Here is a 144179-nt window from a genome sequence, read left to right on the forward strand (position 1 = left end):
AAGGGATCTATCTTTCTATGTATTCGTAGCGCATTACACTTGTCTACATTGAGATTCAATTGCCATTCCCTGCACCATGCGTCAAATCGCTGCAGATCCTCCTCCATTTCAGTACAGTTTTCCATTGTTACAGCCTCTCGATACACCACAGCATCATCTGCAAAAAGCCTCAGTGAACTTCCGATGTTATCCACAAGGTCATTTATTTATATTGTGAATAGCAACGGTCCTATGACACTCCCCTGCGGCACATCTGAAATCACTCTCACTTCGGAAGACTTCTCTCCATTGAGAATGACATGCTGCGTTCTGTTATCTAGGAACTCTTCAATCCAATCACACAATTGGTCTGATAGTCCATATGCTCTTACTTTCTTCATTAAACGACTGTAGGGAACTGTATCGAACGCCTTGCGGAAGTCAAGAAACACGACATCTGCCTGTGAACCCGTGTCTATGGCCCTCTGAGTCTCGTGGACGAATAGCACTTGCTGGGTTTCACCCGACCGTCTTTTTCGAAACCCATGCTGATTCCTACACAGTAGATTTCTAGTCTCCAGAAAAGTCATTATACTCGAACATAGTACGTGTTCCAAAATTATACAGCTGATCGACGTTAGAGATATAGGTCTACAGTTCTGCACATCTGTTCGACGTCCCTTCTTGAAAACGGGGATGACCTGTGCCCTTTTCCAATCCTTTGGAACGCTACGCCTTTCTAGAGACCTACAGTACATCGCTGTAAGAAGGGGGGCAAGTTCCTTCTCGTACTCTGTGTAAAATCGAACTGGTATCCCATCAGGTCCAGCGGCCTTTGCTCTTTTGAGTGATTTTAATTGTTTCTCTATCCCTCTGTCGTCTATTCGATATCTACCATTTTGTCATCTGTGCGACAATCTAGAGAAGGAGCTACAGTGCAGTCTTCCTCTGTGAAACAGCTTTGGAAAAAGACATTTAGTATTTTGGCCTTTAGTCTGTCATCCTCTGTTTCATTACCATTTTGGTCACAGAGTGTCTGGATATTTTGTTTTGATCCACCTACCGCTTTGATATAAGACCAAAATTTCTTAGGATTTTCTGCCAAGTCAGTACATAGAACTTTACTTTCGAATTCACTGAACGCCTCTCGCATAGCCCTCCTCACACTGTATTTCGCTTCGCGTAATTTTTGTTTGTCTGCAAGGCTTTGGCTGTGTTTATGTTTGCTGTGAAGTTGCCTTTGCTTCCGCAGCAGTTTTCTAACTCGGTTGTTATACCACGGTGGCTTTTTTCCATCTCTTACGATCTTGATTGGCACATACCCATCTAACGCATATTGAAGGATGGTTTTGAACTTTGTCCACTGATCCTCAACACTATCTGTACTTGAGACAAAACTTTTGTGTTGAGCTGTCAGGTACTCTGAAATCTGCTTCCTGTCACTTTTGCTAAACAGAAAAATCTTCCTACCTTTTTTAATATTTCTATTTACGGCTGACCTGAACGATGCAGTAACCGCTTTATGATCGCTGATTCCCTGTTCTGCGTTAACTGTTTCAAATAGTTCGGGTCCGTTTGTCACCAGTAGGTCTAATATGTTATCGCCACCAGTCGGTTCTCTGTTTAACTGCTCAAGGTAGTTTTCAGATAAAGCATTTAAAAAAATTTCACTGGATTCTTTGTCCCCATCACCCGTTATAAACGTTTGAGTCTTCCAGTCTATATCGGGCAAATTAAAATCTCCACCTAGAACTATAACATGGTGGTGAAATCTACTCGAAATATTATCCAAATTATCCTTCAGGTGCTCAGCCACAACAGCTGCTGAGTCAGGGGGCCTATAGAGACATCCAATTACCATGTCTGAGCCTGCTTTAACCGTGACCTTCACCCAAATTATTTCACATTTCGGATCTCCGTCAATTTCCTTCGATATTATTGCACTTCTTATCGCTATAAACACGCCTCCCCCTTCACTGTCCAGCCTGTCTCTCCGGTATACATTCCAATCTGAGTTTAGGATTTCATTACTGTTTACGTCTGGTTTCAGCCAACTTTCTGCCATAGTGTTATATGGGCGTTGTGACCGTTTATTAATGAGAGCGGTTCTGGGACCTTTCTATAGACGTTCCTGCAGTTTACTATTAGCACATTAATGTTGTTATTCCCTGTTGCATTTTGCCTACTCCTACCTTGCCGCGTCTCAGGAGGCGTCTTGTCGGGCCTAGGGAGGGAATTTTCTAACCTAAAAAACCCACATGTGCACTCCACACGTACTCCGCTACCCTTGTAGCCGCTTCCGGTGTGTAGTGCACGCCTGACCTATTTAGGGGGGCCCTACATTTCTCCACCCGATAGCGGAGGTCGAGAAATTTGCACCCCAGATCTCCGCAGAATCGTCTGAGCCTTCCACTCGGCTCCAAACCAGAGGACCGCGATCGGTTCTGGGAACGATACTACAAATAGTTAGCTCTGATTGCACCCTGCGAGCGAGGCTTTCCGCCTTCACCAATTCCGCCAACCGCCTGTACGAACTGAGGATGACCTCTGAACCCAGACGGCAGGAGTCATTGGTGACAACATGAGCAACAATTTGCAATCGGGTGCACCCAGTGCTCTCTATCGCCGCCGGCAGGGCCTCCTCCACATCTCGGATGAGACCCCCCGGCAAGCAGACAGAGTGAACACTGACCTTCTTCCCCGACCTTTCCGCTATTTCCCTAAAGGGCTCCATCACCCGCCTAACGTTGGAGCTCCCAATAACCAATAAACCCCTCCCCCTGTGTGCCTGCTCGGACCTTGCTGAAGGAGTGGCCACATGTCCACTCACAGGCAGTGCGGGGGATGCCACACGGCCAGCCTCCACATTGACCCTCCGCCTCGTGCGCCGCGAACGCCACTGAACCCGCCACTCCCCTTGGGGACAGCAGGGACAGTGGGTGAAGTATATAACACCTGGGGTGTACCATGCGACCCACCAGACTCCCCACTGCCGCTACACTCCGAGGCAGCAGCCTGAAGACGGCTGACCGCTGCCGTTTTTAAAAACGCATGTAAAAGATATGGAAATTTGACATTCCTGTTTATTCATCATAACATTAGCTTGACTGCATAATGTTCTACATATCGCTGTATTAATACATCGTTCACAGCAATAATCAGTGTCTGGTAGTCCATTCATACCTCTCCTTGGCAGTCATTCTTTACAGGCCACTTCAAAATTGTTTTACACAAGGTAGGAAGATAATGTTAGAGTTTTTCCAAGGCCTAATTGGAACCTTTACTGGTAGATAATCTTGTATTTTTGGTGCAATCAGTCGGTAACATTAGAGATCTAATCTCGTATTTCTGGTGCAATCAGTGGACAGCATTAGAGGTACAGAAGAAAAATGTGACTAATCCGTCAATTTATTGTAGCAGAAGCTGTAATACAACGTTTTCATATGATATCAGAAACCAAAAGTGAAAAAATGATCAGAGAAGGTCACCTCCTCTGGTCTACCAATACTCTGAAGTTCTGCAGATATGCTGGTCTTCCAGTAGTAAGCTTGTCACAACGATTTCAAGTCAGTAGCAAACACTCTCGAACAAGAAATTTATCTGCTTTTTAACTTTTAAAACCAACCTCTGTGACGTCATGCACGGTAAACAACCTGTCCTTTTAATAATGAGAAAATCCCTATCGCATGATAAAAAAACTGTCTTCTCACTCGAAAATAATGAGGAGCTTTGATAAATCTCCGAGAATAGGTCAAGTACAGCAGAACTCTTCTGACAGTGCGATTATTATTCTGATCAATTGTCTGACAGTAGGTAAAGTTGGGTCTATTCCTATGGTACGTCTTTAATGCAGACATTTATATTTGAGTACAGTTCATCTGGTCTCTTGTTGCTTTCACTCTCATTGTTAGTCGTATGCCGTGATAGTGTCGGGCTTTATACTATGTATACAAAACACACTGACAGTAAGTTACCTTCGATACAATGCATCTTGCATTATAATTTTTGGTAGGGAGAGCCGGCCGTTGTGGCCTAACGGTTCTAGGAGCTTCAGTCTGGAACCGTGCTACCGCTACGGTCGCAGGTTCGAATCCTGCCTCGGGCATGGATGTGTGAGATGTCCTTGGGTTAGTTAGGTTAAAGTAGTTCTAACAAGGGAACCTCCCCATCGCACCCCCCTCAGATTTAGTTATAAGTTGGCACAGTGGATAGGCCTTGAAAAACTGAACACAGATCAATTGAGAAAACAGGAAAAAGTTGTGTAGAACTGTGAAAAAATAATCAAAATACACAAACTGAGTAGTTCAAGGGAAGATAAGCAACAATAAGGACGCTAGGAACGCAGGAGCGCCGTGGTCTCGTGGTAACGTGAGCTGTTGCGGAACGAAAGGTCTTAGGTTCAAATCTTCCATCAAGTGTAAATTTTAATTTTTTATTTTCAGTTTATGTGACAAACTCTTATGTTTTCATCACTTTTTGGGAGTGATTATCACATCCACAAGAAAACCTAAATCGGGCAAGGTAGAAGAATCTTTTTACCCATTCGCCAAGTGTACAAGTTAGGTGGGTCGACAACATATTCCTGTCATGTGACGCACGTGCCGTCACCAGTGTTGTATAGAATATATCAGACGCGTTTTCCTGTGGAGGAATCGGTTGACCTATGACCTTACGATCAAATGTTTTCTGTTCCCATTGGAGAGGCACGTCCTTTCGTCTACTAATCGCACGGTTTTGCAGTGCGGTCGCAAAACACAGACGCTAAACTTATTACAGTGAACAGAGATGTCAATGAACGAACGGACAGATAATAACTATGCAAAAATAAAGTAAAATTTTCAGGTGAGGGAAGACTTGAACCAGCAGTCCGTTTCGTTCAACAGTTGCTCACGCTACCACGGGACCACGGCGCTTCTAAACACACTTCGTCCATGATGTTGCTTATGTGGCCCATGGACTACTCAGTTTGTATATTTTGCTTATTTTTTCACAGTTTCACACAACTTCTTCCTGTTTTCTCAATTGATCTGTGTTCAGTTTATCAAGGCCTATCCACTGTGCCAACTTATAACTAAATCTGAGGGGGGTGCGATGGGGAGGTTCCTTTGTAAGTTCTAGGGTACTGACGACCTCAGAAGTTAAGTCCGGTAGTGCTCAGAGCCATTTTGTAGGGAGACATTCTACGTAAAGTCGAAAGACAAAGAAAAAACACGGTATAAGGTCCTGCTTCTGGCTCTGCGTGTTGAAGAGATGTATAAAATCTTCTCTTCTCCCTCTTATGATGGAGTAGCTCAGACCAAACCCTACGCTTCACTGCATCATTTAATCGAAAACTCTTTAGATAGACATGTAGCACCCCATACTTACAGCAGGTGTCCGCTAGCAGCATTCCACATTTGTGATTAAAATTACCCCTCAAGAAGGTGTAGTGAAAAGTAATAAATCACTTTATCTTGAGGATGTTTCTCTATGAATACCGCCGGCCGAAGTGGCCGCGCGGTTCTGGCGCTGCAGTCTGCAACCGCGAGACCGCTACGGTCGCAGGTTCGAATCCTGCCTCGGGCATGGATGTGTGTGATGTCCGTAGGTTAGTTAAGTTTAACTAGTTCTAAGTTCTAGGGGACTAATGACCTCAGCAGTTGAGTCCCATAGTGCTCAGAGCCATTTGAACCACTTTTTTCTATGAATACCTTCCAGAACCTTTTTATGCTGCTGTTGATAAACAGTGAAACTATGAGCTATATGTCTTTCTCTTCTATTTCCGGGAGTGCTGGCAGTTTTTTCACTCTCTTCACGCTGATGCTGAAAACGGCAGCAAACGCATCAAAACAATGCAGGCTTCTTTGCTGGAATACTTTTTCCTCCATGATTCACATAGCCTTTCACTTCGTGTCCTTTCAACTTTGATTTTATTGCCTTTACAACGTTACGGCTGTTTATTCCTCATTCGTTTCTTCGAATTACAACATTGCCGTTAAACTTTAATAACACTTTTGTAAGCACTAGTTGAATTACAAATAATCGATAAACACTAATTCCAAAGTATGATGTAGCGCACGTTTAACTGCATGGGATACAAAGACAAAAATGTTCAACAGTTAAAACAACGCAGCATATCGTTTGCTTCTGAACCCTACTATTAATGACACCTGGGAGTGCGAGTATGAAGTAAACGATATTTAGCATCGTCAGAGCAGCTATGTAACATTTATTTTCAGGGGGCAAGTGTCACGACTAATTCCTCTTAACAGTGCATGTGTCTTTGACTGATTCCGCTATACAAATAACATTGTTTTTCAGAATTCGATAGAATGTAAAGCAACTGACGGGCTGACGGTGTTTTAACATTAGTTTCCGCTGATACATACGTAGAACGTGAAGCAACAGCCAACTCGTAATCACTAAATTACTGACTGATGTCATTTTAAAAAAATATAATTAAATTACTCTGTAATGAGTCACCCAAGATTACTGGTCCTTTAACCAAAATTACCAGCAAATATCCTCGAGTAATCTCAAAAGTCTTGTCAGTCGAGTTCCAGTTCACTGTTAATAAATCGGGATATCACTGGCTCCGAAAAAGATCTTTGTATGCTAACCCGAGACAAACGTAGTTACCAGAAAGGACTTCAAGATTTAATGTCCCGCTTGAAAGTCGAGCAGATTAATATCCAGTGGTGGACTGTACGCAGCACTGGAGTACCTCATCAATATCTGTGGAGGAACAGGCAGGAGAGAGGCTGTCTCCGCTAAGGGTATTGGAGGTCGTAGCGTGTCGACGAGTCTTCGTGATGAGGACACCACCCCTCTTCGGCCTGCAATATGCGAGATTGTTTCCCGCCGTCCGTTTCCATCTCTCGGCGTTCTTACTACTGCTTGGTTTCTCCTGAATAGACAGGACAAGGTCACCTCTAGAGGGGGGGGGGGGGGGGGGGGGGGCAAACCATGCCACCGCCCAGTGCGGCTTATTTTCTGGCCATCAAACTTTTAAATTTTTTGGGGTTCTAAAAGGATGAATTAAACAAGACAGTGAAGCTTTTCACAGACATAAATAAGTGTGAGAATAAGTTCGAGAAACAAATCATTCATTGAACGTAGTGCCTTAGTGGAAATTATCTACGGCATTGCGAAGCAGATGACAAATGAAGCACTGGGTTTTATCACCTTTGGTGGATGTTTCAAAGTAGCAAAACTTACTAGTGGCAGTATTGTCAATTGAATTTCTACCATCAGCCCACGCAACACTTGAAATGTACCTGTGTCAGTTTGAAATCCTGGACGGAAGCGAATATCTTTATACGAGAGCGTGCTTAAAAGTAATGCTTCCGAGTTTTTTTTAATCTTTTCTCAACATCGGCTGAGATATTATACGTCATACGTATTATTTGGTCATCTTTCTCGCTTCGCTGACGCAAGTTGCAACTTTCTGCAGCTAGAGGGTTCGGAATTGTACTATGTAACGTGGCGGTGTGCAGCGTAACTACACTGACCTGACGGAAGTCACGGGATAGCCATACGCACAGATACAGAAGGCAGTAGTATCGCGTGCACGAGGTATAAAAGGGCAAAGCGTTGGCGTAGCTGTCATTTGTACTCAGGTGATTCATTTGAAAAGGTTTCCGACGTCATTAAGGACGCACGACAGGAATTAAGGGCGTCCGTCTAAAAGGGGGCACGTAAAACACAGTAGGGTAGTTGTAGCAACAATCGGTATTGTAGCTGTAAATTGCCGTAGCTGCGTAGGGAAAGAACCAGAGCTCCAATCCCTAACAGAAAACACTGAAGCACACATGGTTACAGGTACGGAAAGCTGTCTAAATCCGGAAATAAGTTCAACCGAAATTTTTTCAAACGACCTAACAGTGTTCAGAAAGGGTAGATTAAATGCGGTTGGTGGCGGAGTATTTATTGCTGTCAGGAGTAGCGTACCTTGTAGTGAAATTGAAGCTGGTAGTTCCTGCGAAATAGTATGGGTAGAGGTTATACTTCACAATCGGTCTAAACTAATATCGACCCCCGACTCCGAAGATATAGTTGCTGAACAGTTCAAAGAGAACTTGAGTCTCATTTCAAATAGGTACCCAACTCATACAATTATAGTCGGTGGATACTTCAATCTACCCTCGATATGCTGGAAAAAGTATACGTTTAATGCCGGCGGCAGGCATAGAACGTCATCCGAAATTGTACTGAATGCTTTCTAAGAGAATTATTTTGAAAAATTAGTACATGAGCCCACTCGTAGCGTAAATGGTTCCGAAAGCGTACTTGACCTCTTTCTTTTCCTTTTTTTTTCATCGGTCTCCTGACGGGTTTGATGCGGCCGCCACGAAATACTATCTTGTGCTAACCTCTTCATCTCAGAGTAGCACTTGAAACCTACGTACTCAATTATTTGCTGGATCTATTCCAATGTCTGTCTGCCTCTACAGTCTTTTTCCCTCTACAGCTCCCTCAAGTACCATGGATGTTATTCCCTCATGTCTTAACACATGTGCTATCATCCTGTACCTTCTCCTTATCAGTGCTTTCCACATGTTCCTTTCCTCTCCGATTCTGTGCAGAACCTCCTCATTCCTTACCTTGTCAGTCCACCTAATGTTCGAGATTCGTCTGAAGCACCACATCTAAATGCTTCGAATCTCTTCTGTTCCGGTTTTCCCACAGTCCACGTTTCACTACCATACAATTCTGTACTCCAGACGTACATTCTCAGAAATTTCTTCCTCTCCTATATTTGATATTAGTAGACTACTCTCGGCGACGAATGCCCTTTTTGACATTGCTAGTCTGCTTTTGATGTCCTCCTTGCTCCGTGCGTCATTCGTTATTTTACTACCTAGGTAGCTCAGTTCCTTAACTTCGTCTACTTCATGACCATCAACACTGATGTTAAGTTTCTCGCTGCTCTCATTTCTACTACTTCTCATTACCTTCATCTTTCTTCGGTTTACTCTCAGTCCATACTCTGCACTCATTAGACTGTTCATACCGTTCAGCAGATCATTTAATTCTTCTTCACTTTCACTCAGGATATCAATGTCATCAGCTAATCGTATCATTGCTAGCCTTTCACCTTGAATTTTAATTCCACTCCTGAACCTTTCTTTTACTTCCATCGTTGCTTCCTCGATGTGCAGATTGAACAGTAGGGGCGAAAGGCTACATTCTTGTCTTAGAGCACTTCGTTCTTGGTCGTCTACTCTCATTATTCCCTCTTGGATGTTGTAAATATTGTATATGACCAGTCTCTCCCTATAGCTTACCCTACTTTTTTCAGAATTTAGAACATCTTGCACCATTTTACAATGCCGAACGTTTTTTCCAGATCGACAAATCCTATGAACGTGTCTTGATTTTGCTTTAGTCTTGCTTCCATTATTAACGGCAATGTCGGAATTGCGTCTCTGGTGCCTTTACCTTTCCTAAAGCAAAACGGGTCGTCATCTAACACATCCTTAGTTTTTTTCTCCATTCTTCTGTCTATTATTCTTGTAAGCAACTTGAATGTATGAGCTGCTGAGCTGATTGCGAGGTAATTCCCTTACTTGTAAGCTCTCGCCGTCTTCGGGATTGTGTGGTTGATGTTTTTCCGAAAGTCGGATGGTATGTCGCCAGACTCATACATTCTACACATCAACGTCAATAGGTGTTTTGTTGTCACTTTGTAGCGTCGCGGGTATTCCGCGACCGCAGTTTTTGCAGTGAGTTTTGTTACCTTATGACAACCTATATTGGCAGCCTTCAGTACAGTAGCATCCAGCGACGGCTGACTTCTCGCCTGCCGATTGCGACATCAGTCACCTGCCCTACTGGCCGAGCTTGGGAATGCTTTTGTATGCCACGTATAGAGTCCACTCATTCACGTCACCTAAGAAACTGAATAACTATGTTAAACATTATGTTTTATTCCAAAGGTGGTAAAGAACCTTCTGTTATTCAGAAAAACAGTGCGTCGAAATTTGATATTGCTACCTACAATAGTTACGGAGATATGAAAAACCCGTTAAAAAAGTACTTGGCCGAAACTTAAGAAAGTAAATTCAGATAGGAGCCATAACAGTGTATATTTATTTTGTTATTTGAAAACAGTAATAGCACTCTCAGTGTGCCGATTTATTTTACAAAGATTTTCAATTCTAAACTTCCGATAATTTTTCTTTCGTAATGAAAATAACAGTTTAAAAGTTAATATTTATATTTTGTGTTAGGGTGAGAGTAAATGATAGTGAATGTGAGTGCGTGTGGAAGACATACGTCAAATTTCAAATGTATAGGGTAATACACCTTACATAAGAAGCAAGTGTTACGCCACCAGGCTGACATGAAAATTGTAAATCCACCTATCTGGCTGATGACGTTTGTCTATGAGTGTTTGCTTAGCAAGAAAGCAGCTAGAAAGCAGTTAACGATATAATGAGTTTTCTAAAGTTACCTCAAGATTACTTTTGGTTTAGTTTCGATTAATAAACATTATAGCAATAATTTCCCCCCCCCCATGAACCATGGACCCTGCCGTTGGTGGGAGGGCTTGCGTGCCTCAGCGATACAGATAGCCGTACCGTAGGTGCAACCACAACGGAGGGGTATCTGTTGAGAGGCCAGAGAAACGTGTGGTTCCTGAAGAGGGGCAGCAGCCATTTCAGTAGTTGCAGGGGCAACAGTATGGATGATTGACTGATCTGGACTTGTAACATTAACCAAAACTGCCTTGCTGTGCTGGTGATGCGAACGGCTGGAAGCTAGGGGAAACTACAGCCATAATTTTTCACGAGGGCTTGCAGCTTTACTGTAAGGTTAAATGATGATGGCGTCCTCTTGGGTAAAATATTCCGGAGCTAAAATAGTCCCCCATTCGGATCTCCGGGCGGGGACTACTCAAGAGGACGCCGATATCAGGAGAAAGAAAACTGGCGTTCTACGGATCGGAGAGTGGAATGTCAGTCCCTTAATCGGGCAGGTAGGCTAGAAAATTTAAAAAGGGAAATGGATAGGTTAAAGTTAGATATAGTGGGAATTAGTGAAGTTCGGTGGCAGGAGGAACAAGAATTTTGGTCAAGTGAATACAGGGTTATAAATACAAAATCAAATAGGGGTAATGCAGAAGTGGGTTTAATAATGAATAAAAAAAGGAGTGCGGGTAAGCTACTACACACAGCATAGTGAACGCATTATTGTGGCCAAGATAGACACGAAGTCCACGCCTACTACAGTAGTACAAGGTTATATGCCAACTAGATCTGCATATGACGAAGAAATTGATGAAATATATGATGAGATAAAAGAAATTATTCAGATAGTCAAGGGAGACGAAAATTTAATAGTCACGGGTGACTGGAATTCGATAGAAGGGGAAAGAAGAGAAGGAAACGTAGTAGAAGAACATGGATTGGGGGTAAGAAATGAAACAGGAAGCCGCCTGGTAGAATTTTGCACAGAGCATAACTTAACCATAACTAACACTTGGTTCAAGAATCATAAAAGAACATTGTATACATGGGAGAAGCCTGGAAATACTAGAAGGTATCAGATATATTATATAATGGTAAGACAGAGATTTAGGAACCAGGTTTTAAATTGTAAGACATTTCCAGGGGCAGATGTGGACTCTGACCACAATCTATTGTTTATGAACTGTAGATTAAAACTGTGAAAAGGTGGGAATTTAAGGAGATGGAACCTGGATAAACTGACAGAACCAGAGGTTGTAGAGAGTTTCAGGGAGAGCATAAGGGAACAATTGACAAGAATGGGGGAAAGAAATACAGTAGAAGAAGAATGGGTAGCTTTGAGGGGTGACGTAGTGAAAGCAGCAGAGGATCAAGCAGGTAAGAAGACGAGGGCTAGCAGAAATCCTTGGGTAACAGAAGAAATATTGAATTTAATTGATGAAAGGAGAAAATATAAAAACGCAGTAAATGAAGCAGGCAGAAAGGAATACAAACGTCTCAAAAATGAGATCGACAGGAAGTGCAAAATGGCTAAGCAGGGACGACTAGAGGAGAAATGTAAGGATGCATAGGCTTATGTCACAAGGAGTAAGACAGATACTGCTTACAGGAAAATTAAAGAGACCATTCGAGAAAAGAGAACCACTTCCATGGATATCAAGAGCTCAGATGGAAACCCAGTTCTAAGCAAAGAAGGGAAAACAAAAAGTTATATGGAGTATATAGAGAGTCTATTCAAGGGCGATATTCTTGACGACAATATTATAGAAATGGAAGAGAATGTAGAAGAAGATGAAATAGGAGATATGATACTGCGTGATGAGGTTGACAGGTCACTGAAAGACCTAAGTCGAAACAAGGCCCCGGGAGCAGACAACATTCCATTAGAACCACTGACAGCCTTGGGAGAGCCAGTCCTGACAAACTCTACCATCTGGTGAGCAAGATGCATGAGACAGGCGAAGTACCCTCAGACTTCAAGAAGAATATAACAATTCCAATCCCAAAGAAAGCAGGTGTTGACAGATGTGAAAATTGCCGAATTATCAGTTTAATAAGTCACGGGCGGAAAATACTAACACGAATTCTTTACAGACGAATGGAAAAACCGGTAGAAGCCGTCCTCGGGGACGATCAGTTTGGATTCCGTAGAAATATTGAAACACGTGCGGCAATACTGACCCTATGACTTAACTAAAGGCACACCTACGTTTCTAGCGTTTGTAGACTTAGAGAAAGCTTTTGACAATGTTAACTGGAATACTCTCTTTCAAATTCTGAAGGTGGCAGGGGTAAAATATTGGAAGCGAAAGGCTATTTACATTTTGTACAGAAACCATGAAAGGGAAGCAGTGGTTGGGAAGGGAGTGAGACAGGGTTGTAGCCTATCCCCGATGTTATTCAGTCTCTATACTGAGCAAACAGTAAACGAAACAAAAGAAAAATTCGGAGTAGGTATTAAAATCTATGGAGAAGAAATAAAAGCTTTGAAGTTTGCCGATGACATTGTAATTATGTCAGAGACAGCAAAGGACTTGGAAGAGCAGCTGAACGGAATGGACAGTGTTTTGAAAGGAGGATAGAAGATGAACATCAACAAAAGCTAAACAAGGATAATGGAATGTAGTCGTATTAAGTCGGGTGATGCTGAGGGAATTAGGTTAGGAAATGAGACGCTTAAAGTTGTAAATGAGTTTGCTATTTGGGGAGCAAAATAACTGATGATGGTCGAAGTAGAGAGGATATAAAATGTAGACTTTCAATGGCAAGGAAAGCGATTCTGAAGAAGAGAAATTTGTTAACATCGAGTATAGATTTAAGTGCCAGGAAGTCGTTTCGGAAAGTATTTGTATGGAGTGTAGACATGTATGGAAGTGAAACATGGACGATAAATAGTTTGGAGAAGCAGAGAATAGAAGATTTGGAAATGTGGTGCTACAGAATAATGCTGAAGATTAGATGGGTAGATCACATAACTAACGAGGAGGTATTGAATAGGATTGGGGAGAAGAGAAGTTTGTGGCACAACTTGACTAGAAGAAGGAATCGGTTGGTAGGACATGTTCTCAGGCATCAAGGGATCACCAGTTTAGTATTGGAGGGCAACGTGGAGGGTAAAAATCGTAGAGGGAGACCAAGAGATGAATACAGTAAGCAGATTGAGTAGGATATAGGTTGCAGTACATACTGTGGGATGAAGAAGGTTGCACAGGGTAGCTACTGGATCTGCATCAAACCAGTCTCAGGACTGATGACCACAACAACAACAACAACAGTAATAATTTACTTAAGTGACGCCAATGAATCTGATGTAGTGGTTGGTTCAGAACAGTTTTGGTGCGAGTAAGATCTAGAAGGTGTGATCGGATTGGCTGGCCTTTTCTAACAGCCAGTCGGAAGGCAGTATGGTTCCCGCACACTGCGAGACCTTAGGTTGCATCAGTAGCTGGAGGGGTGGAGTCGTGGACTAGCTTTTCAGACGCGAAGGTCATGTTAAATGTGCCCGTTCGTAAAACGCGTGAGATGAAGAAATGTTCGGTCCTTCGCGTTCAGGTAGATTTTGTTTATACGAACATTTTGTAAAAGTTTTCAGAGTCGTGGGAAATTTTGTTCGGGAGATATTAGCGTGTGACTTGTTGGCGATGTTCTGTGTTCTACTACAGAATATATTCGGCGAGCAATCTTTGTGAAAGAAATTCACTGAATGACTTATGTAAGAAATCAACGTTATGTGTAGAAAGAGACTGTCGTATATTCGTGTGATTATTTTCGGAATGGACTTAGGAGTATTCTGGCTGCTTGACGTGTGACGTAAACTGGGTGCTTATAATAACAGTTTTGCATATTAAATGTGGGCTGATGACACATGTTTAAGCAAATAAAACAAAACCTACTTTTACCAGATTTCCGAACTTTCAATGAAGATCAGGGCTCCGTTTTTTCACCCGAAAATTTATTATGAATATTTACAGGAACAATCATAACGAGATTTACGCGGCCTCAGTAATTGTAGATATTGGGTGCTGTTTTCATCAACGCTGCTTTTTCATCACCTTGTAAGTATCTACGTTGCAGAGTGAAGGGACACTGAGCAGACCTCGATCTGAGGTAGGTGAATAACAGTTTGCAGCTTGCTTCAGCGACAGTGGACTAAGAGCCAGTTCCGCCGCAACTTCCCCCAATGATTTTAGAAATGAGTTTTAGAAGGTCGTTATTCCACATTACTTTGCAACGCGGGTGTCACGGAGACAGCTAAGAAAACGCTGTACGCTCATGACTTTCTCCCAAGGCTCGCTGCACTTCAGGAAGACCGCACACCGTTGCTGCCGCAGTCAGACTGCCGACCGAGCTATCCTACCACCCGTCCTCACCACTTTACTTTCACCAGCACCTCATCTCCTATCTTTCAGACATCACAGAACCCATGCTCAGTTACCCAGGAACTTATCCAATAGTGTACAGGTCGTAACCACACACTCACTATTATTTCGCAGACGTTAGTGTGTCCAATCTCAATGGAAGGTTTTTGATTCTGTTATACTATATTTTCTCCCCCGAAATTTTTCACTTATAATTATAATACGACCTGTATAAATGTACAAAAATGGTAAACTTACTTCAGTTTATTCAGGTAAAGAAAAAATCTCAGAGCCAGATTTCCTGAAGAGATACTGATATGAAAAAGTGTAGAGTCAGGGCAATTTGCTAAAAAGAAATGGATGTATGTGTATTTTAGCAACATCCATTTCGTAGGTACTGAATTATATCACGCAATATTCAACATAAACAGTAAAGAGAAAGCCAGTAACGATGAAACTATTCGATCAGAAACTCTTCCACCCGAAGCAGCATTTACTGAAACTGACGTATTTAGTAATCCTACACTCTGTATTCTATCAACCACAACCTCAAAAAAAAGTAGTAGTCTGGATATGAACAGCATTTGCTGGATATTTCCATAGAGAAGAAATTATGTAAGAAGTCTACGAAGACGGAACATTTCTCCTGAAATTAATATCGATGACAAGAAACTAAAATAATGATGAGATACATTTCGGTTAAGTGTGCCAAGCAGCAGTAACAGGGAAGTAACCGATTTTGTGACGTTTACGAACTCCTAACCAGGAACTAGTTATACAGTTTCATCTGTGTACTTTGATATTTCAGTTTTTGAATTGCTGCGTGTTTATTTAATATTCAATACAAACAGTTCTCGCTTTTCATTTGTGTCGGAAAGTAAATCGATTTTGTGACATATTACAAGTTCCTAATCAGTTCGTCAGTGTCTACAGTAGAGTTCCACAGTGTGTGTACGTAGTAAATCAGCTTTGTTGTGTTTGAAACACCCAGTGAAACAAAACTTGAAGAATACTGGGTAAGAGTCAAAGGGTCCCAATCAGGTACCACCCACTCCTTCTGCAACAATAATTGCATTTATCATCAATTACTAGAATGTTAACAATCTAATACGATAGCTAATTTACCATATCTGGAAGATTGCTTTAAGGCAAAAACGCAACCTTTAAATAATCTGTGAATAAAATGAATAGAACTTGTTACAAGGCAATAGAGTTACGCAAGCAGAACACCGAGGACAACAGGAGGACAGGTATAGCAAATATGTTTAAGGAAAGTTCTAGTTTAGCAATAGTTTTACGAAGCGGCGAGTACAATATCCTTAAAAAATATTGTTAACAATAAATGGGCAAGTCCCCAAAACAGATACAGAATAATTATTCAAACCCAATTTGTTGAACATGAAAAGAACAATTATTGACAATTACAAGAACACGAGAGAATAATTCAGTTTTTCCTGACAAAGAAGTAATTGACAGGGAAGTACAGTCAATTGCAAAGAGTTACCAGCTTAACCTGGGTGAAAATAGAAAAAACAATTACCATGTAAATAAAATGAGAACCTTTTAAAAACATAAACATAAAACATTCGACAGTACAACAAAAGCTTGTTATGATGACAGTTACATTATTGTTCAGGGAAGAAAAGACAACCCCGCCCCCGAATTAACTGAATTAAGGATTCCACCCCAAAACAATATGACGATCACAGATTCAGGCTGGAATAAGGCGAGAGATTAAAATTAGAATCCTCAGCAGAGAACTGACAAAGACGCAGGAAGGGATGCTGGAATCAAACCGCCACACTGGAGGCTATAACACGCACCGGAATCATACCGAAATGGATGAACACAAGCTGATCTGCGAGACCCCTCGGATATCGACAGGTCGTGGTCTAGTGGCTAGCGTTGCTGCCTCTGGATCACTAGGTCCCAGGTTCGAATCCCGACCGGATCGGTGATTTTTCCCGCCCGGGGATTGGATGTTTGTATTGTCGCCATCATCTCATCGTCACTCGAGACGTGGCGAGACTGGCAAGGGAGAGTTTGGGAACTTGTGCGGGCGCTGATGAATACGAAGTTGAGCTCCCCTCAAACCAACATCCCTCAACTACCGCTCGCTCCTGTTGCCCATCACGCCACAAGAGACAGGAAGTCACAATCAGTTACGCCTGTATAATAAAGATAAATGTCGACGGTACGTAAGTGAAATAATTTGACCCAAAAGTACAGACATTCAATAACAGGAAGCTGCGATCCAAATAATCTTATGAAAGGTCCCTGATAATATCTCTCCAACCCTTATTAGCGTCAAGTTACCAGAGCTTCTACAGGGAAATAACAATATAATAAAGAGCCAAAATGACCTCTCTAAAGGTACATAAAGATGTGCCTGAAGATACTGAACTCGAATAAGAATACTTAAACAGAAAACTGGAAGGACAGCGGCGTGGGCAGAAAGTCCACACTGTCGATCTTACCATAAATAACACAAATACAGTAATCTTACTAACACATGAACAAATGTGCGTAATAGGTGTGCATCGGGACATGTATAACATAGTTCAATAACATACAAAACAGGTAATGACTGTACTAAGTACAGAATTTAAAAAAGGTTACCTCTTAAAAGTATGTAGAAGAACAATTTAAATTAATGTGGGATTTACACCAGTACATAAGATGAGCAGTCCCTTCCACAACACTTGCTGAAAGCTAGGCTGCGCTCAAAATCTTTATACAAATGAGACATGAGCAAAATTACACAGCAAGCTACTAAAAGGTCAGTAAGCCAGCTCAGAGCAATGGAAGCCGGACCTACACTCGACTATTTACGGCAGGCAGGCCCACAGAACCAACAGCCACAACACAAGATATGCATTCTCAACTTCTCGCGGCGTAATGAATATTCCATTAAATTTCGGCCATTCGCGCAAATAAAATTTCCTCCATTCATACTTCGGCAGCGTGTCATACTGCCATCCTCAGAGCGAGCCATGAACAGCTCGTGTTCATGTCGTTTATTCCTCGACATCTTCTCTTTGTTGATTTACTGATATCACTAAGTTGCTAGCTTGCCTGCCCGTGAGTGGCAGCAGCAGCACTTATCCATAAGAGCGCTGTCGTACTATCTTTAAAACCATCGCTAGTATTTCCGGGTCGTCGTATGTCGTGAGTTCAGTTGGGATGGAGCAGCCGTGAGGTCCGGACAGCCAGGACTCGCCCGACGGCTGGCGACACACACGCACTGTCCGACAGAACGAGACTTGAGCGGGGACGTCCGTTGGTTGGTCACTCGGTCGGTCGTATCATCGAGCGACGTGTATTTGGTCCTCCGACTGCTTCTGGGCCCCTTCAATTGCTCATTTTTTGGGACCTGGGTCGGTTCCTTCCTTGTGCAGAGATGTCGGGTGGCCAATGGGCCTGTGTTCTCTCTGCACGGTTCGGTCCGAGCCAGTGACTCTGGGTCGTTGTGTGTCCGAGTTGCGAATGGACATTAAGGGAGTCGGGACGGAGCAGCAGTGACGGTTGGACAGCCATGACTCGCCCAACCGTTGCCGACACACATGATTTCAGTGGGGACGGCCTTGGTAGGTCGTTCGTTCGGTCGTCTCATCAGACGACGTGTATTTGGTCGCCGACCGCTTCTGGGTTCTCCGTGTGTGTCGACTTGTGATTCGTCCTTGTTGTTCCACAGTCACTGGTTTTAGTATTGTTCGAGTTGTTCGTGGACGTGTTTTCGTGGAACTATGTGTAGGTTGTGTGGTTTGTTTGTGCAGCTATTTTAATGCTGTCTGCATGCTGCAGGCAGTGAGTCGGTTGGGATGGAGCAGCAAGCAAGTCTCCGCAGCGCGAGGCCAGGCCTGGGCTGCTGGTGGCATGCACCAGCCATGCAACAGCCATCTTCCCATGTTGTAACTTATTATTAAATTGACTGTTCATTATCAGTAAAGTGCACCAGCGGTATTTTGTGCCCTGTGTCCATTAAAGCTCCAGTTACCTGTCCTGGACGTTTGTGTAGTTTGTAGGCAGTGTGCATTTTCCTCGTCGTGTTGTTGCTGTCCAGCACGGCATAAAGTTCGACAGCCTTTTAAGTTGTTTGGTTCATATTTTGCTTAGAGTGATTATTGTTCCCCTGGCTGTTTTTAGACGCCAATATCTCGAGGCGTAGTGCTGTTCCTATTCTCGTCCTCAGCCGATATTCTTCACCGTTGTGCCATCGGTCAGTCAGACAGGCGGGAACTGGTTAAATTTTTGGTTGGTCATTGGGCCGTCCCTAGTTCGGGTTGCCATCGGATTACCTAACTTCAGCTCTTGACTGCCTGTCTCACCTCACCTTACGTTTGAGCTACTTTCTCGGGCCGACCCTTGGAACACTTCTGAGTACCACTTGTTCTGTTTGTTTTATATTGCGATTTTCGTTTTAGTTGAAGTATTGTGCAAGGCCTTTGCCCGTGTATTAATTCAGTTTTTTTTTAAGTTTTACAAAAAGGCGTTCAGCTGTGTTAAATTAAAATTTTGAGCAATGATTGTTTAAAATTTTTTTTTTCTTAGAAATTGTACTATATGAAATTGTTTGTAATCCAGGCCTTAAGCCGTTAGCTCTTCCATGTGTTATGTGTGGCTTTCAGATGAGGATTTGCGTGAACTCCTTAATAAGGGCTTCAGCCATGTGTATGGTCCAAAGGAAAGTTTTTATAAGGAGAAAGGGGTTTATTCTGATTTATTTATCTGACTTGTTGTTCACGCCTCCAGCCCATTGTTACAAATTTGTTTGTGGCCTTCAGCCGTGCAATAAGTTCTTCGGCCGTCTGTTGTAAGTCTAAAACGAAATTTACTTGCTTAGAAAAAATTGTTTATTAATGTGCCTTAATTATAGTTGTTCTCAGACGTGTAGTGCAGGCCTTCAGCCGTTAATTGTTTTCATTGCATGTTTTTTTAAATTTTTTACCTTGTATTTTTAATTGCTTCTGATTTCTAAGCCAGACCTTAAGCCATTCTTATGCTAGCTGTGTTGTTTTGGGCCTTCAGCCCAGAAATCATCTCAAGTTTTCTTTAACCAGGCCTTCGGCCATATTGTTTAATTGTGATCTTTTAAGCCAATGTGTAAGTAAGTGGTTCTTAGAAAAATAAAGTTAACTGTTTGATTGTGCAACTAACAGTAACTGTTTATGTCCCCAACCAGAAGTCTTGTGACTCACTCTGAGGATGGCGGGACGATATTCGGCCGAAATATCAGTGGAGGAAATTTTATTTGCGTGGCTACATGCGTGAAATTTATTGGACTAACAGCCACAAGATTTATCGACCAAAGTCATGCATCAGGGATACTAGCAATCCAGCAAGAACATGTCATATAATGAATGTGGAAGCGAATTGCCCTCGAAAGGCAATCAGCTGATTAACCCACCAACTGCCCGCAAACAGGAAATGGCAAGCACACCAAGACACAAAGCAACACATGCTGACCGTCGGCCGCACACCACCGCGCTCCGCCTCCGGCCAGGGGTGGCCACCCAGCTTCAACTCTCCTCTCTCTCTCTCTCTCTCTCTCTCTGCCGCTACAGCTCCTCGCCAAGAGGCGAAGCAGCAACTCACAGAACATAAGCGCGGAAGGTTGCGCCAGCAGATCTAAAGAGGAATCGAGGCGAGCTAGCATGGCTCCGTGTGGTTGACTGCAATGTGTGGATATGAGCCAAGTTGGTGACGTTTCCCTCTCAGCTCCAGGCTGTGTTGGCTTCGGTTACACAGCTTGAGGCTGCTGTGGATGGACATTATTGTTGTGGTCCGGCCGAAGGGATCCCTCGGATGTCCAGCACGATGCACATGTCTGCCAATTGATCTGCACTGGTGGCCAGGCCAGTTATTGCCCGTACTGAGGTTAACCCTTCTGCTGTGGTCGAATGAAAGGTCGGCTTGGGGCTTGGCAGGCTGCGAAGGCCTTCCCAGGGAGACAAATTTAGGGCCTCCCCAGTTAGTCGGACAAACAGGTCCCAGGTGCTGTCTGTGGTTGACCACGTCCCACAGCCAGATGCAGTCGCTTGTCCTGTTACAGAGGAAACGTCTCAGCTTGCAATATCTGGACAGTCACAGAAGGTGGGGTTGTTGGAGCTCCAGTGATAGGTGCGTTACAGGGGCCCCTTAGGGACATGGCTGCCAAGGAAGGGAAGAAAGCCAGTGTGCACTCCCTGTGCATACCAGATGGAGACATTCTAGAAGTGGAATGGATCCTTCTGGGTGCCACGAAGAACACACAGTGCAGAAAATTCAGGTGGTGGATCACGTCGATGTCAGTGATGTGTGTCGCTTTGGATCGGAAGAAATTCTCTGGTTTCAAGTGACAATCAGAAGTGATAAAGGGTGCCAGTCTTATTTGCAATATGAAAGCAGATCTCAGCATTTGCAGCATAGTGGACAGCACCAATTGTGGAATTCTGCTAGAGAGCAGAATGGAGAGTCTGATTCAGTCACTCAGACGGTTCTGTGACATAGGATGGTGGCGACATAGGTTGGTGGCGTTTCGGGTTCTGCTAAACAGGTGAGGAAGTCATTACATGCAGGTAAAAGCTACACTAGATTCGTGACTTTTTTGTCATAGAGGTAACTGACCGAAAGTCATCACGTAAAACAGAAGTGATTTCTGGCGTTCTCCAAGGTAGTGTTATAGCCCCTCTCCTGTTCCTTATCAATATTAACGATTTCGGGAACAATCTGAGCAACCGCCTTAGGCTGTTTGCAGATAATGCTGTCGTTTATAGTCTAGTAAAGTCTTCAGAAGATAAAAAAAAACCTGCAAAAATATTTAGAAAAGATATCTATATGGCACCAAAATTGGTAGTTGACACCAAATAGTGATAAGCATGAGGTCATCCACGTGCATGCTAAAAGGAATTCGTTAACCTTCATTTGCGCGGTGAAGCCATCAAATCTGAAGGCTGTAAATGGACAGAATACTTAGGAAGTATAATTACGAACAATTTAAATTGGAAAGAACACATAGAAAATGTTGAGGGAAAAGCGAACCCAAGACAGCTTTTTATTAAGAGAATACTTACAAGATGCAACGGATCTACTAAAGAGACTGCCTACACTATGCTTGTTCGTCCTCTTCTGGAGCACTGTTTCGCGTTGTGGGATGCTTACCAAATAGGATGAACGGAGTACATCGAGAAAGTTCAAAGAAGAGTAGCTTGTTTTGTATTGTCGCGAAATGGAAGAGAGAGTGTCACTGACACGATACAGGTTTAGGAGTGGAATCATTGAAACAAAGGCGTTTGTCGTTACAGAGACAACGTTTAATGAAATTTCAGTCACGAACTTCCTCCTCCGAATGCGAAAATATTTTGATGACGCCGACCTACATAGGGAGAAACGATCATCATAATGAAATAAGGTAAATCAGAGCTCGCACGGATAAATATAGTGTTCATTTCTTGGGCGTGCTGTTCAAGAGTGAATAATTAGCTTGCTCGCTCATTAACTTTTCATTTACATCTGCAAATAACGATGTCTGGCATTTGCGACGGGTTTCGATACATCGCAGTGCGTGCCTGAGGGAGTCAACATTTCCCGCTGCCATATGCCTGTTCCATCAAGCAGCGGGTATGTAGTTTTACGCCTTGCCGTCAGAGGGCTGCATCAATCACTAGTTGATTTTATTTCGTTTTACGTAGTGTCTCGGAGACACACAAAAAATAACAGCAGTCCGTATAGCTACATTAGTAGCTTTATTTCAGTTTATTTTCAAAGTTACTATAAGCGAACGTGAGTCGTAATCCGTTGAGTCGTGAATGGTTCTTTCTCATCTATGTCCTCTTACAGAGCGTTCTATATATCACGTCATATACGAAAGTACGTTGGATCCACCCTCCTTACCCTCTCCCAAGGTGGCTTCCGCCAGCTCCCCCTCCCTGATGATGTCCTCGTCCCCTCCATCTACCTCTCTTATCAACTTTGATCCTCCCCCCCCTACCTCCTATGTCCTCTCCTTTAGGCACCCTCCCTCCCTCCCTCCCTCCCTTCCCTTCCCTTCCCTCCTCTTTCCTATCCCCCCCTCCCTCCTCCCCTCTCCACCGGGCTTCCCCTCCCCCTTCCTCCCTCCCCCTCTCTCCTTTGCCCATGGCATCTCTGCTCCCCCCTCTCCCATTCCCCTTCCCATTCCTCCTCCTCCACCTCCTCTCTTGGCAGGTCCCCGGACTCGTACACGCTCAGTGAACATTCGCGCGCCGGAGATCATCGCCGTCAGTGTTTCGTGTGTGTGCCTTCGTTTGTGTGTAGTGTTGTTCGCCGTCACGCCCCCACCGTTCACGTGCCGTCGCCATCATCCATGTTCTGTGCATCGTGTCGCCCAGTGTTAGTGATGTTTCTCGTCCAGCGTGAACGGCTACATGTTTTTTCGATTTTTAGTGTCTACATTTTTTTTGCCCACCGTTATTACTGTCTACTCTGTGCCACCTTTCTGTACTACTTGTTGTAACACTCAAGGCTGAAGAGCGGCGTATTGTGCTGCTGCCAGCCCGCCTTTGTATAAGGTGTTAAAATCACAATAAAGAAAAAAAAAAGTACGTTGGGGACGAGTCTGTGCTTCATAGTAATTAAAACAGTAACTTGTAAAATGGTTGCATGCTTTTAATATCTACAAAGCACAGCTTTGTCTCCTTAAAAATTAAAAGTCAAACAAATTCGCATTATCTAGCATGTGTCGAAGGTTATCATTCCTTTTCGAAGCAGATGATTCCTGCTTGTGATTGGAGGTGTGCCAAACTGTTTTTATACCTCTTATCTTCAGCCTTTATAACTGTCATTTGTACTTACAAGTGAATGCCCTACACAGAATCAAAGTTAACACTGAGCGCCCATTTCCAATTTTTTTGGTCCTATAGCCAAATCTGTGACCGTGAATTGAGATATTTAACTATTTCTATTTGATTTGGTAATAGTGCAAGTTGAGTTTGGTGCGTGGTACCATGCTGTCAGCTTCTGCATACAGGTTAACGGCTGCTGCAACTGTGGTGGCATGTGGATCACATCAGGGTCAACAAAAATCCAGTTATTTGTAAATTCTGTAGAACACCCTGACAGCCGTCGGTTGTTTCCGTAGAAGAACGGAAATATTTGTTTCATTTGAATATCTATACTCTCTGCAAATATCATCTGCTATGACCTACGGGAGTCCGGGACAACACCAGCTTACAGGTTACCTGTAGTTGTAGCCAGCAACTCCTGGAGAACAAAAATTGTGAGCGAATAGTATTAGACCGGTGCATAATTTCGTAGCGTTTATCTTTTGCATGTTGGTATTTATCGACTACCATTTTTTACTTGTAGTTCACTGTTGCTATTTGAGTTTACATATTGTCATTTTGTGATTTAGAGGTACTGAGTGGACGCTAGGAAAATGGAATACCAAGTGGAGATGTCGTAACATTTCCGATATCTTCTTCTGTTTGAGCTTAATAGAGGGGTGCAGCAATGGAAGCAGCCAGAAACATCTGCGCCGTGTATGGGGATAACGCCACTGGACGGAGCACGGCAAGAAAATGGTTTTCTGTTTCAAGGAGGCTCGCTTTGACTTTAGTGACTCTCCATGTTCAGAAAGACTTTCGGGGTTTGATACAGATATTTTAAACGCATTAATCCAGGATGATCCATGTCAGTGTAGTCGAGAACTGGCAAATGTGATGAATTGCAATCATTCCACCATCGTGTGACATTTGTGTGCAGTGGAGAAGGTTCAAAAATTCGGGTGTGTGGGTACCATATGCTCTATACCTAAACAGCAGAAATACGCGGCCGACATCTCTGTTTAATCGCCATCAATTGGCTTGTGAACAACACCGACCATTCCTATTCCGTATTGTTACTGGCGGTGAGAAACGATATCTTTATGGTAACATAAGGAAAAGAATGGAATGGTTGAACCCAAACAAAGCAGCAACTCCCCGTGCAAAGCAGCAACTCCCCGTGTAAAGACCTGAATGCATCCACAAAGGATAATGTTGTGAATCTGGTGTAACAGTGATAGAGTGTTGTATTACGAGCTGCTTCTCCGAGATGTAACCATCACTAATGGCATTTAATGTCAACAGCAGATACGTCTTGCAAACACAATCCAAGAGCAACGAGCGGGAAGACTGAGTGTTATACTAACCAACGATGCCACCCGCCCACGTTCTGTAAGACTGACAAGGAACGCTATACAGCAGATGGGCTCGGAAGTCATTCGGCGCCCACCTTATTCACCTGTTCTCAGATTTTCATCTTTTCCGTTTGTGGAGAAAACGGCTCCTGGAGATTTACTACGACAGTGAATTTGTAATCTAAAAGTGTTTAAAGAAATTACATGAGGTAAATTAATATTGTATAAACCACAAGAAGCCGTTTTACCTCCGAAAACATCAAAAGCAAACCTCTATATAGAAGTTTCCCAATCCTGTTAAAATTCTGATGATTAAATCCTTTGATAGTAAAAATAGTAAAACACTCTGAAGCTAGTTTTGATAAATAAGGACACAGTACACTGTAATTCTGATTACCAGTAACAGTTAAACACAGATAAATTTGCATCTAAACATGAATGACTGGAAATATGACGTTAAGTGCCATGAAAACAAAGATTCCGTACTTTGACAGCTGTTAGATTCGAAGTCCCCTTCTGTTCCATCTCTATGATCTCATTGTTGCCTGGATGTTAAACCCCAATTATGCTTTTTTTTTACTGAAGTTTCTTTTCTAAATATACTTTAATGTCCTCGAGGAAGTGCCTCAATGAGAACTGTTATCTACTACTGGAGTTATTTCATCGTGCACAGCGCTGAAAAGAGTTATGCCTCTGTAGTTTCCATATTATCTTCTAATGCTGATTTTAGAGAAATAACTTACACCCTACTATTTGTGCTTGGATTTTTGCACCTTTGTCACACATGTCGATAAGATGAAGGAATCTGACATACTTCGTACTTGACGAGTTCTATATTTATTCCATCTGTTCCTCAAATTTCTTTATGTTTGTAGCTAACCCATACTTACAAATGCCTTTTTCTCATCGAAGCACTCTTCAGAATATTATATTCTTTGTACCATAGCTTTTTATAATGTCTAACCCATAACCTTTAATTGTGACCCGTTTTGCTGTATTTTTTATGACTTACTGAGAAATGTCATTACGTTGTATCCTGAATTTTGTCTTCCACGTGTATCGTATTCGATGTTTCATGATCGCTGGTAGACTTATCGTTCAAGCTGTCTAGCATAATTTCGCTTCTGTTTATAGCGCTTTTTTGCTTCTCGGTATTTTTCTGTATGCGATCTTCATATGACTCCTGTTTCTCGTTTATAGCTGTTCATTCCATATTCATAAATTACGTCTACATCTACGTCTGCATCTAGGTCTACATCTATACTCCGCAAACCACTGTGAAATGCATGGCAGACTGTACGTCCCATTGTATCAAGTATTAGGTGTTTTTTCCTATTCCATTCACGTATGGAACGCGGCAAGAATGATGGTTTAAATGCCTCCGTGCGCTCTGTAATTAATCTAATCTTGTTCTGGCGATACCTCAGGGAGGGATACTTAAGGGATTGTAGCATACTCCTAGAGTCATAATTTAGAGCCGGTCTTTGATACTTTGTAAGTAGGCTTTCTCCTGGAAATTTACGCCTCCGTGCAAGGATCTGTTTGTTTAGCATCCCAGTGTCACTCTTCGACTGGTCAAAGAAACCTGTGACCATTTGTGCTGCCCTTTTCTGCCTGTTTTCAATATCCCCTGTTGGTACTATTTGGTACGAGTCCTACACACGTGAGCAATATTCTAGATGGAACACATGAGTGATTAGTAAGCAATCTCCTTTGTAGACTGACTGCACTTCCCCATTATTCTACCAATAAACCGAAGTCAACCACCTGCTTCACCCATGACTGAGGATAAGTGATCATTTCATAGCCGTACAGATATCTGTATGAACTGACCGATTCCAACAGTGACTCCCTTATGTTTTGTAAAGTGCACAGTTATACGTTACTTAACATTTAAAGCAAGTTGCCCACTTTTAAATCTTATCAAGATCTGGCAGAATATTTACGCAGCGTTTTTCAGATTGTAGTACATTAACGTTAAATGCATCATCTGTGAAAAGTCATCATCTGCCAAACGTCTGGGATTACAATCCATATTGCCCCCAAAGTCATTAATATACAACATGAACAGCAAGGTGCCCAACACATTTCACTGGGACACACCCAGAGTTACTTCTACATCTCTCGATGACTCTTCATTCAAGGTAACTTACTGCGATCTGTGTACTAAAAGTACTCAATCTACTCACAAATATCACTCGTTATCCCATACTCAGACTTCAAGAAGAATATAATAATTCCAATCCCAAAGAAAGCAGGTGTTGACAGATGTGAAAATTACCGAACTATCAGTTTAATAGGTCACAGCTGCAAAATACTAACGCCAATTCTTTACAGACGAATGGAAAAACTGGTAGAAGCCGACCTCGGAGAAGATAAGTTTGGATTCCATAGAAATGTTGAAACACTTGAGGCAATACTGACCCTACGACTTATCTCAGAAAATAGATTAAGAAAAGGCAAACCTACATATCTAGCATTTGTAGACGTAGAGAAAGCTTTTGACAATGTTGACTGGAATACTCTTTTTCAAATTCTGAAGGTGTCAGGGGTAAAATACAGGGAGCGAAAGGCTATTTACAATTTGTACAGAAACCATACGGCAGTTATAAGAGTCGAGGGACATGAAAGGGAAGCATTGGTTGGGAAGGGAGTGAGACAGGGTTGTAGCCTCAACCCGATGCTATTCAATCTGTATATTGAGCAAGCAGTAAAGGAAACAAAAGAAAAGTTCGGAGTAGGTATTAAAATCTATGGAGAAAAAATAAAAACTTTGAGGTTTGCCGATGACATTGTAATTCTGTCAGAGACAGCAAAGGACTTGTAAGAGCAGTTGAACGGAATGGACAGTGCCTTGAAAGGAGGGTAGAAGATGAACATCAACAAAAGCAAAACGTGGATAATGGAATGTAGTCGAATTAAGTCGGGTGAAGCTGAGGGAATTAGATTAGGAAATGAGACACTTGAAGTAGTAAAGGAGTTTTGCTATTTGGGGAGCAAAATAACTGATGATGGTCGAAGTAGAGAGGATTTAAAATGTAGACTGGCAATGGCAAGGAAAGCGTTTCTGAGGAAGAGAAATTTGTTAACATCGAGTATTGATTTAAGTGTCAGGAAGACGTTTCTGAAAGTATTTGTATGGAGTGTAGCCATGTATGGAAGTGTAACATGGACGATAAATAGTTTAGACAGCAAGAGAATAGAAGCTTTCGAAATGTGGTGCTACAGAATAATGCTGAAGATTAGATGGGTAGATCACATAACTAACGAGGAGGTATTGAATAGAATTGGGGAGAAAAGGCGTTTGTGGCACAACTTGACTACAAGAAGGGATCGGTTGATAGGACATGTTCTGAGGCATCAAGGGACCACCAATTTAATCTTGGAGGGCAGCGTGGAGGGTAAAAATCGTAGAGGGAGACGATGAGATGAATACACTGAGCAGATTCAGAAGGCTGTAGGCTGCAGTGACCCGTGGTATAGGGGTAGCGTCTTTGATTCATAATCAAAACGTCTTCGGTCCCGGGTTCGATCTCCGCCACTGCCTAAATTTTGATAAATAATCTGCATTGGCAGCCGAAGACTTCCGGCATAAGAAGTCAGCCTCATTCTGCCAACGGTTTTGTCAAAGAAGGCGGAGGAGCGGATAGAGGTTCAGGGCACTCTCTTGTCCTAGGGGTGGGAAATTGCCCCTAAAGGCGGAAGAATCGGCAATGATCAACGACATGAGGATGCAGAAGGCAATGGAAACCACTGCATTAAAGACACGTAACGTGTATCCACAGGACAAAAAAAAAAAAAAAAAAAAAAAAAAAAAATGGTTCAAATGGCTCTGAGTACTATGCGACTTAACGTCTGAGGTCATCAGTCGCCTAGAACTTAGAATTAATTAAACCTAACTAACCTAAGGACATCACACACATCCATGCCCGAGGCAGGATTCGAACCTGCGACCGTAGTGGTCGCTCGCTTCCAGACTGTAGCGCCTAGAACCGCACGGCCACTTCGGCCGGCTCCACAGGACATGTGGCCTGTAATTGAAGAAGTGTCATGATGATCTCTCCATTGGGAAAAGATACCGGAATAGTCCCCCATTCGGATCTCCACGAGGGGGCTGCCAAGGGGGAGGTTACCATGAGAAAAAGATTGAATAATCAACGAAAGGATAACGTTCTACGAGTCGGGGTGTGGAATGTCAGAAGCTTGAACGTGGTAGGGAAACTACAAAATCTGAAAAGGGAAATGCAAAGGCTCAATCTCAATGTATTAGGGGTCAGTGAAGTGAAGTGGAAGGAAGACAAGGATTTCTGGTCAGATGAGTATCGGGTAATATCAACAGCAGCAGAAAATGGTATAACAGGTGTAGGATTCGTTATGAATAGGAAGGTAGGGTAGAGGGTGTGTTGCTGTGAACAGTTCAGTGACCGGGTTGTTCTAATCAGAATCGACAGCAGACCAACACCGACAACGATAGTTCAGGTATACATGCCGACGGCGCAAGCTGAAGATGAACAGATAGAGAAAGTGTATGAGGATATTGAAAGGGTAATGCAGTATGTAAAGGGGGACGAAAATCTAATAGTCATGGGCGACTGGAATGCAGTTGTAGGGCAAGGAGTAGAAGAAAAGGTTACAGGAGAATATGGGCTTGGGACAAGGAATGAAAGAGGAGAAAGACTAATTGAGTTCTGTAACAAGTTTCAGCTAGTAATAGCGAATACCCTGTTCAAGAATCACAAGAGGAGGAGGTATACTTGGAAAAGGCCGGGAGATACGGGAAGATTTCAATTAGATTACATCATGGTCAGACAGAGATTCCGAAATCGGATACTGGATTGTAAGGCGTACCCAGGAGCAGATATAGACTCAGATCACAATATAGTAGTGATGAAGAGTAGGCTGAAGTTCAAGACATTAGTCAGGAAGAATCAGTACGCAAAGAAGTGGGATACGGAAATACTAAGGAATGACGAGATGCGTTTGAAGTTCTCTAACGCTATAGATATAGCAATAAGGAATAGCGCAGTAGGCAGTACAGTTGAAGAGGAATGGACATCTCTAAAAAAGGCCATTACAGAAGTTGGGAAGGAAAACATAGGTACAAAGAAGGTAGCTGCGAAGAAACCACGGGTAACAGAAGAAGTACTTCAGTTGACTGATGAAAGGAGGAAGTACAAACAAGTTCCGGGAAAATCAGGAATACAGAAATGCAAGTCGCTGAGAAATGAAATAAATAGTAAGTGCAGGGAACCTAAGACGAAATGGGTGCAGGAAAAATGTGAAGACATCGAAAAAGATATGATTGTCGGAAGGACAGACTCAGCATGCAGGAAAGTCAAAACAACTTTTGGTGACATTAAAAGCAACGGTGGTAACATTAAGAGTGCAACGGGAATTCCATTGTTAAATGCAGAGGAGAGAGCAGATAGGTGGAAAGAATACATTGAAAGCCTCTATGAGGGTGAAGATATGTCTGATGTGATAGAAGAAGAAACAGGAGTCGATTTAAAGAGATAGGGGATCCAGTATTAGAATCGGAATTTAATAGAACTTTGGAGGACTTACGGTCAAATAAGGCAGAAGGGATAGATAACATTCCATCAGAATTTCTAAAATCATTGGGGGAAGTGGCAACAAAACGACTATTCACGTTGGTGTGTAGAATATATGAGTCTGGCGACATACCATCTGACTTTCGGAAAAGCATCATCCACACAATTCCGTAGACGGCAAGAGCTGTCAAGTGCGAGAATTATCGCACAATCAGCTTAACAGCTCATGCATCGAAGCTGCTTACAAGAATAATATACAGAAGAATGGAAAAGAAAATTGAGAATGCGCTAGGTGACGATCAGTTTGGCTTTAGGAAAAGTAAAGGGACGAGAGAGGCAATTCTGACGTTACGGATAAGAGTGGAAGCAAGGCTAAAGAAAAATCAAGACACTTTCATAGGATTTGTCGACCTGGAAAAAGCGTTCGACAATATAAAATGGTGCAAGCTGTTCGAGATTCTGAAAAAAGTAGGGGTAAGCTATAGGGAGAGACGGGTATTTACAATATGTACAACAACCAAGAGAGAATAATAAGAGTGGACGATCAAGAACGAAGTGCTCGTATTAAGAAGGGTGTAAGACAAGGCTGTAGCCTTTCGCCCCTACTCTTCAATCTGTACATCGAGGAAGCAATGATGGAAATAAAAGAATGGTTCAGGAGTAGAACTAAAATACAAGGTGAAAGGATATCAGTGATACCTTTCGCTGATGACATTGCTATCCTGACTGAAAGTGAAGAAGAAGTAAACGATCTTCTGAACGGAATGAACAGTCTAATGAGTACACAGTACGGTTTGAGAGTAAATAGCAGAAAGACGAAGGTAATGAGAAGTATTAGAAATGAGAACAGCGAGAAACTTAACATCAGGATTGATGGTCACGAAGTCAGTGAAGTTAAGGACTTTTGCTACCTATACAGTAAAATAACCAATGACGGACGGAGCAAGGAGGACATCAAAAGCAGACTCGCTATGGCAAAAAAGGCATTTCTGGCCAAGAGAAGTCTACTAATATCAAATACCGGCCTTAATTTGAGGAAGAAATTTCTGAGGATGTACGACTGGAGTACAGCATTGTATGGTAGTGAAACATGGACTGTGGGAAAACCGGAACAGAAGAGAATCGAAGCATTTGCGATGTGGTGCTATAGACGAATGTTGAAAATTAGGTGGACTGATAAGGTAAGGAATGAGGAGGTCCTACGCAGAATCGGAGAGGAAAGGAATATGTGGAAAGCACTGATAAGGGGAAGGGACAGGATGATAGGACATCTGCTAAGACATGAGGGAATGACTTCCATGGTACTAGAGGGATCCGTAGAGGGTGAAAACTGTACAGGAAAACAGAGATTGGAATACGTCAAGCAAATAATTGAGGACGTAGGTTGCAAGTGCTACTCTGAGATGAAGAGGTTAGCACAGGAAAGGAATTCGTGGCGGGCCGCATCAAACCAGTCAGCAGACTGATAACCAGAAAAAAGGGTGCAGTAGGTACTGGGAGATGAAGAAGCTTGCACAGGATAGAGTGGCATGGAGAGCTGCATCTCAGTACTAAAGATCACAACAACAACAACACCCCATACGACCATATTTCTGATAATAAGTGCAGGTGTGTTGCTAAGTCAAATGCTTTTCGGGAACCGAGAAATACTGCATCTACGTGACTGTCTTGATCCAAGGCTTTTAGTGTGTCATGTGAGAAAAATGTGAGTTGGGTTTCGCGTGATCGATGTTTTCGGAATTCATGTTGGTTGATATGGAGGAGATCATTCTGTTTACCTCGGTTTTTTGGTTCCTTTCTTTTTCCTACTGCTTCTTTAACTGCATTTTCTATATCAGTTGTTTTTTCTAGACACTGATGTAACCTACTTTGGTACGGAGAACAATATTCGACAGTCAGATTCTTAATGCCGTTGTTCTTTAATTAGCTTGAATTTCGCAGTATGTAGTTCGTTTTAAAACAATATCCGGCAAACAGTTCGTGGTATCATATTGACAACATGAGGATATCAGAATGAACAACTGTCTTTAAATGTGTGATAATTTATGTGCGATTCAAGGTTATGTGACGCCACAGAGAAAAAGAGAAATAAACCTGTATCAGTGTTTTCGGAGAAGATATTGCCTCGAATATGAAAATTTTAGGCTCATTACTGGGGACACAAACAGGAAAAACAGCAAGTTTCCACTTCATTAAACAGTTCAGGCAAGTACTCATCTCTTGACGAATTTCTAATAGACGAAGCTGATGGCAACATGCACTCGAAATATCAAGAACCAACATAACATTTGCGTAGCTTTTGAGCAACATGTGTGAACAACAAGGCTGGAACAATTTATGTACTAGTGCACAACGTTTTCTTCAGAATTTATGTTTTTCACATAAAGTTATTAGATATCAACGATAATTGACTGATGGTTGACACTTGGTAAGTATTGTTTTTTAAGCATGTGTTTGATGTATGAATTCTCTTACTCGTACTGTGTGTATCCGTTAGTTGTTGGACGGAGCCAGTATGGGCAGACAATGAGCAGACACTGCGTTTTTTATCAGGGGTGTCATATTACAGCTGTGACAATTATGCATATCAAATTCGCTGACTTCAGGATGAGCCCTTCCATATCTCCAGGAATCATGACAAACTGCCACATGCCAAGATCAGAGAGAGAAATGCATCCATACCCCCACTTCTGCAAATTGTAGATGAAGCAACCCCCCCCCCCCCCACTCCCACCCCCCAAGCACTCCCGTGATCTGTAGCCAATGGTGTACAAGCTTTCCACCTCTTAAGCATTTTTTTAATAATAAGGTGATTACATGTGTATCATCATTAGCTGTCCAGACTGAAGCGCCGCCAGTGGCAGCGATCAAATGGGATGAAAAAGAAGAATAACATAATGGTTTGTGTCAGTCCATCCCTTATTATTATTGTTGTTAGTATTAAGTGTGAGCCGTGGCCGGGTTGCTGGCGTCGCCTTTCGAATTCCTGGGGCCACTAGTTCGATCTGTCGTGTGATGTCCCTTGGGTTTGAGACCACTAAGATCTTTGCTCGATGTTGTTGATGGGGACGGGGTGTGTTGCGGAAGACGTCGAGTGGTAACGGAACGAATAGGACGACGTGTGAGGTCAAAACGAGGAGAATGGAATGTAGTCGAATTAAATAGGGTGATGGTGCAGGAGTTAAATTAGGAAATGAGACGCTTAAAGTAGTAAATGAGTTTTTCCATTTGGGGAACAAAATAACTGATGATGGTCGAAGTAGAGAGGATATAAAATGTAGAATGGCAATGGCAAGGAAAGCGTTTCTGAGGAAGAGAAATTTGTTAACATCGAGTATAGATTTAAGTTTCAGTAAGTCGTTTCTGAAAGTATTTGTATGGAGTGTAGCCATGTATGGAACTGAAAAGTGGACGATAAATAGTTTAGACAACAAGAGAATAGAAGCGTTCGAAATGTGGTGCTAGAGAATAATGCTGAAGATTAGATGGGTAGATCACATAACTAATGAGGAGGTACTGAATATTATTGGAGAGAAGAGAAATTTGTGGCACAACTTGACTAGAAGAAGGGATCGGTTGGTAGGGCATATTCTGAGACATCAAGGGATCACCAATTTAGTACTGGAGGGCAGCGTGGAGGGTAAAAATCGTAGAGGGAGACCAAGAGATGAATACACTAAACAGGATGTAGGTTGCAGAAGGTACTGGGAGATGAAGAAGCTTGCACCGGATAGAGTAGCATGGAGAGCTGCATCAAACCAGTCTCTGGACTGAAGACCACAACAACAACCTAATTGAAACCTGACATTTTACTCAGTCTGTGTTGTAATCAACTGAAATTTTGATTGTCAAAGGCCTGTCTGTTTCTGAGGTATTTATGTCGATGAGGTAGTAACAGAAAATGACACATCATGGTTCATGAACCCTAACCTTTCACCTTACATCCTTTTGTCCACAGTTGTAGTTTTCAAAGTGTGTGCTTCATTATACTTAGTTCTTCTTTTTTACTACAATTATTGCAGATGTCAGCAACACCTTTTACACTACGCTGTAGCATGAGCAGAGCAGCTGCGACAAAGCTGAACCAGTTCTGAATGAGGACACAGTCGCAATGCACAGGAGGTCTTTCTGACCTAGTATTGGTCAACTACACTGTGGCGCAACCATAGCAGGGCAGGACCAGTATGAGTGGAGAATGTGCTGAAACAGCGCTTTTTTATCAGTGATCAGTGGTGTCATATTACAGCTAAGACAATTATACATACCATATTTCGCTGACAGCAGAATCAGTACTTTCTTATCTCCAAGATAATTACGGGAATCGGAAGATCCTGTCTGATGCCAAGGTCAAAGACAGGGGGACTGGACTGCTCCCCTCCCCTACGCACTTCTGCAAATTCTACATGAACCATCCCTTCCACCCTGAGCATTGCCCTGCATCTGTGCGAGCGAGACTCGACTGCATGTCATATTTCTCTGGCATCAGTAGCCCCACCCTTGACGCAACCCCTTACACTTCTGCAAATTTTGGATGAGGCACCCCGGCCCCGCGCCCCATTTTCTCTCGCTCCCACGCACTTTTGCGCCCGCTGATAGGAGGGTGCAACTACGTCTTCTTCCAGCGGAACAGCTCCTTGACACCTGTACTGCGGGACAGAGACAAGCTGGCGGCGACTCCATTACGATCGGTGGAAAACACACTTGGGCATCCATGCGTCCAGTGGCTATCTTGCAAGGGCCCGTGACTGCCAAGGAGTACTGAACGCTGGTTGCAGACCCTTCGTGACGATCATGTTTTAAAACGGCCGTGGCATTTTTGACAAGATAATGGGCTATGTCACAAGGCCAGGAGTGTGGTTTAATGGTTCGACTAACAAAGTGACGAGTTCCAATTGCTGGGCTGCCACCCCCCCCCCCCCAACCCCAAACTCGCCAGATGTGAACCCGATGGAACAAATACGTGATGTGACTGGACGCAGCGTAAGAGCTCATCGGCCCCCTCTCCGGTATATACGGGTATTAGGTGATTTTTGTGTGAAAATGTGGTGCCAGTTCCCTCCAGCGACCTACCAAGGCCTCACTGCTTCCATGCCACAACGCGTTGCCGCTGTTATTCGTGCCATAGGTGGGCGAATCGGCTATTAGCTTTTTTTTTTTTTTTTTTGGTCATCAGTCTACTGACTGGTAACCTCTTCATCTCAGAGTAGCACTTGCAACCTACGTCCTCAATTATTTGCTTGACGTATTCCAATCTCTGTCTTCCTCTACAGTTTTTGCCCTCTACAGCTCCCTCTAGTACCATGGAAGTCGTTCCCTCATGTCTTAGCAGATGTCCTATCATCCTGTCCCTTCTCCTTATCAGTGTTTTCCACATATTCCTTTCCTCTCCGATTCTGCGTAGAACCTCCTCATTCCTTACCTTATCAGTCCACCTAATTTTCAACATTCGTCTATAGCACCACATCTCAAATACTTCGATTGTCTTCTGTTCCGGTTTTCCCACAGTCCATGTTTCACTACCATACAATGCTGTACTCCAGACGTACATCCTCAGAAATTTCTTCCTCAAATTAAGGCCGGTATTTGATATTAGTAGACTTCTCTTGGTCAGAAATGCCTTTTTTGCCATAGCGAGTCTGCTTTTGATGTCCTCCTTGCTCCGTCCGTCATTGGTTATTTTATTGCCTAGGTAGCAGAATTCCTTAACTTCATTGACTTCGTGACCATCAATCCTGATGTTAAGTTTCTCGCTGTTCTCAATCCTACTACTTCTCATTACCTTTGCCTTTCTCCGATTTACTCTCAAACCATACTGTGTACTCATTAGACTGTTCATTCCGTTCAGTAGATCATTTAATTCTTCTTCACTTTCACTCAGGATAGCAATGTCATCAGCGAATCGTATCATTGATATCCTTTCACCTCGTATTTTAATTCCACTCCTGAACCTTTCTTTTATTTCCATCATTGCTTCCTCGATGTACAGATTGAAGAGTAGGGGCGAAAGGCTACAGCCTTGTCTTATACCCTTCTTAAAACGAGCACTTCGTTCTTAATCGTCCACTCTTATTATTCCCTCTTGGTTATTGTACATATTGTATATGACCCGTCTCTCCCTATAGCTTACCCCTACTTTTTTCAGAATCTCGAACAGCTTTCACAATTTTATATTGTCGAACGCTTTTTCCAGGTCGACAAATCCTATGAAAGTGTCTTGATTTTTCTTTAGCCTTGCTTCCATTATTAGCCGTAACGTCAGAATTGCCTCTCTCATCCCTTTACTTTTCCTAAAGCCAAACTGATCGCCACCTAGCGCATTCTCAATTTTCTTTTCCATTCTTCTGCATATTATTCTTGTAAGCAGCTTCGATGCATGAGCTGTTAAGCTGATTGTGCGATAATTCTCGCACTTGTCAGCTCTTGCCGTCTTCGGAATTGTGTGGATGATGCTTTTCCGAAAGTCAGATGGTATGTCGCCAGACTCATATATTCTACACACCAACGTGAATAATCGTTTTGTTGCCACTTCACCCAATGATTTTAGAAATTCTGATGGAATGTTATCTATCCCTTCTGCCTTATTTGACCGTAAGTCCTCCAAAGCTATTTTAAATTCCGATTCTAATACTGGATCCCCTATCTCTTCTAAATCGACTCCTGTTTCTTCTTGTATCACATCAGACAAATCTTCACCCTCATAGAGGCTTTCAATGTATTCTATTAGGTATGTAGCCATTATGTTGTGGCTGATCAGTGTACAAGATGTAAACTACCTCAGAAACGGCTTAGTGTGCAGGTGTACAGCAGCATGTTGTCGACAAAGCGAAAAGTTGTTGAGGTGCGGAGAGCTATTCGATGGAAGTTACGACTGTTGAAGTTAAAATATTGTAAGTAGGCTGTTTAGGTTTTTATATTGGTAACGCCACGTAGCGCTCTGTATGAAAATCACTGGCTGTGCTGTGTGCAGTCTGTGGCTGGTTTGCATCGTTGTTGGCTATTGTAGTGTTGGGCTGTTGGCTATTAACAGCGCGTAGCGTTACGCAGTTGGAGGTGAGCCGCCAACAGTGGTGGATGTGGGGAGAGAAATGGCGGAGTTTTGAAATTTGTAAGACTGGATGTCATGAACTGCTATGTATATTATGACTTTTCAACACTATTAAGGTAAATACATTGTTCGTTCTCTATCAAAATCTTTCATTTGCTAACTATGCCTATCAGTAGTTAGTGCCTTCAGTAGTTTGAATCTTTTATTTAGCTGGCAGTCGTGGCGCCTGCTGAATTGCAGTAGCTTGAGTAACGAAGATTTTTGTGAGGTAAGTGTTTTGTGAAAGGTATAGGTTAATGTTAGTCAGGGCCATTCTTTGTAGCTATTACTGAAAGTCAGATTGCGTTGCGATAAAAATATTGTGAGTCAGTTTAAGCACAGTCATGTATAATTTTTCTGGGGGGACGTTTCAGTATTTGTAACGAGATCCGCATATCGCGCAAACGCTTAAGGCAGTAACTGACAGTCTGACGCATTATGGAAGGAGACTGAAAAGAAGAAAAATTTGGAGAAGCAGCAGAAGATGAGGGATTAAATGCTATTAATGACTTTCATTAATCATTACAGAAAGGCTAAGATAGACAGAACATATGGGGTCGGCAGGACGAATCCATGTATGTTACGTAAGCACCGAGTGTGTTTAACTGACGATGTAGTAAGAGCTTGCGGTAAGGAATCTGAAAGAATGTCTGGACTATTGGAACGAATATTCCTAAAAAGGTCGAACGTCAAAAAGTATACACCGAAAGATATAAAGGGGTAATGTCAAATACTGCGTATGACCAATGCACGTTGGACCCCAAAAGGTTGAATGAAAGTCTGAAATAGTGACAAATACAATAATGTAATTAAACCAACCGTAGCAGCTGTACATAGAGTGAGGAAAGGGGTTTATGTTCAGCATGAAACACTGAATATTTATCTCTAGAGTGCATACGAGGAACCAAATGAAATTGTAGATCGATTACGATTACTTAGAGCATCAGCTGCCACAGGGAATACAGGTCACACGAAGGAAATATTATCAGTCACATGTGACCTTCCAGATAAACACATCATGGTGTAATTGTGGAAGTTACTCATGAGCTTCGCAGATCTACACACTGAACATTTCTATGCTGACATGTGATAGTATGTGGATTGGAGGATTTATGGCAGGTTGGTCTCGTATATATGGAGACTACTCAATATCGAATAACGGTTGCAAGTACGTTCTAATGATGACAGGTAGATAGTTCAAATTCTTTTGGGCCCTACCTGTGAAGGTAGAGATAGGGATTGAAGTTTCGAAGCTCTTAGACCATCTGATGCGAACTGGAACCGTACAGTATCCCAAAAACCTTCAGACCGACCATGGAGGTGAATTTTACAATAGGAATTTCAAGGCAGTAATGGGATGGGATGGGATAAACCACTACTCAACATTCTCCCATTTGAAGGTAGTATTGAAAATTTGAAATTTGTGGTAGGGTTCTATGGGTTGCAAGTACGTTCTAATGATGACAGGTAGATAGTTCAAATTCTTTTGGGCCCTACCTGTGAAGGTAGAGATAGGGATTGAGGTTTCGAAGTTCTTAGACCATCTGATGCGAACTGGAACCGTACAGTATCCCAAAAACCTTCAGACCGACCATGGAGGTGAATTTTACAATAGGAATTTCAAGGCAGTAATGGGATGGTATGGGATAAACCACTACTCAACATTCTCCCATTTGAAGGCAGTATTGAAAATTTGAAATTTGTGGTAGGGTTCTATGGGACCAAACTGCTGAGGTCATCAGTCCCTAGGCTTACACACTAATGAATCTAACTTAAACTAACTTACGCTAGGGACAACACACGTACCCATGCCCAAGGGAGAACTCGAACCTCCGATGGAGGGGGGGGGGGGGGGAGATAGTATTGTCGAAAGGTTGAACACGACGATAAAAAATCGAATGTGGGAGCAATTTAATCACAAAGGGCCATACAAATGGCTAAAGAGCCTACCAAAAATCATTGACGAGTATAATCGCACCACTCACCATACAATTAGGAAGAGACCTGTTCATATACTTGATAGTGCACTAGTAAATGTAGTGTACACTGATGAGTCAAAATGTTATGGCCACTCTCTTGGCAACGTGTTTGTCCATCTTTGGTTGGCAAATGGTTCAAAGGGCTCTGAGCACTATGGGACTTAACTGCTGTGGTCATCAGTCCCCTAGAACTTAGAACTACTCAAACCTAACTAACCTAAGGACATCACACACATCCATGCCCGTGGCAGGATTCGAACCTGCGACCGTAGCAGTCGCGCGGTTCCAGTCTGTAGCTCCTAGAACCGCTCGGCCACTGCGACCGGCTCCATCTTTGGAAAACACGTAACAGTTTCTGCGTGACAGGGATCCGACAGTTTGTTGGTAGGTTTGTGGAGGTATGTAGCATTAGATATTTACGCACAGTACATGTAATTAGCGTAAATGAAAGTCTGCTGATTTGTGTACGCGTTGATGGCGCCCGGTAGAGACCCACATGGTTGCATAGGATTTACATCAGGCGAATTTGGTCGCCATCAGCTTGAATTTACGATAAATCTCCTCAAACCACTGTAGCACGGTTTTGGCTCGTAGACACGGACAATTATACTGCTGAAAGATGACACCACCATCGTGGAAGACATCAAGCGTAACACACTAAATAAATATAAGCAACTACTGTGCTTCCGTTGTTTTGAAACCTACATCCACCTGAATATCTGAATATGCTTATTGTACGCATACATCAGTTTCTCTCTACAATTTTTACCTCCCATGCTTGCTTCCATTACAAAACTGACGGTTCCTTGATGCCTCAGGATTTGTCCTATCATCTGGCAAATTCTTTTCATCAACTTGTGCCACAAATTTCTTTTTCCCCAGTTTCATTCAGTACCTCATTTTTGTTATTCAGTCTGCCCGTTCAACCTTCAGGATTCTTCTGTGATATCACGCTTTACAACCTTCTATTATTTGCCCATATCTAAGTTGTTCATTGTCCTCTTTTACTTGTATAAGAAACAGCACTCCGTATAAATACCTTCAGGAAAGACTACCTAAAACATTTATATACAATGTTAAGAAAGTCTTCTTCTTCAGAAATGCTTTTATTGCTAGTGGTAGTCTGCATTTTGTAGCCTCTTTTATTCTGCATCATTAGTTGTTTTGCTGCCCAAGTAGCAATATTCATCAACTACTTTTATTGTCTCATTTCCGAATCTTATTCTAACAGTATTGCTGTAGAGCGAATCATGAGACGTCGAGGAAACTGGTCACTGCTGAAATGGCTCAGCTTCTCATCAAAGCGGAACAGTTGGGCGAATGCTCTCAATTTGCTGTATACCACTAAACGCAAACCTCAAAACACGCAGTAGCGTAGCATGTGTGCTAGGAAACATGTCTGAAAGGTAGAGGTGGTATTGTCGAGGATCTACCATTCGAACTCCATATCCCTGAATATAATGTTTGTGGACATGGAACGAAACTGCATCAGCGCTTAGTTTGTGGTGATAATCACATTGCGAATCAAATATTAGGTGATAAGAGTAAACATATAGGATATTGGTATAGTACAACGTAATGCGGCATTCGTGGTCGATAAGGCAATGTCTGCTAAATTTAAATTGGGTGCCAGAATAACCTTCAAGCAAATAATGAATGTACTAAAGAAGAAGGAAAACCCTACGGAATGTTTAAAATATAGCATCGAATGAGCTCTGGCAGCGACGGAAGTGGTTTTGAGGCAGAAAGGTAGAAGGGAAAAGACTACTTGGGTCCTGCAGATACCGAAGACTTCTGGCAGAATCTCAAAGTCATGACCATGGAGGTCACAGCTATCGGTAAAGGCCTATATTTGCAAACCTACAGGAAAGGGTAGCCCACACTCATACCATTGGACGTACCACTGATGAACATAGGTCTGTTGGAACTCCTCAGAAAACTCAAAATCCCGAGATTTCGCGGCGTGTTTATGTGGAATGTATTATCCGAGTTAATATCGAAATCCAAATGATGTAGGTTTGTCAACGTAGATGAATAGGTCAGGCATGCACTACACGCAGGAAGCGGCTACAAGGGTGGCGGAGTACGTGTGGAGTGCACATGTGGGTGTTTTAGGTTAGAGAATTCCCTCCCTAGGCCCGACAAGACTCCTACTGAGACGCGACAAGGTAGTAGTAGGCAAAACGCAACAGGGAATAACAATATTAATGTGCTAACAGTGAACTGCATTAGCGTCTATAGAAAGGTCCCAGAACTGCTCTCATTAATAAACAGTCATAACGCCCACATAGTACTAGGGACAGAAAGTTGGCTGAAACCAGATGTAAACAATAATGAAATTCTAAACTCAGATTGGAATGTATACCGCAGAGACAGGCTGGATAGTGAAGGGGGAGGCGTGTTTATAGCGATAAAAAGTATCGAAGGAAATTGACGGAGATCCGAAATGTGAAGTAATTTGAGTGAAGGTCACGGTTAAAGCAGGCTCAAACATGGTAACTGGACGTCTCTATAGGCTCCCTGGCTCAGCAGCTGTTGTGGCAGAGCACGCTAAGGAAAATTTGGAAAATATTTCGAGTAGATTTCCCGACCATGTTATGGTTCAGGGTGGAGATTTTGATTTGTCCGATATAGACTGGGAGACTCAAACGTTTAAAACGGGTGGCAGGGACAAAGAATCCAGTGAAATTTTTTTAAGTGCATTATCTGAAAACTACCTTGAGCAGTTAAACAGAGAACCGACTCGTGGCGATAACATATTAGACCTTCTGGTGACAAACAGACCCGAACTATTTGCAACAGTTAACGCAGAACAGGGAATCAGCGATTATAAAGCGGTTACGGAATCGATGACTTCAGCCGTAAATAGAAATATTAAAAAAGGGCGGAAGATTTTTCTGTTTAGCAAAAGTGACAAAAGGCAGATTTCAGAGTGCTTGACGGCTCACCACAAAAGTTTTGTCTCAAGTACAGATAGTGTTGAGGATCAGTGGACAAAGTTCAAAACCATCGTAAAATATGCAATAGATGAGTATGTGCCAAGCAAGATCGTAAGAGATGGAAAAGAGCCGCCATGATATAACAACCGAGTTAGAAAACTGCTGCGGAAGCAAAGAGAACTTCACAGCATACATAAACATAGCCAAAGCCTTGCAGACAAACAAAAATTACGCGAAGCGAAATGTAGTGTGAGGAGGGCTATGCGAGAGGCGTTCAATGAAATCGAAAGTAAAGTTCTATGTACTGACTTGGCAGAAACTCCTAAGAAATTTTGGTCTTATGTCAAAGCGGTAGGTGGATCAAAACAAAATTTCCAGACGCTCTGTGACCAAAATGGTACTGAAACAGAGGATGACAGACTAAAGGCCGAAATAATGAATATCTTTTTCCAAAGCTGTTTCACAGAGGAAGACTGCACTGTAGTTCCCTCTCTAGATCGTCGCACAGTTGACAAAACGGTAGTTGTCGAAATAGATGGCAGAGCGATAGAGAAACAATTAAAATCGCTCAAAAGAGGAAAGGCCGCTGGACCTGTTGGGATACCAGTACGATTTTACACAGAGTACGCAAAGGAACTTGCCCCACTTCTTGCAACAGTGTACCGTAGGTCTCTAGAAGAGCGTAGCGTTCCAAAGGATTGGAAAAGGGCACAGGTCATCCTCGTTTTCAAGAAGGTACGTCGAACAGATGTGCAGAACTATAGACCTATATCTCTAACGTCGATCAGTTGTAGAAATTTGGAACACGTATTATGTTCGAGTATAACGACTTTTCTGGAGACTAGAAATCTACTCTGTAGGAAATAGCATGGGTTTCGAAAAAGACGATCGTGTGAAACCCAGGTAGCGCTATTCGTCCACGAGACTCAGAGGGCCATAGACTCGGGTTCCCAGGTAGACGCAAGGCGTTCGATAGAGTTCCCCAGAGTCGTTTAATGAACAAAGTAAGAGCATATGGACTATCAGGCCAATTGTGTGATTGGGTTGAAGAGTTGGTAGATAACAGAACGCAGCATGTCATTCTCAATGGAGAAAAGTCTTCCGAAGTAAGAGTGATTTCAGGTGTGCCACATGGGAGTGTCGTAGGACCGTTGCTATTCACAATATACGTAAATGACCTTGTGGTTAACATTGGAAGTTCACTGAGGCTTTTTGCGGATGATGCTGTGGTATATCGAGAGGTTGTAACAATTGAAAATTGTACTGAAATGCAGGAGGATCTGCAACGAATTGACGCATGGTGCAGGGAATGCCAATTGAATCTCAATGTAGACAGATGTAATGTGCTGCGAATACATAGAAGGAAAGATCCTTTATCATTTAGCTACAATATAGCAGGTCAGCAACTGGAAGCAGTTAATTCCATAAATTATCTGGGATTATACATTAGGAGTGGTTGAAAATGGAATGATCATATAAAGTTGATCGTCGGCAAAGCAGATGCTTCAAAAAATGGTTCAAATGGCTCTGAGCACTATGGGACTCAACTGCTGAGGTCATTAGTCCCCTAGAACTTAGAACTAGTTAAACCTAACTAACCTAAGGACATCACAAACATCCATGCCCGAGGCAGGATTCGAACCTGCGACCGTAGCGGTCTTGCGGTTCCAGACTGCAGCGCCTTTAACCGCACGGCCACTTCGGCCGGCTGCAAAGCAGATGCCAGACTGAGATTTATTGGAAGAATCCTAAGGAAATGCAATCCGAAAACAAAGGAAGTAGTTTACAGTACGCTTGTTCGCCCACTGCTTGAATACTGCTGAGCGGTGTGGGATCCGTACCAGATAGGGTTGATAGAAGAGATAAAGATCCAACGGAGAGCAGCGCGCTTCGTTACAGGATCATTTAGTAATCGCGAAAGCGTTACGGAGATGATAGATAAACTCCAGTGGAACACTTTGCAGGAGAGACGCTCAGTAGCTCGGTACGGACTTTTGTTGAAGTTTGGGGAACATACCTTCACCGAGGAGTCGAGCAGTATATTGATACCTCCCGTCTCGCGAAGAGACCATGAGGATAAAATCAGAGAGATTACAGCTCACACAGAGGCATGCCGACAATCTTTCAATCCACGAACAATACGAGACTGCAATAGAAGGGAGAACCGATGGAAGTACTCAAAGTACCCTCCGCCACACACCGTCAGGTGGCTTGCCGAGTATGGATGCAGATGTAGATGTAGATACGGAGTTCAATGGGTTGCCTAAGTTACTTTGAGTTATTCAGTGGTTATAGGCCACCTGAAGAATTGTGTCGTTACTTCACCAATGGAAATCAGGTGTTACCGAAACTTCAATTCACACCTCTGCGAACATTTCTGCCTAATGGTTCTCCTGACAGTTGTATAAAAACAAGCAGTTTGCATGTTACAGCAGCATTCGAGGTTGGGACACGATGTCATGCACACTAACTCTAAAAAGCGTTCGTCCAAATTAAAAGCGAACTATTTTCCTTCAATAGATCTGAGCAGGGAGTAGTGGAGTAAAGCACTGATCGATCTGGAAACATACAACTGCATAGCTTATGTCACTGAGGTAAATAATAAACTGAATTTTGAATTTAAAAAGCGGGGAAATTATGGTAATACTGTAATATATCCTAATTTATTAAAAATGTATGTGATGAATAAAGCAAAAAATGTTGTACTTTAATTTCGCTAAACTAGATAAAAAACATAAAAAGAGAATGCTTATTGTTATATTTCTTTAAAGCTCTGCTTGGAAATTTCTTTAAGTTTCATACAAAGTTTATATAAGTTGGATTATACAACAATGTTAGTAGAATGATGTCCATTTCACGCAATAGTACAAGTAGTTAAAGTCGAGCATCCCACGATAATTACTATTTGCTTAAAGATGTGGCTAGCTTCATAACAATGTGATGAAGACTATTCTCTTAAACAGCAGATTTAAATAGGAGAACATGAACTATCTTATTCTCAGGGTAAATGTGGTTCCTGCATGTACAGCTGCTGATAGCCTAAAAAACATTTAGAAGTGCCTTCAAAACAGTAAAAGAAAATGAGCTGCATCATTGTTTGACATACACAGCTAGTTATGTCCTGATGTACCTGAAATAACTTAATATTCTGACTGTATGTGCTTGTTTTGCTTGCACACTTTACTTCTATTGATTAATGAAGCCAGTTTTTAGGGTACATGTTGGCACCGCTCCCAGCTTTAGGTGAATTTAGAGAATGTTACAGCAGTGGCAGCCAATAATTACCCTATATCTAGCAATAACTCGGAGGAAAGGTGTTTTACACACTTATGGGCATTAGATAAAATTATTTCTTTTATGTTAACCAACAATTATATTCTGAGAAAACAAACAGAAATTGTCACATCTCTGTCCTTTCCAGCCACGTAATAAAATGTTATCGTCCAAGTTTTTGTCTTATTGTTCCGACTCGAGCAGAAGTAGGTTCTACTAACATCACAGTATTTATACAATTAGTGCTAACAATGAACATTGTATTTTCCTTGATTTTGTTGCATCGCAGATACGACTATTATGCTAGTTTATTTGGATTTTGTGCTTTTGTCATTTCGTGTCTTTTCAAGAAAATATTTATTTAGCACTTTCTCCATTTCCAGGTGACATTGGAATACCTCCTGGCTGCTACGGGACAGACGATTTAAATGCGTATAGAAAACGATTTTCAAAAGGATTCAGCTACATGCTGTCGTTAATACGTTTGAAACAGAGATAAAAGCATCAGAAGTGACCGTGGAATTTAATCACAAAGATTCAATAGGATCACTATTAAATTATAGATCTCTCGAGAGAACTAGTGCTGCAGTATAATGCTCATAAAATTTACTATTCGAATCAGCAAGTGGACACATTGCCAGTCAGTAGGATTCGTGTAGAATGTAATATAACTACTAATTCTTACATTAACGACAAATTAATCTACACTATATACGCATTATTTCCTACAGTGGACTCCGATTATAAAATTGCAGAGGTTCCCAGTAATCCGACATGTCTACATATGACTGTTCAGACATTAGACCAACTCGAACTGAGTATCGTAGATCAGAACGCGAATCTAATCGATTTTCGCTGTGAAGAAATTGTAGTACGACTTCATCTGAAGCAAAATTGTGGGTATCAAGTATAAATACGGCCCGCCTTATTATGAGAAGAGCACTTGTCAGTGGAAGTAGAACGCGATAACATGCAAAAATTGTGAGTACCTCAAATCTATTGGATTGAAAACTCCCGATGACTTCACTCGAAGTAACGACTCCATTTCAAACCACTAGCGCATCATAAACCAGAAATGTTATTCCATAAACCGTTCGGCACAGTAAAGTTTAATAATAATGATAAGGTACAAATTGTTATTGTGTATCGAGACGGACTGACACTCTAAGTAGGCTCTGTTGTGGCCCATTACCTGTCTGCATGTCAAGAGTCAGCACTGTCTTTCCATTGCAAGGACAACACTACTGCTTCAAGACTGCATGGAGATCCACTACTTCCGTGTGCATTTTCTTTTACTAATGAGCCTTTGTGAAAAAAACTGTAATTACTATTGTGATAAATGATCAGGAGTGTCTTTATGAGAACAATTTTTGCTTTTGACCAACAGTGTATCAATAAGTGTGGGCATTTGATTTCTTTGTATTTGTAATTATGAAATTTTTTTTCAAATCTGCATTGGCCACTGCCCAAAACAATTTGTAAATTTTTTTGTGGGGAGTATGGGGGCTATGTAAGTAGGCTGTTTAGATTTTTATGTTGGTAACATCACCTAGCGCTCTGCGTGAAAATCACTGACTGTGCTGTGTGCAGTCTGTGGCTGGTTGGCATTGTTAGAATATTCGCCATTGTAGTGTTGGGCAGTTGGATGTGAACAGCACGTTGCGTTGCGCAGTTGGGGGTGAGCCGCCAGCAGTGGTGGTGGGGAGAGAAATGGCAGAATTTTGAGAGCGGACGATCTGGATGTGTGTCCATCAGAAAGAGCAAATTTGTAATACTGGATATCATGAACTGATATGTATATTATGACTTTTGAACACTATTAAGGTAAATACACTCCTGGAAATTGAAATAAGAACACCGTGAATTCATTGTCCCAGGAAGGGGAAACTTTATTGACACATTCCTGGGGTCAGATACATCACATGATCACACTGACAGAACCATAGGCACATAGACACAGGCAACAGAGCATGCACAATGTCGGCACTAGTACAGTGTATATCCACCTTTCGCAGCAATGCAGGCTGCTATTCTCCCATGGAGACGATCGTAGAGATGCTGGATGTAGTCCTGTGGAACGGCTTGCCATGCCATTTCCACCTGGCGCCTCAGCTGGACCAGCGTTCGTGCTGGACGTGCAGACCGCGTGAGACGACGCTTCATCCAGTCCCAAACATGCTCAATGGGGGACAGATCCGGAGATCTTGCTGGCCAGGGTAGTTGACTTACACCTTCTAGAGCACGGGATACATGCCGACGTGCATTGTTCTGTTGGAACAGCAAGTTCCCTTGCCAGGCTAGGAATGGTAGAACGATGGGTTCGATGACGGTTTGGATGTACCGTGCACTATTCAGTGTCCCCTCGACGATCACCAGTGGTGTACGGCCAGTGTAGGAGATCGCTCCCCACACCATGATGCCGGGTGTTGGCCCTGTGTGCCTCGGTCGTATGCAGTCCTGATTGTGGCGCTCACCTGCACGGCGCCAAACACGCATACGACCATCACTGGCACCAAGGCAGAAGCGACTCTCATCGCTGAAGACGACACGTCTCCATTCGTCCCTCCATTCACGCCTGTCGCGACACCACTGGAGGCGGGCTGCACGATGTTGGGGCGTGAGCGGAAGACGGCCTAACGGTGTGCGGGACCGTAGCCCAGCTTCATGGAGACGGTTGCGAATGGTCCTCGCCGATACCCCAGGAGCAACAGTGTCCCTAATTTGCTGGGAAGTGGCGGTGCGGTCCCCTACGGCACTGCGTAGGATCCTACGGTCTTGGCGTGCATCCGTGCGTCGCTGCGGTCCGGTCCCAGGTCGACGGGCACGTGCACCTTCCGCCGACCACTGGCGACAACATCGATGTACTGTGGAGACCTCACGCCCCACGTGTTGAGCAATTCGGCGGTACGTCCACCCGGCCTCCCGCATGCCCACTATACGCCCTCGCTCAAAGTCCGTCAACTGCACGTATGGTTCACGTCCACGCTGTCGCGGCATGCTACCTGTGTTAAAGACTGCGATGGAGCTCCGTATGCCACGGCAAACTAGCTGACACTGACGGCGGCGGTGCACAAATGCTGCGCAGCTAGCGCCATTCGACGGCCAACACCGCGGTTCCTGGTGTGTCCGCTGTGCCGTGCGTGTGATAATTGCTTGTACAGCCCTCTCGCAGTGTCCGGAGCAAGTATGGTGGGTCTGACACACCGGTGTCAATGTGTTCCTTTTTCCATTTCCAGGAGTGTACATTGTTTGTTCTCTGTCAAAATCTTTCATTTGCTGACTATGCCTATCAGTAGTTAGTGCCTTCAGAAGTTAGAACCTTTTATTTAGCTGGCAGTATTGGCGCTCGCTGTATTGCAGTAGTTCGAATAACAAAGATTTTTGTGAAGTAAGTGATTTGTGAAAGGTATAGGTTAATGTTAGTCAGGGCCATTCTTTTGTCGAGATTATTGAAAGTCAGATTGCGTTGCGCTAAAAATATTGTGTGTCAGTTTAGTGTTGATCGGAAGTAAAGAGCGAAATGTCTGAGTACGTTCAGTTCTGCTCAGCTGTTTGAAAATCAAATAATGTAAGAGGTTTATCAGCACTGTCATTCATAAATTTTCTAAGGGGACGTTTCATATGTCGACCCTTAGCCGAGGATACCTCACTGGAATCTTCAGATTTTTTATTGTAGTTTGTGTAATTAGTGTAGCTATTGTTTATTGCTAGCGTGTAATTATAGAGAGAATTTCCTTTGTAGTTGTAGTTTTTCATTGTTGTACAGTAAAACAGTTGTGGCATGCATGTAGATTTGCACCAAGTATTTCGCAGCTGCGCTTGCAATTAAATAGATATTATTTTCAGTGCTATGTTAATGTGTTTTCTTATTTTTGCTCTTCAAATTGTGCTTTTCTTGTTATCGTGTGAAATACGTGATAATTATGGCGTGTGAAAAGCGTAACACTAGGCTCCAATGTAAATTGAGAAATGATAGTGACGACGAGCGTAGCTTATCAACACCACCGTGTAATGAATTCACAGACATTCAAAGTAGTAATTTGGTAATTGTGCATAGGTAAATGGAGCAGGCGGCAAATAATGGTGTAGACAGTGAAACAATTAGTGAACAGGGTAGCATCATCCGTCGATCCGTTGGTAACAGCTCGCCTAAGGAATCCGCAATGACAGGACACAATCTTGCAAATACTGTAGATTCGGGTTTTGCGTCCTCACCGTTTTCTCAAATAAGTCAAGACAAATTTTCTGCTTTTCAAAATTCGAATATTGCCGGTTCAAATGCACTGCCGAATAGCACTGAGGAACGTGTTTCAGACTCCAGTGCATTGTTATTACAATTAATGCAACAAATGGGACAAAAGCTTCAAATGTTAGACACAATGGAACAAAATCAGAGACAAACACAGCAAAAGTTAGACAAGATGGAACAAAATCAGAGACAAACACGGCAACAGCTTCAAAAGTTAGACTCAGTGGAACAAACGCTTGAACAAGCACGTGAAGGTTTAATTGCTGAGTTACTTAAAATCGAATCAAAATGTCAAAAAGTCTGTAATGACATAAAAACACAAATTTGTGAGCATTTTCAACCTATTTTTTCGCGTCATGGAAATGCATTACAGAATCATAAAGCAGCCACAAAAGAACTGCAAACTATTGTTCATGAAAATCACGAAACCTTGCAAGCTAAAATTGACTCAGTTGCATCTACCGATTCCGTTACGCAACTTGCAAGAACTCAGGAAAACGTGAAGGACACAGTAGATACGATTTCAACACAAATGGACACTCTGAAACTTGGTTCAGAAAAACACACTGAGGAAATCAGTTCACTATCGGAGAAAGTAGCCGAACTTTCGGATCAGTTCACTAACTTATCTACAAAGGTAGATGATGATCTGAATGACACATGGACCGATAGCCTTCACTGACACAGAAGAGTATGATCAAATTAGAAAATTCAAACAAAATCAAAATCATATCAATACACAGTACAAAAGAGAAATCTGGGAAGTACAAGATCAGTTGACACGGGTAATACAAGAATTACGTATTTCAGAGGAGACTCGCGCTCCAACACGGGAAGAGGGACATAGAAACACGGAAAAGTCACAAAATAATAACACAGGACATTTCGGAAATTATGAAATAACTTGGCGAGGTGCACTGAATTTTGAGATGGAACCGCCGAAACGAAGTAACAGTGACCGATATACGACTCGCCGACATGATGATTTTGACTATAAGCTGTTCATTACTACATGTAAATTCAAAACATTTAAGAATCCTGGCCAAGACATTCATCCACAAGCATGGCTTCAACAATTCTCTCATTGTTTTCCTCCAAACTGGTCATTGGAGCACAGGTTAGAATTTATGTGTGGCTACTTAGAGAATGAACCAGCTGTAAGAATGTGACCGGTCATTCACGATTGTCACAGTGAAGGAGAATTTTCTCATGCCTTCCTCTCAGCATATTGGTCTCAAGCTACACAAGACTGAGTAAAACATAACATCATAATGATGAAACATTTCGAACACTCTGAATTTTCCAGTCTTGTCAAATACTTCATAGACATGTTACATAAGAAACAGTATCTTTCAAACCCATACAGCCCCTCAGAACTCATCCGCATTTGGTTAATCAAATTGCCTGAACATTTACGACATATTATTTTGGCAGGACGTTGCAAAGACGACATTGATGCTTTTCAGGGACTGTTACAAGAGTTGTAAATTGTCACTGACAATCGCGGAACGTGAAAACAGGAGCACAACAATTACAAGTCACAACCGTCACAATTCCGCGATGACAGAAATAGTAACTGGACACGACAAGGCTATTCTTACAACGTAAATCGTGACCAAAACAGACACCACCCATATGACAACCGTTGGCATAGTAGTAATAATTACAGGGAAAGATCACCTCTCTGCGGTAATGACTATCACAGAGACAATCAGAGAAACAGACAATATGGGAACCAAAATAATTATTAGCAAGGGAGACAGAATAACTTCAGACGCAATGGTCCAGCGCGCAGTTACGATTCCGGGAGAGATTCTCCACTACATGACCGCCAAAAAAAAACTATGTAAACTACCGACAAAACGACAGACCTGAATTTCATCAGAACTGGCTGGATTCAAACAGGGCAGGGCCCTCTCGACAAGGCGAATTTGTAGAACTTTGGTCTCCTAATCTCAATAACGACGCGCGCCAACAAAGAGACAGACAGGACTCGCACCACAGGTAGCCACGTGCGCCGGCTTGCTCAGAGAAAAATAACATAGACGCTAACCTTGAGAAAAATTTTAGCATTCCTTACCGATGTATACAACATGATAACTGTTTTGAAGTTGAGACTCTGCGCACTAGAAAGGGTAAAAGATTGCACCACATATCACATGTAAAACCGCTTATTGAGAGATAATTTGTTTTTTAACTTAGTCTTCCCTATAAAATTTTTCACTCCACATTACTAGTACTCTTTGTCACACTTAGAAACTGTTACCATGAAACTATGTTTTAAAGTTAACTATCCAGTCAAGAACTTAGGGAACTTATTTAGACAAGTAATTACAAATGCATTGTCATGGTGAACAGATGACACAGTGTTGTTATTTGTACATTCTTGCTTGTTAGTTGCACGATTACGTAACGAATATACAGAACTTTGCTCACGGACGACGATAATTACGACACTTGGCACATTTTTTACCCTTAAATAATGACAGAGATTATGTTACAACAAGACCCACAATTTAGCGCTGCAGTACACATACTTGAGTGATTAATTTTGTACTTAAAACATTTATTTTTAAAGATTTTTGAATTACAAAGATACAAAGGTTTTCCGTGATACATTTCATTCCATTGCTGTAATCTGTAACACTTGAGGGTATAATTACATTAACCTCAGGGGGGTACACGCTTACTTTGTGTACCATGTGTCTGGCAAGCACAAGGAGACCTAGCTAATATGGTATTTGCTTATACAACTTTACACATCGATACCATATTTCTCTAACACATAAATTACACAGCTATCTGACCATTTAACTAAGAGAGACAAACATTTTTTTTACTATGTCAGTGAAACGTGTTTACATAATTACACAGTTGGATAACTTCACGCATATGAAATTTTGTCTGTACTTTGTGAACTGTTTATATTTTTTCGGAACCATTGTGATACTATGAGAGCTTTGAATGATGTGGTATGGGATCATGATTTTAAAGTATGTTTGAGGTAGATGACACTATTGAAATGAGCAGAGATTTTTTTAGGTTTTGAAATTTTTGGAGGAAGCTACGACGATTTTAAGATTTGACTGTGGTGTTATGATATTATTATGACAACAATGTGTATTATGCTGTTGAGGTATGTTTACGATCAATAAGCTGATGCTGTATGAGGAATTTGATTATGTTATGTATTTATTATGATGAAACATTGAAGAAGTGTCGACGAATATGTATATATGTAATAAAGTAAGGAATAATGAGTAGTGGTTAGGGACTCTGGTTTGTGAAAAAGGATGTTGGAAACCAAGACTCGTACTTTAAGACTTATGAAACGTGTGTACATGCATGAATGTATCACAACACTGCTATTCATGAGATTTTGTTTCTACACATTGCTACTGTAATTTTTCGACCTGTGAAATTTTATTGGTATCAAACTGTCACTGTAGCGGAAACTGCTGTCATAAATATTTTGGTAAGAAAGCTAAGTGACCTTGACGTAATGCATTGTGGGCGCCCACCTGCCTGGAGAAAAAGCCATTAGGTGGAGAAAAAAGAGGTCCATAACCTCACTATTGACATTCTTTGTAGAAAGCTTCGCAAATATGACACGTTATTACTTGGAAACAAATTGCTCGTACTTTCTGATATTTACTGAAATGCCTAATCAAATGATGAGAAATATTTTATGTCTATACACCTTATTATGACTACTGTCTTTCTAGTTGAGAAATTTTTTTACTGCCTTACGAAATGCCATATGGCTAGTGAATAATGTTTCATGCCTTGCTTTATGGATGTATTTGCCTATTTTGTTTTATGTCTGGTTTCCAGCTGTGTTGCAGCATTGGTTTTGTAAAATAATATTAAATGCATTTGCTAATGTGAACACTTTCTGTCAACAGATCTATTAAATAATAATTTTATGATCCATATTCTTCGAAAAAGGAGCACTTGGAAAGGAAAGAACAATAAGAAGGGACTAATAACAGTAACAGAATACATAACTTTCTTTTCAAGTACTTGGTAATTTTTTTGTAGAATAAGTTGTTGTGGTGCACCACTTTAATTATATATACATAAGATGAGAATAGATATTTCCCTTATCTGTCTTGTTGTCCTTAGTGTACTATTTTTTCTGCTTGAGCTTTATCATGTTTAGGTATAAGTTATTACATTTGTTGCTGCTGCTTGCCAGGCATAGTTCTACTGAATTTTACATTGTATTAAGCTAGTTTTACTACTGATTTATTTTTCTTGTTGCCGCTCATTGCCTCATATTAGTTGTAATGCTGCTTTTGCTTTGCTAATTTCTATAATGCTTCTTGCTTTGCTAATTTGCATTTTTTCATTGGTATTTGTGTTAATTGTTTTGCGCTGCTGCATTGCCTCGTCCTTTAGTTTATGTATCTGAGCTCAGTAGATTTAAGTTAGTTTAAGAGGGGGTAGACTATACAAGAAACTAACTATGGAGGGTAGGGAAAGAATGCATTGAGAAGTTATATGAAAAAAGTTCGTAAAAAGGAAAGGTACTGTACAATGAAGAATGATTATTCAGAAAGAGGATATGAATAGAATACAGAAAGCAGGTATATATAGGATTCTTTGGGAATAATGATGATTGAAGGGAGGTCTCCAAGAAGTAAAGTAAGTTTTGTGTGCAAAATACTGCAGTAAAACCAACCCTGTCCTTTCATTTTGTGTTACTCCTCTATGTGTTTGTGTACCTTTGTGTACTTGTGTTTTTCCTGTCTCTATGTGTTTAGCTGTAAACAGTTATGTTGTAGAATTTTTCTAATAATATGTTATTTTCTTTGTAAAGACGTTTAGACATTATGAATTCTGTTCTTTTTTAATGGTCATGTGTGAAATTAATGTTTCGAAAATTATTCTCATTATTTTATATATTTACTTATGTCATAATTCCTGTAAAACTGATGTATACCTCTAGTTCTATTCTTCTGTAAATCCTGTACTACTACAAATGTTATCTATATTATTATGTATTAATGATGTTTTCTCCATCTTTGTAATCGTATTCTCATGCTATAAAATTGTAATGGACACCAGTTCATCAAATTAAGTAACTTGTAAGCATTCATTTCACTGCACACATTTCTGTTGGTCATAGTATATGCACAATATGTGAGACGTTAGTGTTTGCACGTGTGTTAATAATTCAGCAAGGGACTGGTTAACAGCATTGCTGGTTCTAAGGACAATTCCAAAAACATTGTGAGTGCACAAGTGGTGGTTTATGGACTTGCTATATTGCCCGCAAGACTCTTCGATGGTGATTGTGCACTTGCACAGTCGCAACAGATGGCACTGGCTGTCTCTACAAGGACTGCAGTGGGTCTGTTCCTTTGATGGCCCACCAATACCATAATATCTACTAGGACTACAGTGGGTATGCTGTGTGATGACCTACCTACCAATATTCTTCAAAACTTCGACTGACTCTGCTGTGGGTTTGCTCTGTTGTGGCCCATTACCTGTCTGCATGTCAAGAGTCAGCACTGTCTTTCCATTGGAAGGACAATACTACTTCTTCAAGACTGCATGGAAATCCGCTACTTCCGTGCGCATTTTCTTTTACTAATGAGACTTTGTGAAAAAAACTGTAATTACTATTGTGATAAATGATCAGGAGTGTCTTTATGAGAACAATTTTTGCTTTTGACCCAGCAGTGTATCAATAAGTGTGTGCATTTGATTTCTTTGTTATTGTAATTATCAAATTTTTTTTCAAATCTGCATTGGCCCCTGCCCAAAACAATTTGTAAAATTTTTTGTGGGGAGCATGGGGGCTATGTAAGTAGGCTGTTTAGGTTTTTATGTTGGTAACGTCACATAGCGCTCTGTATGAAAATCACTGGCTGTGCTGTGTGCAGTCTGTGGCTGGTTGGCACTGTTGGAATATTCGCCATTGTAGTGTTGGGCAGTTGGATGTGAACAGCACGTAGCGTTGCGCTGTTGGAGGTGAGCCGCTAGCAGTGGTGGATGTGAGGAGAGAAATGGCAGAATTTTGAGAGCGGACGATCTGGACGTGTGTCCATCAGAAAGAGAAAATTTATAATTCTGGATGTCATGAACTGATATATATATATATATATATATATATATATATATATATATATATATATATATATAATGACTTTTGAACACTATTAAGGTAAATACATTGTTTGTTCTCTATCAAAATCTTTCATTTGCTGACTATGCCTATCAGTAGTTAGTGCCTTCAGTAGTTAGAATCTTTTATTTAGATGGCAGTATTGGTACTCGCTGTTTTGCAGTAGGTCGAGTAACGAAGATTTTTGTGAGGTAAGTGATTCGTGAAAGGTAATGTTAGTCAGGGTCATTCTTTTGTAGAGATTATTGAAAGTCAGACTGCGTTGCGCTAAAAATATTGTGTGTCAGTTTAGTAATGATCAGAATAAGTAAAGAGCGAAATGTCTGAGTACGTTCAGTTCTTCTCAGCTGTTTGAAAATCAAATAACGTAAGGGGTTTAGCAGCACAGTAATTCATTAATTTTTCTAAAGGGACGTTTCAACACTTCCAAGAAGAACTTTCTACACTCCTGGAAATGGAAAAAAGAACACATTGACACCGGTGTATCAGACCCACCATACTTGCTCCAGACACTGCGAGAGGGCTGTACAAGCAATGATCACACGCACGGCACAGCGGACACACCAGGAACCGCGGTGTTGGCCGTCGAATGGCGCTAGCTGCGCAGCATTTGTGCACCGCCGCCGTCAGTGTCAGCCAGTTTGCCGTGGCATACGGAGCTCCATCGCAGTCTTTAACACTGGTAGCATGCCGCGACAGCGTGGACGTGAACCGTATGTGCAGTTGACGGACTTTGAGCGAGGGCGTACAGTGGGCATGCGGGAGGCCGGGTGGACGTACCGCCGAATTGCTCAACACGTGGGGCGTGAGGTCTCCACAGTACATCGATGTTGTCGCCAGTGGTCGGCGGAAGGTGCACGTGCCCGTCGACCTGGGACCGGACCGCAGCGACGCACGGATGCACGCCAAGACCGTAGGATCCTACGCAGTGCCGTAGGGGACCGCACCGCCACTTCCCAGCAAATTAGGGACACTGTTGCTCCTGGGGTATCGGCGAGGACCATTCGCAACCGTCTCCATGAAGCTGGGCTACGGGTCCGCACACCGTTAGGCCGTCTTCCGCTCACGCCCCAACATCGTGCAGCCCGCCTCCAGTGGTGTCGCGACAGGCGTGAATGGAGGGACGAATGGAGACGTGTCGTCTTCAGCGATGAGAGTCGCTTCTGCCTTGGTGCCAATGATGGTCGTATGCGTGTTTGGCGCCGTGCAGGTGAGCGCCACAATCAGGACTGCATACGACCGAGGCACACAGGGCCAACACCCGGCATCATGGTGTGGGGAGCGATCTCCTACACTGGCCATACACCACTGGTGATCGTCGAGGGGACACTGAATAGTGCACAGTACATCCAAACCGTCATCGAACCCATCGTTCTACCATTCCTAGACCGGCAAGGGAACTTGCTGTTCCAACAGGACAATGCACGTCCGCATGTATCCCGTGCCACCCAACGTGCTGTAGAAGGTGTAAGTCAACTACCCTGGCCAGCAAGATCTCCGGATCTGTCCCCCATTGAGCATATTTGGAACTGGATGAAGCGTCGTCTCACGCGGTCTGCACGTCCAGCACGAACGCTGGTCCAACTGAGGCGCCAGGTGGAAATGGCATGGCAAGCCGTTCCACAGGACTACATCCAGCATCTCTACGATCGTCTCCATGGGAGAATAGCAGCCTGCATTGCTGCGAAAGGTGGATATACACTGTACTAGTGCCGACATTGTGCATGCTCTGTTGCCTGTGTCTATGTGCCTGTGGTTCTGTCAGTGTGATCATGTGATGTATCTGACCCCAGGAATGTGTCAATAAAGTTTCCCCTTCCTGGGACAATGAATTCACGGTGTTCTTATTTCAATTTCCAGGAGTGTAGATGTTATGTTAATGGGCTTCTTTGGAGCTAGTAATCGAATTCTGATGAACTTTAAGAAGGAGGTGATTCTAGTTCAAGCGCCACGAATAACAACTGTTACGTTTGAGGACAAGAGACAAAATTATGCCACATAAATTGGTATGGAAAATACCACAACTATCACTGTCCGACGAAGAGAATCTGAAACTTTTACGTGTTCTGAATTCAGGACTGCAACTGCCCATAACTCTTCGTTCTTGGGAATTGTTTGAATACGCAATTATTCCACTGCCATCTCGCTAACTATGGACTTCCGTCCAATTAGAAACGCCTCACTTTATTATTCTAGCGCTGGAAATAGGCAGGAAGGGAAATCCTGAAAAGTATTCGAGAGTGTTTCACAGCTGTAATTTAATCAGTGGAAGAGTTTACCTAAATTCCCAGTTTCTTCCATACGACAACGTATAGCTCTAGTGGAGCAGAAACGCTTATGGAATATTGCATGACACCTACACAAGATTTTACAAGTTATATTTTGAGAGTAACAGCGGTATCGGATGTACCCTTAAGTACAGAAGTTTAAGAAATTATCACCCATAGTGGTGACAGATTGTTGATAGCAGCGCGAGGCAATGAAGACTGGAATTCTGGACGTATGTATTGAATTTGAATCATCCGAAAACTTTCCTGCAGACACTATAGTGTAAAAATTAATACTACACGACTGTCTTGTAAACTACTCGATTGTGACAGGGAATGCACAACGCGGGGTATAAACGTAGAAGCATTACACAACGTACTGAGCGATATACAACGATGCCTCACAGAGCAAAGATTGTTGCAGACGCACAAGGGTTTCACGACGAGTGTGGACGATTTGTGTTTAAAGATGTGGCGTTCCTAGCATTCTTTAATGCCGGACAAGTACTAACGAGGGATCCAAAAATTGTTGCGTCACCCAAACGGTTTAGCTCAGTGCAGTTTGCTAAAACCCGAAAAATTGCGGCGTAGTTGACTCGATTTCATCACGCAATTCGCTGGGACGATGGCGTATGAAGATCCGTGTCCGTCACTGAGCTTGTGATCACAGAGGCAACACAGTTTACGTCAAATGCAATGAGAACATTTCCTGGTTTTGAGAAATTTATAAATGAGCGTCTATCCACAAATTGCAAACAGAAGGATATCCTACCCTCAAGCAACTGAAGAAGAGTTGCAGGCACCATGGGTTTCTGAACACTTCCGAAAATTTGCAGCTATTATTCATTTGGCTTACTGGTAACTAAATTGTTTCATAGAAAAACTGTATGTTTATTCATTTACTGTTTTACACCCCACTTAGGCCTACGGGCTTTATGTATTTAACTTACGCATTTCACTTATGCCTTTTCCCTCCTCGCAAGAAGAAAAAGCATAGGAGTTACTTGCAAGCAAACGTGCCGTTAAGAAGGAGACATCGTACCAGCAGGCAATGGAAGGAAGCAGCAGGAATAGACACGCAGCGGGGCCTTGGTCATATTACGGTAGAACGTCGTTGCGGTGCCGCGTACGGACCACGTACAGAGACATTGGATTACAAGCACTGTGAATACGCATGTAGCAGGGTTGGATTTAACGTACGTATGCAGGCTACAGTTAATTTCTGCTCTCACGAGAAGCTCTTACGTAGTGGTACTTGCAGACGAGACTACACGTGCGCCTCTTGCTCCCAGGACAAATACAAACGTGTACAATGCACTACATTCGCACGAAATCAGACGTCTGCTTCCTTCTCGGTACATCAGTGGCTATACTCAAGAGAGAGCGCCGCCTGTATACGAGTATAAACCAGTGCTGAACGGATACTTCACATTGTGAGTTAATGAGCATTTCGCTCTCATTTAAGTATATGGCTGAAAGAGTCAGCCTTCAGGAATTGTGAAACGAAGCCTGTCGTTCAGGACCGCATGCCACAAAGGCCGCAGATTCATCACGAGATAGGGAAACTCTGTTGTCTATTGAGGCCTAAGCACTGTAGTGTGCGAATGAGACAGACGAGAACCTATGTCATAGGGAAACCCAGTAGAAGGCTTTTGTGGCCGAAGAGACGTAGCAGTGTTAAATATGGCGGACCTAAGATCGGCCATAAAGAGAAACATTCATGAAAACTATTTAATTCTGTAGTAATGCAGGGAATCAAGCCACAATAATTTCAATCTGCCATCCTCCAAATATTTTCATGGTGAGTCCAATAAAACTTGAATATTGATCATATCTACAACAGTTTAGGATTACTGTCAAAGTGATATTAACAAGTTTTGTAATAAAGACCTGAATGCTAAAAGCTGAACGCTTTGATCGATATCAACGACCGACATTTCATATAGAAGCGCATCATGAAAATGACAAACGTTGTAAATATCAACTCTGTAACTTTATTTATTTAAAAGATATAGTAAACTTAAATTATCAGTGTTTCCAGTTAAGCATCAGATCATCATTTCCTCCACACAAAACACATTGAACGATGACAGCATGACACCTTATTGAATCATTAGATAATAGAATATTTAGTACATAGTAGTTACTTTTTTTCTTTATTTATTTATCAGAAAGCACATTGGTGGAAGGCTACCAGCCGTGGCATTCAAAGTTAAAAAGGAAATTGTGTTGATTTTATGCAAAAGAATTTAACGTTTATTATGTAGTGAATGTTATTGTTACTTTATTTAGAACGTGGAAGTGATCAAGCTTAAATTATTTAACTATGTTAAAATGTAAAATAATGTAGAATAAGGTGTGCCTATTCAGATGGACGGCTTCAGGAAAAGGAACTGCCCTAGTCAGTTCAGCGAGGATATTCAGCGCGCGGAGAACGCGGCCGGGGACGGGCAGAGGCACAGTTCTGGTCGAGACACCAAAGGGGACAGTTCGGCTGGAAACACCAAAGGGTACAGTGCTGGTGGAGACGCGAAAGAGGACGGTCGGTCATTAGGTACCTATGAAGTGAAACGACTTGGAAAATTTCGCGTTGTGTGGCATCGCGGGACTTAGTCTCTGAGCGGTGAGCAGCCTCGCGCCTGGTGTGAACTCTTAACTTTTCGCGTAACGGAGTATTGGACTTGTGTTTCGCAATGAGATTGTGAATGATCGAACTGTATCAAATGGATATGCGCTCGAGTGTAACAGTAACTCTAAGTACGACCACTTTCGCCATTAGTTTGCTTACTGAATAAACATTATTCTCACTAAATACAACTGCGTGGCCTGCATCATTTATGGGTCGTTAATTTAGTTACCGATATTATTATTACCGTTATTATGTGTTTCGTTAGCTTTGGATTTCGCAAACTTGCTGTGCAATTTAGAGCGTGTAGTGCGACACGTGCGGTACAACCCCTAGACGAGTTTGAGCCAAGACATTTCGACGAAGAGGAACCGCATGTGAACCCGTAACATCTTTGGGATGTTAGCTCGCAACATTTCAGTCTGATTAGTCATGAAGCGCTCTGCACAAGCTATTGCTGGAGTGCTCTCATTTGTCCGATGTTGACACTTGGATCAAAACATAGCGTCATCACCAACTTTCTCCTCCGAATGCGAAAATATTTTGTTGACACCAACCTACATAGGGAGAATAGATCACCACGATAAAATAAGGGAAATCAGAGCTCGTACGGAGAGATATAGGTGTTCGTTCTTTCCACGCGCTATACGAGATTAGAATAATAGAGAATTGTGAAGGTGGTTCGATGAACCCTCTGCCAGGCACTTAATTGTGATTTGGAGAGTATCCATGTAGATGTAGATGTAGGTGTAGCTGGAGCCTTCATTGATGCAAGCAGCGATGTCTGCGCCACTTTCTAATGGTGCCTTTTTTATTTTTGTATATTTTTTGTTATTGTTATTTAACTTCATATTATTCTGGCTTTAAAATGTTTGAACTCAAATGCATGTCTGAATCAAATTTAGATTATCTTTGGCCAATTGAGTCTTCAATTGAATCAAGAAAAATTATGAACTTGAAAAATCATGCAAAAATATTTTTTAAACATTGAAATTGGAATTTAATTACCACCATCATGGTCCATAGTTTTTAGCTAGGCTCCTGCACTGGGATTGTCTGTTGGCGAATATAATTTTGGGACGTGATTTACACCTAAAAGCTATCGGACTTCGATCTGTGAAAAGTGAAATTTTAGATGCAGGTTCTATTCTGAAAGCAAACCAAACTTATTACACTGATTGGTGCCGTTAATACACGGTCATTCACTAACAGACATCCCCACGCAAAGTAAGCCACATTTAATTATAAAATTCATGAAAAAAGTCGAGGAAAAAAGGTATGATTAGTCGTAATAACAGACACAATGAAATTGAGTAGTTATTATTATGGAAAATAAGCACAAATAACAAAATCTCTACATAACATTGACCAAGAAATAATTTATTATGACCGTACCAGACAATGGCTGAGCAGAAAGAGAGAGAACAAAAGGTTGCGAGACCTTGTTGGCTTAAATTACATAGATAATATAATTACAGAAATATTAATTTCGTTGTAATCACAGTGTCTTTTTTTGTCAGCGATAAAATCGTCTCAGCGCTACTGCGTGAAAACACACAGTTAGGAAATCCACTAACACTTGGGGGAACATTATAACCTCTGCAGGGGCCGTTAGGCTACTGGCCGCGTTCCAGCGGTACATGGAGGCAGTGTCGTCGACGTAATCGCTGTCACCTCAGCTGGAGCCGTTGGGCTACCGCCCTCGGCCTAACGTTAGCGGGTCGAATGACGTCATTAGTGGGCTTTCAACTTCCAGCTTTCCTGAGCGCGTGTGAACGACCGCGGTGGTAACTGCGTGCATTTCGATTATTCGTTTACTTTATAGTGTGCGTGACCCAGTATGCTGTTTGAAAGCAATGCTGTAATGAAGATACACACACCTCACCCTTCGTGTAAGGTAATAGATATTGTAGTGGATTACAAAGGGAAAAAATATAAGTTCATGTTCCCCTACATGCTAATGTTTTTTTTTTATCTTACCGTTGTTAGCAGAGTATGAGAGTTTGATATGAATGCAATACAAGTATGTTCTGGTTTAACACTCCGTCCTTTGGAGAACGAAGGATGAAACAAATATTTGGTTATTTAATTCCTAGTAAGCGGAGATTTACGAGTGTGTGGTTAGGCACGAAGCTAAGAGGACAGCCTTACATTGCTGCGTGTGAAACGAATGGCAATAAATTCATACTGCTCCATGTCACAAATATTTCGCACGTTGTGCAATCGTAAACACATTCCTGTAACGAGCTCTTGTTACAACTGTGAGATTCTCCTGTCACTAACGCGTCCATAGCCATCAGCTCTGAGCTATAGCTGTCGACAAATCGATAGTCTCCTTTCTGGTTACCCTCTCAGCGCCACTACGCCACGACTACGTCAGTCCCTGCTAAAAGTGATGTGAAACGTACTCGACGCTAGTGGTAGCAGGGCGGTCCCGTCAGCGCCACCACCATGTCCGTGGTCCATGGTCTAACAATAGCAGCCCCACAGCCCGTCTTGTCCCCCAACAGAAGGTAAATCACACAGCTATATTAGATTACTCTGTGCCTGCTGGTGCTTTCAGAGATAGTATCTTACAGTCTCGAATTGATAACGCCAATGGTGGATTTCGAGATCTGGCTACGTCCTTCAAGTATGCCAAGCAGTGCTGGAAAGGGCAGTCCCTGAAGTCATCAATTCCCATCCGTATCCAGCAGTCAGGCGCAAAGAGGTTCTCTAACGTGAACTGTTGCAGCCCCTAAAGAAATTAGCATTGATGCTGCAGAGGTAAGTATCGTCAGACTGTGGGGGAATGATGCTGTGACCTGTTAAATGCACAGTGATATGGATGTTTTACCGAGAGCGTCATACTAAAGCGTTTTTCCTATATGAAGGGACTGAGCTGCCTACTCCACCTTGCAGTGTAGTCACACGTTTTTGATCCAGTTAATTAGGGGCTCAGTTTCATCTGTCTCCCAGATGATACTACCGCTACACATGCATGGACTGATGTCCAGAATCTATATGAGAAAGATAAAAATTACCTGAAACATGTATGTCGTACAGTTAAGTAATAGAAAGCTAACATTTGTGAAAATTATGACTTCAAAGGCACCTGATTCCCGTCACAGTCCCAGACTTCCCGAAATTCGATCGTCAGAACCCTAATTAATAGGCTCATGTAGATAGGTCTGCATGTAGATACGAATAACAAGCCGGGAGATGTGTAGCATATGGTGGTCGAACGCCTCTACTTTTAAACAGTAGCTGGTCAGCGTCCTAAATGCGTATATTTATTGCTATTCTCCAAAGGCGAGAAGCAACAGTACATCTGCATGAAAAACATGTGCCGCCCAAGTTCTGCCTAAATGAGTGAAAATAAAGGGGCAAGGCACTTTTCCCGCAGTTGTCTCAATCAGAATTTACATCGCATTCGGGAGGACGACGGTTCAATCCCGTCTCCGGCCATCCTGATTTAGGTTTTCCGTGATTTCCCTAAATCGCTTCAGGCAAATGCCGGGATGGTTCCTTTGAAAGGGCACGGCCGACTTCCTTCCCCATCCTTCCCTCATCCGAGCTTGCGCTCCGTCTCTAATGACCTCGTTGTCGACGGGACGTTAAACACTAAACTCCTCCTCCTCCTCAGAATTTACAAAGATAACTGATTGCTCGAGCCAGGAAATGGTACATGTGGAAATGCTTACAGATTACAAAATATTCCTAACATTTAAGATCACCCATCACCAGGAACGATGCCCCTTTGTTGTATATGCTGCCTTTGAGTGTTTATCGGTTCCTATGGTACGTTGTGAAGGCGATGCCCTCGCACACCCCTTTCAGAGAACTATACATACTGTATGCGGCAGCGTATCGGGTCGTATTCTTGCCTGATTCCAGTCGCAACGAATTTGATTCATACGTCAGGCATAATTTTGTGAGTCTCTGAACTCGAAAAATTTGCATGCTAAAATTTGCGTATGGCCTTTATAGCAGAAACATGCAAATGATCAACTCGCAAGAAAATGATGTGTTATACAAGGAGGTAGTTAAGTGCACATTTGTGACCTGCCTTTCAACAGAAAAGCGGAAACTTCACCTAGAGACCACCGTCAGCTAATGGGGAAGTTCTGCGGTGCAGCTCACAACACATGTAAACTGAAGTACAAACTGCCATGACACATACCCGTCTTCTTTCATGATATGAGCAAGTATGATGCTCACTTTCTTATTGAGCACTCGGTTGGATTCGGGTTGCATAATAATAAGGTAAATATCATACCTCACAACGTAGAAAGTACATTTCATTCTCCAAGCTATGTCGCTAACACCCAAACCTCCAGGTGTCAGACGCTCGCATCTGTATCAAACTTTGTATGTCGATAGAGTATCGACTAAAACTCCTTTTTAGTTCGTATATGTGTTGTGCTCCAGCGGAACAGGCGTAAACGTTAATTAAAAGTAATGCCAGAACTATGGAGCACATCAAAAGCACAACTGTGAATAAATAACACACATTGCTTCCGTGATGAAGTTGGCAGAGCTTTAGGTCCTCGCACGACGGGTGACAAGCTCAAACCCCGATTAAAACCTTTTTTTTCTGTATTATGCGTGGGAGTGTTATATGAGACAACGTGTTTATGACATGTAAAAGGGCTGTTTGGAGTTTATAGTAATGTTCTGTTGGCAGTTTGCTTTCACTTATTTTCATTCAAAGTAATAAACCTATAGAGCACATTTGTAGATTCACAGAATAAACAATCAGGACAGAAAATCAAAGAAACATTTTCATCATACGTGCGGAAGTAATAACAATAATAATAATAACAATAATAATAATAAAAATAATAAGACCAATAATAAGTACATGATGTTCAACTTACGATGCGAAAGCAGACTGCCCAAAGAACATTGCTACAAACTCCGAAAAGTCACTTTACATGTCAGGAAAATGTTCTCACAGTTTCACTCGTAAACAGCTGAAAAAACGTGTCATCGGTGGGGTTTGAACACGGCACCTTTGGGTCACCGATCGAACGTTCTGCCTTCTCATCCACAGGAGATATACAATACAATTTCTCACAGATACGCTTTTCCCGTGTTACGTGGAGCTGGTGATACTTTTAATTGCCGTCTATGCACGTTCTACTGGACGACAGCACACAGCACGAACTAAGTCGTTATTTTGATTCCTACTCTATCGACATACAACGTTTGGTACCGATCTGAGTGTCTGATATCTGCATTTCCGGGATTCACTAAGATTTATGCAGACACCACTTCAGAAACTTGCCGAGATCGTACGTTGAGAGCTTATGCATATCACTCGATCTTCATTTCCCTGTGATCCAATATTTCAGCTTGTAACGAAGAAGGGGCTCTTACCATACGAATACCTGAATTTGATGGAGAATATCCGCGAAACCACGTCACCCGATATAATCACATTCACCAACAAACTCACAGGCACTATCACAAAGGATGCAGTGTATAGACATACAGTAAATGTTTGGTACGAGTTCAGCATTTCTGATTTAGAAGTTTGTGCTAAACTGTATTTGGAGACAGATGTGTACTTCCTAGCAGACATTTTTGAGATATTCATGATTGTATGCCCGGCCATACACCGCGCAGGGGTTTTTGTGGGACGCTATGTTAAAAAGATACGTATCAACATCGAACTGTTGACCAATGATGATATTTTGCGTTTTTTCGTATGCGTGACTGGTGAGGGACTACTCCAGTGGGTCAACATCTGACGATTTGAGTTACACACTTTACTTGGATATGAACGATCTCTACAGACAGGCCATGAAGCAACCTAACCTTACTTTTTGGAGGGTTTCAATGGCTGTCCAAAGATGAAATCGTCAGACTGGAGGATGAGATCCTCAGTGTGGTTGCTGATGCTGATAGGGGATATCCCGCCGATTTGCATAATATGCACAGTGACTTCCCATTGAGTCCTGAACGCCTAGTTCCGGGACAACGCTGGGAAATAAGTAGAGATACGGTACATTGTGTGCCATATCCTCCCTTATTGGAAGGTGAAGGAGAATACTGATTTAAACACCGAAAACACGGCTCTCGCAAAGTGCGACTTCCAAAAAGATTTTTGTGAATTAATAAAGAAATTATAAATAATTACATAAATAAATTAATAAAGAAACAGGAAGTGCAAAATGGCTAAGCAGGCATGGCTAGAGGACAAATGTAAGGATGTAGAGGCTTATCTCACTAGGGGTAAGATAGATACTGCCTACAGGAAAATTAAAGAGACCTTTGGAGAAAAGAGAGCCACTTGTATGAATATCAAGAGCTCAGATGGAAACCCAGTTCTAAGCAAAGAAGGGAAAGCAGGAAGGTGGAAGGAGTATATAGAGGGTATATACAAGGGCGATGTACTTGAGGACAATATTATGGAAATGGAAGAGGAGGTAGATGAAGATGAAATGGGAGATATGATACTGCGTGAAGAGTTTGACAGAGCACTGAAAGACCTGAATCGAAACAAGGCCCCAGGAGTAGGCAACATTCCATTAGAACTATTGACGGCCTTGGGAGAGCCAGTCCTGACAAAACTCTACCATCTGGTGAGCAAGACGTATGAGACAGGCGAAATAACCTCAGACTTCAAGAAGAATATAATAATTCCAATCCCAAAGAAAGCAGGTGTTGACAGATGTGAAAATTACCAAACTATCACTTTAATAAGTCACAGCTGCAAAATACTAACGCGAATTCTTTACAGACGAATGGAAAAACTTGTAGAAGCGGACCTCGGGGAAGATCAGTATGGATTTCGTAGAAATGTTGGAGCAAGTGAGGCAATACTGACTCTACGACTTATCTTAGAAGAAAGATTAAGCAAAGGCCAACCTACGTTTCTAGCATTGGTAGACTTAGAGAAAGCTTTTGACAATGTTGACTGGAATACCCTCTTTCAAATTTTAAGGGTGGCAGGGGTAAAATACAAGGAGCGAAAGGCTATTTACGATTTATACAGAAACCAGATGGCAGTTATAAGAGTCGAGGGGCATGAAAGGGAAGCAGCGGTTGGGAAGGGAGTGAGACGGGGCTGCAGCCTCTCCCCGATGTTATTCAATCTGTATATTGAGCAAGCAGTAAAGGAAACAAAAGAAAAATTTGGAGTAGGTATTAAAATCCAGGGAGAAGAAATAAAAACTTTGAGGTTCGCCGATGACATTGTAATTCTGTCAGAGACGGCAAAGGACTTGGAAGAGCAGTTGAACGGAATGGACAGTGTCACGAAAGTAGGATATAAGATAAACATCACCAAAAGCAAAACGAGGATAATGGAATGTAGTCGAATTAAGTCGGGTGATGCTGAGGGGATTAGATTCGGAAATGAGACAATTAAAGTAGTAAAGGAGTTTTGCTATTTGGGGAGCAAAATAATTGATGATGGTCGAAGTAGAGAGGATATAAAATGTAGACTGGCAGTGGTAAGGAAAGAGTTTCTGAAGAAGAGAAATTTGTTAACATCGAATATAGATTTAAGTGTCAGGAAGTCGTTTCTGAAAGTATTTGTATGGACTGTAGTCATGTATGGAAATGAAATATGGACGATAAATAGTTTGGACAAGAAGGGAATAGAAGCTTTCGAAATGTGGTGCTACAGAAAAATGTTGAAGATTGGGTGGGTAGATCATGCAACTAATGAGGAGGTATTTAATAGGATTGGGGAGAAGAGAAGTTTGTGGCACAACTTGACTAGAAGAAGGGTTCGGTTGGTAGGACATGTTCTGAGGCATCAAGGGATCATAAATTTAGGATTGGGGGGCAGCGTGGAGGGTAAAAATCGTAGAGGGAGACCAAGAGATGAATACACTAAGCAGATTCAGAAGGATGTTGGCTGCAGTAGGTACTGGGAGATGAAGGAGCTTGCACAGGATGGAGTAGCATGGAGAGCTGCATCAAACCAGTCTCAGGACTGAAGACCACAACAAGAAAACAACAATAAAGAATTCAATTTTCGGCCAAATCTGGGAGAATGTTAGAAACCGTCAGGATAATCATTTAGTCTAGCGTTGGGATGGGCATTATGAAGCAAAAGATTACATCAGCAGGCCAAGTATTAAGCGGGCTAAAATTTTCAGTGAGATGACTAAGGTTTCAGTGGAGTTCACGAAGTCTGTGTTCTTGACCTCTCCAGACTTCACATGCACCGTTCCCAGTACAAGAATATGAAATCGAACTTCCCTAATGTCAAGCTACTTTATACAGATATAGACAGTTTCATCCACCGGATGGAAGGCTGCGTCCATTTGAAGTAATTAGGAACCATCCTGAGAATTTCGACACGCCTGGATTTATGGTCGTAATCCTTATGGCATAACACCTAAAAACATGAAGGTTATGAGCCTGATGATGGACAAGGTGAATGGCTCGCAGAGTGTGGATTTTTTATGGCTCAGGTCGAAGACCTATGCGTACCGTGTAGATGCAGGTGCGACCCACAGATGGGCTAAGGGTGTGCATTGTGCGGCCTCATGGGCGGTCACGATCGAAGACTACAAGGAGTGTCTGTTTGCTGTTAATGAATCTCCTGATATGGTGTGGGAAGTAGTCTTCCGATCGTGGGTCCATGTGGTACATACTACACTGAAACTGGAAGTTGGTCTGTCAAGTCGCGACGACAAACATTTCAGCAGCTGTGAGGATGGAATCGGAACCCTCCCGTTCTCACACTATTCCCTCGAGTGATGTGTGTGTGTGTGTGTGTGTGTGTTTCTGCGTTTGTGTGTGTGTTGTCCCTAGAGTAAGTTATTTTAAGTTAGATTAAGTAGTGTGTAAGCCTAGGGGCCGATGATCTCAGCAGTTTAGTCCCATAGAAACTTACCACCAAAATTCGGTAGCAAAGAATGTGAAAGAGACACCACTGTGTGCTGGAGTAGGATTAGGAGCTAGTAGAATTTCAGTAGGTTGCCTCAGATGGTCTTTTTGCAACACTTACACCTCTCTACGAAGTTTACATCCATCTCTTGCCTGCAGCCTCATGAGTTCCTTTACTGACTACAAATAGTTGCTTATTGTCTTTCTGGATCAGACATTATAGCAGTTGCTGATGGTTCCATGAGCTCTCCACACCGCTTCACACATGCAGGTAATTATCCTATTTTCAGCTCCTCATTTCCATCGAAGTATAAACAATACACTACAGAGGGAAAGAGAAGGAACAAAACTCATAAACAAAAAATACGCTGCATATAAAATTTGTTATAATTTCGTACAATGTATTTACATCGAATGTATTTTCATATAGTGCATTTGCACTTCATGTTTATTCAGTTCTATACTTTTTTTGTATTCATTGTTACTACACATAATATTTTCACATTTGAATATCGTATATTACGTGCACTCTAGCAACTACAATGAATATTCAGAGTTTCAACTGTACAATGATTTTACACATTTACTATCTGAACAATTATGATGGACTTTATTTACACAGATATCTTTTCCATTAAAATGTATACATCACATGAACTCAAGATACACAGATAAGATATAGCAGAGGTGAGAGACGGAATCAAAAAGAATAGAAGGGACAGAGTGATAAGATAATTTTACATTGTTCTACAGGGTGAAAATTAATAAAACCGCCTAACTGTAGGGACGGATTCCTGACTGGAAGTAGAGGAAAGCGGGTCCTATGAACATGCGACCGGAAATGGACGGTGTGTCTTCAACGACAATAAATCGTCCCGGAGAACAGCACACAACTGCATCGCATCCACGTCACAACAGACGTTCAAATTGGGCTCCATGGTATTGGAGATGATAGGGGTTTTAGAGGTTGTGATGCAGTATACACATAATCGTACTTTGGCTTACACCATGTTGGAAGGCCACATGTCTGGAGCTTGTACCAGGGTTCATCTCAGTATCCTGCAGAACCCAGACCTCTAAATCTGTTGTAAGCACAATCCGTCACCTTCCTGCAGGATCGTCTGTCTGAAAGGGCCCACGGTCACACAAGTGCCCAAGACGGGCTTGAAATGTGCGATGTGGTTGGTGTCTGTGAGGTTACTTGTTTTGGTATAGCTGTGCTGCCTCTCTACAGTTTCCATGTGCTTGGCTGTACACAAACACTATCTCGGCTTGTTCACGACGTGAATAATGAACCATTCTGCTGCTTAAAGTACAGCCTGCAACACACAAGATACACACGACATGTGATCAGACAAACATTCGTCAGTGCCATGTACCGTGGCAATGATGCATTTCCGGACATATATTCACGGGACTCTTTCCATTTCCAGCCAGGAATCCATCCTTGCAGTTTGTCGGTTTTATTAATGTTCACCCTGTATGCTGACCTGCAAGTACTTAAAGAAAAGGTGATGAGACATTAAAGCAGGGAGTCAGATTGTGTTTCCTCGACAATAAGCTCATTAGAGGCAGAAGAGGGGAATTATGGAGAAAGATATATGTGTAGAGTTCAGAGAACCGAAGAGGAAGCAGCGGGGGAGGAGATGTTGTGTATGGACGGTGGACAGAGCGATAGGGCGTAGGGAGGGGGATGAGATAAAAATGCCTTGACGGCCCCTGAGCAGCCATTTCATCAGGACACCTGACACCTAATGACCGCAGCATGGTCACCAGCTGAAATATCTTGTCCGTTGGACACTGGCATCCGGCCGTTCTGTGAACTACTTTGTCACGAAGTATACAAGAACAAGTTGAAGAAACACAACACATACAGTTGCGGAGAGAGATATTTTGCATATTTACACTCAGTAATATCTTATGGAATAATTTTCCGTGATAACTCATCACTTAGAAGGTTATGATTGCACAAAACCAAGCAATAAGAATAATATATGGTGTTCACCCTCAGATGCCTCTTCAAGGAGCTAGGCATTTTAACTGCGCCCTCACATTATGTATATTCGCTAATGAAATTCGTCATAAATAACCCTACAGAATTTTTTATCATTTAACTAACAAGATAAAATTTTTGAAAGGTAGCAAAGCAAATTTTAAATGTAACTTAAAATAATTTCTCCTAGACGACTTCTGTTCCAATGATGAATTTGACCTTGAATACCGATAGCAATAAAAAAGGAAAAGAAAAAAAATACTTTATGGGTGTAGTTGCATGAGCAAACTAAACTAATAAATGTATTCTTTAAGGGTAACAAATTTGGAAATTTGTGGTAAGGTCTTATAGGACCAAACTGCTGAGGTCATCGGTCTGTAAGCCTACACACTACTTAAACTAACTTACACTATGGACAGCACACACATCCATGCCCCAGGGAGGACTCTAACTTCCGACGGGGGGAGCCGCACGCACCGTGACAAGGCGATCCAGACCTCGCGGCTACCCCGTGCGGCTATCGGTAACACTAATAAGGTATACATACGATATAAACTGACTCGCTCCACATCATACTAATAAAAGAATCGTTCAAATGAACTGTGGAACATCTAACTAGCCAACTACGTTCAGACTATTTCCAGTTGCTATTGACTGAACGCTGTTGTCATCCTTTTAGGTGAGATACGGTTCCGTGCCCTGCATTTGCTCGTCGTTTACACGATGCGAGTTGTACTAGATGTCTCTTAAATGATTGTTATTTTTTAGTGTGGTATGTATCTGACGGAATACGTTGTCAGTAGACTTGTATCCGGTGGCGATGGCAGCACATATGGGTGCACTTCACGCTTTCAGTCTTGAGTTAAGCCAGGGAGAGAATATTGTCATCAGGCAAGAAATAATTCTTTCAACAAACGATCTTCTTTTTGTTAATTGTGATTGTCATGTTCTCTGCAAATGTGTATGTAGGCAGATTTCAGCTTTTCTTGAAAATCCTTTACATAACGTTTGGTTGGATTATGTATTCAGATATCTGCAGACTTCCTGGTTGTGATGTCATTCTTGGTGCCTATTTTTAGTTTCATTTCTTCATAGCGTTGTTCGCTGTCCGCTGACAATTTTATTTCACTAAAAACGGAACGTTCAACTATTATCCCGCGATGTAAGCCATGGTTAACGAATGATATTTTGCATTGAGAAATTGTGTTTAATGTGTCCGGAAGGTGAGTATTCTTCCATGAAAATATAGTGTATCAAAATACATACTCAGAAATGACTGTCCGTGAGACACAAGAAAGCTAAGATGGCGAGTGTCACAAAGTGTTTTAACCCTAGACGATAAAAGGGGGAGAATTTTACATTCCTACTAAATTATCGTTAAGTTCTCTACAACACAGGTTATTCAAAGGAAGTGGTAGGTTATAAGTTATGCATTAGTCAATTACAAGTATTATGTTGAAAGTAGTATGTTGCATAGCAAATTAAGTACAAATTGTTCTGCTTTATATCGTACTGCAACCGTAAATTTTACGATGATTTAATAAACTAGGATAATAATTAAGAAACTCACTTCCTGGTCCCCGCAAGATAACAGAGTGCCGCGCCCCTTGCTTCTGCCGTCAATCGACGTCTGTGCTTGGCATAGGCTGTGCCACCTACCCTTATTTTACCCTTCTTGGTTCTCGCACACGTTGTGTAGTGCCAGTTTGAAAGTCTGCCAGCTCCAGAAATTAAATTATTAGTTACATGAGCAATTAGTATGAACGGAGCACGGGACATTAGGGACGGATGTAGAGCAAACACTACATTTATGCATACTAGAATAAAAAAGAAGATGGGCCACGAAGGAAGTATCCCCATGGGATGGAATTTGGTAAACTTGATATACATGTTCAATAAAATTCTTCAGGGTATCAGACCGCATCGTCATAATTTAAAATGCGCCAACGTTTCGGCCAGCGTTGCAGCTAGCCTTCATCAGGGCCTTACGTTAACTGCTAAATGAACACACTTGATTCCTTAAATAGCTGCACGAGAAAACCGTGTCGTTACTTGATTGGCTGTAAAGGGAGGAGGAGGAGGGGTGAAAGGTATGCTTTATTGGTGTTTCCTTTATTATCTGTCATTGGCTGAAATAGCTGTTTTCTATTGGTCTTTATATTAATCCACCCCATTGGAGGAGACGGACGAATAGCGAACAGGTGATGGCTGTGACGTCACACTGTTTCCATGCTGTCCAGAAGCCGGCTGCGGCGTCCCATTGCTCTGTGCGCTCGCGACCACTGCGGCTCTCCGCGTGTCTGCATGGGCCGCCACGGCTCTGCCGCCGCTCCGTAGCGTGGCACCTGATATATGTGAGCTTGTGCGCCACTGTCTGACGACCACCTATTTCAAGTGGAGAGGTCAATTTTATGAACAAACTGACGGTGTAGCTATGGGCTCACCCCTATCGCCTATCGCAGCAGAAATTTTCATGGAGGCATTTGAGGAAACAGCCCTCCAGTCCGCACCATTACGCCCAAATTGTTGGCTTCGCTATGTCGATGATACTTTCGTCATCTGGCCCCACGGAGAAGAGGAGTTACAGAACTTCCACAAGCACCTTAACCAACAGCATAGGAAAATTCAGTTTACAATGGAAACAGAGAAGAATGGGGTGCTGCCTTTTCTCGACGTGGAAGTTTATCGAAAACCTGATGGTAAACTTGGCCACAAAGTGTACAGGAAACCAACCAATACGGACAGGTACCTTCACGCCTCCTCCCACCATCACCCCACGCAGAAGAAGTCCGCCCTGCACACGCTAACGAAGAGAGCGTACAGGATAAGCGACGAAGAACATCTGAAGACAGAACTTGAACGCCTCAGGTCCATCTTCGGAACTAATGGCTATGGGAAGCAGATGATAGACAGCACCATGTCGACAAGGGAGAAGATTAATAGGGAAGAGGAGAAGGAGGCACAGAGCATTGCTGTGTTACCATATGTACAAGGGGTCACCGAACGTATTGGCAAAATTCTACGAAAAGCCGACATCAAACCAATTTTCCGAAGCAGAAACAAAATATCAGACATGCTCGGTTCTACCAAGGACGCAGTTGACAAACTACACACAGCTGGCGTGTATGAAATTGGTTGTGCGTGTGGATTAGTCTACATAGGTGAGACGGGACGTCCGATTAGCACAAGGCTCTCGGAACATGAAAGATATATCCGCCTGAAACAACACACTAAGTCAGCAGTGGCGGAACACCGAGACAAGTGCGGGAAACCTATATTTTTTCAAGAAGCCCGCGTCCTGGCAAAACAGCCTCTCACTTTCAAAAGAAAGATTAGAGAGGCGATAGAAATAGCCAAAAGACCCGCCAACATGAATAGAGAGGACGGGTACAAGCTTCCGAGGTCTTGGCTGCCTGCAATAGCAGGGCTACGGAGCGGCGGCAGAGCCGTGGCGGCCCATGCAGACACGCGGAGAGCCGCAGTGGTCGCGAGCGCACAGAGCAATGGGACGCCGCAGCCGGCTTCTGGACAGCATGGAAACAGTGTGACGTCACAGCCATCACCTGTTCGCTATTCGTCCGTCTCCTCCAATGGGGTGGATTAATATAAAGACCAATAGAAAACAGCTATTTCAGCCAATGACAGATAATAAAGGAAACACCAATAAAGCATACCTTTCACCCCTCCTCCTCCTCCCTTTACAGCCAATCAAGTAACGACACGGTTTTCTCGTGCAGCTATTTAAGGAATCAAGTGTGTTCATTTAGCAGTTAACGTAAGGCCCTGATGAAGGCTAGCTGCAACGCTGGCCGAAACGTTGGCGCATTTTAAATTATGACGATGCGGTCTGATACCCTGAAGAATTTTATTGAAGAAGACAACGGCCGCGGAAGCCTACGCTTACATTTAACCAACCTGTATGGGCAGGAAATCCACGGAAACATCAAGAAGTTAGAAGCACTGCGTTTAAAAAGATGTAAACTGCTGAATGACCTTGCTTTTTTGAAGAGATGCAGAGACACGAGTGTTGTGCCGTATTCCTTGCGGTTGACGTCTCACATAAAAACGAACAAGGCGAGGAATATCTGTGTTAAAGCCAGTAAAGCATTGCTACGGGAAAGGATCCGCCACATCCGCATAAGTCTCGATGCTCACAACAGGAATTTGTGTGATCTGCACCTATTTCTGGCCGGAAAACTTCAGATGGAAGACTGGGATAAAGTCGACAGGTTAACCTTTCAGCAAGCATCAAGGACCAGCAATAGTATTACTAACCGACAGATGAGAAAGTACGACAAACTACAACAGAAAGCCACGGACGAAATATTGACGCTGGACAGGCGACGGACAGTGGTCAACCTCTCCAGCCACACCTTGAGCGAAGCAACCACAGCAATTCTGGCCAAGGGGATGAATTTCGCAGTCGCACCTAAGCGAGTTCCAAAAGAAGATATCATAGAATCCGTAGAGGCTTCGGTACGTCATCTGCCTCAGGCCGAGGCGGAGAAGATCCGGCAGGAAACGGTCAGAGTTCTGAATAAAGCAAAGCCACCGAAGCAAAACATCAACGCTGAGGAATACCGTGCCATCAAGGAACTCAGGGACAACCCCCACTTAGTAGTGGTGCAGGCAGATAAGGGCAACGCCACTGTAGTCCTGGACACAACTGATTACAACAAACGAATGGAAGATATTCTCGCAGAACCTATCTACAAGAAACTTCAGGGAGATCCGACGGCCAAGGTAATCAAAACGACGCAGGCACTGCTCAAGCACTCTAGAATCAACTTCGACAAGGCCAGAAGATTCATCCCGCAAGTGACACAGGCACCAAGGATATATGGTGTACCGAAGGTACACAAAACCGACTTCCCCTTAAGGCCCATAGTAAACAGTATAAATTCGCCGACCTACTACCTAGCGAAAGAACTGGCACCTAGGCTCCGACACCTAGTGCACCAAACCGAGTCCTACGTTAAGGATTCCACTCACTTCGTGTCTCTCCTAAAGGAAATGCGTGTTACGGACCAAGATCTGATGGTTAGTTTCGACGTCAAATCCCTATTCACGAATGTCCCAGTGTCAGATACTGTGAACATCCTAGAAGAACGCGTGGCACCTGATATATGTGAGCTTGTGCGCCACTGTCTGACGACCACCTATTTCAAGTGGAGAGGTCAATTTTATGAACAAACTGACGGTGTAGCTATGGGCTCACCCCTATCGCCTATCGCAGCAGAAATTTTCATGGAGGCATTTGAGGAAACAGCCCTCCAGTCCGCACCATTACGCCCAAATTGTTGGCTTCGCTATGTCGATGATACTTTCGTCATCTGGCCCCACGGAGAAGAGGAGTTACAGAACTTCCACAAGCACCTTAACCAACAGCATAGGAAAATTCAGTTTACAATGGAAACAGAGAAGAATGGGGTGCTGCCTTTTCTCGACGTGGAAGTTTATCGAAAACCTGATGGTAAACTTGGCCACAAAGTGTACAGGAAACCAACCAATACGGACAGGTACCTTCACGCCTCCTCCCACCATCACCCCACGCAGAAGAAGTCCGCCCTGCACACGCTAACGAAGAGAGCGTACAGGATAAGCGACGAAGAACATCTGAAGACAGAACTTGAACGCCTCAGGTCCATCTTCGGAACTAATGGCTATGGGAAGCAGATGATAGACAGCACCATGTCGACAAGGGAGAAGATTAATAGGGAAGAGGAGAAGGAGGCACAGAGCATTGCTGTGTTACCATATGTACAAGGGGTCACCGAACGTATTGGCAAAATTCTACGAAAAGCCGACATCAAACCAATTTTCCGAAGCAGAAACAAAATATCAGACATGCTCGGTTCTACCAAGGACGCAGTTGACAAACTACACACAGCTGGCGTGTATGAAATTGGTTGTGCGTGTGGATTAGTCTACATAGGTGAGACGGGACGTCCGATTAGCACAAGGCTCTCGGAACATGAAAGATATATCCGCCTGAAACAACACACTAAGTCAGCAGTGGCGGAACACCGAGACAAGTGCGGGAAACCTATATTTTTTCAAGAAGCCCGCGTCCTGGCGAAACAGCCTCTCACTTTCAAAAGAAAGATTAGAGAGGCGATAGAAATAGCCAAAAGACCCGCCAACATGAATAGAGAGGACGGGTACAAGCTTCCGAGGTCTTGGCTGCCTGCAATAGCAGGGCTACGGAGCGGCGGCAGAGCCGTGGCGGCCCATGCAGACACGCGGAGAGCCGCAGTGGTCGCGAGCGCACAGAGCAATGGGACGCCGCAGCCGGCTTCTGGACAGCATGGAAACAGTGTGACGTCACAGCCATCACCTGTTCGCTATTCGTCCGTCTCCTCCAATGGGGTGGATTAATATAAAGACCAATAGAAAACAGCTATTTCAGCCAATGACAGATAATAAAGGAAACACCAATAAAGCATACCTTTCACCCCTCCTCCTCCTCCCTTTACAGCCAATCAAGTAACGACACGGTTTTCTCGTGCAGCTATTTAAGGAATCAAGTGTGTTCATTTAGCAGTTAACGTAAGGCCCTGATGAAGGCTAGCTGCAACGCTGGCCGAAACGTTGGCGCATTTTAAATTATGACGATGCGGTCTGATACCCTGAAGAATTTTATTGAAGAAGACAACGGCCGCGGAAGCCTACGCTTACATTTAACCAACCTGTATGGGCAGGAAATCCACGGAAACATCAAGAAGTTAGAAGCACTGCGTTTAAAAAGATGTAAACTGCTGAATGACCTTGCTTTTTTGAAGAGATGCAGAGACACGAGTGTTGTGCCGTATTCCTTGCGGTTGACGTCTCACATAAAAACGAACAAGGCGAGGAATATCTGTGTTAAAGCCAGTAAAGCATTGCTACGGGAAAGGATCCGCCACATCCGCATAAGTCTCGATGCTCACAACAGGAATTTGTGTGATCTGCACCTATTTCTGGCCGGAAAACTTCAGATGGAAGACTGGGATAAAGTCGACAGGTTAACCTTTCAGCAAGCATCAAGGACCAGCAATAGTATTACTAACCGACAGATGAGAAAGTACGACAAACTACAACAGAAAGCCACGGACGAAATATTGACGCTGGACAGGCGACGGACAGTGGTCAACCTCTCCAGCCACACCTTGAGCGAAGCAACCACAGCAATTCTGGCCAAGGGGATGAATTTCGCAGTCGCACCTAAGCGAGTTCCAAAAGAAGATATCATAGAATCCGTAGAGGCTTCGGTACGTCATCTGCCTCAGGCCGAGGCGGAGAAGATCCGGCAGGAAACGGTCAGAGTTCTGAATAAAGCAAAGCCACCGAAGCAAAACATCAACGCTGAGGAATACCGTGCCATCAAGGAACTCAGGGACAACCCCCACTTAGTAGTGGTGCAGGCAGATAAGGGCAACGCCACTGTAGTCCTGGACACAACTGATTACAACAAACGAATGGAAGATATTCTCGCAGAACCTATCTACAAGAAACTTCAGGGAGATCCGACGGCCAAGGTAATCAAAACGACGCAGGCACTGCTCAAGCACTCTAGAATCAACTTCGACAAGGCCAGAAGATTCATCCCGCAAGTGACACAGGCACCAAGGATATATGGTGTACCGAAGGTACACAAAACCGACTTCCCCTTAAGGCCCATAGTAAACAGTATAAATTCGCCGACCTACTACCTAGCGAAAGAACTGGCACCTAGGCTCCGACACCTAGTGCACCAAACCGAGTCCTACGTTAAGGATTCCACTCACTTCGTGTCTCTCCTAAAGGAAATGCGTGTTACGGACCAAGATCTGATGGTTAGTTTCGACGTCAAATCCCTATTCACGAATGTCCCAGTGTCAGATACTGTGAACATCCTAGAAGAACGCGTGGCACCTGATATATGTGAGCTTGTGCGCCACTGTCTGACGACCACCTATTTCAAGTGGAGAGGTCAATTTTATGAACAAACTGACGGTGTAGCTATGGGCTCACCCCTATCGCCTATCGCAGCAGAAATTTTCATGGAGGCATTTGAGGAAACAGCCCTCCAGTCCGCACCATTACGCCCAAATTGTTGGCTTCGCTATGTCGATGATACTTTCGTCATCTGGCCCCACGGAGAAGAGGAGTTACAGAACTTCCACAAGCACCTTAACCAACAGCATAGGAAAATTCAGTTTACAATGGAAACAGAGAAGAATGGGGTGCTGCCTTTTCTCGACGTGGAAGTTTATCGAAAACCTGATGGTAAACTTGGCCACAAAGTGTACAGGAAACCAACCAATACGGACAGGTACCTTCACGCCTCCTCCCACCATCACCCCACGCAGAAGAAGTCCGCCCTGCACACGCTAACGAAGAGAGCGTACAGGATAAGCGACGAAGAACATCTGAAGACAGAACTTGAACGCCTCAGGTCCATCTTCGGAACTAATGGCTATGGGAAGCAGATGATAGACAGCACCATGTCGACAAGGGAGAAGATTAATAGGGAAGAGGAGAAGGAGGCACAGAGCATTGCTGTGTTACCATATGTACAAGGGGTCACCGAACGTATTGGCAAAATTCTACGAAAAGCCGACATCAAACCAATTTTCCGAAGCAGAAACAAAATATCAGACATGCTCGGTTCTACCAAGGACGCAGTTGACAAACTACACACAGCTGGCGTGTATGAAATTGGTTGTACGTGTGGATTAGTCTACATAGGTGAGACGGGACGTCCGATTAGCACAAGGCTCTCGGAACATGAAAGATATATCCGCCTGAAACAACACACTAAGTCAGCAGTGGCGGAACACCGAGACAAGTGCGGGAAACCTATATTTTTTCAAGAAGCCCGCGTCCTGGCGAAACAGCCTCTCACTTTCAAAAGAAAGATTAGAGAGGCGATAGAAATAGCCAAAAGACCCGCCAACATGAATAGAGAGGACGGGTACAAGCTTCCGAGGTCTTGGCTGCCTGCAATAGCAGGGCTACGGAGCGGCGGCAGAGCCGTGGCGGCCCATGCAGACACGCGGAGAGCCGCAGTGGTCGCGAGCGCACAGAGCAATGGGACGCCGCAGCCGGCTTCTGGACAGCATGGAAACAGTGTGACGTCACAGCCATCACCTGTTCGCTATTCGTCCGTCTCCTCCAATGGGGTGGATTAATATAAAGACCAATAGAAAACAGCTATTTCAGCCAATGACAGATAATAAAGGAAACACCAATAAAGCATACCTTTCACCCCTCCTCCTCCTCCCTTTACAGCCAATCAAGTAACGACACGGTTTTCTCGTGCAGCTATTTAAGGAATCAAGTGTGTTCATTTAGCAGTTAACGTAAGGCCCTGATGAAGGCTAGCTGCAACGCTGGCCGAAACGTTGGCGCATTTTAAATTATGACGATGCGGTCTGATACCCTGAAGAATTTTATTGAAGAAGACAACGGCCGCGGAAGCCTACGCTTACATTTGATATACATGTATGTCATGTACACGTACAGACAAGCAAGGGGCAAAAGCTGACCAGGGCCTTGTGCCCCCTGTTCCGAAGTAGGGAACTTTACCTGCCTACCAAGCTCCGTATCTACCGGGCCGTTGCCGGCCGAGGTGGCCGAGCGGCTCTAGGCGCTACAGTCTGGAACCGAGCGACCGCTACGGTCGCAGGTTCGAATCCTGCCTCGGGCATGGATGTGTGTGATGTCCTTAGGTTAGTTAGGTTTAAGTAGTTCTAAGTTCTAGGGGACTGATGACCTCAGAAGTTAAGTCCCCTAGTGCTCAGAGCCATTTGAACCATTTTTTTTTTTCTACCGGGCCGTTATCCTGCCTGCCATAGCGTACGGCACACTGCATGGGCCACGGTTAGTGTCACCAGCATGCGGATGTTGCAGCGTCTGCAGAACAAGGCTCTCCGGTGGAGCCTGCACGCCCCGCCACTAACGTGGATTGTGACTCTCCATGAGGAAACAGATATCGTCCCCCTCACGGAGACCATACGCAGCAACGCGCGGTAGCTCTATGATAAAGTGGCTGCCCTACGGGACACTGTCCATGGGCTACGCCACGTTGGGACCACACATCCACGTCGCTGGCATCGCCATCCGGATCCGCTGACCATCCTCCAGGAATCGACTTCCGAAGAGGACTAGCGCTGGGCCTGGCACGCCCACCGCGGATGCCTCCTTTGCCAGGACTAACCCTCCATTCCACGTCCACGACTTTCCAATCTTACCTGTCCATCTCGGACTGCGTTTTTATGCCGGACAGAAGAGTACTGTCACTGTTGCAGAGTGGTATGGGACTCCAAGTCCCACTGCCACACCTACAAAGTGTATTGCAGTGACGCAGTGTCACTGCCCTATGGTTTATACTTACTGGCTCACCAACACAATTAGATAGCGGAAGGCTGGTGGTGCTGTAGTGTACCGTCTCACAAAATTAAAAAAAAAAAATGATTGCAATTTCAGATAAATTGGATGACATCGTTAACGCGTTCGTCCACCTCTGGGTCTTACGCAAGCAGTTATCTGCTTGGAATGGATTGTGTTTTGGACGGCCTTCTGAGGAATATCGTACCAGATTCTATCCAGTTGGCTTATTATTTATTCAAAATCCCGATCTGGTTGGAGGACCCTGCCCATAATGCTCCAAAAATTCTCAATTGGTGAGAGATCCGCTGACTTTCCTGCCCATGGTAGGGTTTGGTAAGCACGAAGACAAACAGCAGAAACTCTCGCCGTGTGCAGGAGCGCATTATGCTGCCCATATGTAAGTCCGGGATGGCTTGCCGTGAAGGGCACAACACTGGCGTAGAATATCATCGACGTATGGCCACACTGTAAGGTTGCCGCAGATGACAACCGAAGGGGTCCTGTTATGAAATGAAATAACAGCCCAGACTATCAGTCCTAGTTGGCGGCTTGAATGTTGGGCGACTGTCAACAAAAAATGGTTCAAATGGCTCTGATCACTATGGGACCCAACATCTGAGGTCATCAGTCCCCTAGAACTTAGAACTACTTAAACCTAACTAACGTAAGGACATCACACACATCCATGTTCGAGGCAGGATTCGAACCTGCGACCGTTGTGGTCACGCGGTTCCAAACTGAAGCGCCTAGAACCGCACGGCCACACTGGCCGGCGACTGTCAACCACCACCGAAATCCGGGACGACTTCAGACACGTCTTTGCTGATCATGGGGCCTGAATTGGAAGTGGGGCAAGTCTCTAAAGACATCTCTACCGCACTCAGTGAGATCCCAGACCAAATGTAATGTATTACGAATACATAGAAAGAAGGATCAATTATTGTATGATTGTATGATAGCAGAACAAACACTGCTAGCAGTTACTTCTGTTAAATAGCTGGGAGTATGCGTACGGAACGGTTTGAAGTGGAATGATCATATAAAATTAATTGTTGGTAAGGCCGGTGCCAGGTTGAGATTCATTGGGAGAGTCCTTAGAAAACGTAGTCCATCAACAAAGGAAGTGACTTACAAAACACTCGTTCGGCCTATACTTGAGTATTGCTCATCAGTGTGGGATCCGTACCAGGTCTGGTTGACAGAAGAGATAGAGAAGATCCAAAGAAGAGCGGCGCGTTTCGTCACAGGGTTATCTGGTAAGCGTGATAGCGTTACGGAGATGTTTAGCAAACTCAAGTGGTACACTCTGCAAGAGAGGCGCTCTGCATCGCGGTGTAGCTTGCTCGCCAGGTTTCGAGAGGGTGCGTTTCTGGATGAGGTATCGAATATATTACTTCCCCCTACTTATACCTCCAGAAGAGATCACGAATGTAAAATTAGAGAGATTCGAGCGCGCATGGAGGCTTTCCGGCAGTATTTCTTCCCGCGAACCATACGCGACTGGAACAGGAAAGGGAGGTAATGACAGTGGCACGTAAAGTGCCCTCTGCCACACACCGTTGGCTGGCTTGTGGGGTATAAATGTAGATGTAGATGTAGAATGTGTTCGACACCGCGGACTTAGTTGGAGAATACAGGCCTATGGCAGTCGGCGCTAGAGGCGCTGTGAGCTCCGGCCGCTTTCTGCGAGCCGCCTTTTAATTTCTCTTGTCGTCACTGTAGCACCAGTTGCACTTCGGATCGATGACGATGATGAATCCGAGGCTCTGAGTGCCTCTCTGGCGATTCCTCGGTCCTCTCGTTCTCTCGTCTCGCTGTGTCGTCCGTTTCCTTCTTGGCTCTGTGTTCGGCTACAGTTCACGCATTGCTGCCAACATCGTCGAATAGTGGCATCTCTCCTATGTTAATATCGAGCGATTATTGGATTACTCCAACCAGATACTTTGAGCCCGACTACACGTCCTCTTTGAAATGCTGACATCTGGTGTATTTTGAGAATGAAAACGTATTCCAGGCAGGCTGTACTTTTTACCATCTATGTGATCAGCCAGTTTCAACCTTGGGTTATTTTCAAACACGTATCTTAAGCTATCAGATTCGTTTTACGTTGTAATACATCGCTGGTGCATTACAACGTAAAATGAGGCTGGAAGGGCAGGCCGGTGTGGCCGAGCGGTTCTAGGCACTACAGTGTGGAACCGCGTGACCGCTACGGTCGCAGATCGAATCCTGCCTCGGGCATGGATGTGTGTGATGTCCTTACGTTAGTTAGGTTTACGTAGTTCTAAGTCCTAGGGGACTGATGACCACAGAAGTTAAGTCCCTTAGTGCTCAGAACCATTTGAAGTTGGATGCATAACATAGTTGCTTGAAACTGATTCAAGGTTGAAATTTTGTAGGTACATTAAGCGACAAACATACATACTGCCTGCGAAAAAAGTTGCGAATAGAGTTAGTACCAACGAAGTAATAAATTTAAACGTATTGCATGATGCGATAGTTTTTAACGCCTTCGTATCTCCTAAGCTAAGTGTCGCAAAATGAAGTAATATTTCTGGCACATTCAGTGGTATATGTGAATACTCTCGGCGAACTGTGTCACGAATACAGTTGGTATTAAATAAGCAACAAACCAAAACGTCATACTTCAAGTGGAAGTTTCATGCACTAACATCGAACTTTCATCATTTTGTGACGGTCGTCAGCGAGAAAGAGGCTTGAAATAATGTGTAAAATTTGTCGCAACTCTCTAAGTGCTCCCATTCTCAAATATTGGCTGACTTAAGTATGAATATTCTCATGTCGTGGACTACACCACTTTTTCACGCCCCCCTTCAACCTTTAATGGTTGTGTAACTGTGTGTTTCTTACCCAACAGTGATTCGTTCCAGACGGTAAATTACACGTGTACCGAGTCTAGTTGAAATCCGTCCAGTGGTTGGTGAGGAGATGAACTTCAAATGGCTCTGAGCACTATGGGACTTAATAGCTGAGGTCATCGGTCCCCTAGAACTTAGAACTGCATAAACCTAACTAACCTAAGGACATCACACACATCCATGCCCGAGGCAGGATTCGAATCTGCGACCGTAGCGATCGCCCGATTCCAGACTGTAGCGCCTAGAACCGCTCGTCCAGTTTCATACAATATGCAACATAACAAGTGAAGAGAAAGACGTTAACGGTGAAACGGTACGACAGATTCCACCACTTACAATGAAGTATTTAGTATGTATTCGTATCAACCACGGCCTCAAAAAAAGTAATAATTGGACGATAAACAGCATCTGCTGAATATCTCCATAAATCGAAAATTTAAGGAATAAAGGATGACGGAAGATTTTTCCGTCAATTTCAGATGTAATGAAGTATAATGCGGTGTTCAAGTCGCGTGGCAAAAATCGCATTGCGCGTGCTCGCTCATGAGGTTTTTTTATTTACATTAGCAGATAACGACGCCAGACATTTGCGACGAACTTCGATACATTGCAGTGTGCGCCGCCATATGCCTGTTTCACAGAGCAGCGGGAACGCCGTTGTACGCCTCACCGTCAGAGAGCTGCACCAATCAATATTGGTTTAAATTCGTTTTACGCAATTTCTCAGAGAAACATGAAAAATAACAGCAATCCATATAGCTACATGAGCAGTGTTACTTTAGTTTGTTATCAAAGTTATTATAAGCGAACGTGAGTTGTAATCCACTGCTTCATGAATGGTTCTTACTTATCATTATCTGTGGTGGCATGGTGGATCACGTGAACGGCGATAACAATCCAATTGTTTGTAGTCTCCGCAGAACCACATGACGGCCATAAAAGTACGAAAATACTTGATTCATTCGCTTACTAACTTCGAGGTTTCCTAAGTGATAGCCCGTACCCCTCGCGGAACAAGAACTGTGAGCGCAATGTGTAACTGTCACAGAGAAATACTTAGCTCATCTACTGACAGTTAATGCCATAGTAGCACCAATTGCTTATGGTGACTCTGCGATGACCAAAAGTTAAACGAAAATTATAATAAATAAAATATCGTCAATACGAAATAGTAGCAAGACTTGCTTCTTTAATAGGTTTGTTATAGACACCAGTAGCACTGTAACTTTTACTCCCATAACAGATGTTTCAACGTTATCAGTTACTGTTATGATATGCTCATAAAATGACTGAGACGTGACACAAATTTGAATACCACTGTCAGTTAATACTTGAGTTTCTATTCCATACACTTCAATAGGTATCATAATTTGCTCACAACGATTCATAATTTTTTTCTTTATTGTTATTTTTAAACCCGTACAAACAGGCAGGCTGTCAGCAGCATGTTACGCCGCTCTTCAGCCATAGAATAGATAGATAAATAAACAACAGAAAGAATACACGTAAGTGACATAACGGTGGGTAATAAAACAGTAGACACATAAAGACAAACACGGAGCCGATCACACTCAACGATAATCCACACTACAAACTGGTGACACGACGCACAAACACTGAAGATGGCGATGGCACAGGTGAAGGATGGAGTGCGACGGTGAACACTGAACAATAAAACACGACGGCACACACGAGACACTGATGGCGATGATCTCCGGCGCGCGAATGTCCACGTAGCGTGAGCGAGTCTGGGGACCTGCCAAGAGGGGAACAAGGGTGAGGGGGGGGGGAGAGGGGAGAACAAAGATGCCAATGGCTGAGGAGATGGGGGAGGAGTAGAGGGACAGGGGAGGGGAAGCCCGGGGGAGGAGTGGGGAGAAATGGAGGAGGGAGGGAAGAGGGAGAGAAGGGAGGGAAAGTGCCCAAAGGAGCAAACACAGGAAGAGGGAGGGAGGATCAATGTTGGTAGGAGGGGTAGATGGAGGGGAGGAGGGCATCATCAGGGAGAGGGAGCTGGCGGAAGCCACCTTGGGAGAGGGTAAGGAGGGTGGAGAGATGGAGACCGGGTGGGACGTGGGAATACAGGTGCGGCAGCGGGCGGGGGTGGGAGAGGATGGCGGAGACAAGCAGGTGAGGAGGATCGAGTTTTCGGGAGGTGTACAGGATCCATATCCGTTCAAGGAAAAGGAGGAGGTGGGGGAACGGAATGAGGTCGTACAGGATCCGCGTGGGGGAGGGGAGACGGATGAGATAGGCGAGGTGGAAAGCATGGCGTTCAAGGATCTGAAGGGATTTGTAAAAGGTAGGGGGGGAGGAGATCCAGGCAGGATGGGCGTAACAGAGGATAGGGCGGATGAGGGATTTATAGGTGTGGAGTATGGTGGAGGGGTCCAGACCCCACGTACGGCTGGAAAGGAGCTTGAGGAGACGGAGTCAGGAGCATGCCTTGGCTCAGATTATCTGGAGATGGGGGGGTCCAGGAGAGGCGATGGTCGAGGGTGACGCCAAGGTACTTAACACTTTCGCTGCGGTTGACGCTTATAAGCGTCACAACAAGCCATGAGCCAGTGCGGCTGACGCTTATAAGCGGCCGCGCTCACTATCGGATTACTCAGTCTAGTTGCAGTGTCTAAGCTAGCATCATAGCGTGTAAACGTTTGTTTCCTGTGATCAGTTATCGAATGTATATTGTTCGTAATGGCGGCTAATGAACATTTGAATGACGCCTGTGTGACCCGTATAGGTGTCAGACAGCAAACAGACTTTAAAACAAGACCACAATACAGTCGAAGCTTATTTGAAGTAATGCATCTAAGGTGTCATAGGTGTCATCATTAAGTCGGTATATAACATGACCCTACAGATCTTACAAGGTCTTTACGTCAGCCTGTAACTCAGGTGTGCTTAGGAGCGTCGGTTACGAGCGGTACCTGCACTTTCGGAGTGTTACCGGCCCGCACTCGCAGGTTGCCGGGCCGCACTGGAGAGTTGCGCGCCTGCACCGATGCCGCAGCGAAAGTGTTAAGGGTGGGGGTGAGGGCGATAGGACGGCCATAGATGGTGAGATAGAAATCAAGGAGGTGGAAGGAAGGAGTGGTTTTGCCTACAATGATCGCCTGGGTTTTGGAGGGATTGACCTTGAGCAACCACTGGTTGCTGAAAGCAGTGAACCGGTCAATATGGGATTGGAGAAGGTGTGGGGAACGCTGCAGTGTGGGGGCGAGGGCAAAGAAGGCGGTGTCATCGGCAAACTGGAGAAGGTGGACGGGGGGTGACGGCGGCGGCATGTCTGCCGTATACAAAAGGTACAGAAGGGGGGAGAGGACGGAGCCTTGGGGCACACTGGCAGAGGGAAAAAAGGTGTAGGAATCTGTATTATGGATGGTGACGTAGGAGGGACGGTGGGAGAGAAAGGAGCCGATCAGACGGACATAGTTAATGGGAAGGGCGAAGGTTTGGAGCTTGAAGAGGAGACCGGAATGCCATACGTGGTCATAGGCACGTTCGAGGTCTATGGAGAGGAAGATTGCAGAGCGACGGGAATTTAGCTGTTCGGAAAGGAGATGAGTGAGGTGGAGGAGAAGGTCATCGGAAGAGCAGGACAGTCGAAAGCCACACTGGATAACGGGAAGGAGGCGGTGCTGGCAGAGATGCTGGTGGATGCATCGGCTGAGGATGGATTCCAGGACCTTGCTGAAGACCGAGGTAAGGCTGCTGGGACGATAGGAGGAGATGGCGGACGGCGGTTTACCGGGTTTCAGGAACATCAGGATACGGGAGGTTTTCCACAGGTCGGGGTAGTAGCCGGTGGACAGGACTACATTGTAGAGCCTGGCCAGGGTGGAGAGGAAAGAGACAGGAGGTGGTGGTAGTTGACATGATCGTGACCAGGAGCGGTGTTGCGTTTTGTGCTGAGTGTAGCAATGAGATCCTGTGTAGTGATAGGGACACTGAGTTCCGTGTGTGCAATGTTGTCCAAGTACTGGAAACCAGGTGCGAGGGGAGGGACAGAGGTGTCAGTTCGATCACGGACATCCGGGAAGAGGGAGTAATCGAACTGGGGATCGTTGGGGATGGAGAAGACATCTGAAAGGTAGGAGGCAAAGTGATTGGCCTTGCTAAGGGAGTCAGGGAAGGGGTGATCGTCATGGAGAAGAGGATAGTAGGGGGGGGGGGGTTTAGTCCCGGTAAGGCGACCATGAGAAAAAGACTGAATAATCAACGAAAGGATAACGTTCTACGAGTCGGGGCGTGGAATGTCAGAAGCTTGAAGGTGGTAGGGAAACTAGAAAATCTGAAAAGGGAAATGCAAAGGCTCAGTCTAGATACAGTAGGGGTCAGTGAATTGAAGTGCAAGAAAGATAAGGATTTCTGGTCAGATGAGTATCGGTAATATCAACAGCAGCAGAAAATGCTATAACAGGTGTAGGATTCGTTATGAATAGGGAGGTAGGGCAGAGGGCGTGTTACTGTGAACAGTTCAGTGACTGGGTTGTTCTAATTAGAATCGACAGCAGACCAACAACGATAACGATAGTTCAGGTATACATGCCGACGTCGCAAGCTGAAGATGAAGAGATAGAGAAAGTGTATGAGGATATTGAAAGGGTAATGCAGCACGTAAAGGGGGACGAAAATCTAATAATCATGGGCGACTGGAATGCAGTTGTAGGGGAAGGAGTAGAAGAAAAGGTTACAGGAGAATATGTGCTTGGGACAAGGAATGAAAGAAGAGAAAGAGTAATTGAGTTCTGTAACAAGTTTCAGTTAGTAATAGCGAATACTCTGTTCAAGAATCACAAGAGTAGGAGGTATACTTGGAGAAGGCCGGGAGATACGGGAAGATTTCAATTAGATTACATCATGGTCAGACAGAGATTCCGAAATCAGATACTGGATTGTAAGGCATACCCAGGAGCAGATATAGACTCAGATCGCAATATAGTAGTGATGAAGAGTAGGCTGAAGTTCAAGACATTAGTCAGGAAGAATCAATACGCAAAGAAGTGGGATACGGAAGTACTAAGGAATGAGGAGATAACGTTTGAAGTTCTCTAACGCTATAGATACAGCAATAAGGATTAGCGCAGTAGGCAGTACAGTTGAAGAGAAATGGACATCTCTAAAAAGGGCCATCACAGACGTTGTGAAGGAAAACATTGGTACAAAGAAGGTAGCTGCGAAGGAACCATGGGTAACAGAATAAATACTTCAATTGATTGATGAAAGGAGGAAGTACAAACACGTTCCGGGAAAATCAGGAATACAGAAATACAAGTCGCTGAGGAATGAAATAAATAGGAAGTGCAGGGATGCTAAGACGAAATGGCTGCAGGAAAAATGTGAAGACATCGAAAAAGATATGACTGTCGGAAGGACAGACTCAGCATACAGGAAAGTCAAACAACCTTTGGTGACATTAAAAGCAACGGTGGTAACATTAAGAGTGCAACGGGAATTCCACTGTTAAATGCAGAGGAGAGAGCAGATAGGTGGAAAGAATACATTGAAAGCCTCTATGAGGGTGAAGATTTGTCTGGTGTGATAGAAGAAGAAACAGGAGTCGATTTAGAAGAAATAGGGGATCCAGTACTAGAATCGGAATTTAAAAGAGCTTTGTAGGACTTACGGTCAAATAAGGCAGAAGGGATAGATAACATTCCATCAGAATTTCTAAAATCATTGGGGGAAGTGGCAACAAAACGACTATTCAAGTTGGTGTGTAGAATATATGAGTCTGGCGATATACCATCTGACTTTCGGAAAAGCATCATCCACACAATTCCGAAGACAGCAAGAGCTGACAAGTGCGAGAATTACCGCACAATCAGCTTAACAGCTCATGCATCGAAGCTGCTTACAAGAATAATATACAGAAGAATGGAAAGGAAAACTGAGAATGCGCTAGGTAACGATCAGTTTGGCTTTAGGAAAAGAAAAGGAACGAGAGAGGCAATTCTGACGTTACGGCTAATAATGGAAGCAAGGCTAAAGAAAAATCAAGACACTTTCATAGGATTTGTCGACCTGGAAAAAGCGTTCGACAATATAAAATGGTGCAAGCTGTTCGAGATTCTGAAAAAAGTAGGGGTAAGCTATAGGGAGAGACGGGTCATATACAATATGTACAACAATCAAGAGGGAATAATAAGAGTGGACGATCAAGAACGAAGTGCTCGTATTAAGAAGGGTTTGAGAATAAATCGGAGAAAGACGAAGGTAATGAGAAGTAGTAGAAATGAGAACAGAGAGAAACTTAACATCAGGACTGATGGTCACGAAGTCAATGAAGTTAAGGAATTCTGCTACCTAGGCAGTAAAATAACCAATGACGGGCGGAGCAAGTAGGACATCAAAAGCAGACTCGCTATGGCAAAAAAGGCATTTCTGGCCAAGAGAAGTCTACTAATATCAAATACCGGCCTTAATTTGAGAAAGAAATTTCTGAGGATGTACGTCTGGAGTACAGCATTGTATGGTAGTGAAACATGGACTGTGGGAAAACCGGAACAGAAGAGAATCGAATCATTTGAGATGTGGTGCTATAGACGAATGTTGAAAATTAGGTGGACTGATAAGGTAAGGAATGAGGAGGTTCTACGCAGAATCGGAGAGGAAAGGAATATGTGGAAAACACTGAGAAGGAGAAGGGACAGGATGATAGGACATCTGCTAAGACATGAGGGAATGACTTCCATGACACTAGAGGGAGCTGTAGAGGGCAAAAACTGTAGAGGACGACAGAGATTGGAGGACGTAGGTTGCAAGTGCTACTCTGAGCAAAAAAAAAAAAAAAAAGGCGACAGAATGCTGACCAGTACTTGGACGAGTTTATAGGTAGGGTAGCATTTAAACGGGTGCATGTCTGTCGCCAGTCCCGCGTTTCTGAGCCTCGAGCAAGTTTCAGATGTGTCGCTGGAGTTGTCGGTGGCGTCGTAGTGCGTCCGGGTCACTCATGTGGAGGAAGGCACGGTAGAGACGGCGGGATTCACGGAGGAGGAGGATGGCCTGTGGGGGTAACGTAGGACGGTGGGGGTGGATGGCGACAGTAGGGACGTGGGCCTCCACGGCCTCAGATAAGGTCTGCTGGAGAAAGGAGGCGGCATGGGTAACATCGTCAGGGTGGTGGTAGGTGAAGGGGTGGCCTTCGGCCTGGGTGGAGAGGGTATCCCGGTAGGCATTCCAGTCAGCACGGGAATACTCATGGACGTACTTCCGGGGAGGGTCATTACGAGGGTCGGGGCGGGGGCGACGACCGTCTGAAAGGGTGAGGAGGACAGGGAGATGGGGTCCAGGACATCCACCACTATGTGGCCAAGGAGGTCGGGGGAGGAGAGTATGAGATCGGGAGTGAAGTTGGATTCAGGGCTGGTGTGCTGGGGAATAGGGACGAGGTCGCCTTGGAGGATGGAGAGGAACCGATGTCACCGCCGTAACTGTGTGGCAGAGCCACTATAGATGTTGAGGTCGGCGGCGATCACGCAGGAGGAAAAGGTACGATCAATGAGGGAGAGGAAGTCGAAAGGAATAGGGGCGTTAGGACGGACATAGATGGTGGCGCAGGTGACGGTAAGGCTGGGGTAGAGGAGACTAAGGATCAGGTGTTCGGTGGGGTTGGGAAGGAGAGGTTTGAGCCAAACTGGGATCTGGCGATGGTGGCCAATGGCAACTCCGCCACGCGCAATCGGGAGGGGATTATCGGAGCAGTGGAGAAGGTAGGGCGAAGTGTAGATGGTGTGGTGGGGTTGGAGGATGGTTTCACTGAGGTGGAAGGCATCCACGCGGTGGGTTGCAAGGGTGTACATGAAGAGGTTCTTGTTGGTGGGAAGGGAATGGATGTTGTTGAACAGGATACGGTGCTGTTGCGCCATGACAGGGATTTAGACGAGGGTGTCGAGACGAGAGAAGGTGAAATGGGCCTGGTTGTGGCATACATTTTTAGGTGGAAGACAGAACGGGCGGCGAGGGAGTCCTGTTGGAGGGTGTGAGGGCGCTGGAAAGGGTGGACGTTTTGCCGGACAATGGTGAGGAACCTGATGATGTCCTCAGCGGTGTGGGGGGGGGGGGTGACAAAGGGAATTGCCAGGAGGGGTGGGGGCGTCCAGAGGACGGACAGGGCGGTGAGTTCATAAGTGGTCGGACGGGGTCGGGCTTTACACTTTTGGGAGTGGTTGGGATGGGGGAGATTGCAGGTATTACAGGAGGGAGGGGATTCAAGGTTAGGGCACTGCCGGAGGAAGTGCGCTTGCCTACAATGCGGGCCGGTGGGGGCCTCATGGCACTCAGCTGTTGAGTGCGCGTTATAGTGCAGACACCTCTGGCAGCCCAGGGATTGAGGAGGGGAACTGCAGGGGTCGACCTTATGGCGCTGGTTGAAGAGGAGGGCACCCTCCTTCAGGAGACGGTCAATGGAGAGGCCGTCCTAGGAGAAAACCTGCATAAGGCGGGTGGGGCTGGCCGAGTTAAAAATGCAGTGGACCACTCGCACCTTCATTGAGGGATGCGCCTTGAGCTCCACCAACACCTCCTCCTCCGTGATCATCGGACTAAGCCGATTGATCACGGCGGTGAGGGTCGGCGGGCAACACAGGGGTTGGGGTTGGTGGGTAGGAGATGGAGAAGGAGCAGGGGTGAGGGAGGCATTGGGGCCAAACTGGGTGATGGGGAGGTGGGAGAGGATGTCAGTATGGAGGATGAGGCTGGGGGAGGAGATGAGAACTGAATCCTGTCTGGGAGTGAGGAGTGAGATGGGGGCACCACGGAAGTGTTGGCGGAGGTGGAGGAAGAGTTTCCGGGCCTCGAGAAGGAAAGGATCGGGATAGGAGAGGAGGTATTTATATAAAGAGGGGGGGAGGGGGAGGAGGAGAAAGAGGAGGTGGAGGGAGCAGGGTCAGGTGGGGAGACATCCATGGCATCCTGGGGGGGGGGAAGGAGGACGGGGCAGAACCTTTTTGGGAGCAGAGGAGGTGGTGGTGCCACTAGGGCGTTTAATGGCGGCAGATGGGTGGGTGGTGACATGAGGGACGGGAGCTGTAGAGAAGTGGCGGGAAGTGGCAGGTCCCAGCATGGGCGTAGTAGTCGGCGCCGGAGATAGTGATGGTGAAGGCGACGGCGACGGCGACGGTGGCGGTGATGGCGAAGGCGACGGGAGAGCTGGGCATGGGCAGTGGCCCGACGGGCCATCACCCTAGCTGGAGCTGCTGTGACAGGGTGGGGGAGTGGGGGGGAAGGATTAGAGGGAGAGGAGCCAGAGGAAGAAGCTGGGGAGGGGGCGACAAAGAGCGAGGGCGAAGGGAGAGTTAGAAGAGGAGGGATGGAAAGAGGGGGGGGGACTGGGCACACCATGTAATGGTGGTGGTGGTGATGGAGGAGGGCAAAGTGTACACAATGGCAGTGCTGGTAGTAGTGGCAGTGGTGGTGGGGGCTGACGTGACGACAGGGATGAACGAAAACAGCACAGGAGAGGAAGAAACTGGGGACGGACGAAGACGGACGAAGACCAGAGTCCCACGCTGCTGGCGCTGGCGACGGCGCTGGCGACGGCTAGCAGGAACGCCGCAGCTGCTGCTGCTGCTGCCGCGGACGGGGCCGGGGCCGCTGCTGCTGCTGGTGCTGCTGCTCGAGGGTTGGCTGGCTGGACCGCTGCTGCTGGCTGGACTGCTGCTGCTGGCCGGGACCGCTGCTGCTGGCTGGTACCGCTGCTGTTGGCTGGGACCGCTGCTGCTGCTGCTGCTCGGCTGGCTGGCTGGCTGGACGGCTGGCACCTGAAACCCTAACGCTTCGATTAGTGCTGGAATGGTACAATTGAAGGGCGGTATCCTGACGATTCATTACCTCACGACAATTCATTACCTTTATCTTCCCACAAGTTTTGTCCCACATCCAGTCGTTCCACAAAACGTTATCCCTTTCAGCTAATTTATCCGGGGGTTTATTGTAGTCTTCCCCTACCCATTTCTTTTTTTGACACATGTTTAAGCATCGGTGTAACTAAGTAATCAGCAGATTCACTTTCAGTATCACTATCGTCTGAACGTATCACATCAACCTTGCAACCTTGGAGCGAGATGGTGCAGTGATCAGCACACAGTGCTCGCATTCGGGAAGACGACGGTTCAAACCCACATCTCGCCATACTGATTTAGGTTTTCAGTGATTTCCCTAAATCACTTCAGGCAAATGCCAGGACGGTTCCTTTGAATGGGCTTGGCCAACTTCGTTCCCTATCATTCCCTTACTAAACCAACCAACCACTGCAGTCTGTTTTGCTTACTAATTTCATTCGGCTGTCAGAAGCTACATACTCTTCCCTTCTATTACAGTTTCTTTCTGTCTGATTATATCTGTCCATTTCGACTGAATCGGGAATGGCGTCTGTAAAATTCTTATTCACTCACACTTCGCGTGCCCCCACTGTACTCATTAATGTCATCGACGTTACTCATTATATACTTATTAACTTCATATACATCGCACAACCGCTCTCTCAGATTGCTCGCCCTCTTCGCCTCACATTCATAACATCTATTACTCTTAATGATCTTCCCAGTGAAACTTATATTCCTCCTCCTCTTCCATTCTTCTAGCCCATTGTACATTTTACTTAACTGCATTAGCCATTTCTTCTCCTTGCCTACTGATTCGACTTCCTTAACAACAACACGCTTCTTCGCAACCGGACACTGAGCAATTATCGGCGCCGCCGTACTACTCTTACGCGCCACACCCGCTGTCGCTTCGACATCATCTTGGATTTCATTTGCGACCGCATTTGCTTTACTTTGTTCATTACACTTGGATTATATTCATGCACATTCCTCGTATTTGCATGCCGTACTTTGTTGATTTTGAGAACTGTGTTATTATTGCTACAGTAACATTGTTTTTGACGGTGGCGCCGTAGACTGCTCTCCGCACCGCTGTGGCCCGTTACTGTTGAGGAACTCTTGTTTCCCGAACAGTGATATTGGCACATTCGTCCACTCTCATATCCTCTTCCACGATCGCAACATCATCCTCCCCTCCTACCTCTTCCTATGTGAGCACGTCTCACCTCGTAATCGTTGTTACGGTCATTGTTCTGTTTGTTGTGGTTAAAGTTGTTCCTATCTTGGTGATTGCTGTCGCTGTCGTAGCGGTTTTCATTGTCTCATTACCAAGCATCAATGTCGCCTCCTTTTTTCAGAAAAGATGTTCTGTCGTTTTTACTCGCTAAGTAGCCTCGGACAGTCCACGGTAATATTCCGTGCTGGACCGTTAACATGATTTTTTCTGACATTTGGCCTTTTACGCAAACGAATTCTTCAAACAGTTCCTTGCAGTACGATTTCAGGTTTGTTACTTTGCCTAGCCGGTATGAAGAAGCTTGCATAAATTCCTACAATACTTCGTTCTGTTTACCTAAAGTACAGTATTTCTCCTCAAACTTATTTTAAAAGTCTTCTCAAGTTCGGCAATTACTGCAGTATCGACTTCCCAGCTGTTCGCGTTAAATGGTTCAAATGGCTCTGAGCACTATGGGACTTAACATCTGAAGTCATCAGTCCTCTAGAGGTTAGAACTACTTAAACCTAACCAACCTAGCCGGCCGCAGTTGCCGTGCGGTTCTAGGCGCTACAGTTTGGAACCGCGTGACCGCTACGGTCGCAGGTTCGAATCCTGCCTCGGGCATGGATGTGTGTGATGTCCTTAGGTTAGTTAGGTTTAAGTAGTTCTCAGTTCTAGGGGACTGATGACCACAGCAGTTAAGTCCCATAGTGCTCAGAGCCATTTGAGCCTAACCAACCTAAGGACATCACTCACATCCATGCCCGAGGCAGGATTCGAACCTGCGACAGTAGCGGTTGCGCGGTTCCAGACTGAAGCGCCTAGAACCGCTCGGCCACACCGGCCGGCTGTTCGCGTCAGATTTTGTTCACGCAGTTCTCATTCGATTCTCTTCCGGTAATTCTGAAGGCATTATTTTCCTGAAAGCGTCCATAAAAATAATAGCATGGACTCTGCTTTTTGGATAGAAGTAATCTGCACCTACTGTAAATGTAGTAGCCAAATTTTTCATATCCTCTAAATTTTTCATTTGTTCTTTGGTCTTATTAGTTCCAGATCTAAAAATCACTGCTTTCATATTTTTAAATTCCACCAGTTTGTGATTCACTTTAACTTATAACGCCTAAGTTTTACTTGAACGTCAGCGTTAATACCATACACGGTTTATTGTAATTTGGTATCTGTCCCGTTTTGAATTTTCACGATCTGCCCCTTGAAAGTTTTTACAGACAGATCTAGTTCCCAATGAATTTTTCTTTGCTTATCATTTACTATTTTAATTTACTGGTCTACTATCGTCTTTAAATCCCCACGGACAGCGTCAAGATCTTCAATTATTTCACTGCTAACTGTATAGTACAGATCTCTCTGCTTTTTGATTTCAGCACCTACCGACTCCTTTAAAGCTTCCGTTTTACTGTCCAATCTACCATCTAGCTAATTTGTTTTCTTAGTTATTTTATCGAACAGATAAAAAGTCTGACGAAAATAATTCATTTCTCTAATTATTGTTCACCGCTAATTATTTCAGTTCGTTCAAATTGCCAAAATGCATGTCACCCTACTGATTTAGTACCGGATTTATTTCTGTTTTCGTTTCGATCTCATCGATATGACCTACGCTCTTTGAGAACATCTCTTCATATTGTCCTGGTAAGAATAGTCGATCTGCTGTTTTATTGAGATGTTACTTAAATCTGTCATGCTTATTGTGCTACCCGCTCTACTGTTAACAGTCAACTCGTCGTCGAAGAATTCCAAGCTCGGCTCACGTTTTTGTTGCCGCTCCGCCTACATTTTAGATACCATCTTCATATATGTATATAGTTAAGGCTCACCGACCATTTGACCATCTCCTTCTGTGCGGATGCACAAACAGTGCCCGAACTCTTACGGGAATCGGAAAAAAGCCGTGAGTAATGAGTATAATGGGCAGTGGCACTATGAAAACAGTGCGGGACAGTAAGTTGTGAATGTGGGTCTCACGGGAGGCGTGCCAGAGATAAGTCACTGCGACAGCAGGAGATCCTGGGTTCGAGTCCCGATCGGGGCACACATTTTCAACTGTCCCCGTTGACGTATATCAACGCCTGTATGCAGCTAGGGGTATTTATTCCATTGTGATTTCAGCATTTTTGCTTCCTCTACTGTTTAATCCAAAATTCCACTAACTGATACCAATTTCACAACCAAAATTTTTCAAAGTTCGGCTACTGTAGAGTCCCTCGATTAAGACATGCCCTGTCACCATGTCACCACATATAACGGACTACACTGAAATAACTGATCACATGTGTTCTTAATGCGCCTGTTGCCTGGGAAAAGGCATCGTTTCTGAAGAACAAATTAAATGCAAAAGAAGTGTAGGATCATTTATAACCGAATCGTTATTGCGCGGCTATTCCTGCGTAATAACGATTGAAAGAATTTTGGCAAATGGGAAAAACTGCAATTAGGTAGTGAAATTTCAAATAATGAAGTTAAATATTTTTTAGTTAGATTGCAATGGTAATAGAAAACGGTCAACAGCTCACGGTATGTGCGAACAATTTTCTATAGTTGGTAATTACTTTGTAATAGTGTTTACGTTGTATATAATGCGAGGCAATCAGGCGGGCACGGGCACAATAACACTGTCTCGAGTTTCGACTCAAAATCACAGCAACATGTAATAAATCTAATCGTGAAATCAGTAAAGCAAATTGCGCTAAGCACATGCATTTGACTGCTAATTGTTGGCACTCTGTTTGCGTAATAAACGGTTTCACCTAGCCTACCATATTGCCACTGTTAATATTTTTGCTATTGCAATTGCTCGTAAATAAATATTTTCTGTTAAACAAAATGTGTCTCATTAACGTGTAACTACTGATTAACATTTTCATAACACTTTTACGTATAAGTTTCCTTTAATTTACGTCTATGGTCACAAATTTTTGTTACCGAAACCGGTAAACTGTTAACAAAACGTTTGTGACCATAGAAGTGAATTAAAGGAAACTTATTGTATATACGGGTCACTGTTTTATTCGCGACAATGTCGCAGCTTGTGAAACTGTTACGTATTTTGGAAATAAGATCGGAAATTATTGATCACAGAAAGAAATTAAAGATTCTCGTCTGCAATAATCTTCACGAAATCACTGAAAATAGTTTTTCATAATCGCTGAATGTTTTTAAGTGAAGATTTCGCTGACCAACAAAGTCTATTATCTTTAACTACCAGCTTCAATTATCTTTTAAGTTTTGATAAATTTCTCTTTTCTAAACAAATTATCAAAATTAAATTAACTCAGCAATTGTAGTCTTTTTATTATCAACAGTGAGGTTCTGTTTTAATTAATATACCCTACTTGGTAACTATTAACGTTTAAGTACTTGTATCACAGAGTTAACATTCAGTTGGTAATTATTCACAAAATGTAACTTTTACGTTGGCTAGCCTTGAGAGACTTCTAAATATTGAAGTTGGTCTCGTCTTACATCAGTGAATGGCTGCCGGTGCTTGGTAAGGTAAATAGCCAACAGTGCATGGGAACAGATTCTTCTTAGCGTCGCTTTGCAATAAACAATTTTAGGCCCACACTGCTCTGCTTTCATATTAATTCCTCTTGATGCTTTTTTCTCAGTGCCCAAATAACACTGTAATTACGCCTGGCCATAACACACATTTCATCCAGTTTTGTACCTTACAATGTGAGGCACTGCATACTGCTAGCAGCCACTAAACCTGAGCTCTTCTGACAGACTCTAATGCATAAGAACTCGCGCCAGACTAAACTGCGACCAGCGGCAATATTCCCTACATCAAATATCCTATTTGACTGCTCACAATAGCAAATCACCTTAACTAAAATTTACAGACGCGCGAAATTTGGCAGGACTTCAATGCGAGATGCCTTTAATAGGTTCCACAACGAAACACTGTCTCGAAATTTGGTAGAAAATCCGAAGAAATTCTGGTCGTATGTAAAGTAGACAAGCGCAAAGACGCAGTCAATACCTTCGCTGCGCAGTGCCGATGGCACTGTTACCGACGACTGTGCCACTAAAGCGGAGTTATTGAACGCAGTTTTCCGAAATTCATTCACCAGGGAAGACGAATGGAATATTCCAGAATTTGAAACACGAACAGCTGCTAACATGAGTTTCTTAGAAGTAGATACCTTAGGGGTTGCGAAGCAACTCAAATCGCTTGATACGGGCAAGTCTTCAGGTCCAGATTGTATACCGATTAGGTTCCTTTCAGATTACGCTGATACAATAGGTCCCTACTTAGCAATCATATACAACCATTCGCTCACCGATAGATCTATACCTACAGATTGGAAAATTGAGCAGGTCGCACCAGTGTTTAAGAAGGGTAGTAGGAGTAATCCATCAAACTACAGACCTACATCATTGACGTCGGTTTGCAGTAGGGTTTTGGAGCATATACTGTATTCAGACGTTATGAATCACCTCGAAGGGAACGATCTATTGATTCTTAATCAGCATGGCTTCAGAAAACATCGTTTTTGTGCAACGCAGCTAGCTCTTTATTCGCACGAAGTAATGGCAGCTATCGACAGGGGATCTCAAGTTGATTCCGTATTTCTAGATTTCCGGAAACCTTTTGACACCGTTCCTCACAAGCGACTTCTAATCAAGCTGCTGTCCTATGGGGTATCGTCTCAGTTGTGTGACTGGATTCGTGATTTCCTGCCAGGAAGGTCGCAGTTCGTAGTAATAGACGGCAAATCATAGAGTAAAACTGAAGTGATATATGGGGTTCCCCAGGGAAGCGTCCTGGGACCTCTGCTGTTCCTGATCTATATAAATGACCTGGGTGACAATCTGAGCAGTTCTCTTAGGTTGTTCGCAGATGATGCTGTAATTTACCGTCTAGTAAGCTCATTCGAAGACCAGTATCAGTTGCAAAGCGATTTAGAAAAGATTGCCGTATGGTGTGGCAGGTGGCAGTTGACGCTAAATAACGAAAAGTGTGAGGTGATCCACATGAGTTCCAAAAGAAATCCGTTGGAATTCGATTACTCGACAAATAGTACAATTCTCAAGGCTGTCAATTCAACTAAGTATCTGGGTGTTAAAATTACGAACAACTTCAGCTGGAAAGAGCACATAGATAATATTGTGGGGAAGGCGAGCCTGAGGTTGCGTTTCATTGGCAGGACACTTAGATGGTGCACCAAGTCCATTAAAGAGATAGCTTACACTACACTCGTTCGTCCTCTGTTAGAATATTGCTGCGCGGTGTGGGATCCTTACCAGGTGGGATTGACGGAGGACATCGAAAGAGTGCAAAAAAGGGCAGCTCGTTTTGTATTATCGCGTAATAGGGGAGAGAGTGTGGCAGATATGATACGTGAGTTGGGATGGAAGTCATTAAAGCAAAGACGTTTTTCGTCACGGCGAGATCTACTTACGAAATTTCAGTCACCAACTTTCTCTTCCGAATGCGAAAATATTTTGTTGAACCCAACCCACACAGGTAGGAATGATCATCAAAATAAAAGAAGAGAAATCAGAGCTCGAACAGAAAGGTTTAGGTGTTCGTTTTTCCCGCGGGAGTGGAATGGTAGAGAGATAGTATGATTGTGGTTCGATGAACCCTCTGCCAAGCACTTAAATCTGAATTGCAGAGTAATCATGTAGATGTAGATATAGATATAAACTAGTCCAGCGTGTTTACTACATCTTATGACTAATTCTTTTTTCAGATATTATTTTAAATAATGTAATTATACTCATTCATAAGGAAATATTTACAAATTAGTGACTAAATATATTACATAAAAATTACTTCATTACTCAAAATTACAACATTAATGCTGCGACAATTTCTTATGTTAGACAAGGTGTTGTTGTGTTACAACACGTGTAGCCGAAGTTCCAACATCTTAAAAAAAATGAATGAAGAAATGAAGTCACTTCACTCAGCAATGAGTTAAGCGACTAATGATACTAATGATGACATCTTGATTTGTCGTGTGTTCTGCCGGATATCAGCGTCGTTCTTGCCAACGCCAGCAGGCCGCAAAGAGAGGGCGCTGACCGCAGAGGGACCTGCAACCGCCGTTTTAGGGGGAAAGCCACAGACATAAATACTGGACCAGGTCCACTCGAGGAGCAGTCTCAGGTCGCGCCTGATGAAGGTTACATTACCGATATATCGTGCAAGAACGACTCTCATATCGTATAGAATACCTAACACCCCAAGATGTCATTAGATCGCCGGGTGACCCTGAAGAGTTGCAGATGATAATGATGATTACGTACATGAGCCGATATCCGGCATTTCTTCGTGTCGAAGTAAAATCATTTCTCAGATAAATTTGCCTCAAACATTAAGTCCGAAAAGTAAGTGTTATGTTTAAACGTGTTTTTTGCGTTGATGGTATGAAAACACGTGCACGTGTCATGGCATAGAATGTGTTTTCGTATGCTGTTTGCTGCGACGATAAGTATTTTGTCCTGTAGCAACAGTTACAACCAAAATTAGTGTTTCATACATTTTCAGCTGTAGTATCCTCGAACAAGGAATCTTTAACTCTGACTTTCAGTTTGAATGAGTATATGGAAATACATTTTTCTGTATTTTTGGAAATTAGGAGTATTGTGCGGAACAAATTTCATATTAACGAACGTTTGTGATTTAGCTATTGTAGCACTTATTACAATTAACATATCGTGTTTCATTTAGTTTTCCCCTTCAACAGAGTGTATTCTGTCTGCATTTGCGGCAAAAACAACGCGATTTCAGAGTTTTTTTTAGCGACTATAACCCTGAAAAAGGCTTTGGCCAGGGTTTTCTCTAATGATTGCTTACTAATTGCTTCTTTCCTTAAAGCTGATTAGTAATACTTTTAGCTTAATTTCGGGCTATGTATTGTTGTCAGACATCTGCAGAGAAACAGTACAATGCACTAAGAAAGGCATTAGGAGACCAACAGTACATACAAAAAATTTGCAGTGTGCTAACAGTTATATACGTACAAGATTTGATGTCACATTACGACACGGAAACTGGTTAAAAATAACAAATTCTTTGTGGGTTCGTGGTTCCCTTAACACTCTGCAAGTAAATCGTAGCTACGTAAGTGTGATATAGTGTCACAGATTCAAACTGCAAATAAACACAGAAGGGCATTTTCAGCGGGAATACCTACAATAGGCTCGTCGGCTATTACCGGTGAGGCGAGTAATTGATGCGTAAATCTTTGTTATTTATTTGAAGTTTGAAATACAACTGTTTCTGATAGATAATGTGTTACTGTCTTGTTATTCTTTTATATATATACGTCCTATGTTGTTACCTCTGCCCCATGTTGATTGATATTATACGTTGCAGTTGCATTTCAACCTGCATGTAACTCTACTACGAGCTGTAGGTCGTCTTCTTTATCTCTTTATTATTACTTTAATATCTGCAGATTGTAATACACTTACATCAGTGCGTTTATCTAATATCGTTCCTGGATAATTGTCTGATTTACAATTTTGAAGACTGTTAAAGCGACTGTTAAATCGAGAGGAGACCAAGCTTTCTCCTTCCTGGATCAATTTTTATGTCGTATGCCCTTCTGACTTGTGTTTAATACTACTCGTATTTTTGTTTCAGATATAACCTCTTGATTGCCAGTAAAAACCTGATGGGTAGCCACTATTATTCATTAAGATTCAAAGAGTATTTCAGTCAGCTCGAATAAAAGCTTTACCATATCAATAAAGGCAATGTGCGTTTCACTATTGAGACCTATTTGATTTCCTATAAGTTGTTTTATTTTAACAAAATTGTCATTAAACGAACGTCCTTTAGAATAGTAGACTCGCATTCGGTTTGACGACGGCTGATGTCGTCATCCGTCCGTCTAGGTCTGACTTTTCCTGGATTTCCCTAGATTACTTAAGGCGAAGACCAGGATGGTTTCTTTGAAAGGGCACGGCCGAGTTTCTTCCCCAGCCTTCTATGATCAGAGGTTCTGAACCATCTCTATGTGCTCATTGTTTCCGCGACTTTAAACTTCAGTTTTGTCTTTATTATTTATTTTTTATTAGTAACGTCGTTTTCCTAAATACACTTTGATGTCCTCAGAGAAGTGCTTCTGCTAGAACTGTTATCTGTTGTTGGCATTATTTGAGTAGATATTGTATGGAGCGTTAAAAAGAGATATGTCTCTGTAGTTTCCACATTCTCTTCTCCCGCCGATTTTGAACAGAGAGATAACTTCCGCTATATTCCTTGTGCTTGGGCTTTGCTCCTATGCCAAAGGTATCGGTAAGATTAGGAATCTGGCGTGAGGAGAAGTCCCTTCGTACTTGACGAACTCTACATTTATACCGTCTATTTCTGCAATTTTCCTATGTTTGTAGTTAATACAATGTTATATTATCAATATTTACTCGTATTTTTCCTCATCAAAACGCTCAGATTTTCCTGCTTCATATTGTTTGCATCACAACTCTTGATAATATATGACACATAGAACTCAATTATATTGTTTTGATGTTTTTTTAATGACTGATTTAGATATGGCATTACTTTGTATACTCGAGTTTGGAAAAATGTTCGATGTGCGGAATCGATCTGTCCTAAGATCGTTGATGGGCCTGTTGTGCAAGTTAGCTAGCATTATTATTCTTTTGTTGAGAGCTTTTGTTTTTGGTCGTTCTTCTGCAGAAGCTCTTCATATAACATTTGCTTCTCTTTTTGTAGCTTCTTCATTCCACATTGATAATTGATTCGATTTATGTTTATTTCCCCCTGCATTTTCGATACAGGTCCTTATATTGCTATAACGTTCATCTATAGTATTGTTACTTATCGCTTTTTCGAGGCGTTGATGTAACCTACACTCCTGGAAATTGAAATAAGAACACCGTGAATTCATTGTCCCAGGAAGGGGAAACTTTATTGACACATTCCTGGGGTCAGATACATCACATGATCACACTGACAGAACCACAGGCACATAGACACAGGCAACAGAGCATGCACAATGTCGGCACTAGTACAGTGTATATCAACCTTTCGCAGCAATGCAGGTTGCTATTCTCCCATGGAGACGATCGTCGAGATGCTGGATGTAGTCCTGTGGAACGGCTTGCCATGCCATTTCCACCTGGCGCCTCAGTTGGACCAGCGTTCGTGCTGGACGTGCAGACCGCGTGAGACGACGCTTCATCCAGTCCCAAACATGCTCAATGGGGGACAGATCCGGAAATCTTGCTGGCCAGAGTAGTTGACTTACACCTTCTAGAGCACGTTGGGTGGCACGGGATACATGCGGACGTGCATTGTCCTGTTGGAACAGCAAGTTCCCTAGCCGGTCTAGGAATGGTAGAACGATGGGTTCGATGACGGTTTGGATGTACCGTGCACTATTCAGTGTCCCCTCGACGATCACCAGTGGTGTACGGCCAGTGTAGGAGATCGCTCCCCACACCATGATGCCGGGTGTTGGCCCTGTGTGCCTCGGTCGTATGCAGTCCTGATTGTGGCGCTCACCTGCACGGCGCCAAACACGGATACGACCATCATTGGCACCAAGGCAGAAGCGACTCTCATCGCTGAAGACGACACGTCTCCATTCGTCCCTCCATTCACGCCTGTCGCGACACCACTGGAGGCGGGCTGCACGATGTTGGGGCGTGAGCGGAAGACGGCCTGACGGTGTGCGGGACCGTAGCCCAGCTTTATGGAGACGGTTGCGAATGCTCCTCGCCGATATCCCAGGAGCAACAGTGTCCCTAATTTGCTGGGAAGTGGCGGTGCGGTCCCCTACGGCACTGCGTAGGATCCTACGGTCTTGGCGTGCATCCGTGCGTCGCTGCGGTCCGGTCCCAGGTCGACGGGCACGTGCACCTTCCGCCGACCACTGGCGACAACATCGATGTACTGTGGAGACCTCACGCCCCACGTGTTGAGCAATTCGGCGGTACGTCCACTCGGCCTCCCGCATGCCCACTATACGCCCTCGCTCAAAGTCCGTCAACTGCACATACGGTTCACGTCCACGCTGTCGCGGCATGCTACCAGTGTTAAAGACTGCGATGGAGCTCCGTATGCCACGGCAAACTGGCTGACACTGACGGCGGCGGTGCACAAATTCTGCGCAGCTAGCGCCATTCGACGGCCAACACCGCGGTTCCTGGTGTGTCCGCTGTGCCGTGCGTGTGATCATTGCTTGTACAGCCCTCTCGCAGTGTCCGGAGCAAGTATGGTGGGTCTGACGCACCGGTGTCAATGTGTTCTTTTTTCCATTTCCAGGAGTGTATTTTAGTATAGTGGGCAATAGTTGGCAGTCATAGTATCAGTGCCGTTGTTAATAAATTCGCTTAAAATTCAAAGTATACGAGGCAGTCAGATGACAACGACATAGACTATGTAACGAACGTGGCAAAGAAATTGGCAAAGCAGGTAGGTGTACGTATAGAAGTGCTCTCTATTGGGAATCCGTTAGGAACAGCGATAAAGTTCACCGTCGTGCCATTTGTTTGTTAGACGTGCTCGACATAAGGTCAGCGAGACGTATGTGCGTCCAACTCCACTACGGAGTTCGGAAAAGAAAGACAGCGAGGTGTCGTACGATGTCTCAGTGAGAAAAGAGTGTCAGCAAGTGAAATTCATGCCAAAATGTCTGCCTTGTATGGCAACACAGTGTGTCACTTTTGCCTGTGTTTGCTTGCAATAGAGGATTTCGACAAGGTCGGGTGTTGTGGCGAAACAAATGCCGCAGAATTTGAGAGATACAGAGGAGAGCGAATATGCTGGGAATTACTCCAGTCCACTGCTACTAGTGCCACATCATCATAGTGCGCCTGTGCGTAGCATTCAAGTATTGCGCCATAATTTAAGAATAGAATTAAAAATTAAAGTAGCTTTCCCAAACTTTGTCATCATACGCTTCAGTATATTAATGTTTAAATTCTCAAATCTCAGAGTGATCAGATGAATATGTTTCCCTGAATGCATGGTTTCAAACAAAAAACAAGTGGCCATAATAATAAAGCTATAAAGCCAATAATCGGCGGGAATGTACAAATGTATCTTAAAGTTAATTGGTACAAGTTCCAACTTGATCGGAACAAAATTTTGGCCAGAATCCACGTTTCTATAAAAAAAATGATGGCGCTAAATATTGGACTTAGAAAGATAAAAACTCGTATGAAGCTTCAGTTTGATATAAAAATATTAACCGCGGGACACCATTAAGCTACCTCTTACAGTTTTCAAGTAATTTACTGAGAACTAAATTTGGAACAAAAACGTTTTTATTTGTAGTAGATTGAGTATCGATTATGTTAATGATAGAAAGTTTTGATTACAGCACCTGATGAAATTCATTAAATAATAATGCTACAAAAAGTTTCAAAACTCTGATGCAAATAACAATCAATACAAGGTCTCTTGAAGATCTAGTTCAGAGGTCATGTTCTACTGTCTTCCGCTCTAAAAATTCTAGACGGCAAAGTTTAATTGTAGTCGAGCTGAAACTTTTTCTGTAATTAGAGCCAGCTTCACTCATATTAAAACTACCAAAATTGTAAATTGATACGCAACAGTCTTATAAAATGATACGTGTCCGAGAAAGCGGCCATTTTGATGCTGCTACCTCAGGATAGAGCGGATGATGACAGATGTTCTCTTCGGCCGTCCGCTGCGTCCATTTATAAATGCGGCCAGAGAGGCAGTAGAGGGCTTCACTTCGTACCGAGCTACCATATGGTCCATATGACTCAAACGCCGGATTACGAGCTACCTAGGGTGACGTCACAGGCAGGCTGCAACTAAACTCATGTCTTCGGTGCAAATAGAAAGTTCACCGTCCTGGATCGCTTAGATTTCGCAGAAGTAACTGTTTCTGTGCCACCCGTAATTTTAACAAATCCGCATCGTAAGTGGTGACATTATTTTCCACTTTTGTGGCGAGCAATTAACTTTGACTATCAGAAGTCAGGGCGAAAGACCATTTAATGGGAATTTAACGTAGAGGTTGCCTCTTAAGTACTCATAGTGCTGTTTATGATGGAACCATTATTAATATTATTATCGATTATTCCCATTTAAGAGAGCGTTTGAGCTTGAATTTCTTCATGAATATAGTTTATGTTTTTTCTGAGCCCAAATTTGCTTCATGTGTTCACTGCGTTGTTTCTTTCGCTCCGCTGTCCATTTGCATCCTGGTCTCTTCTGTGTTGTGGTGTCAAATTTATGTTTTTTGATGATGTTCCTGAATTCAGTTTTATTTTCTGCATCGTTTACTGTTATGTGTGCTTGTCTGAGGTCCTCTTCAACTTCTTTTATCCATTTTGTTTTTCCCCTGCCTGAGTTGATGACTTTAAGAATTCGCTTTGAAATTCTGTTTTCATTCAACCTGTGGATATGTCCGTAGAACTGCATTCTTCTTTTCGTTATTGCATCCGTAATCTTGTCTGTGTATTTATATAATTCTGATATTGGTCTCTTCTTCCAGATTCCTTGCTCTTGTATCGGGCCAAAAATTTTCCTGAGAATTTTCCTTTCTTGTTTCTCTAGTTCTTTGATTTTAGTTTTCCCACCTATTTGTGATGTTTCAGATGCATACAGTGCCTCCGGAAGTACGACAGTGTTGTAGTGCCTCAATTTTGCGTTAATGGATATGGACTTTTTGTTATAATAGTTCCACGTGAGTTTATACGCTTTCTGTAGTTTTTTTATTCTTTCCTCATTGGCCTTTAGGTTGATCCCTGATGGCTGGATGATTTCTCCCAGGTACTTAAAATGTGGTACTTGTACGATCTTCCCATTGGTTGTCACAATAGGCAATTTGTCTTGTGGCACTCTTTCTATGTACTGGGTTTTCTCATATGCGATTTGCAGACCAGTTCTTTGTGCAATTTCGTGTAACTTCTCTATGGCGTTAGTGGCTTCTTTTCTATTATTTGTGAGGATTGCAAGGTCATCCGCAAAAGCTAAACACTTCACATTGAATCTGTTATCTTTTCTAATGCCAATTTGGATTCCTTTGACATCTTTTTCCCATGTCCAGGTAATTTTTTCAAGAATGATATTAAAGAGTAATGGTGAAAGTCCGTCACCCTGTCAAACTCCAGTTTGGATTTCAAATGGTTCCGAGATACCCCCCATAAATTTAACGTTGGAGACTGTGTCAGTTAATGTTTCCCGAATGATTGCTCTTGTCTTTCTGTCAATGCTGAATTGTTCCAGCGTCTTGCAGAGTGCTACTCTGTCTGTTGAGTATTATTAAAACTTCCTGGCAGATTAAAACTGTGTGCCCGACCGAGACTCGAACTCGGGACCTTTGCCTTTCGCGGGCAAGTGCTCTACCAACTGAGCTACCGAAGCACGACTCACGCCCGGTACTCACAGCTTTACTTCTGCCAGTACCTCGTCTCCTACCTTCCAAACTTTACAGAAGCTCTCCTGCGAACCAAGCAGAACTAGCACTCCGGAAAGAAAGGATATTGCGGAGACATGGCTTAGCCACAGCCTGGGGGATGTTTCCAGAATGAGATTTTCACTCTGCAGCGGAGTGTGCGCTGATATGAAACTTCCTGGCAGATTAAAACTGTGCGCCCGACCGAGACTCGAACTTGGGACCTTTGCCTTTCGCAGGAGAGCTTCTGTAAAGTTTGGAAGGTAGGAGACGAGGTACTGGCAGAAGTAAAGCTGTGAGTACCGGTTGTGAGTCGTGCTTCGGTAGCTCAGTTGGTAGAGAACTTGCCCGCGAAAGGCAAAGGTCCCGAGTTCGAGTATCGGTCGGGCACACAGTTTTAATCTGCCAGGAAGTTTCGTATCAGCGCACACTCCGCTGCAGAGTGAAAATCTCATTCTGGGAACATCCCCCAGGCTGTGGCTAAGCCATGTCTCCGAAATATCCTTTCTTTCAGGAGTGCTAGTTCTGCATGGTTCGCAGGAGAGCTTCTGTAAAGTTTGGAAGGTAGGAGACGAGGTACTGGCAGAAGTAAAGCTGTGAGTACCGCGCGTGAGTCGTGCTTCGGTAGCTCAGTTGGTAGAGCACTTGCCTGCGAAAGGCAAAGGTCCCGAGTTCGAGTCTCGGTCGGGCACACAGTTTTAATCTGCCAGGAAGTTTCATATCAGTGCACACTCCGCTGCAGAGTGAAAATCTCATTCTGGATTATTATTATTATTATCATGAATGTTACTATGTTGTGTGCGTGATAGATCATCAGATACATCGATCAATTAGCACCCCATTTATAATCATAGTTCCTGATCCTGTTGAGTAAATAGAGAGTAGAAGCATTTCTTTCGGTGAATGAAAGAAGAATGTGGACTTGCAGACTGGAAATTACTGTTAGTATGTTCTCCATCGCTTTCTGGCTGATCCCAAAAATAGAGTCTCATAGGCAGACGGCGCCGCCGCTCCACGGTGTCTTTGAAAGGCAGCAGCTGGCCAGGACAGGCTCATCTCGTCATTACCCCTTCTGCCATTGCCGAGGAGGGAGTTGTCTTAGGAAATGCAGTCGAGGACATTCGGCTCATTTTAGGCATCAGCCATCATGACGGAGGGTTCTGAAAAATTGTGCGCAGTGGGTTCCCCACAGCTAGACAGAGGAGTATGTAACCTCCCCCTCACTTATCGACCTTAATGACAGTAAAAATTAAACCGCGTGTACCTAATGGAAATTTGGGAAAAGCAATCGTCACCGAAGTTAATCTGTCGGTAAAGAGGGAGGAAAGGGTTACATCTAAATGAAAGGAAAAATGCAAATGAAATCGGTGGAAATTAATTTTGAAAAGGGGTAAAATTAATAAAGAAAGTAAATGTGCGGTCGTAACGTTAATATTAACTGGCGTTAATTAGATATTTGAGATATGGGGAAAATTACGGTCGCCGGTCCTACGGACAACTACTATAATAAGTGAAAAAGAAAGGTTATTGCACATATAATTAGCACTAAAATCGTGGCAACTGAAGATTGACACGTGTTGTGTGAAAACTGAATGTTTGTCAGAAGTAATAAATTTCGCTACACTCTGACTTAATTTAGCAAAAGAATTAATAAAACCGGAAAATTGAAAGTTAATTTAGTGACTGAAATTAATAGTGAACTTTATTTCTGAAGCACTAAGAAATTCATTAAAATAAGGTTAGTCTTGCGCTACCTCAACAATCATTTCAAAAGCTACTTGAATCTAAGCAATTTAGAAATAAGAGATTTAACTTTGAACTTGAATTAAATGATTCTGAACAATTAACAATAGTAAAATGTAGTACGTACCAAGCTGAGCTGCAGTCACAGGTAAGCTAAAATATGGTAACAAAACTCGCACTCTTAATTTGTGCTTGTGTAATCTAAATATTGTAGCCAGCTATGAATACCTTAACTGACCTTTGAAATTAAAGCAGTGAAATCGAATGATATTACTTTAATGCTGGCGTTTGAGTTTCAACGACACTCGGGTTCATTCCGGAAAAGGAAGGGACCCTGCTTGGTAATGCAATTGAGACAATGAGCAACGAAGGTTCATGCTAAGTTGCTGCAATTTTGTGAGGCAAATGGAACAATTTTAAAAGCTGAGGTCTGCCATACAGTTCTAAAACTTTTCGTGCTTCCAGTCTTCCTTATTGGTTGATTGAAGGTTTGAAGCTGTCGATCGAGGAGGTGGCGACACTCACTCATTGTCGGCCGTCGCTGTTGCAGAAGCTGGATGTTGGCGCGCCTTCTTCTCGACACGGTCATCAGGCGAAACGGGCTCTTGATGTGCGCCAGCTAATGCTTCCCGTCCGCAACACCGAGTCAGAAACTGTCATAGCAAGTCGAGCGCAATTACGTGCTGCCAAACCCCGAAAGCGCGGCCACTCGCGTCACGAAACGCACCTGCTCCACCGCCCTACTCAAGCCAGACTCCCCTCTGCCCGCGCTCCACGCGGCAGAGTTAACACAACCAAAGATCCTCCACACTTTGGTTCTCCACACGACCTATCGACGTAATCGATCGATAGCATAGTTTTCCCTAGGCAAGACCTAGCGTAAAAATACAAATAGTATTTACAAAACAAACCAATTATACATCGACATAAATCTATAAATATACACTCCTGGAAATTGAAATAAGAACACCGTGAATTCATTGTCCCAGGAAGGGGAAACTTTATTGACACATTCCTGGGGTCAGATACATCACATGATCACACTGACAGAACCACAGGCACATAGACACAGGCAACAGAGCATGCACAATGTCGGCACTAGTACAGTGTATATCCATCTTTCGCAGCAATGCAGGCTGCTATTCTCCCATGGAGACGATCGTAGAGATGCTGGATGTAGTCCTGTGGAACGGCTTGCCATGCCATTTCCACCTGGCGCCTCAATTGGACCAGCGTTCGTGCTGGACGTGCAGACCGCGTGAGACGACGCTTCATCCAGTCCCAAACATGCTCAATGGGGGACAGATCCGGAGATCTTGCTGGCCAGGGTAGTTGACTTACACCTTCTAGAGCACGTTGGGTGGCACGGGATACATGCGGACGTGCATTGTCCTGTTGGAACAGCAAGTTCCCTTGCCGGTCTAGGAATGGAAGAACGATGGGTCGATAAAGGTTTGGATGTACCGTGCACTATTCAGTGTCCCCTCGATGATCACCAGTGGTGTATGGCCAGTGTAGGAGATCGCTCCCCACACCATGATGCCGGGTGTTGGCCCTGTGTGCCTCGGTCGTATGCAGTCCTGATTGTGGCGCTCACCTGCACAGCGCCAAACACGCGTACGACCATCATTGGCACCAAGGCAGAAGCGACTCTCATCGCTGAAGACGACACGTCTCCATTCGTCCCTCCATTCACGCCTGTCGCGACACCACTGGAGGCGGGCTGCACGATGCTGGGGCGTGAGCGGAAGACGGCCTAACGGTGTGCGGGACCGTAGCCCAGCTTCATGGAGACGGTTGCGAATGGTCCTCGCCGATACCCCAGGAGCAACAGTGTCCCTAATTTGCTGGGAAGTGGCGGTGCGGTCCCCTACGGCACTGCGTAGGATCCTACGGTCTTGGCGTGCATCCGTGCGTCGCTGCGGTCCGGTCCCAGGTCGACGGGCACGTGCACCTTCCGCCGACCACTGGCGACAACATCGATGTACTGTGGAGACCTCACGCCCCACGTGTTGAGCAATTCGGCGGTACGTGCACCCGGCCTCCCGCATGCCCACTATACGCCCTCGCTCAAAGTCCGTCAACTGCACATACGGTTCACGTCCACGCTGTCGCGGCATGCTACCAGTGTTAAAGACTGCGATGGAGCTCCGTATGCCACGGCAAACTGGCTGACACTGACGGCGGCTGTGCACAAATGCTGCGCAGCTAGCGCCATTCGACGGCCAACACCGCGGTTCCTGGTGTGTCCGCTGTGCCGTGCGTGTGATCATTGCTTGTACAGCCCTCTCGCAGTGTCCGGAGCGAGTATGGTGGGTCTGACACACCGGTGTCAATGTGTTCTTTTTTCCATTTCCAGGAGTGTATATATATATAAGTAGTAAAACAATTACAATTTATAAAGACACAGAAATGTCATATCTTCAGGTAATAAAATCAGGAAAAAATTTATAGCACAATAGATGGAAATAGGAGGATATCCATTTCCGGCGTTACAAGTAGAAGCTGAACATAATGTCGACACCATTTCAGCACCTAGAACGGTATCCCATGAAGAATATCGTTTCCTGTCCCGTATAGTCTCCGGAGATGAAACATAGTGTCATTATTTTGAGCCAGAGTGCAAGCGTCAGAGCCAATAATGGAACCACATGGATTCACCCCCACCGAAAACATTCCATGCCGTGTATGCAAGCTTTGGGAGAAGCATGATGACCTCTTACACTGGCTGCAAGGGCCCACTGCTCATTGAATTTCTGGAACACGGCGCCACACTTAACGTACAACGCGGTAAGTAGACACTTTGTAATAATTTGACCGTACAGTCAAGTCCAAACACCCAGGAATGTTGATGGCCGGAGTCAGTCTGTTGCAGAATAGTAGTGCCCGCCCACATGTTGCCAAGTTTGTTTCCACTAAGCTGCAGTTTCGCTGGGAAGCCCTTACACGTCCTCCATACAGAGCCGATCTCTCCCCCTACGACTATCTATTCAAACTTCACGAATGTTATTTCAGAAATATAAGTACGTAGGTCGGAACTTAAATAGCGGTAACACTACTGTGGAGACGCTATGCAATGGGATCTACTATTGTCGCCGATAGCACACGTTGTTGAGATACCTACCTTACTGGCGTGCGCACAATCGAGGGAAAAACAGTCACTTGTGAGTGAGCGCTCTAACGTAACGGTGTCACTATGTTTTCGACTGTGATGGTGTTATCCTAACGCATTACGTTCCTCCACGGCAGACCGTCAATGCACAGTATTACTGTTCGGTTTTGGAGCATCACCTGCGACCAGCTTTGGAAAGAAGCGGCGGCACTTTCTACGCAATACATCCATCATTTTGCACGACAATCCGCGTGCGCATACATCGCAATCTGTGCCTACTCTGCTCCGTCGATGGGACTGGGAAGTACTGTACCATCCACCATGCTCCCCGGACTTAAGTCCCTGTGACTTTGATTTGATTCCGAAGATGAAAGAACCACTTAGTGGCATTCGCTTTAAAACTGTTCCAGAGATACGGAAGGCAGTAGAACGCTCCATTCGCACCATCAACAGAACAGGTTCTGCTAATGGTATACTACGCTTTCCACATCGCTGGTAACGGGTTTTACATAACGCCAGTGACTACTCTGAAGGACAATAACAGGTGAAAACATGTAATTCTTTTCTATTGGTTGTGAATAAACAGTTGTCACTATCCATTAAAATTGCTATTCCAAGAAGAAATGCAGATGACAAACGGGTATTCATTGGACAAATATATTATACTAGAACCTGACATCTGATTACATTTTCACACAATTTGGGTCCATAGATCCTGAGAAATCAGTACCCATAAAAACCGTAATAACGGCCTTGATACGCCTGGGCATTGAGTCAAACAGAGCTTGGATGGCGAGCTGCCCATGCAGCTTCAACACGATACCACAGTTCATCAAGAGTAGTGACTGGCGTATTGTGATGAGCCAGTTGCTCGGCCACCATTGACCAAACGTTTTCAATTGGTGAGAGATCTGGAGAATGTGTTGGCCAGGCCAGCAGTCGAACATATTCTGTATTCAGAAAGGCCCGTACAGGACCTGCAACACGAGGTCGTGAATTATCCTGCTGAAATGTAGGGTTTCGTAGGGATCGAATGGAGGGTAGAGCCACGGGTCGTAACACATCTGAAATGTAACGTCCACTGTTCAAAGTGCCGTCAATGCGAACAAGAGGTGATCGAGAGGTGTAACCAATGGCACCCCATACCATCACGCCGGGTGATACGCCAGTATGGCGATGACGAATACACGCTTCCAGTGTGCCTTCACCGCGATGTCGCCAAAAGCGGATGCGACCACGATGATGCTGTAAACAAAACCTGGATTCATCCGAAAAAAGGACGTTTTGCCATTCGTGCACCCAGGTTCGTCGTTGAGTACACCATCGCAAGCGCTCCTATCTGTGATGCAGCGTCGAAGGTAAATGCAGCCATGGTCTCCGAGGTGATAGTCCATGCTCCTGCAAACGTAGTCGAACTGTTCGTGCAGATGGTTGTTGTCTTGAAAACGTCTACATCTGTTGGCTCAGGGATCGAGACGTGGCTGCACGATCCGTTACAGCCATGCGAATAAGATGCCTGTAATCTCGACTGCTAGTAATACGAGGCCGTTGGGATCCAGCACGGCGTTCCGTATTAACCTCCAGAACCCACCGATTCCATATTCTGCTAACAGTCATTGGATCTCGATCAACGAAAGCAGCAATGTCGCGATACGATAAACCGCATTCGCGATAAGCTACAATCCGACCTTTGTCTAAGTCGGAAACGTGGTGGTACGCATTTCTCCTCCTTACACGAGGCATCACAACAACGTTTCACCAGGTAACGCTGGTCAACTTTCTTGAGCAGCTAAATCGACAGCCAACGTGTAATGGAAATATTTTAGATCCGATAGCCACGAACAGACATGAGCTCATTGACAGTGTCAGTGTTGAGACAGGGATTAGTGATCATGATGTTGTCATTACGACTATGGTTACGGACGTTAAAAAGTCGGTCAAGAAGGCTAGGAGAGTATTGTTACTAGAAAGAGCAGATAAGCAGTTGTTAGCATCACACTTAGTAAATGAATCGACTTCATTTACTTCCGGTACGATGGACGTGGAAGAATTCTGGGCAAATTTTAAACACATTGTAAATCACGCATTGGACAAGTATGTTCCGAAAAAGCGGGTTACGGACGGAAAAGACCCACCGTGGTTTAACAGCGCAATTCGGAGAATGCTCAGGAAGCAAAGGCAGTTGCACTCGCGATACAAGAAAGATCGGGAGAATGAGGACAGGCAAAAGTTAGTAGAGATTCGTGCTGCTGTAAAAAGAGCGATGCGCGAAGCATTCAACCACTACCACCGTCATACGTTAGGAATAGATCTCTCTGAAAACCCAAGGAAATTCTGGTATCACGTAAAATCGGTAAGCGGGTCGAAGGCTTCCATCCAGGCACTCACTGATCAGTCAGGCCTAGCAACGGTAGACAGCAAAGCGAAAGCTGAAGTTTTAAATTTAGCATTTGAGAAATCTTTCACGTAGGAGGATCGTACAAACATACCGTCATTTGAGTCTCGTACAGATTCCCGTATGGAGGACATAGTGATAGACATCCCATGGGTTGTGAAGCAGCTGAATGGGTTGAAAATAAATAAATCGCCAGGTCCTGACGTGATTCCAATTCCGTTTTACGGAGAGTACTCTACTGCGTTGGCTCCTTACTTAGCTTGCATTTATCGCGAATCTCTTGCCCAACGTAAAGTCCCGAGCGACTGGAAAAAAGCGCAGGTGACGCCTGTATATAAGAAGGGTAGAACGATGGATCCTCTAAATTACAGACCAATATCTTTAACATCGGTTTTTTGCAGGATTCTCGAACATATTCTCAGTTCGAATATAATGAATTTCCTTGAGACAGAGAAGTTGCTGTCCATGCATCAGCACGGCTTTAGAAAGCATCGGTCCTGCGAAACGAAACTCGCCCATTTTTCACATGATATCTTGCGAACCATTGATGCAGGGTATCAGACGGATGCCATATTCCTTGATTTCCGGAAAGTGTTTGACTCGGTGCCCCACTCCAGACTCCTAACTAAGATACGAGCATATGGGATTGGTTCCCAAGTATGTGAGTGACTCGAAGACTTCTTAAGTAATAGAACCCAGTACGTTGTCCTCGATGGTGAGTGTTCATCGGAGGTGAGGGTATCATCTGGAGTGCTCCAGGGAAGTGTGGTAGGTCCGCTGTTGTTTTCTATCTACATAAATGATCTTTTGGATAGGGTGGATAGCAATGTACAGTTGTTTTCTGATGATGCTGTGGTGTACGGGAAGGTGTCGTCGTTGAGTGACTGTAGGAGGTTACAACATGACTTGGAAAGGATTTTTAATTGGTGTAAAGAATGACAGCTAACTCTAAATATAGATAAATGTAAGTTAATGCAGATGAATAGGAAAAAGAATCCTGTAATGTCTGAATACTCCATTAGTAGTGTAGCGCTTGACACAGTCACATCGATTAAATATTTGAGCATAACATTACAGAGCGATATGAGGTGGGACAAGCATGTAATGGCAGTTGTGGGGAGGGCGGATGGTCGTCTTCGGTTCATTGGTAGAATTTTGGGAAGATGTGGTTAATCTGTAAAGGAGATCGCTTATAAAACACTAATACGACCTATTCTTGAGTACTGCTCGAGCGTTCGGGATCCCTATCAGGTCGGATTGTGGGAGGACATAGAAGCAATTCAGAGGTGGGCTGCTAGATTTGTTACCGGTAGGATTGATCATCACGCGAGTGTTACGGAAATGCTTCAGGAACTCCGGTGGGAGTCTCTAGAGGAAAGGAAGCGTTCTTTTCGTGAATCGCTACTGAGGAAATTTAGAGAACCAGCATTTGAGGCTGACTGCAGTACAATTTTACTGCCACCAGCTTACATTTCCCGGAAAGACCACAAAGATAAGACAAGAGAGATTAGGGCTCGTACAGAGGCATATAGGCAGTCATTTTTCCCTCCTTCTGTTTGGGAGTGGAAGAGGGAGAGAAGATGCTAGTTGTGGTACGAGGTACCCTCCGCCACGCACTGTATGGTGGATTGCGGAGTATGTATGTAGATGTAGATGTGTATGAGAAATTGGTTGGAAACTTTCCTCATGTCAGCACGTTGTAGGTGGCGCCACCGGCGCCAACCTTGTGTGAATGCTCTGAAAAGCTGATCATTTGGGTATCACAGCATCTTCTTCTTGTCGGTTAAATTTCGCGTCTGTAGCATGTCATCTTCGTGGTGCAGAAATTTTAATGGCCAGTAATGTGCATATAAAGCAAACTGGCAAAAATCTATCAGCAAATAAAAAAACTACAATTTTAACAGTACTTTATTGTAATTTAATTTTATTTCTTATAATTTGTCAGCAGCTATGTGCCTTATAAAGCTTATGGTTGCGTGTTAACAGTTATACAGGGTGTTTCAGAAGTGATGCTCAATATTCAGGAATATGACATGAACGATAATTTGAAACAAATAAGTAAACATGGACTCTAAAAAGAATACCTTAAGAGCTATGCGCCAGTCTTGATCTTGGATACTGTGAAACAAATCTCTTCTATTGCAAGCTCTTTGCTTTCCATATTATGGGAAGAGGTACTCTGCACCAAAACAAGAAAAAAAGTTTCAGTGAACATGTGCTCTTAAATGTATACCTTAAAAGTGATGAGCACTTGTTTATTAGAAGACATGTGTTTCAAAGTAGTGAAGATGAACAAGCTTTGATAGCACGTGGACGTCAAAATCAAACATTCTCCTAAAACGTGCGACGACTTGTCTGTGAATCAAAATGTTCTGACACCACCTAGGAGAGCCACAAAAATATATATTAGTATTTTCAGGACAGACGTCGTCCAGAAATATGAAAATTTAATGTTGATCACTTGCGACTTCAGGAAACCCTCCGCCATTCAAAGAGCAACTAACATGCCGTTATGCGAGTTTCCGCTTCATAGAGCAGTTCACACAAGAATTCATCTGCTATGACTTTCTACCAAAGAACGCAAGAGTCGAAGCCGTTGGCAAAGTGCGCTACAGATATCAACAATCAACATAACATTTCCGCAATTTTAGCTAAAATATATGAACAACGAGATTGTAACAATATTTATTTATTTGTTATTTGTTGCTTATTTGGCCTGGCCAGGAACAACACATACCAAAGATTTAACAAAAAAAGTTTACAGTCATTACAGTCACAATAATATTAACAATGGTGATAGTAGCAATAGTAGTAGTTGATACTAATAATAATAATAATAATAATGATAATAATACTAATAATAACAGTAATACTGAATGGCGTAAGGAATTATATACCTTATTTTAGTACATCTGAGCTATCGGGAGTGAAAAGAATATAGATGAAGGAGAAAATTGAAATGACAGTGCCAGTAGAAGATAGAAAACAATAAAATACAAATAGGGAACCCTGCTGAAAAAAGGGGAGGGGGCGGAGTCGTGGGGTAGAGGGAGATTGCGAGACTTAGCAGTGGATCTGAACATGGAATAGATGGCTTTGTGATAGAAGGTGGGTGATTAGGTGTATTTTGAGGCTTGGAAGGGATTTGATATTTGGTGCAAGACTGTTCCAGAGTCGGGTTTCTAATACGGAGAATGATTTAAAGAATATGGCAGTGTTATGTGCCAATGCAGAGAGGATTTTACTAGGTTGAGAGAGGGTGTTTCTGCTGTGCTGTTCAGATAGTAGTGTAAAAGTTGACCATAAATAAGGGGAGTACAGTAATGGAGAAGACGATAGAGTAAGCAAAGGGTATGATAGGCCCTACGTGTACTGGCATTAGCGTTGATAACTGTTTGTAGGCAGGAGTGATATGATCAAAAAGCGAATGTCACAAATATAATGTGCAAAAGCATTCATCACCAGTTCCAACCTGCGTGAACTTTCGTATGGAAGTCCATGGAGAATAGCATCACCATAGTCGACTATAGGGAGAACAAGTGACTCTACAAGCTCGTTTTTAAGCTCGAAAGGAAACACGTTTTCACATTTCTGTAGTGAATGAAGTGACGCTGACACCTTCTTTCAGATTACAATTGTGTGTTCAGTCCAGTCTAGGTGATAGTCCAGAATTATTCCAAGGTTTGCAGAATAAGGAAAGATTATTTCTGTGCCGTTTAGAATTAATGGTGGAAGAGATTCTCTGTATTGAGGGATAATGAGTCGTTCATGACCTACTAAGATGGCTTGTCTTTTAGATGAGTTCTGTGCCCAGTCTAAAATAACAAGGAAAGTAAATCAGTATTTAAATGCTGGAGGGATGTGCACAAGTTTATTGGGTTTTCAGTTAGATGTGTAAGTAGGCTGTTTAGGTTTTCTTATTGGCAACGTTATGTAGCGCTCTGTATGAAAATCACTGGCTGTGCTGTGTGCAGTCTGTGGCTAGTTTGCATTGTTGTCTGCAATTGTAGTGTTGGGCAGCTGGATGTGAACAGCGCGTAGCGTTGCGCAGTTGGAGGTGAGCCGCCAGCAGTGGTGGATGTGGGGAGAGAGATGGCGGAGTTTTGAAATTTGTAAGACTGAATGTCATGAACTGCTATATATATATTATGACTATTAAGGTAAATACATAATTTGTTCTCTATCAAAATCTTTCATTTGCTAACTATGCCTATCAGTTGTTAGTGCCCTCAGTAGTTAGAATCTTTTATTTAGCTGGCAGTAGTGGCGCTCGCTATATTGCAATAGTTACAGTAAAGAAGATTTTTGTGAGGTAAGTGATTTGTGAAAGGTATAGGTTAATGTTAGTCAGGGCCATTCTTTTGTAGGGATTATTGAAAGTAAGATTGTGTTGCGCTAAAAATATTGTGTGTCAGTTTAAGCACAGTCTCGTATATAATTTTTCAAAGGGGACGTTTCATATGTCGACCCTTAGGCGAGGATACCTCACTGGAATCTTCTTATTTTTTTTCTTGTAGTTTGTGTAATTAATGTAGATTTTGTTTATTGCTAGCGCGTAATTGTAGAGAGAATCTCCTTTGTAGTTGCAGTCTTTCATTCTTGTTGTGGCATGCACGTAGATTTGCAACAAGTATTTCGCTGCTGCGCTTGCAATTAACTAGATATTATTATCAGTGATATGTTAATGTGTTCTCTTATTTTTGCTCTTCAAATTGTGTTTTTCTGTGTTGTCATGTGAAATATTGTGACAATAATGGCGTGTGAAAAACGTAATACTAGGCTTCAAAGTAAACTGAGAAATGACAGTGAAGACGAAAGCAGTGTGTTAGCGCCGCAGAGTAATGAATTAACTTATGTTCAAAGTAGTAATTTGGTAATTGTGCATAGGGAAATGGAGCGGGCTGCAAATTATGGTGTAGGCAGTGAAACAATTAGTGAACAGGGAAGCACTATCGATCGATCGGTCGGCAACAGCTTGCCTCAGGAATCCGAAATGACAGGACACAATCTTGCAAATACTGTAGATTCAGGTTTTGCGTCCTCACCGTTTTCTCAAATAAGTCAAGACACATTTTCTGCTTTTCAAACTGCGAATATTGCCGGTTCAAGTGCATCGCCGAATAGCACTGAGAAACATGTTTCAGACACAAGTGCATTGCTATTACAATTAATGCAACAAATGGGACAAAAGCTTCAAAAGTTAGACACAATGGAACAAAATCTTCAAAAGTTAGACACAGTGGAAGAAAATCAGAGACAAACACAGCAAAAGCTTCAAAAGCTAGACACAATGGAACAAAATCTTCGGAAGTTAGACACCACACTTGAACAAACACATGAAGATTTAACTACTGAGTTACATAACATTGAATCGAAATGTCAAAAAGTCTGTAATGACGTAGAAACATAAATTTGTGAGCATTTTCAACCTATTTTTTCGCGGCATTAAAATGCATTACAGAATCACGAAGCAGCCATAAAAGAACTGCAAACCATTGTTCATGAAAATCATGAGAGCTTGTGGGCCAAAATTGACTCATTTGCATCTACCGATTCGGTTACGCAACTTGCAAAAACTCAGGAAAACTTAAAGGACACAGTAGATTCGATTGCAACACAAATGGACACTCTGAAACTTGGTTCAGAAAAACACACTGAGGAAATGTGTTCACTATCGGAGAAAGTAGCCGAACTTTCGGATCAGTTCACTAACTTATCTACGAAGGTAGATGATAATCTGAATGACACAAAACCGGTAGTCTTTAATGACACAGAAGAGTGCGAATAAATTAGGAAATTCAAACGAAATCAGAATCAAATTAATACGCAACACCAAAGAGAAATCCGGGAATTACAAGATCAGCTGACTCAGGTAATACAGGAATTACGTATTTCAGATGCCGCTCGCGCTCCAATATGGGAAGAGGGACATAGAAATACGGAACAGCCACAAAATAATAACTCAGGGCACTTCGGAAATTATGAAAGAAATTGGCGTGGTATACCGAATTTTGAGATGGAACCGCCGAAACTACGTAACAATGACCGACATGCGACTCGCCGACATGATGATTTTGACTATAAGCTGTTCATTACTACACGTAAATTCAAAACATTTAAGAATTCTGGCAACGACATTCATCCACAAGCATGGCTCCATCAATTCTCTCATTGTTTTCCTCCCAACTGGTCATTAGAGCACAGATTAGAATTTATGTGTGGCTACTTAGAGAATGAACCAGCTGTAAGAATGCGATCGGTCATTCACGATTGTCACAGTGAAGGAGAATTTTATCATGCCTTCCTCTCAGCATATTGGTCTCAAGCTACACAAGACTGAGTAAAACACAGCATCATGATGATGAAACACTTTCAACAATCTGAATTTTCCAGTCTTGTCAAATATTTTGAAGACGTGTTGCATAAGAATCAATACCGGTCAAACCCATACAGCCCCTCAGAACTCATCCGCATTTGCTTAATCAAATTACCTGAACATTTACGACATATTATTTTGGCAGGACGTTGCAAAGAGGACAGTGAAGCTTTTCAGGGACTCTTACAAGAATTAGAAATTGACACAGACAGTCGTGGGATGCGAAAACAGGTAAACAATCACTACAGGTCACATCCGTCACAATTCCGTGACGACAGAAACAATAACTGGACACGACAAGTCTATTCTTACAACGCAAATCGTGACCAAAACAGACATCACCCATATGACAACCACTGGCACAGTAATAATAGTTACAGTGAAAGATCGCATTTCCGTAGTAATGAATATGACAGAGATTACCATAGAAACAGACAATGTGGGAACAAAAACAATTATTATCAAGGGAGACAGAATAACTGTAGACGCAACGGTCCAGCGCGCAGTTACGATTCAGGGAGAAATTCTCCACCACGTGACCGACAAGAAAGAAATTATGGAATCTACCGTTGTGACGACAGACGATATGATCGTAACGACAGAGCTGAATTGTATCAGAACTGGCGGGATTTAAACAGGGCAGGGCCTTCTCGGCAAGGTGAATTTGTAGAAGTTAGGTCTCCTAATCCTAATAATGACGCGCGCCAACAAAGAGACAGACAATGACTCGCACAGCAGGCAGCCGAGTGCGCCAGCTGGCTCAGAGAAAAATAACATAGATGCTAACCTTGAGAAAAATTCCAGTATTCTTTACCGACATATACCACACGATGATTCCGTTGAAGCTGGAGCTCTGCATAGTAGTAAGAGTAAAGGTTTACACCACATTTCACATGTAAAACCGTTTGTTGAAAGATAATCTGCTTTTTAACTTTGTCTTTGCCATATAACCTTTCACTTTACATTACTAGTATACTTTGTCAGACTTAGAATCTGTTAACATGCAACAATGTTTGAAGTTAAATATCCAGTCAAGAACCAAGAGAACTTATTTAAACAGAAATTACGAATGCATTGTTATAGTGAACAGACGACACAGTGTTGTTATTTCTACATTCTTGCTTGTTAGTTGCACGATTACGTAACGACTATAAGACTTACATACTTAGAACATATGCTGGTACTGCTAATGAGATTTTAATGCAACATTTTGGTTTACTTGAAAATACATTCTGGATTTAAAGTACTTTCTGAGAAATACCAGATGACACAGTGGTTAGTTTATGTGAGAGCTACACGATTTCATCATGACGCTACTAATGAGTGACAATTTACAATGTTGCTTTTGCGTGGTTTCTGTTTTATGTCTGCACAGTTTTATGTATTATTCTGGAAAGTAAAACATGTTTAATAGTAAATTTATGGTACAGCTACAATAAGACAGCCTTTTTTTTGCTTTGTAGCACAACAATATGTTACAGTGTAGTACTTTCTTGATCACGGTACTGTACGTGATAACTACGATATCTATATGCAAAGCATTTCACTTTTGTTTATCATGAGGTGAGTACATTGACTTTTGCAGAACTTAGCTTTTGGAGGACGATAAATACGACACTTCCACAGAGATTATCTTACAACAAGACGCACAGTTTAGTGCTACAGTACACGTATTTGAATGATTAATTTTCTATTTAAAACATTTATTTTTAAAGATATTTGAAGTACAATGATACAAAGGTTTTCCGTGATACATTCATTCCATTGCTGTAATCTGTAACACCTGAGGGTATTATTCATTAATCCTCAGGGAGGTACACGCTTACTTTGTGTACCATGTGTGTGGCAAGCACAAGGAGCCCTAGCTAATATGGTATTTGCTTATACAACTTTACACATCGGTTCCATATTTCTCCAACACAGAATTACACAACTATCTGATTATTTAACAGAGAAACAAAAAAATTTTTTATATGTCAGTGACACATGTTTATGCAATTACACTGTTGGATAATTTCACACTTATGAAATTGTATTTTGTCTGTACTTTGCGAACTGTTCATATTTTTTCAGACCCATTGTGATATTATGAGAGCTTTGAATGACATATTTGATATGGGATCACGATTTTTAAAGTACGTTTGAGGCAGATGACACTTTTGACATGAGCAGAGAATTTTTTTAGGTTTTGAAATTATTGGAGGAAGCTACGACGATTTTGAGAGTTGACTGAGGTGTTATGATGTTATTATTACGATGACTATGTGTATTATGCTGTTGCGGTATGTTTATGATCAATAAGCTGATGCTATATGAGTTATTTGATTATGCTACATATCTGTTATGATGAAATATTGAAGAAGTGTCGACGAATAAGGTAAGGAATAATGAGTAGTGGTTAGGGACTCTGCTTTGTGAAAAAGGTTGTTGGAAACCAAGAATCGTACTTTAAGAGTTATGAAATGTATGTAAATGCGTGAACGTATTACAATGCTGACGAAAATTTTTTGGACACTGTTATATCAATAGGATTTTGTTTCTACAGATTTGTAACGCAATGCTTGACCTGTGAAATATTTTTATATGAGACTGTCACTCACTGTAGCGGAAACTGCTGTCGTAAATATTTTGGTAAGAAAGTTAAGTGACCACCTTCACGTAATGCGTTGTGGGCACCCAGCTGCGTGACAGATGCCTGGAAAAAAGCCATTAGTGTGTGCCTTTCAGAGGCACAGGTGGAGAAGAAAAAAAAAGAGGCCATTATCCTCGCTATTGACATTCCTTTGTAGAAAGCATTGTAAATACGACACCCTCAAACCTGAAAACATGATTACACTGTAGAGTTCTTAATTTACGTTATTTACTGAAATGAAATTATGAGAAACATTTCATGTCTATTGTCTTGCTAGTTGAAAGATTGTGTACTGTGTTATGAAATGCCATATGGCTAGTGAATGACGTTTCACGCCTTGCTTTGCCTATTTTGTTTAATATATAGTTCCTAGCTGCACTGCAGCATTGGTTAAAATAAAATTTTATAGATGTACTAATATAAATATTTTATGCCTACAGATCCAGTAAATAGCCGGCCGAAGTGGCCGTGCGGTTAAAGGCGCTGCAGTCTGGAACCGCAAGACCGCTACGGTCGCAGGTTCGAATCCTGCCTCGGGCATGGATGTTTGTGATGTGCTTAGGTTAGTTAGGTTTAACTAGTTCTAAGTTCTAGGGGACTAATGACCTCAGCAGTTGAGTCCCATAGTGCTCAGAGCCATTTGAGCCAGATCCAGTAAATAATTTTATGATCTATTCAAAAAAACGAAGGAGCATAAAAAGACATTTCCCTTCATAAGAATTGCATACAGAATTTTCTTTTCAACTACATGGTAATTTTTTTGGTAGAATACCTTCTTGTGGTGCACCACTTTAATTACATAGACATTAAGATGTGAATATACATTTCCCTTGTCTGCACTGTTGTCTTTAGTGTAATATTTTTTTTCTGCTTGAGCTATGTCATGTTTAGATATAAGTTATTGCATTTGCTGCTGCTGTTTGCCAGGCATAGTGCTACTAAATTTCACTTTACACTACTCTGTTAAGCCAGTTTTACTAGGAATTTATTTTTCTTGTTTGCTGCGCATTGCCTTATATTAATTGTAATATCCCATTTGCTTTGCTAATTTATGCTGCTTCCTTTTCCATTTGTATTTTTTATCATAGCTGTTTGTATTAATTGTTTTGTGCTGCTGCATTGCCTCGTTCCTTAAATTAGCATCTGAGCTCAGTAGATTTAAGTTAGCTTAAGATGGGGTAGGCTATACGAGAGAACGAGTTGTGATGAATTGGAAGAAATGCATCGAGAAGCTGTAAGAAAATGGTTTGGCCAAAAAAGTATTTTGAAAGAGGATATGAACCAAAAAAGTAGGGTTTAGGGACAGCAGGTTTAGGTAGGATTTTCTTGGAAATAAATGATGAGGTAACATAATGGAAAATAAATAATGAGGTAGAAATATGTGAACATATAAATACAGAAAGCATGCTTGGATAGGATTTTTTTGGTGGAAACAAATATTGAAATAAGACGAAAGATCTATGGAATGAAGTTTTTAGGTTGGACTGCAGTACCAAATGTTACACTGAAAACAAACCCTGCCCTTTCCTCTTGTGTTATTCTGCTATGTGTTTGTGTACTCTTGTATATTTGTGTTTTTCCTGTCTTTACATGTTTATCTGATGAGAGTTACGTTGTAGAATTTTTCTGATAATATGTTATTTACTTTGTAATGATGTTTAGACATTATTTACTCTGTTTTGTTTTAATGCTCATGTGTGAAGTTGATGTTTCAAAAGTTATTCTGATCTTTTATGAATTTACTTATGTCATAATTCCTGTAACACTGATGTATATGTTATTTCGATTCTTCTGTAAAGCCTGCATTACCACAAATGTTATCCGTAATGTTCTTTAATGATGAATTTTGTACCTTTGTTATTGTATTCTTATGTTATAAAATTGTAATTGACACCAGTTCACCAAATTAAGTAACTTGTAAGTTACATTTCACTGCACACGTTTCTGTTGGTCATAGTATATGGACAATATGTGAGAAGTAGGGACTGATAGTGTTTGCACGTGTGTTAATAATTCAGCAAGGGACTGGATAACAGCATTGCTGGTTCTAAGGACAATTTCAAAAACTTAGTGAGTGCACAAGTGGTGGTTTATGGTCTTGCTAAATTGTCCGCAAGACTCTTCGATGGTGATTGTGCAACTGCACAGTTGCAACAGATGGCTGCTGGCCATCTCTACAAGGACTATAGTGGATTTGCACCTTTGATGACCCACCAATACCATTATTTCTACAAGGACTGCAGTGGGTCTTGTAACACTCCGCTTTGATCTTACTGACTTATCCCGCTCGATCGAGATCTGATAGCAGCCCAAAACAGATATTAATTAATGTGACCGTGTACCTAATGGGGCTGGCAATCGGATTGGACTGCTACGGAGATGTTACATTCCATTCTGTCCTTCTCAAATGCTGTAATAAAGAAATGTCTGGTGCCAAGAAGAACGACAACACAGCTTCATTAATCAATGACCTATATTCATCACAAAAACACAAAGTAAGGAGACAGCCACTGCCTTCATCGTACAGAATTAATAACGGCTAATCTCAGCACAGGCTCTTTAGTTATTCATTATCGTCACACGCAATTTCAATCATTGTAATCCAACACTACAATCCAACACTGCAATCCAACACTGCAATCCAAATGATGCCGGCGCGGTAGACGCGTAATTACAAATATCGGCATAAAAATATCACTGAATCACACTAGTAATTATACCTTTTCACTTTCCCGAATATTCCTAACACAAAGGGGTTAAACCACGGCGATGGCCACTCCTTTTGTCGGTATGGTCTTGCATTCCAGCAACAGACCTCCACCCGGCTCGGCCCACAGCGCGTACCACACACTACTCACTCAACACTCGCTCTCGCTCTCGCAACCCGACACACACTATCGATTGTCTGTCCTGTCGACCTGTGCTGTCGCAAACTTATAGTAAGGGCCTACGGACCCCTTACAGTCTGCACCTTTGATGACCCACCAATACCATTATTTCTACAAGGACTGTAGTGGGTCTGCACCTCTGGTGGCGCACCAATACCATACTGTCTACCAGGACTACAGTGCTCTACTCTGTGATGACCTACCTACCAATATTCTGGAACTTGGACTGACTCTGCTGTGGGTTTGCTCATTTGTGGCCCATTACCTGCCTGCATGTCGAGAGTCAGCACTATCTTTCCGTTGGAAGGACAACACTACTTCTTCAAGACTGCATGGAAACATGGAAATGCTCTACTTCCGTGTGCATTTTCTTTTACTGCTCAGACTTTGAGAAAAACACTGCAATTTTACTGTGATGAATGATCAGGACTGTCTTTATGGACTGTGAGAAAATTTTAGCTTTTGACCAACATTTTATCAATAAGTGTGTCCATTTGATATCTTTGTTATTGTAATTATGAAAAATTTTATCAAATAATTATTGGCCACTGCCCAAAACAATTTGTAAAATTTTTTGTGGGGGATAGGGGCTATGTAAGTAGGCTGTTTAGGTTTTCTTATTGGCAACGTTACGTAGCGCTCTGTATGAAAATCACTGACTGTGCTGTGTGCAGTCTGTGGCTAGTTTGCATTGTTGTCTGCCATTGTAGTGTTGGTCAGCTGGATGTGAACAGCGCGTAGCGTTGCGCAGTTGGAGGTGAGCCGCCAGCAGTGTCGGATGTGGGGAGAGAGATGGCGGAGTTTTGAAATTTGTAAGACTGGATGTCATGAACTGCTATATATATTATGACTATTAAGGTAAATACATCATTTGTTCTCTATCAAAATCTTTCATTTGCTAACTACGCCTATCAGTAGTTAATGCCCTCAGTAGTTAGAATCTTTTATTTAGCTGGCAGTAGTGGCGCTCGCTATATTGCAGTAATTGGAGTAAAGAAGATTTTTGTTAGGTAAGTGATTTGTGAAAGGTATAGGTTAATGTTAGTCAGGGCCATTCTTTTGTAGGGATTATTGAAAGTCAGATTGCGTTGCGCTAAAAATATTGTGTCAGTTTAAGCACAGTCTCGTATATAATTTTTCAAAGGGGACGTTTCAGATGTAGCTGGAGATGAGCAGTGTATAGTTGATATTTACAGTGGGAGAGAACAGCTGAGACGCCATTATCGTATAATGGGAATAGTAATGGACCCAATACTGATCCTTGGGATTCCCGATACTATGTTCTTCCACTGTGACCTTTATGTTCCATTCATTACACATGTAAGGTATGAGTAGAACCATTCTACAGCACTTGACCAAAAGTTAAGGATTTTGTGTTTTGTAAGTAAAATGTCAAAATCCACAGTGTCTAATGCTTAGCTGAAACCTAAAAAGCACATAATAGTTTCCTAATGTACATAATAGTCACCTGATGTTTGTCCATGACTTGTTTTAAATCGTTAGTCACTTCAGTAAGAGCAGTTGTTGTGCTGCGATTTTGCCGGAAATCAGACTTATATTCATCTAAAAGGTTATGTGATGTTAAATAATAAGTGAACTGTTGGTGAACTATGTATTCTAAAGCCTTGGGTAGTGCTGGTAAAACTCATATGGGTACTCCAAAGTTTTGTTTAAGCATGCGTCCGATGCGAGAGTTCACGACTGGTTGAATATATCGGTTGCATGATTTCCCTAACCGTATCTTGTACCTTTGTGATATCAGATATGTCACATTCTGCTGTTGTGCACGTGGGAGCTACGACGAGTGGTCACTGAGCCGTGCGGGATTAGCCGAGCGGTCTTAGCGCTGCAGTCATGGACTGTGTGCCTGGTACCGGCGGAGGTTCGAGTCCTCCCTCGGGCATGGGTGTGTGTGTTTGTCCTGAGGATAATTTAGGTTACGTAGTGTGTAAGCTTTGGGACTGATGACCTTAGCAGTTCAGTCCCATAAGATTTCACACATATTTGAACATTTTTGGTCACTGAAAATTATTTACCTTATCAGTAAAGCCGGACATGAGTGGAGCGTCCAATAACAGTGCAGGGCGCACTTATGAAACCTGTAATTGAAAGTTAAGGAGAACTTGAGTGTTACTGGGATGTTTAAGAAATAATTTGCGTTTAATGAGAGACAGATAGGGCCGGGGATCCAGGTGGGTTAGTGGCTCAAATTCAGGAACAGCAACCTTTGCGCACTGTTTAAAAAAGTGCAGTAGTTAAAATATGTCTAGACTGCTATCATAAATGAGCGTAGAAAACATACTTATTCTTCAATTGAACCTAGAAGTTGTCCATTATAAGACGTGATAGAAATTAACTATCTGATACACAATTCAATAAAGTTGTTGTATTCAGAGAGTCGTGTTAAAATATGAGGACTCTTACATATGGATTTAGTCTACTTGGAAATCAGTCTTTAATAATGAATCGTATTCAATGTTGTGTGAAATTGTTAATAAGCCCTAAAAAGTATTTAATTCAACTGCGTCATTACTTATCAATATAAGCTATGTTTCATTTTCCGATACCAGTGAAGATGCATAGCAGTAATAACATATGACAAGGAGTAACTCGAAAACGCCGTCTCAGAGGTACAAGTATTAGTGTGTATATGCTAAGTAGGTCGCGCCTGTGACTTTTTTTTCATATTATACTACTCTTCTGAACTCTTAATATGAAAAGTAATCATAAATTTATTGAGGAACATCATATTATACTACAAATAGGTTTTGAAGAGTGATTGTGAAATATGTGATAGCATGTTCCATCCCCAGTGTTATCAGTCATTTCCTAAAGTGCTCTTCCGGCCAATGAAAACTGCGTTCGATGAATCACTGCTATTTCGCTATTGTTAGTTCGATGTGTTCCACATATTTACACTATTCGGAAAGAGTTACGACCGTGGAAATCTGTACCGTTAAACTAACAGATTTATTGAACAAACAGAAGCACCTGGCTCTGAGCAAGTTACCACTCATGCGGTGGACTACTGTGTACTGTACACGCCACCTGCGACCTCGCTCTATGAAGGTACACAACGCTGTATTAGTTTGCAGCTTAAGTGCTTATTTAGCTAATGGCTCCACAGAGTTTGTGACTCGACAAAACGAATGCAGACGTTTACTAGAACTCTGAACTATATATAATATTCTCCCAAGGTGCAACCATTTCCTGATTATTCCCCTTGTACTCATAAGCCGCAGTTCTGATAACACCATTTTTAAAAAGAAAAAAGAAATTATTGTACTGAAGTAAAGCGCACCTTCAAGAAGCACTGGTTTTTGAGTCACCCATCCGCCAGAAGTTGCACTTTGAACAACGATGAACAGAAATTACAACGAATATTTGCCATAAATAAGAAAGATTTCTTTTGAGTCACTGTTAACCCATATGAAATTTGCAAAACGCATTTCAGCAGCTCCCTTCTTTTCTTAGGTGCGTAGCTCTTTCTTTCCACAGCATGGATCCCAAACGCATTGAGCTACATAAACAAGTTAACGGCGAGTCACACAGCAAAATGTGTCTAGTTTAATATAAATTACACTAACCTACCAAAAGACTGTTCAATGAATGTTACTAGATCTTGTGATTTTTAGTGTGTTGAATCTTGATGTGACATATCTCGCATGGCTTAGTATCATTTTACAATTGACACTCAGTATTTAAAAATGCATTGTTTTGACAGTCTTAAATGTATATAGCGGACGTCAGGGCTAGGAATAGTAAATATTCGAAGCAACAAAGTCTAGCAAACATGGGGCTTTAAAATTCATACCTTAAAAGCTTTGAGCACTTTATCTTCGGTATTCTGAAACAGCTCTCTTCTAGTGCAACACTTTGCTTTCCGCGTTTTAGGAGGAGGCGGTACAGACCAAATCAAGGAAAAAAAACAGTCTGGTAAACATTGTTGTTGTTGTGGTCTTCAGTCCAGAGATTGGTTTGATGCAGCTCTCAATGCTACTCTCTCCTGTGCAAGCCTCTTCATCTCCGAATAACTACTGCAACCTACATCCTTCTGAATCTGTGTAGCGTATTCATCTCTTGGTCTCCCTCTACGACTTTTACCCTCCACTCTGCTCTCCAATACTAAACTGGCGATCCCCTGATGCGTCATAACATGTCTTACCAACTGATCCCTTCTTCTAGTGACGTTGTGCCACAAATTCTTCTTCTCCCTAATTCTATTCAGTACCTCCTCATTCGTTATGTGATCTGCTCATCTGATCTTCAGCGTTCTTCTGTAGCACCACATTTCGAAAGCTTCTATTCTCTTCTTGTCGAAACTGTTTATCGTCCATGTTTCACTTCCATACGTGGCTCCACTCCATATAAATACTTTCAGAAAAGACTTCCTGACACTTAAATCTATACTCGATGTTAACAAATTTCTCTTCTTCAGAAACGCTTCCCTCGTCACAGTCAGTCTACATTTTATATCCTCTCTACTTCGAACATCCTTCCTGGCTTTCCTTGCTACCCTGTACAATGTCCTCCTCTCCACTGGCTTTTACCCTGACCTGTGGAAGACTTCCCATGTCCTGCTATCTCCTAAACCCAACAAACCCCCCCTCTGAAACCTTTTCCTCTCATTCCATCTGCCTCACGTCTGTGTTCAGTAAGGTCTTTGAGTCCATCCTCTCCTACCATATTCATCGCCACCTTAACCAGCACCTTACCCATTGTGGATTCCAGCCCTCCTTCTCTGCTGGTGACCAGATCCTTAACCTTACCAATCTTCTTTCTCTCCAACTTAACTCCCATCGATCCATCATCTTTGTTTCCCTCGACCACCAGAATGCTTATGACCATGTTTGGCATCCTGGGCTCCTCTTCAAACTTCAGACCTATGCTCTCCCTATCAATTTCGTCCATCTTGTTGCTTCCTTCCTCTCCTGCCATCCCTCCAACGTCACACCACTGGCGTTCCCAAGGCTCTGTCCTTTCTCCTCTCTTCTATCTCCTGTATACTGCTGATACGCCCCAACCTCCCCCACCTGTTCGTCTCCTCCAGTTTGCTGATGACACTACCTTCCTAGACCTTTATCATACTCTTCAACAGTCCTAATGTGCCCTAGAAACCCACCTTTACCAGTTCATCACTTGGTGGAACCAGTGTTTCCTTCATATCAATGCATCCCTAGACTCAGGCAATTGTCATAGGCCACACCACCTGCTCCTTCCGTCTCCATGATTACTATCTAACCATTTACGACCGTCCTGTCTACCTAACGTCTACACTTAAATACCTGGGCCTCACCCTTGACCACCACTTCACCTGGACTCCCTGCCTCCTTACGATCCAACACAAAGCCCACAACAGACTCTGCCTCCTGAAACTCTTGTCTGGCCAGGGACGGAGATTGCATCCTTCCACCATCCTTCACACCTACAAAGCCTTGATGCGTCCCATCCTTTGTTATGCCAGCATTGCTTGGATTTCTGCCCCTTCAAGATTCTCTAAGGCCCTCCAAATCCTAGAACACCATGCACTCTGCCTCACCTTCTTTATCCACCTTCTGCCCCCTATGCACATCCTCTATGACCTCATCTCCTTCCCCCAAGTTCTTTTTCTCCTTGAACACAACCACATACTGTATATTATCCTCCAACTCGATCACCCTCTCACCCCCTGGTGTCCCCCTGCATCTCCACCCGCATCCCGTTACCACACCTTTACTGTTGTGTCCTCCACTTCCTCTCCCAACACAACTTCCAGCACCTACCCCTCCCTTCCTGTGTCCCCCTTCTGTGTCTCTGCATTCAATTCTGCCTTGTCTTCCCTCTTCATCTGCCCCAGCCATCTCCTGCCTCTTGTTGCGCCTCCTGCCTCCCCTTCTTCCTCTTCCTCCCGGCCCCCAGCTTCCCACCGCACCTTCGTCCCCTCTTTTACCCTCCTCCCCAGTCTCTAGTACACTCGGCAGGTCCCTCACAGCGGTTTTCTGCCTCGTGAGGACTCCGTCATTTCCAGTGGTTTTTTAAGTGTCTCGCTCTGTGTGATTTTTATACTGTGGATAACTTTTAACTTGGGTTTGACTCCAGTGATTTTAAGTGTGCAACGAATTTCCAGCTGTGTTCTTTTAAAATTATGTCGACATTTTAACTGTCCCCCAGTGCATGTCCCGATATTAGTGTTTATTTAACTCCCATTATCTCCATTTACTGTGTTTTCTATGTCCCCCTTTTATCCCCTTTTTATGTAATAGTTCCCCTTTCATGTATTTTTGTAAAGCCATTTAGCTGAAGGGCGGTGGACTGTGCCACTGCCAGCCCTCCCTTACCCATATGAGGCAGGGGCATGAAATTACAATAAAGAAAAAAAACAGTAGCGGCATTCAGTGGGTTTACTCCTGGCAACGATGGCGCAGATAGCCATTGACAGCTCGAGAATTTTATTCGAATTGATGCGATCTGAAAATCAAGATCTTGTTCAGGACAACCACCTGTATCACAAGGGCAGAATCGTACTACAGTGATTTAAGAATCGTGACTGTTATCTCAAGTTGATTTCTTGGGCATCAAACTCGTCTGATTTGTACGCAGTGGAATACATTTTGGACGCTATCGGCGACCAGCTCCACGTCCACAAACTGTCGGCTTGTAATTTAGTCGAACAGCAGGAGTGGCGGTTGTCGTGATGTTTTGGCTCACAAGCGTATTTCTTACAGCATTTTATTCAATAAAGTGGTTAGTGGGATATTTGGGAAAGGGATAAATAGTGCTCCAGAAGAAAAAGGCGTGAAAGAAAATCTTTGACACCTGGAAAGACGAAAATTTGCTCTAGAACTATATGAATTCCAAAAGTTATTTATTGCATCTATACATTAAGTTTGACCTAATGAAACAGTCTGTGAAAGTTTAATCAGTATCTGCGGAATTAATATTCTCATCAATTAAAGCTGAAATTAAAGTGAGATGCGTTTGTCAAATCTGGCATTCGAAAAATGATGTTCGATTAAAATTTTGATTCAGAAACCAGAGTGCGTGTGAAAAGACGACCTGAGTATCATTCAATGAAGTTGTTGTAAAGGATCTGGATTACTACTTACCTGACACACTGGACAAAGGACTGTATTCATGTCGCGCCTGGGTATCGCAAACCTGCTCTGAAAGCCACAAAAGGCTTGTGCGGCTTTCAAGTGCTGTGCTTCGCCGAGGAAGACGTGTGCCGTATAAGAAGTAACTGACAGCTGAGCCACAGTCCGAGTTCCGAAGACCTAAAATGCTTTGCTGAAAGAAAAACCTGGCTTGTTGTTAAGCTGCAGACTTGTCGATGACACAGAAATACACTGAGAAACCCAGACGCTTTCTCAACGCTTTTATAAAGAAATTTCGGCTTGTAAGCTGCTAGTTAACGAGCCGGAAACGGTGGCACAGCCTGCAATGGGAGAGGGTATGGGAACGCCTGTAAGGCGTCGGATTTTATAGACGTTTTACATGAAGTGATTAGTACAGAACTTGTGTTGTAATTGCGGTAAGAGGTTTGGTTGTTTGAGGGAAGAGATCAGACAGCAATGTCACCGGTCTCATCGGATTAGGGAAGGAAGTCGGCCGTGCCCTTTCGAAGGAACCATCCTGGCATTTGCCTGGAGCGATTTAGGGAATTCGCGGAAAACCTAAATCAGGATGGCCGGACACAGGATTGAACCGCCGTCCTCTCGAATGCGAGTCCAGTGTGCTAGCCACTGCGCCACCTCTCTCGGTCAAGGGATAATTGACAGTCAGAATACGGCACAGTGTTTTTGCTGAGAAACAACAGGAAACGAGAACGGACATAGTGAACTAGCAGGGCCCTCCACGCTGCGTGACGGGGATGGAACAGCAGTTTTGCATTAGCTGCCTCAGGGCAATGTGTTTGCGGCGGCCGCGTTCTGGAGTCAATGACACGGCAGGGGACGTAGACCAGCCGGTTGAAAACCATCTCTTAGCAGTACACATTAATATGGGCTCGGGCCGTGAGAGTCTGCGGAAGGTGGAGTGGGAAGCGAAGCCAGTTGTGGCGAAACAGCTCCAGCCCAGCCGCAGTCCAAAGGCCACAGCTTAAATTAAAAAAAAAAAAATAAGAAAAAAAGACAGGCATTGTATCTTCTGAAAAGACTAGGTAGGAGTCCATTCAGCTGCTACGTAGATTAGTACGAAATGGCGGAAGCTTGTACGACTCGAAATAACGGGGCACTCGTTTAGAGATGAGCCCTATTACTGGACAGGAAAGGGCGATCCTTCCGCAGTTCTTTTGGAATTGCGGAGCTGTTAGTTTAGTGTAAAGTGATAGAGGGGTCTGAAAATTCTCCGTGAGTGAAGAGTACATACCGGTGTGCGTGCCATGTCGTGTGCAATACAGGGGCACTTGTACTCTGATTGACTATCGAGTAGATGTACCAGCGCTGCTCTGTGAGCTGTATATATATGTCACTCTGTAAGCAGAGTGAGGAAATTAAGAAGCTCTAAGACCAGTTGGACATTAGAAGTGTTTTTTTTTTGTTCTCTCGCTTGCATGTAGTGAGACACTGTCTTTATCTGGCCAGTGGCCAAGCAGCTGATGCCTGTCACTCGCATACGGCAAGATACCAGAGCAGTTGACACAGAGGACTGTTAAGGACAATATTAGTCCAAGTGAATCCGGCCTGGGTGGCCGTGCGGTTCTAGGCGCTACAGTCTGGAACCGGGTGACCGCTACGGTCGCAGGTTCGAATTCTACCTCGGGCATGGATGTGTGTGATGTCCTTAGGTTAGTTAGGTTTAAGTAGTTCTAAGTTCTAGGGGACTGATGACCTCAGAAGTTAAGTCCCATAGTGCTCAGAGCCATTTGAACCAGCCAGTCCAAGTGAGTAGGCGGGTCTGAGAGCTGCAGCAAGTGTCTACCAACGGTGTGGGACCCGTATTCAGACAGACAGCTGCAGTTGCTTTCACTGTCGACTTAGATATAGTAATACCGCAGCTCGGCAGAATAAAGGGCCTTAATTCAATAAATGCTATGAGTTCCATGGCACTATACTATATTCAAAAGCTGTCCGATTTACTTGGGAATTGGTTACTTTTCTTGCCATAATTCGACGACATCCTTTTTGTCGGTATTTAGTCAGATCACGTTGCGCAATTCATTTAAGAGTGCGACAGGTTCAATACGAATTCATACCAGACCATAATCAGTGAGATAATTAAAGAAAGGCGCTATTTTTGTCAATCAGAACTTTTAAATGAATGAAGAAATTGGTTTTGACAATAATTTTTGTACATATTTATACATAAATTCTTTTTTGTTTCATAATTTCCCACTCCCATTCCACACCGCCAGAATTGCCGTTTCACGTGATACCTGCCGCCCAGAGACCTTTGGAAGCGTTGGTAGACTGCAGCTAAACTGGGAGGGATTGGCAAACAGTCGGTCTTCCACTGGATGACGTCTCAGAACGTACCAACCACTTACGAGACAGTACGACGGCATATTTAGCGCACTTGGGCAAAGTGAAGAAAACTGTGAAGAGTGGTTTTCCTCGAGACAATTGTAAATTCTCACTCGGAATCTATTCCGGTTCAGTGATATATCACACCAGAATGCACGATGTGAAACTCGGATTCCGATATGATTCGAAGAGAATTCTTAGACCTCTTTGTGAGTTCTTTCTGAGATTACTGGAGGGTGGCATTAGAGATCCTTTCAGGAGATACTCATGTGATATGCTAAGTGACTCGCACGTTGCGTCACATCAAGCGTTGTGACTTTGCTTTCTGACTTCACGTTCTATATCGACAACTGGTAAATACACTCGTGGCAGCCAACGCGTGTTGCGTTACTGTGCTTTGTTCACTCGGTTCATCGAAAGTATTTTTCCCGGGAAAATCAAACTAGATTAATAAACGAATTTATGCTTGCCAGTGCGAGAGCGGAAGCGTGTGCAAGTTGCCATCGTCGCGATCCGCTGGCGTCAGACGGCTGGTGGCGTCATTACTCGCACTTTTTGGTAAATGAAATAAAGATTAGGTTAGTTTCTTCTTTCCTTCAGTAATAGTTTTCAAGAAAATACTTGAAAATTTTCAATATAAACTTCATACAAAAGTGAAGGGAAAAGGTAAAGAACACAAAAGTTTAGGAGGCTGTAGCTTGCTTACTTTGTCTGAGTCTTTCGTAGTGTACAGGGTGGTCCACTGATCGTGACCGAGCAAAATATCTCACGAAGTAAGCGTCAAACAAAATAACTACTAAGAACGAAACTTATTTAGCTCGAAGGGGGAAACCAGATATATTCGTGTAGGATGTAAAGAAATACGAATGTTTTAATTAGACCACTTTTTTCGCTTTGTGATAGATGGCGCTGTAATAGTTACAAACGTATGGCTCCCAATTTCAGAAGAACAGTTGTTAGCAGGTAGGTTTTTTAAATTAAAATACAGAACGTACGTACGTTTGAACATTTTATTTCATTTGTTCCAGTGTGATACATGTACCTTTGTGAACTTATCATTTCTGAGAACGCATGCTGTTACAGCGTGATTACCTGTAAATACCACATTAATGCAATAAATGCTCAAAATGATATTCGTCAACCTCAGTGCATTTGGCAATACGTGTAACGACATTCCTCTCAACAGCGAATAGTTCGCCTTCCGTAATGTTCGCACATGCATTGACAATGCGCTGACGCATGTTGTCAGGCGTTGTCGGTGGATCTCGATAGCAAATATCCTTCAACTTTCCCCACAGAAAGAAATCCGGGGACATCAAATCCGGTGACCATGCGGGCCATGGTATGATGCTTCGACGACCAATCCACCTGTCAAGTAATATGCTATTCAATACCACTTCAACCGCACGCGAGCTATGTGCTGCACATTCGTCATGTTGGAAGTACACCTTGTAGTAACATCGGTAGAACTTTACGTAGGAAATCAGCATACATGGCACCATTTAGATTGCCATCGATAAAATGGGGGCCAATTATCCTTCCTCCCATAATGCCGCAACATACATTAACCCGCCAAGGTTGCTGATGTACCACTTGTCGTAGCCATCGTGGATTTTCCGTTGCCCAATAGTGTATATTATGCCGGTTTCCGTTACCGCTGTTGGTGAATGACGCTTATCGCTAAACAGAACGCGTAATTTCTCTTGTGCCCAGTGGCAGAACTGTACACCACGTTCAAAGTCGTCGCCATGCAATTCCTGGTGCATAGAAATATGGTACGGGTGCAATCGATGTCGATGTAGCATTCTCAACACCGACGTTTTTGAGATTCTCGATTCTCGCGCAATTTGTCTGCTGCTGATGTGCGAATTAGCCGCGACAGCAGCTAAAACACCTACGTGGGCATCACCATATGTTGCAGATCGTAGTTGACGTTTCACATGTGGCTGAACACCTCCTGTTTCCTTAAATAACGTAACTGTCCGGCGAACGGTCCGGACACTTGGATGATGTCGTCCAGGATACCGAGCAGCATATATAGCACACGCCCGTTGGGCATTTTGATCACAATAGCCATGAATCAACACGTTATCGACCTTTTCCGCCGTTGGTAAACGGTCCATTTTAACACGGGTAATGTATCACGAAGCAAATACCGTCCCCATTGGTGGAATCTTACGTGATACCACGTACTTACACGTTTGTCACTATTACAGCGCCATCTACCACAAAGCGAAAAAAGTGGTCCAACTAAAACATTCATATTTCTTAACGTACTACACGAATATGTAATAAAAAATGTGGGTTCCTATTTTTAAAAACGCAATTGATATCCGTTTGAACTATAGCAGCGCCATCTAGGGGGCCAACCATAGCGCCATCTCGTTCCCCCCTTCAAGCTAGAGGAGTTTCGTCCGTTGTAGTTTTTTCGTTTGATGCTTATTTCGGAAGATATTTCGCGTGGTCACTAACAATGGACTACCCTGTATAAGGGAGGGACAGTCATTGCACGCTCTCTTTTTATTTCTGCTCTGTTCGGTGTTAGACAGACGCTATGCTGGATAAGCTCTGTAGGTGATGATAAGGTTCTTTAATTAATTATTGCATTTAATATAACGAAGGAGAAATACAAGGCAAGATCGTTACATTGTTTGTGGTCAGCCACAGTGACCTATTTTGGTCGTGTGAAACTGGGATTAGGATTTTCCTATCATTTCGAAATGTGAATTTTTGACCGAAAATTTTTTAAATATTGATTTTTTAACAGAATCTTTATGTAATTGAGCGCGGGGTGAAATGGTGTGAAAAATTCTTAAGGGAAGGATGGACTCCACGAATCTGGTAGAAATTGGATCTTGAGAAAATTTAACCGAACTCGGTTTGGACATCGAGATGATACCAGTATGGCAGATATGACCGAGGCAGAACAGGCTGGTGGGGAGAAAACTTCGTCCTTAATAGACCAGAGTGACGAGGCGTATTATCGGATTTACCTAATAATGCGCAGAGCAAATCCGAAGTAGGAGTAGGTTCGGAGACCATTTTCTACGAATTCGTAAGAAAACTGGAAGAGAGACAGTGAGCGTGATAATTTTTTTAAAAGGTGTGGCTCTCGATGCCGAGAGTTAGCTAATACTCGCAGAGCAGGAATAAGAGTTTCCTTACCGAAATTAAAACTACGACAAGCAACTAAAGAGGCTGAATGGGAGCGTATTCTGGTAGCGAAAGAGGCTAAATGGAGTGAAAAACAAGTACAGCAGAATAAGAAATTTGTATATGTAGTTGAACGACGACTATCTTCTAACGAAGCCGAGCGAGATAAAAAAAAAAAAACCCTCGGAGAAAGAGATAAATATATCTTAGCCGATGTAGAGCAAGAAGGAAGAAGGAAGTGAGATTGGGTTTAAGGTCTCATCGACATGGAGGTCGTTAGAGAGGGAGCACAAGCTCGGATTGTGTCAATGATGGGGAAGGAAATCACCCGTGCCCTTTCAAAGGACCCGTCCCGACATTTGCCTGGAGCGATTTTGGGGAAATCACGGAACATCTGCATCTGGATGTCCGGTCGCGGGATTGAATCATCGTCCTCCCGAATGCGGGTCCAGTGTGCTAAGTACTGCGCCACCTCACTCGGTGATTTAGAACAGATCAGATCCGATTTAAATAATTTAACATGAAATATGGAGGCCTTCCTGTTTTAATGAATCAGCTTCAGGACGAAGTACAGGCTGTTGAAACAGCACAGTGTACAGTTGAGGCAACTGTGCACGATTTGAACACAAAATTTAAGAATATGGGGATGACTAGAAAAAAAAAACAGTTGATGAATACCTCGTCAACCATTCGAAAAAATGGGAAGACTAGATGGCAGACTGTTTTTTGCGAACAGGAATGTGTATGTGCTATAATCGGAATTAAAATTTCGATTCCATGAATTTGGGGCAGAGCATAACGAAGAGTAAGCAATTCCAAATCCATTCTCCCGAGAACGACGTGAGACATTCCGTAGTTTTTATTAAAAGCTTTCAGAAAATTTTTTCAAAATCGTGGTCACAGCATCACAAGATTAAGTTAAAAAATGGTTCAAATGGCTCTGAGCACTATGGGACTTAACTTCTGAGGGCATCAGTCCCCTAGAACTTAGAACTACTTAAGCCCAACTACCCTAAGGACATCACACACATCCATGCCCGAGGCAAGATTAGAACCTGCGACCGTAGCGGTCTCAGTTCATAGTGTCACATGTCACAGAGACGCTGACCCTAGGGTAAATGCAGTTTCTACAATGCGTGATACTTGCAAGGAGTTTGAATGGATGTTCACCTCAAAATATTGGTCATTTACCAAATAGGACTCCGTAGTGAGGTGCGCACATCAAAAAAAGTTTTGCATCAACCCGATTCCCAGAAATCCAGTAGATAGACGTTGACTGTGGATATTGTATCACAGGCACAGATCCTTTGACTGTTCAGAAATGTCATTACACCCGCTCAAAGACGTAAACAACCATGCATGAGCGGCGCCTATTAGACGGAGTGGGTCTGACAATCGATCAGTTCCAGTCATTCCACCAGCAAGGAGGTACAAGCCTCGTGTTCTCTGTAGTTCAACCATGCCTAGACGGTCAATACCACGGTTTGATAGCGTCTGCATTGTTACTTTGTGCCAGGAAGTGGTCTCAACAAGGGAAGTATCAGGCGTCTCGGAGTGAACCAAAGCGATGTTGTTTGGACATGGAGGAGACAGAGAGAGAGACAGGGACTGTCGATGACATGCCTCGTTCAGGCAGCCCAAGGGCTTCTACTGCAGTGGACGACCGCTAACTACGGCTTATGGTTCGGAGCAACCCGGACAGCAGCGCCACCATGTTGAATAATGCTTTTCGTGCAGCCACAGGACGTCGTGTTACGACTCAAACTGTGCGCAATAAGCTGCGTGATGCGCAAATTCACTCCCGACGTCCATGGCGAGGTCCATATTTGCAACCACGACACCATGCAGCACGGTACAGATGAGCCCAACAACATGCCGAATGGACCGCTCAGGATTGGCATCACGTTCTCTTCACCGAGTGTCGCATATGCCTTCAACCAGACAATTGCCGGAGACGTGTTTGGAGGCAACCCGGACAGGCTGAATGCCTTAGACACACTGTCCAGCGAGTGTAGCAAAGTGGAGGTTCCTTGCTGTTTTGGGGTGGCGTTGTGTGGGGCAGACGTACGCCTCCGGTGGTCATGGAAGGCAACGTAACGGCTGTACGATACATGAATGCCATCCTCCGACCGATAGTGCAACCATATCGGCGGCATATTGGCGAGGCATTCGTCTTCATGGACGAAAATTCGCGCCCCCATCGTGCACATCCTGTGAATGACCTCCTTCAGGATAACGACATCGCTCGACTAGAGCGGCCAGCGCGTTCTCCAAACATGAACCCTATCGAACATGCCCGGGATAGATTGAAAAGGGCTGCTTATGGACAACGTGGCCCACCAACCACTCTGAGAGATCTACGCCGAATCGCCTTTGAGTAGTGGGACAATCTGGACCAACAGTGCCGACGAACACAGGCATACATCAAATGCAAGAGGATGTGGTACCGGGTATTAGAGGTACCGGTGTGTACAGCAATCTGGACCACGACCTTTGAAGGTCTCGCTGTATTATGGTACAACATCCAATGTGTGGTTTTCATGAGCGACATAGAGGGCGGAAATGCTATTTATGTTGATCTATATTCCAATTTCCTGTACAGGTTCCGGAACTCTCGGAACAGAGGTGACGCAAAACTTTTTTAATGTGTGTATTTATCAAAAATTGCACAAAAAAGTGTAATATAAAAATATCGGCACTCGATATTACCAATTCGTAATCGATATATCAAAATACTGATGGTAAAACGTCGTCACTATGTACCGATATTTTCAATGAAAGTTATCGATATATCGATATTTTAAGAACATCCCTAGTACATTTTACACATCCTGTAACATAGAATTTATTCAGGCTAGGATTTACTGATGTCAATCTTTCTGGCTGCTGCAATGCTCACAAATGCCAGTTGACGAGTAAAAGCTGTCAGC

The sequence above is a fragment of the Schistocerca piceifrons genome, chromosome 1, assembly GCF_021461385.2.
Source record: "Schistocerca piceifrons isolate TAMUIC-IGC-003096 chromosome 1, iqSchPice1.1, whole genome shotgun sequence".
NCBI classification, from domain to species: domain Eukaryota; kingdom Metazoa; phylum Arthropoda; class Insecta; order Orthoptera; family Acrididae; genus Schistocerca; species Schistocerca piceifrons.